Genomic DNA, 125,077 nt, shown 5'->3' with positions numbered 1-125,077 from the left:
ACCAGGGAAAGGTCTATTGTGATTTAGTGGTTGCATTTCATTTGGAAGTTTTCATCTTTGAGCTGATATTTCTGTTGAACAGATTAGGAGCTGTGTGTGTCAAGGGGTTGTATTTTGTTTCTCTCTTCACTTTGGGGAAATGGGTTTTGATTAAGGGTCAATAGCAACTTGGTTGGGTTTCTGCTATAACATTTTCTGGTGGCCCATCTCTACATTTAGCTTGTGATGTTGTGAGTATTCTGATAAAAATTGTGTTGCGTCATGATCTTGAAGATAGCCCATATATTGTAGTTGAAGTGTTGGTCCTCCATATTCTTCCTTTTTTCAATTTGAAATTGTCACCTTTGACTCTAAGTTCTAATTATAGAGATGATATTAGAGGTTTTGTATGGATGATTCCTCTTTTTGTTCCCCTGATATATGGATGTTATCCTATTGGACCTTTGACTCATTTTGGTGTCCCCTCTTTTATTTAATATCGCTAATATTTTTTATGAACTGTTATATTAAAAAAAAAAAAAGAAAGAAAAAAAAGGAAGGATTTTTTAAAATTGGTCACCTTAGTAGTGGTTGTTTAGGAATCATAAAAAATAAATTTAAGAGGCTTCCCAAAATCACTTCTAGACAACCTTGGGCTTTTAGGAAGTAATTTGTTTTTTAAAAATAGTTTTAGTATAAACAAATGCTTTTGAAAAAAAAAAAATTCAGTATTTGGAAAAATTTAGAAAATATTTTCTTATTTGAAAAATTATTTGTAATATTTTTCTATGTTTAGTTTAATTTCCCTTTTTCTTTTTTCTTTTCATCTAAAACTCCTAGGGAAATTAGGGAAAGGGGAGGTCATAATTAAATTTTAAAAAGTTTAAATTTAATGCCTTATTACTCTTATTTTAACTTTTAATATAAAAATTAAATAATTTAAAAATATAAAAAATTTAATTAATCTTAATTACATTTGTTTCTCATTACTATTTTAATCATAAAATTAAAATGAAAATTTTTCTTTTTTAATTTTTTCTTTCCTTGAACCAAACATGCTATTGTAAAATTATTACTTTATATAAATTTAGAATTTTTTTGTGCAAGAAAACAAATTTTGTCGACAAAGTTCTAAAAACAATTTAAAAAAATTAAAATAATTCAGAATTATTTTAAAAAATAAAATTCTGATTAGGAATTCAAATATTAAAACAAAAAAAGAAAGCTTTTTTTTTTCTTTTCTTTTATTTTATTTGGCTTGTTATTTAAGCTTAAAAAAATGATTTTTTATTTTCAAAAATTGTTACCATTACCTAGTATCAACTTTAGAATATCAATAAAATTATTTTAAGTTATGTTTAGTTCCATAAAAAAGGTGAAGGAAAATATAAGGGAAAAAATAGAAATAAAAAATCCAAGAAAAGGAAAAAAAAAAAAAGTTTAAATCAATATATTATTTTATATATTACTTCAAACACATTTAACTTCTGCAGCAGGTTACCTAGGAAAAGAAAACTGTGATAATAAATACTTCACATGAAGTTGACGAAGCAGAAGCAGTCAAATGTGGGCTTTATCGTACAGTCAGAGTGGCAATAGAATGATATTGCTCAGCAACCGAAGTCAAGTTTCGATGAATCAAACGCTACTCTCAAGCCATGTTCAGGCCCAACTTCTGCAGCAGCTTCAAGCTCTAGATCAAAATCATAATATTTTTCAGCATCAACCATCTATCCAAAATCGACAGCTCCACATAAACCTCCCTCAGAACCTGCAACAGCAGCAGCAACGACAACAAATTATGGGTCAAAACCAAGAGTGACATAGAATTGGAGGCCTGATCAGATTTGTGAACCTGTGTGATACATCAACGTATTTGGCAAATTGCAGCTTGGGCCACAGCTCCCTGGTTGGGTACTTTGGGGAATGGAAAGTTTGATGGATGTAGTTCATCTCGGTCTAAGTCCTCATGAAGACTTAAAAGTTAAAACAGATGTTGGGGCAGAGCAACTCTAGAAGTTTTGGTAATATTGCTACGAGCATAACTTAAAATTATTTTTTTTCTGAATCACATTGGAGACAAATGGTAAGATTATTACTCCTCTGCTCTATTTATAAGGAGAGGAGGACGAAATGAAAACCATGTCTACCTGCATGTTCAAATGACCAAATGACAAAGCTAATAAAAGAAAAATATAGTAGTACAAGTAAAAACAGAAAACAGGACCAAGAAGAGGAAAGACTACAGAAGTAATGAAAGAAAACCACTGTTACCCACCCCATCAGAAGTAATGAGGAAAACGACTTTTACCCACCCAGCAAAAGTAAATGAGACTCAACAACTTTTACCCACTGTGGGCTGGACTGGTAAGGAAATATCAGAAAAATCGGTAAAAATACCGATAAATACTGAAATATGATGATATTTCCGAAAAATTATCAAAATTTTTGCCGACCGGTGACGAATATCGTGTCGGAGCCGGCCGATAAGCGAAAACACTAGGTGGGTAAAAGTTGTTTTCCTCGTTACTTCTGCTTAGTAATATATGGGCTATGCTTAAAAATATTTCAATATCATGTTTAGTAATATTTCAATTCAAGAACTGGGGCTCATTCATGCAAACATAATATATCAAGTATCTGACGATTATAGGGAGGTGTCTTCTCATCTCAAATTATTTCAAAAAGAGAAAAAAAAACAACACTTTTGTTTCTTTTCATTCAAAAAGATTTGCAGTAATATTTTAGAAAAAATAATCAAAGGGGGGCTAAATGTTGAAGTTATCCACGGATTTGTTCCCCTTTTCTCTTCCCAAACGGCTCTAAAATTTCAATTTTTATCCAGACCTATCTATAGGTGACCAACAACTAGAGGCCAGATTGTTTACGAAGTACCCGAAGCAATGAACTAGAAACCAGGCCCTTTACCAGAGGAGACATGGTATAAGTAGTATAACCATACACTAGAGAGTGAAACCAACAAGGGCAGGTACTCGCTCAACAAACTAGCTACCAGGCATTCTTTATCTACATGCCTGGTGCCTGCAGGACATCCATGAATGGAATATTCGACAAATAAAGACACAGGAGAAATAACAAAACAGATTAAGAATAACTAATACCATGAAATTAGGAGCTGTGTGTGTCAAGGGGTTATATCTTGTTTCTCTCCTCACTTTGGGGAAAGGGGTTTTAGGTAAGGGTTAAAAGCAACTTGGTTGGGTTTCTGCTGTAACATTTTCTGGTGGCCCATTTCTACATTTAGCTTGTGATGTTGTGAGTTAAAAATTGTGACGTGTTATGATCTTGGAGATAGCCAATAAATTGTAGTTGGAAGTGATGATGGTTCACTCATTTTGGTGTCCCTTCTTTTATTGAACATCAATAATAATTTGTTATCACTAATAAGTTGTTATCGCTAATAATATTTTAGGTTTATTTGTGAGTGATTCTTGTTAAACCCTTACTTAGTATTCAGATATAAATATAAATAATATTTTTGATAATATGTTATATTCAAAGAAAAGGGATTTTTAAAATTGATCACCTTAGGAGTTATTGTTTAGGAATTATATAAAAAAAATTAATTTTTTTAAATTAAAAATAAATTTCAAAGTTTATAAATGCATAATTTCAGTAAATAAAAAAAAAATTGCTAGTCTTCCCAAAATCACTTCTAGTCTTCTCATTTCGCCCTTTTAAACCATTTTACCTATCGAACGAGTAGCCCACTCCTCCCCCTTCTCTCTTTTGAGAAAAGTAGCCCAATTTTAGGCATGGCTATGCAATAATCAGCCCAGCACCATAAGGCTTAATAGCTAGTTGCCTGCTTTGAGGCGAATGAGGCTTCCATTGGTGTTTCTGACGTAGGATCATAATGACTAATTAAAAGTAAAATGAGATTTAAAACAGCAACAAGTCATAGCCTCAAGGTAAGATGGTCACACCACTCTACTATACTTCTATTGGTGTTAAGATTGATAAAAAATGAATTATATATGTTATTTCAACAAACAATATATATATATACACTTCCCTTTTCAATATATTTTCATATTTAACATAAAATATGAAGAAATAAATATTATTATTATTTAATTATATATATTTTTAATTTGTAAAAATTATTTTAAATTTTAATAAAATATAAATTATATATTTATGATCTCATCGATCCGATAATTGAATTGATATCTTTTCCAGTTCAATAATCGATTCAGTTTTTTAAACATTGTAAATAACTATAATATTTTTAAATTTTAAATAAAATTTAATTTATTTAAAAATGGACATTATATAATAGCATTAACAATAAAAACACAAATCTCATATGGTAAAATTGTAAAATTATTAAAAGGTGGGTGATAATTATTAATAGGAATACAAAAAATAAATAATATAATTGGAGCTTCTATGCCTAATTTAATTTCCCTTTTTCCTTTTTTTTTTCTTTTTATCTAAAACTCCTACTGAAATTGTAAAATTATTACTTTATATAGACTTAGATTTTTTTTTCTTTTGTACAAATTCAAATTTTGTTTGAAAAAATTCTCAAAACAATTTTTTTATAAACATAAAAACCATTCTGAATTATTTTCAAAAGCGAAATTATGTTTAGAAATTCAAATATAAAAATGAAAGCTTTTTTTTATTTGGCGTGTAATTTATGCTTCAAAAATAATTTTTTATTTTAAAAAATACTTACCATACCAAGTACCAACTTTAGAATTTCGACAAAATTATTTTAGTAAATTACTAATTTTGATTTGATGTTTTTAAAGGGGAAAGAGTAACTGTGAATATGCTAAAAAAGGAAGTGGATCTTAAAACACATTTGTACTTTATTATTAAAATTATTATTATTTTTAAAACAAGAATGATAACATGTTAAAATATTAATAGGGAATCATCATGTTTTAAATTTTCAAATAAATTTCAATTTATTTTAGCTAAAAAAAGATTCCTCCCAAAATTTTTATAATAATAAACATGCAAATAATTTGAAGTAACATAATATATTTTTCCTTTTAAACTTATAAAATAATAAAATATATATATATATGAATTAAATAACTTTCAACAAATAACTTCACATTTAAATATTATATATATTTTATTTAATAAAATGTGTAAATATTAATGTATCTATATCTTAATATGATAATATTAAAAATACAAAAAAAAAAATTAATAATTTTTAATTTCTTTACATACTTAAAATTTTTTATAAATGTTTTAAATTATAATAATATATAAATTATATATTTCGATTATGAAAACATTAAAATAATAAATCAAATACCATAGTAAGAAAAAAAATTATTGTGATATAGACTATCACACAAAAACCACATTAGAGATACAATTATTATATTAAGATGGAAAAATATATAATTATCATATTCACTAATTGATTAATATTAAAAAAAGACTATAATACTTTAATTTATTATGTAGTTAATAAATCAAATATTATAGTAAATAAAAAAATTATTGTGTTATAGACTATCACACAAAGACCATATGAGAGATACAACAATCATATTCGGATAAAAAAATAATACAATTATCATATTCACTAATTGATTAATCAATAATGACTATAATACTTTAATTTATTATATATAACTATATAATAAATTATCTTTTATATTTAAATTCTAAAATAAGATTTTGGTGTTAAAAGCATTTAAGAATAATTTTTAAATTTTATTTTTTAACAATTATTTTCAAAAATATTATCAAACTAATTTTTATATAAGTATTTTTCAAAAAAATAAAAATATGATAGTTGTTACCATGGATTGAAATATCGGATTTTACGGATATATCGGTACTTTGATTTTATGGATAGATTGGAAATATCGGAGAAATATCGGTAGATATTTTTTCACAAATATCGGTGCAACAAAAATTATTTAAAATTCATAGGAATGCTTGGAAAACTAAAAAAAATGATAAAATAAGTAAGAATACACATTTTAAAGTTATCTTGTAAATGTAATTGACATATATATGATCAAAAAAAAAAATATCGGTAGATTCGATATTTGAATTTTAAAAATAATAAAAATAATTTATTAAATAAAAACAATTTATACATGAATATAATACATATGACATTACAATAAACCTTAGTATCAAAAGGAAGATCTGGTTCCATTATATTGTTACATGAAGGAACCCAACTTGTTAAAGATAATATTTATTTAAAATTTTTTAAAATACTTTTATCAAAACATGTTTTATTATATTTTAAATGAAAATTTAAATTAATTTATATAAAATATTTTTATTCAACAATAAAAAAATGTCACTTAAACGAATGCTGGTTGTATCAGCCGAGTTAGAGAACATCGCCTTTCTTGAACTTCGCCCTGAAGGAAATGTCATCTCGTACTGTTTCAATGTAAATTTTCAATAATATTTTCATAATATTTTTATTCAACATTGAAGCATGTGGGTGGGTTTCTGAGAGGAAAGCTTGTATCTACATGGATTGCCAAGCAGACCCCCTGAGACAACCAAAGCGCAGTTTCGGCACAAGGGTCAAGGTGTGTAAAGTGGTTGTTATCGAATTACTTTTGCTACTATGTTCTCATTACTTCTACCGATAGTGTTTTTTTTTTTCCTCTCATTACTTCTACTACTGTTTTTCCGCTGGTTACTTCTGCTACTGTTTTATTTTCTTGGTTTTGCAGTGCGAAGAATGTAAGCTCGAGGGGTATATCTACCTGGTTCCAGGACATGGGCATCATCTGGAACAAAATCACTGTACTGATGTGCCATTAATGCTATTTGAGTGCGATGGAATAGTCCCAGTGCAGTATTACTTCGAGAGTGGATGGTCTGCGATCACCGTATACCCCTATCTATACCTATATCTTATATCATTTGTATCGTTTTTTTATGTGAGTTGGAGTTTATGGTTTTTCGGTTTTTTCAGACATCTGGCAGGAGAATTAATAATATTGATCTTATATGCCAAGGCTACGAAGATGAAATTGATGGGGAGCGTATTGCAATCATTGTGGAAGCCAAGTTCTTGCCCTACAGTGGAAGATAGAAATAGTTCTGGAGTTTTCCTTATGGATATTTGGATGTTTGTGTGGATGCTATGGATATTTGGACGTTTTGATTGTTAAACTGCTATCTATCTTTGGTTATTAAACTAGAATGCAGGAGTTTTGGCTGTTTTGATTGTTAAACTGCTATCTATCTTTGGTTATTAAACTAGAATGCAGGAGTTTTGGCTGTTAAAGGTTCTTCATTCAAATTTAGTTGATAACTGCACGTTTTGATTGTTAAACTGCTATCTATCTTTTATGTATAAATGTTTTGGTTATTAAACTAGAATGCAGGAGTTTTGGCTGTTAAAGGTTCTTCACTCAAATTTAGTTGATAACTGCAGCAACAAGTCTTAGAATATTGCACTCTGCTCTTAGAAGACTACACTCTGTTCTTAGAAGATTGCACTCTGCTCTTAGAAGACTGTACTCTGTTCTTAGAAGATTGCACTCTGCTCTTAGAAGACTCTACTCTGTTCTTAAGAATGTTACTGCACCGAGGAGAAGATGGGTACATCATAACTATGTGGGCTTGGTAGCCCAGACAACTAGCTTAGCATCGGCAAGGGGCGCTCTTGAGGCTCAACGCCTATATCTGTTGTATTTTTTTATTTTTATTTTTTTAAATTTCATTTTTGTTATTGTTATTTGTTTCATTTTTTTTTGAGATAATAAATAAAAAAATCAGCAAAATTAGGAGAAATTTCGCCCAAAATGCTAGTTTTTTATTGTGGGCTTTTCTGTTGATTCTGATTTTATCAGACTTAATCTTGAATTGTGAAAGTGACGGAACTCAATCTAATTTAATAATCATTTTATTTTACATTTAAATAAATTAATTATTCAAAATATAAAAATTGGTGGTTTTCTTTATAAGTCCTTTTTTATCTTATTATAATATTTAAGTAAAAAAAACATAAATTTATAAATAAAATTATAAATATTTTTTTAGAAAAAAAAAATCATTAAGTGTCATCGTGTCTTTTATAGTTTTGCATCAAAAAAAAAAAAAGTTTATAATATTTTTATGACACATGACACTAACAATGTAATTTATATATATATATATATATATATATATCTTTTGCTATTAAATTAATAGTCTTAATAAAATAAGATTGAACAAAGATAATATAAAAAATAAAAATCAAAGATAGAAAATTCAATAACTTACCTAAGGGTCTTCCAAAATTCGACGACGTGTTGGTGTTCTTTCAAGCCATGTTCAGCTCATCTTCATTATGCAGCCAACTTTATCGCCTTTTCTTCACTGATTTTCAGCCATAAGTTTCCCACATGACCACCGAAATCCACCACTTCTCCATGGGAATTCAGCCATTAAAATTCTATTACCCGAACGCCTTTCTCTCACCAAAAAATATTCAATCACCAAAGCACTAGCTACTCCATTCATGGCCACATAACCAGCAGCCACATTCATGCTCATGCAGCCACCAAAACACCATTCTTTTACCATAAAATTCAACCACCGAATCATGCTTTTTCTATTGAAAATTTCAGCTACAATGCCTTCATTATTTCAAGCATTAAAATTCAGCCATAAACTCTTAAGCATTTCGGTGCTTCAATTCCATTAATCGACATGCACCTCTCCCACTAAAATTAAACAGTTGTTATTCTCCATCAACACGCACTATAAGAAGGAAGGCTTTTTGTTGTGGCCACCAACCTTGACGAAAAGGAAGATTAACTGCGACTAAAAGAGATAAGTGTGAACAAAAGAGACCGCAACAAGACATGGTCATAAGGGGAATAGAGAAATGTTATAGTTGTGATAACATGTAAAAGCCTGACTAAAATTATTGAAACTATAGTCACCAAAAAATCGGGTAGAAGAAAAATTGGTAAATATCGTCAAAAAATTGCTGATATATCAATGATATATCGGCTAGAGGCGATAAATCGTCGATTTTTTTAAATAATCTGTTGATGTAGCAGAAAATCGCCGATATATTGACGATAAATCGCTAATTTTTTGAGAAAAATCGATGTCCTTGTTGAATGTGATAAGACGACTCAGATCACACCGAAGTGCAACGATCATGTTGCTAGTCCATCGGACACTCCAAATTTAATCTGGGTTTGATTCAATGGCTAGAATGACATTTCAATGGTTATATGATAATCCAACGGTTAGATTTCACTCAGATTTTAATCCAACGGGCAAAAATGTTTTTCAACAATAAAATGATATTTCAACAGTTATTTTGACCAAAAATTTTCCTATAAATAGCTCACTTTGCATCCATTTGATTCACATTTCATTACATTCTTCATTTGATATCTTATTGCTCATAATTTTTTTAAGGTTGCTCATTTATTCAATTATTCTAAGGCATGCTTATTTAAAATTTTAATTAATTCTATTTTCAATTGTAAATAATTAATGTATTTTTAATTAATTAGTATATTTGTAATATGGATGATTTAATGTTACTTTCACGTTCAATTGTAATTAATTTGTATATTTTCAATGAATTAACTTGACTTAATTTGATCATTTAATTTTAGATGAATATGTTAATTTTAGATAATTATTTAATTTTATTTTCACATTTAATTATAGTTAGATTTAGATTTAGTAAATTAACTTAACTAAATTATTTAATTAATTTAATTAAAAATAATTAATACATTTAGAATATGTTCATTTTAGAAGAGTATATATGAATATTTACCAATTTATAAACCGAAGTGGCTAAATAGCTCTGTTGTTCCTTTCCTCACCACCTTTTATGCCTAGTTCTCTTTTATTAAAGAGAAAATATGTGCCACATCAGAAAATGACAGAGCAAATCTGATGGTGGGCCTTGGAGGGTAGTAGGGGTGCGTAACGTGGTCCAGTTAGGTTGTTGGTCAAACATGGGTTACCCTGTTCTGAAGGATTTAACTTTGAATTTTGACTGTAGAGATGATATTAAAGGTTCTTTACGGATGATTTCTATTTTTGTTGCCCCACGTGGTTAAAGCGTTTTTATTTTATATTATGATTGTCTTTCACATTGATTTTAAAAAATATTTTTAATTTTATAATATTTATAAAATTTTATTTTTAAAATATTAGAAAGAATAAAAACACTTATTAAAATTACTATCAAACATATTTAAAAAAAATTCTAAAAGAGATTATCATTTAGTATTTGAATATAAATATAAAATATATTTTAATAATATCTTATTATATTTCAAAAAAATGATTTTTATAAATGATTACCATTGTGTAGACCCCATTTGGGGCTCACTTTTTGGCAGCCTATGTTTGCCAAGTGTCACAATCTCATAAGGCCACGTGTCGTTTCCTGGCTGGTTGCTGAAGAATCAAGTAGTGGAATTGAAGAGTGAATGAGGGAGAGACACGTATGGGGAGCATATTCTGCAGGAGGAGCGGATTCGGTTACCTGTAGCAGGCCAGCTGCAAGAGTGAGGTTGCTTTTTGGGACGTGTTTGTTGAGAGATATTGCAGGGTTCAGGGGGTTTTCAGAGGGTAGGGAGGCAAGGGAAGCAGGAGGCTTTTGCTGAATGAGGAGGTTTTTCTGAGGGTTTGGAGTATCAGGCTGGTTACGGAGGGCGAAACCAGAGAGAAGGAACTGAGAGTTGCAGCCTAAAAACGCCCAGCTGAGGGAGTGATTTTCAGGTTTGGTTACCATGATTTTCACGTATATTTTCATTCTTCATGCTTTTTTGTTATCTCTTTTGTTGATGCTAAGATGATATTTGTTGCTTGGGAGTGAGTATGTTCATATTTTGTTAATGGGTTTTTGCTGAAGTTTAGTTTGCCCTGTTCTGATTTCCGCATGAGATGTTTTGGTACCTCTGTTTTACCTTTTATTTGATGCTCATTTGATCTCATCCACCCTACACCTTAGTTCATGGATCGATAGATGAAATCAGGCTTATATGGGCTCATTTGGTTCCCATTATTTTGTGCCCTGTTTGCTGTCTTCCTCTGTTCTTGGTGCTCTGCCGTGGCGAGTACCAGATTTCTCATCTCTACCTGAAAGGGTAAGGCGCTGCCGGAGGAAATCTGGTCTAGGGTTTGCTTCTGAGGAAACTCTACATCAGTTTTGCTGAGAAATACCTGGACAAAGAATACATATAAGGTTGTTTGGATAGTTTAAGTTGAAGAAGTTGTTGACACTACAGGTTCTGCCTTAGATGGATCAGTGGTAGTATTGGGTGCTTAACTCTCATTCTCTGGGCGTCTCGTGTCCATCACAGAATAGAGAGTTTCATCTCTAGAACTGGAACTGGGTCTCAGAGATGATAACAAGCAGTGAAACTCACGTTTGATCTAAAGAACGAAGCAAAATAGTTGAAATGTTCTAGTATAAATTTGATTCTGGGAAATTCTGAACTGGGATTGATGTTATTTCCTTGCCTGTGGAACAATGTTTTCAGAACCGGACCGGTGATCGAACCGGAAAAGTTACCGGTTCACAGTTCACTGGTCGGACCGACGGTCGAACCGCGGTCGAACCGGTGACGTCATAAATATAATATATATATATATTATTAAAATTAAAAATAATTATAAAAATTTTAAAATATATATGAATAAATTAAAATCAATAATATTTATCAAATTAAATTATATTAATATTTTTAATTTTATTAAATGATATATGTAAAATATTTAAATGTGAATATATTAAAAATAAAAATTTAAACTAATTTTATAATTTTTAAAAATATTATATTATTTTTATTTAATAATATAAAAAAATTTAAAATCCAATATATATTATTTTGTTTGGCATGTTACATAGCTGAAGGGTGTAGCCGAGTGGTGTCCTATGATAGCCATAGAATTTGGGGTCCAATCGTCCAAGTTCAAATCCTCCTGGAGGGATTTGTTATTTTTTTTTCATTCATTAGGTTGGTTAGCAATCCCACATCGGATTGTAAGAGGAATGAGGGTGCAAAGGATAGCAATCCTCTTGGAGGGCTAAGGTATTCCCTCATCTTGTGGTTGGGCTCAAGAAGCGGCCCACAATGTGGGTGGGTGAGGTGTGGGCTTTGTCATTATTAGACAAGGCCCAGCATAGTTTTGCCAACCCAAAGTATTTTAACTTATATACAAGGGAGCCTTGTTTAAATTTTTTACTATTCGGTTCGATTGGAACCGTCCGGTTTCACCGGGTCACCGGTCCGACCGCCGGTTTAGGCGGTTTGTTACCGGTTTTATCTTCAAACGGTTTGATAGGGCGAATCGAACCGGAGACGTGACCGGTCGACGGTTGAACCTGTTGGACCGGCCGATCCGGTCCGGTTTTTAAAACATTGCTGTGGAGCCTATTCGCTGCCCTCCGATCTAATCTCTGTTTCGCTGGCGTTATTTCAAGTGGTCAGTGCTTTATTGAGAGACCTAGTATGGATTACCAGTATAATATTGCATGGCCCACTTCAAATACATTGCACGTCCAAGGCTTGACAGTTGGCAGCAGGCTCATTTCTTCTCCGATCGAGTAGAAATACACACTAATTCCATTGGTAAAGACACTTGAAACAGTGAGCAGCTCAATATGGTGATGGCAGTCCTCAAGGCGTACTGTAGAAGAATATTCTACCAAGTGCAACATTTTCTTAAGGGATTTGAGGCTTTGATTTTGGAGGTCACGAAACCGATATTGCTGAGCGAGAGCTAACAGTTGGAGATTTTGAGATGCAGCAGATGAAAAATAATAAGAAGGTTATCTGTGTTAATGCAAATGAAGTTTCCATCACTATTGATAGAGAGGCAACATGCAAAGCACCTATGGCAGCAGCGGAAGCAGCCAACCTCGCAGCCCAAGTCTTCATCATGTGCCACCCTGTCAGATCAGAAATAGTTATTATTTCTCATTCTGGACCACCACTTCCTCACATTTAACACCTGTACACCCATTCCGTTTTACCACTGTCTTCTGATACCCACCAATCATATCCCCTATCTTCCATATCCATTAACATGTTCACTGTGTTCAGTTCATTCCACATTTCGATACCCACTAACTCACTCATTTCATACTCCCCATACTTACACCGTACTCATCTTCATTAACCTAACCCATTTCTCATACCCACCAGCGGCATTACACTTAGTGATGCTGTTGATTGATTCATTCAAAACTTGAAGCCATGGCTGCTAGGGGAAGTACGGTTTCAAACCTTCAACCTCACATGCAAAGAATATTCAAACCTAGACCTTGGCAAAATCCTGCACTTCATTCCCGCCACCCTTTGAGTCACCCTAGTTTCACATTTGGTGCGCCAAACCTCCATCACAGTTGTAGAGACCCTTCAAGCCATTGAAAATGACCAAGTGAATAAAGAAGGTTGGCATTACTGGGAAATATGACACTCATTATGGAGATAGTTGGCATAATCAGATTGAGAAGATGAAAGTCAGTCGACGTAGCAAATGTTTATGTGAATTTTGAGGAAAGTATGCAGTGAAGATAAAAACTGTAGGGATTTGGGACTGTAAGGTTTGTGGCAAAGTAAAAGCAAGCAAAGCTGTCTTCGAACGACGCCGCCAGCGGCGAAACGCCTCCGCCATCACCGGAATCTTGAGGAACTTGCTTCTCAGAACAAACTGGTGCAGCCACCAACAGTTTAAGAGACGCACTTAATTTGTCTCCTAGAGATATTGGCAATCATAACAGCAGGTATTTGCATGGGCTTTCAGAGGGCCCAATGACCAACAACCAGCTGGATCAATGAGGCTCTATCTAACCTCATCTCCAGTAGGCCTTCCAGAGTTCTGGCTTTGAGCATCCAAACTCTGATCATCCACACCAACTTCAGTCATCACAGCTGAGCCCTAGTCCCTCAGATAGCAGCTAACACATAGTTTTTGCACAGACAAGTACATTCTTGAAGGAGCTCATGCCACCTAACATCATTCTTGTGCATGGAGCCATTGAGGTTTGTGCCCTGCTAAGACCAACTGTTGACATCTCGGTGCCTGCAGATGCAGTTTTCGTTCGCCCATCATTGTGCTAGTCTAGCAACTAAATTCCGGAGATGGTTAGCTTGCTTGGGGATTTGGACTTGCTTGGAATTCTTATTGAAACAGAAAAGCATGGCAACCCTACCTCTTCTTACTGTTTCTGCTATCGCCCAGAAGCTGTGGTTTGCTAGATTCTCAAGGGGGTATACAAGAGATGCACAGGAAAACATCTTTGGTTCTCGAGGATGCAGTCAGGGATATTTACACTGTTGTAGCTTTCCATGCTGGCAACAAGGAAATGAGGCTTTATAGACGGCAACGGAGGAAAACATTCAAGCAGAGCTTCTTTCATGGAATGGCTTTCCTAATTCCTACTGTTGATGTGTCAGTGGTAGACCTCACTATCAGGCTGGAGAAAGCCGCCACCTATGAGCAAGTTAAAGTTGCTCTTAATCTGAGTTATGTTCCAGTAGGAGAGTCACGAAGCCAAAGGCACAATCACCCAAGGAATTATCTCACTCACAGAACAATGTGATCAACTTTGGCTTGGTTGTCAAAGAGAGATAATCATGAAGCAGAGTATTGGCTAAATTATGGGTGATGATTCATGGAAGTCCGGAATTAATATTCCTGGACAAGCTTTTGCTCCCCCGTGTGAAAATTCAGAGACCGTCAGGGAATTGGAGCCTCTGCAGGCGCTGAAATTACTCCATCTGATGGAATCCAGGCTGCTCATGAAGAATTATATCTTCATATATCAGCCGAGACATTTGAGAAGGTTGATGCTGTAGTCGAGCTGATTGAATTGCTAGTCACTCCAGTTTCAGGAAATCCAGTTGTTGTTTCCACCACACCAACTTCAGTTTCTGGGGCTAATGTGAATGTTCATAATCAAAGTCGTAAGTGGTTTGATGGGATTGATTGGAAGAGGATGGCAGATTCTGAGGAAGCACCCAGTTAAACCTCATTGGCAAAGGCTTTGCATGCCCACCATTAAGCCACGTTCCTTTCTTTTTGTTTATTTATTTATTTTTTTTATTTCTTCATCTTTTATTTTTTAAAATAGATTCCTAAACTCTAGTTTGCAATAATTTTTCAAATTCCTTTTTTCAAATAATTTCGTCTCTTTAATTTTTCATCCTTAGTTTTTTTTTCGTTTAGGTTCCAAAAATCCGTTTTTCAATAAAATTTGGCCGCCATTTTCTTTTCGGCGAGCCAATTTCGAATTTTTCATGATTTTAAAACGTTTTAAAATAAACATGAATTTAAATTCTGTAATTCCGAATAATGGAATTTATGGAATTAATTCATGCAAAAATAAACGGCTTTGGTGGGGGCCCTACATCAAAGAATTTTCTTTAAAATAAAAATCAATTTGAATGAATTGTGACATGTGATGACTTTTGTGCTCGATTTAGTGACATGTGAGCTATGTTTATACTCTTTATTGTACACTGACCCAATTTTTTGTGATAGCACATTGATCATTTGATGCTAAGGTACGCCCCGTTCTCACTTTGATCATTCTTCATTGAGTGTTCTGATTTTCATACGTGCATAATCATTCTAGGTATTCTCTGATTTACACATCAATTGCCACGTCAGCTTCATTTTATTAGTAGAGACCCGTTTTTAGGGACTTAGAGAGGTGCTACGGTCTTTACCGTACCTTCCTGATAAGTAACTTGACCCCCGAACCCGATCCGATTTTTCACAGATCGCCTTTTCTAAAATAAGGAGTCACACTTAGAGTTTTTCTTTCTTATTTTGTTTACCGTTTAAAAATAAAACAAAAATAAGTGGTGACTCCAAATCATTTTCTTAATCAATAAAAATCATTTTTCAAATTAAATAAAAATCGAGCTCGTCATCGAGTGGAAAACGCATGAGCCGAAATGCGGGGTCCACACATTGCCATGGAATTATATAAATATTTGTTAAATTTTTTAAAAGTTTACAAATACATAATTTATGTTAGAGAAAGTATTAGTCTTCCCAAGATCACTTCCAAACAAATCGAGCTTTGAAAAAATATTCTATTTTAAAAAATATATATTCTTAGTATAAAAAAACAACTCTTTTATGTTTAGAAAAATTTAGAAAATATTATTGAAAAGTCTATTCTCTTTAAAAATATTTTATATGATATTTTTTTAATAAAGGTTTTAATTAAAAACACTTCAATTAATTACATTCCAAGTGATGTCAAACATGGGTTACTTTTGAATTTAACATAGTATCCCCTCCCCAAAAGTCAACTATCAATAAAAGCCGATCATTGCAAGCATATTTATAACCACGTGTAGATTTTAAAATTTCAATTTATTTTACAATGGACATTAAAATAACATTTTAAGGAGATAATATAATAGTAAATATTGTCAATATTAGCATTAGCAATCAAGACAGAAAACTCAAACATCCATTTTTTCGGGTTAAAAATGAATAAAATTAAGGTACAATAGAAGACTAAGATATGGGCCATATGGCTCAAGGCTAACTTGCTATTGGCTAAGGTGGTGGAAGATAGGTACGACATACACATAGATATTGTTAAAAAAATTGTGGAGTCACATATATTAATAATTGTTTATGATTAAGCTATTTATATATATTCAATTTATATTTATTAAGTATGGGTCACCTTGTGTGTAGAACCCAAGTCACATGATCTTACATGATGGGCCTAAGACACATGTGACCCAACAGCCCAATAGGTATGGTCCCTAAGGCATAGAGGAAGTTAATAAAAAGGAAAAGGAAACTGAAGTTTGGTGTCTTTTAGTTTTCTAAAATACTAAAAACGTCTACTCTCTTGCCTCCCATCACAAGAGAGAAAATAGAAAGGTGGTTTCCTCTTCTATTGCCTTAGAAGAACCGTATTTCTTCAAGATCAACAATGGATTTAGGTTTGTCTACATTCTCTAATCTAATCGTCATGTTTTCTTTTTTGATTTAACATGAGATTTCTGGTTTTGGGTTGATAAAATATTTGGTAATCTTTAAAAATGTTCTTCAACGAGTGGTATCCACACATGTTGAATCATTCAGAAATGCATGTTGATTCAAAGTTATATGAATTTTCTCCCATATGGCATATTAGGGCAAGAAATTTCTTGATAGAATCTAGGAATTTTTCTGGGTTGGGTTCATTTTCTGAATTTAAAAAAAATAAAAATAAAAATAAAATTTAATCAACTAGTAGAGAAAGCCAAAGCACGACTAAAACGGTTGGAATTGGCCTATGGTTTGGAGGACTTGTTTTTTAAGGCATAAAGTTTAAATAATAATTGTTACCACTTCTTTTGTGTTTCAACTTTTGGAATTGGATTGGAACTTTTCCAAATCTGCCAACGTGCAACATTTGTAAGGCTATATTGCTTTGGTTTTATTGTCAATATTTATGAACTAATTTTGTAAAAGAGTATCAATTACAAGTTGATATTTTTGTTCAAAAATTAAATATTAATGTTTGTGCTATGTATCTTGTTATGGGTCCACATATATATATATATATGTTAAATTTTTTATTTATTCATACACGTATGATTGTTATGGAATTACTTTTGCTACTATTTTCTCATTACTTCTACCATAGTGTTTTTTTCCTCTCATTACTTCTACTACTGTTTTTCCGCTGGTTACTTCTGCCACTGTTTTATTTTCTTGGTTTTGCAGTGCGAAGAATGTAAGCTCGAGGGGTCTATTACCTAGTTCCAGGACATGGGCATCATCTGGAACAAAATCACTGATGTGCCATTAATGCTATTTGACTGCGGTGAAATAATCCCAGTGCAGTATTACTTCGAGAGGGGATGGTCTGCGATCATCGTATACCCTATCTATACCTATATCTTATATCATTTGTATCGTTTTTTATGTGAGTTGAAGTTTATGGTTTTTCGGTTTTTTCAGACATCTGGCAGGAGAATTAATAATATTGATCTTACATGCCAAGGCTACGAAGATGAAATTGATGGGGAGCGTATTTCAATCACGGTGGAAGCCAAGTTCTTGCCCTACAGTGGAAGATAGAAATGCGAGCAGCAGTATTAGTGTAGCAGTTTGGGTTCCGTTTGAATGGATTTTATAATTTCTGATCCATTATCTATCTTATTGTTATTTCTGTTTCATTTGAATTATATTTCCTTTCAATTATATCCTTTTGTCAAGTAATCTTCATAACTGTTATCATTATCTTCATTAACAAACCAAGTGAGACTGAGAGTGAGAGAGGAATTAAAGTGTCGCTTCAGCACAGTCATTCTCTCCTCCACGTTCTCTCATCGCCACCCACACCTTCATCGCCGGAGATAGCCCCGCCGTGATCTCCCTTTCCCTCCAGTGCACCTTCACCCATCGCCGCCCTTCCTTTCTCTCATGCCGACACTGCCACCCTTTCCACCATGCCTACATCGCACCTGTTCCCATGATACTCGGGCGCATTGGACTCATTCATTATTGATATTGGGCTTCCATTATTGATATTTGGGTTTGTTGATATTTCTTTTGGGCCTTTGCTTGAAGCTTTGTTTGTGGGTTGCAGCGATTTTATTTTCATTTGGGCCTTATGGCTTTGTTTTACATGTAAATTCATTATTACCGTGTGGTTTTTGTTTGTATACATTTATTTAATTTGACTAATTATTGTGTAAATTTGACTAATTATTCTTTAAATACATTATTATTATTATTATTATTATTATTATTATTATTATTTTGACTTATTTTATTATTTTTAAGCAAAATGGTGAAATTCTCTCTCTCTTTTTTTTTTTTTTAATAAGAATCAAATTTGAATAATTTTTTCAAAAAATAAAATTATAAAAATCATTCATTTTCTAAAAAAATGAATAAAAGACATTTTGTTACCAAAGTTAATAGAAATTTGAAAATATATATATAAAAGAAAAAAATAGGATAAAAACTAAAAAATAATAATTAAAAGATTTAAATTTAATAAAATATTTGTATATGTTACTCGAAACTCAATCTTTTATAAAAAGATTAAATAATTTTAAATTGCATGAATTTTTAATTAATTTTAATTATATTTGAATTTTTTTTACAAGTTTATAATAAATTTAAATAGAAAAAAATAGTTTTTTAAATATTTTTCCTTGGCATTTTTCTTAACACAAAACATACTATTAAAAATTACAAAATTGTAAAATTATCGTTTTATATAGATAAATAATTTTTTATTTTGTAAAAAATCAAAATTTGTTTGAATATATTCTAACTTTTTTTAAAAGTAATTTTCAATTATTTTTAAGAATAAAATTTTATTTAGGAACCGAAATATAAAAACAACATTCTTGGAGCATACATACCAATTGCTACTTTGGAATTGTGATAAAATTATTTTAGTAAATTACAAATTTTGATTCAATGTTTATAAAGAGGAAAGAGTAACTATTAATGTCGGAAAATGTTCAAGCACGTTTGTTGACTTATATTAAAATTATTATTATTATTATTTAAAAGAATGATAATATTTTAAACTATTAATAAGGAATAATTTTTTTTTACAGAAATTATGCATTTATGAACTTTGAAATTTATTTTAAATTTTTTTTTTTTTAAATATTTGTTCATGTAATGAGTTTCGGTGTATTCGGTGTATCTATATTTACAAAAGTTTTAATTTTCATATATATTATTTATATTTAAGGGAAAAAAAACACATGAACCATTGGTTTATTCCCACACAGAGACCATATGAGATATCAATAATTGACTATTAAAGCAAAAACAAGTGAACAATTAGTTTATTTCCACACAATCCACATGAGAGAATCAAGAATTAACGGTCAAGACAACAAGTGGTTTGGAAATTATTTATCCCATCCTCAATCTTCATCTAAGTAACATGTCATTACACGAGTTTGTTTTTACATTGAATTTTGACCAATGGATCTCAAGCAACTGCATATGTATTCACATATAAAAGCTATAGAAAAAAAATCGAATTCTCAAATTCAGCACTAGCCCATAATATTTTAATTTGAAAATTAAAAAGTTATTTTGCATTATTTTATGTAACTACATAATAACCTATCTTTTATATTCAAGTTCTTAAATAAGATTTTGTTGTTAAAAATATTTAAGAATAATTTTTAAAATTATTTTTTAAGGATTATTTTCAAAAATATTATCAAACTAATTTTTATCTAAGTATTTTAAAAAATAAACATTTTATAATAGTTTTTTTTGTACATTTTCATCAAAATATAAGAGTTTGTTTTCTCGTGTGATTTAAAAACAACTTTCTAATTTTAAAAACAGAAAACTAATTTTAATTTTTTTTTAACTTTGTTTGACCGTTATTCTCTAAAAACAATTTTTAAAAATAAAAAATAAAGTGAAATAGATAATAATTTTTAAAGAACAAGTAAGAGTCGTTTTCATCTGTTTTTGGAAATAAAATGAAAACATGAACCCATTTAATCATATTTTTAAAAACCGTTTTTTAAGTTAAAGAATAAAAAACTGTTTTCAAAAACAAATTTCAAAAAACATGGCCAAATGGACCATAGGTTTTAGATATTTTTTTAAAAGATTCATTTAAAAAGATTAACAAAATAGAAATTAAGGTTGATAGTATTTTGAAAAATTTTTAATGACACTAAAAATGTAACTTATTTATTTCTTTTGCTATGAAATTGATCATCTTAGTAATATATATATATATATATATATATATATGGAATAAATAGTTCAATAATATAATAACTTTTTGGTAAACATATTATTAAAAATAGTTTTATATCACTTTCACGTGATTTTTTTTATTTCTTATTTTTTTTGCTATTTTTTGGTATCCTTTTAAAAAAAAGGCAAAAAATATTCTCCTTGCACATTCCACTTCTGTGAAATGACACCGTTTCGAAAGGTGTAAGCTTGCCATCTGCAAAAAATTCTGAGAAAAAAAGAAAAAAAGAAAAGAAACAATCAATTAGTATAAGAATCTTCAAGAAATTACCAATTTCAAAAATTATAATGTAAATAAGCAACAAATAAAATTTCATAAACGCATAGCAAGTGGTTATAGCAACAGAAAAACCAAAGCTTACAGCAGCAAACTCAGTGGAAGCATGCACCCCCACTGCTTGCACTCGTAGAACATTACCAGCCTCTAATGTACACTTCTACTTATTATAATTAACCACGTCAACTATCTATAAGATACCTAATGCTTCCCTCTGGTAATCCATCAATCACTTCCATAGGCCAGCTAACTAACTTTAAGCATAGCTACATAGTCGATCGGATGTTCTTGATTTCCATGGAATATATCCATAAAGTGATTCATTATCTTCGCAAAAATCTACTGAGTTAATGTTACAAATAAAAGGAAGAAATTTCTCTATTTTAACTTGGAATTTGGCTTCTCTTAACACTATTGATGCAGTTTGCTATTCTTCCTTTTTCGTAAATTTTCCTGAAGGAACACCTATCCTAAGGATAATAGTATTGCTTTGACTTTGATAGCCTTGAGGAGACCAATGCATTCAATCCCCTCCTTAACCCGTCCTCTGCAAGTATTCCTTCCAAAATAAGCATAATATAAACAGATAAAATATATGTATACATACATATACGGTTCAATCTGCCTGTAAACTGACCATGCCAACCTTGTTTGGCCATCATTCTGACAGAAATTTGAACATATCCAGTTAAAATTTTCGAGTCGGCTTCAACTATCCAACCCATGCAAGTGGATGGACTCTTATCCACATCTTCATTACTCTCCAACATTACATTCTAGACATAACAAAAATACTCATACAGTAATTCGTAAACTCAGAATTCCAATTTCCAAAAGTTCTTCCACTTCTCAATTGCCAGGTGGCTCCCTATTATGCCTTCTCCTATCAGTTGAATCAATCAATCCCTCCATGAGAAACTAGAATTTAGCACATACCCTTCAGCCTTCAAATGATTAACCAGAATTTCATAGGCGCCATAGATCTCCTTAGATTTCATATGAGTTGCATCTTCAACTACAAATCTGTGAACAGCACCATCAACTTCAACCCAACTACAACCAAAAGGCCTTTTGATCATTTTCTCTTTTACCTGTCTCCTCATCCTTTCACCTTCCTGCAGAAGCATAAATGTTCAACAATAGAATGCATAAACCCAGATTGGGATCCTCCAATGTCATTGTTGTTCCACTGATTGTATTAGTTGGTTCAAGATTCCGATGGATGCAGCCAGCACTTAGTAAAGTACCCCAGATTATTGAATCATGTGGAATTATCGGGTTTTAGACCAATTCATATGCTTCTTCGACATGCCCAGCCTGGCCAAGGAGATCTACCATACAAGCACAATGCTCAAGTTTAGGAGACAATTTATCGGCCATACTAGAAAACTGAACCATTCACTCTTCTACCAATCCTGAGTGGTTACAAGCTGATAAAACTCCAATGAATGTGACATCATTGGGCTGCACACCAGTCCTCTCCATCTGTGAAAAAACCACTAAAGAAAGAGTCACTTCCATCACCATGGCAAGCCAGAACCAGTATCATGGCATTCCACAAGGCTACATCTTTCTCACTCGTCTTGAAAAAAACCAAACAAGCATCATCGATTTTACCACGTTTTGCTTACATATCAACCATAGTAGTGACAAGAATCACATTTAGCTCTAAGCCGTTTAGACTCAGGTACAGATGAACTTCTTTCCCAAGTTACAGTGCCCCTAAGCCAGCACAAGCAGACAACACATTCACCAGTGTGATCTCATTATGTTTCACAGACTGCTTTTGTGAGACAGTATAAATCAATTGCTTCCTCAAAAAGTCCACGCTGCACATATCCAGCAATGATGGCATTCCAAGGAGGCAGCTTCTTACAAAAAACACCATCAAAGATTCTCCAAGCTATCTCCACATCCCCGCACTTAGAATACATGTCAATGAGAGCAGTAACCAAGATTGCATTCAAAGGGATCTTGTCAACATCGATAAAAACCAAAAGGAACCTTCCAACTCCATAATTACAGAGAGTTGAACAGGTATACAGTAGACACACCATTGTTGCTGCATTGAGTTGGACCTCATCAGCCGAAACAAGCATCCGGAAAACAAACTCAACATCTCCACAAAATCCCTTTCTTTCCCATACACATTTATCATTGCAATCCGGCAAACCACATTCCTTCTCATTGGCATTTCTTCAAACAACTCCCGTGCTCCTCAATCTCTCCTTAGTGCACATACCCTAAAATGATCGAATTCCAAGAAACCTCATCTCTAACCTCCATATCAACCCACAAATTCTGAGAAGAATCAAGACAAAAACACTAACAACACATCTCTATTAAAGAATCACACAAACAAATCAGATCCAAAACCCAATCTTAGAACATGGGTATGAATGTGTTCACCTTCAAGCACCGAACTAAGAGTGGAACAAGATTTTAGGACAAAAGGGTATGTAACATTACTCGATTTAGTGCTGTTCTGAAGCATTCAGAGATAGAGAGCCAGGGAATTTTGTGGAGAGCCTTGGAGGATGTCGGCTCTGATAAAGGAGTTCCAAGAGAAATCAGTGGGAGAAGGGGTTTGATCAAGGATGAAACGAGCATAATCGATTGAATTGAGGTCGATAAGCTATGAAATGCGGCGAGTTTGAATTGAGAGGCCATGGGTGACGATGGGTGACGGAGGTGGTGGTTCGGATGAGGGAGGTAACGGAAGTTTAAAAAATAACCGCTTTTAACACATTCGAAACGGTGTCGTTTCACGGAAGTGGAACGTGATAGTAAGGAGGATTTTTTTGCCTTTTTTTATAACTAAAAAGTTCTAAAAAGACTTTAAATTTATGACTAAAAAGTCAAGTATTTATTGGAAAATAGAAAAATATGATTTTTTTTTCCTTTAATTTTAGAAATTTAATAAGGAGAAATTTTTTTATAATCCAATTATGCCATAATATATAGAAGAGAAAGAGTGTATAGAAACAAATTTAGTATTAAAAGGATACCAAAAAATAGTAAAAATAAAATAAAAAATAAAAAATAAACTATGTGAAAGTGATATAAAACTATTTTTAATAATACATTTACCAAAAAGTTATTATATATATATATATATATATATATATATATATATATATATATATATATTACTAAGATTATCAATTTCATAGCTAAAGAAATAAATAAATTACATTTTTAGTGTCATTAAAAAATTTTCAAAATACTATCAACCTTAATTTCTATTTTTTTTTAGCTTTACCTTAAAAATAAAATTAAAGGAAAAATCGTATTTGATTTCTATTTCTTTTAATCTTTTAAATGAATCTTTTTAAAAGAATATCTAAAACTTATGGTCCATTTGACCATGTTTTTTGAAATTTGTTTTTGAAAACAAATTTTTATTCTTTAACTTAAAAAATGGTTTTTAAAAATAAGTTTTAAAAAATATGATTAAACAAGTTCATATTTTTCTTTTATTTCTAAAAACAGATGAAAACAACTCTTACTTGTTCTCTAAAAATTATTATCTATTTCACTTTATTTTTAAAAATTGTTTTCAGAGAACAACGGTCAAACAAAGTTAAAAAATTTTAAAAATAGTTTTATGTTTTTAAAAATAGAAAATTGTTTTTAAATTACACGAGAAAAAAAACTCTTATATTTTGATGAAAATATACAAAAACAACTATTATAAAATGTTTATTTTTTAAAATACCTAGATAAAAATTAGTTTGATAATATTTTTGAAAATAATCCTTAAAAAATAATTTTAAAAATTATTCTTAAATATTTTTAACAACAAAATCTTATTTAAGAACTTGAATATAAAAGATAGTTTATTATGCAGTTACATATAATAATGCAAAATAACTTTTTAATTTTCAAATTAAAATATTATGGGCTAGTGCTGAATTTGAGAATTGGATTTATTTATTTTTCTATACCTTTTATATGTAAATACATAGGCAGTTGTTTGAGATCCATTGGTCAAAATTCAGTGTAAAAACAAGGTCATGTGTAATGACATGTTACTTAGATGAAGATTGAAGATGGGATAAATAATTTCCAAACCACTTGTTGCCTTGACAGTTAATTCTTGATTCTCTCATGTGGACTATGTGGAAATAAATTAATTGTTCACTTGTTTTTGCTTTAACAGTCAATTCTTGATCTCTCATTCTCTGTGTGGGAATAAACCTATGATTCATGTGTTTTTTTTCCATAAATATAAATAATATATATAAAAATTAAAACTTTTGTAAATATGATACACCCAATACACCAAAACTCATTACATGAATAAAGAATTTTTTTAAAAAAAAATTAAAATAAATTATTTTTAAAAATAAATTTCAAAGTTTGTAAATGCATAATTTCCATAACAAAAAACAAAACAAAAAAAGGTTGCTAGTCTTCCCAAAATCACTTCTAGACTTATAGATTTAAAATTTTTTTTCTTCTGTACAAATACAAAATTTGTTTGGCAATGTTTTCGAAAATACCGGTCCAGTTCACATTTTTAAACCGTTTACCTATTCAACGAGTTGTCCACTCCTCCTCCGTTGACCAATGGCCTCCTATGGCCTTCCCAGTCCAGTTCGTCCTATTAAACCGTTTACCTATCGAACGAGTTGCCCACTCCTCCTCCACTGACCGGTGGCCTCCTATGGCCTTTCCAGTCCGATTCGTTCTTTTAAACCATTTTACCTATCGAACGAGTAGCCCACTTCTCACCATTCTCTATGTTGAGAAAGGTAACCCAATTCTGGGCATGGCTATGCAATAGCAAGCCCAGCACCACAAGGCCCAATAGCCAGTTGCCTGCTTTGAGGCAAATGAGGCTTTTAAAGCCCTTGTAGCCCTTGTTATCCCTTGTGTTTCCGACATAGGATCATAATGATGGATTAAAAGTAAAATGAGATTTAAAACAACAACAGATAACATGGTGACACCACTCTACTATACTTCCATTAGTGTTAAGATTGATAAAAAATGAATTCTATATGTTATTTCAACAAATAATATATATATACACTTCCATTTTCAATATGTTTTCATATTTAATATAAAAGACGAAGAAATAAATATTACTATTATTTAACTATATATATTTTTATTTTGTAAAAATTATTTTAAATTTTAATAAAATATAAATTATATATTTATGATCTCATCAATCCAACCGTTGAATCAGTATATTTTCCAGTTTAATAATCGATCCAATTTTTTAAACATTGTAAATAACTATAATATTTTTAAATTTTAAATAAAATTTAATTTATTTAAAAATGGACATTATATAATAGCATTAACAATAAAAACACAAATCTCATATGGTAAAATTTTAAAATTATTAAAAGGTGGGTGATAATTATTAATAGTAATACAAAAAATAAATAATACAATTGGAGCTTCTATGCCTAATTTGATTTCCCTTTTCCCTTTTTTTTCTTTTTATCTAAAACTCCTAGTGAAATTAGGGAAAAGGGAGGTCAAGATTAAATTTTAAAAAGTTTAAATTTAATATCTTATTTCTCTTATTTTAACTTTTTATATAAAAATTTAAATAATTTCAAAATATAAAAAAATAATAATTAATTTTAATTACATTTGTTTCTCGTTACTATTTTGATCATAAAATTAAATATGAGAATAAAAAAAATTTATTATTTTTTTTCTTTCCTTGAACCAAACATATTATTAAAAATTATAAATTTGAAAAATTATTACTTTATATAGACTTAGAATTTTTTTCTTTTGTACAAATTCAAATTTTGTTTGAAAAAAATTCTCAAAAACAATTTTTTTAAAAAACATAAAAACAATTCTGAATTATTTTCAAAAACCAAATTTTGTTTAGAAATTCAAATATAAAAATGAAAGCTTTTTTTTTTTTTTTTTTTTTTTGGCGTGTAATTTATGTTTAAAAAATAATTTTTATTTTAAAAAATAGTTACCATACCAAGTATCAACTTTAGAATTTTGACAAAGTTATTTTAGTAAATTACTAATTTTGATTTGATGTTTTTAAAGAGGAAAGAGTAACTGTAAATATGCTAAATATGCTAAAAAAGGAAGTGGATCTTAAAACACATTTGTACTTGATTATTAAAATTATTATTAGTTTTTCAAAAAGAATGATAACATGTTAAAATATTAATAAGGAATCATCATGTTTTAAATTTTCAAATACATTTCAATTTATTTTAAAATTTTAAAGGTAGAAGATAATTGAGGTCTATAAGGAATACAACTGAGATTTGCTTCCTTTTTTTTTTTTTTTACACACCTAGTGGAATTAGGAATAGTGATTTCTATAAAAACAACACTAACCAAACATAACTCAGTTGAATTTTTTTTTAAGCAAAATGGTGAAATTTTGTGTTTTTTAAATAAGAATCAAATTTGAATATTTTTTAAAAATTCAACAGCCGTACAATAGTTATAGTTAAAGTAACTTTCCAGTTCAGGGATTAGATCAAACAGCCGTAATATTTTCGGATTATAAAATCGCACATTATTTGGAAGGTAGGAGATAATTAAGGTAGGGTAGGTATACAACTGAGATTGATTTCCTATTCTTTTTCTTTTTGTAATTTCTATTTTTCATCCCAACTGCACTTAGGAAAGGGAGTTAACATTGTACGACTGTTTTCTATCTAAGGAACCCTTATGCTCGCCTCACTCCGTTGTACTCTCATGGCAATGGACTATGGAAAATCACTAAAACTTGAGGTAGAGTTTTTTTCAAATCAGGGGGAATTGATGAGGATGAATCTTCAAGATATATATCAAGAAAGGGAATTTGTATTAGTTGTAATTAAAGTAGGATTAATATTACTTGAAATTAAATTATGATTAATATTTGTTGGAATATAATTAGGATTAACTAGTTGAGTTATAATATAATTAGAATTAAAATCATAATAAGTTATTAGAGTTCTAGTAGACTTTGGATTTCTTAGAGAAGCCTATAAATAGGCTAATCAATGTAAATCAAAGGAATGAATTTGATGAATAATATATAGATTTTTTATATATTATTACCTGCAGAGGAGACAATCTTCCATGGGTTTCAGCAATGGCGGAGGAGCAAATTGATCGAATATCGCAACTGCCTGATGACATATTGAGAAGTATCTTGAGTTTACTTCCCACCAGGGACCTTGCTCGAACCAATTTGGTGTCAAAGGCATGGCGAAAGCTATTTGCTTTTTCCTCTCTCCCAGTTTTGATGTTCCAGTCTCCGGATTTTCTCGCTGCACCTCGCAAAGACACTGATGTCTCCTCCTTTATCAATGCCATCGATTCCTACCTAAAACTCCGTCAGAAAGACGCAAGTCTTGAGAAACTCCGGCTCCATGTGCATCTCAATGACGTCAAATCGCTGTTAGACTCGTGGATCGACGCGGCACTTGAGAGGAAGGTGAAGGAGCTGGATCTATATATACTACCCAGGGGAAGGGAGAGAAGAAATCCTTATAGCTTGCCGGCTAAAATTTTTGCTGCCACAACAATTACTGTTCTCAGTTTACAGCGTGTCATAATGGAAATCTATGGTGATATAGATCTTCCGGCGCTACGAAAGTTGCATTTAGGAGAAATCCAGTGTGATGAACAACCAATTCAGAAACTGATATCAAGTTGCCCTTTGATCGATTGTTTGCGCATCGAATCTTGCCACGGGTTGCAAAAGCTTCATGTTTCGGGGCTTGCTAATCTACGTAGGCTGGGAGTACTTTGGTGTTATGAATTGAAAAGGATTGAAATCAATGCGCCAAGCCTTCAATATCTCATGTATCAACAAGGAAGACGCCCGTGTGACGTTGTCTTGAGGGCCTCTGAATTTCTCAGAGAGTTAACATTTTGGGACTCAACCATAACAGGGGATTTGTTCCAAAATCTTGTCTCTCGACTTCCGAGTCTTGAGGGATTGGGGATAAGGTGCACTAAATTGCAAAGGATTGAGATTTCGGATCATCAGCTCAAGCGATTAGACCTAAGTCTAACTGAAAAGCAGAGCAAGGCGAAACTCAAGATTGATACCCCAAATCTCCAGTCATTCAAGTATGATGGCCATAGAATGCCTTTAGCCTCTCTCATATCATCTATGAACACTTCTTCTCTACAGGAAGCTCAGATTCATTTTCTCGGCTCTGATAATTATAGCCATCTCTTCATCCCTCAATTGAAAGAATTTTTTGAAAAATTGAAGCATTGTCAAGTTATAAAACTACTCATAAAATCCAAACGGGTAAATTACCCTTCATCTCATCTCTCTCTCTTTTCTGTCAAAAATGTTTGTTATGAATCACTGCTTATTTCGGTTTGCTTGATTGAAGGAGCTCATTCTTCCCAGAAAGCTGAGGCCAATTTTATCTCCCCCTGTTTATGATATCAAGCATCTAAACATAACAGTAAGTCACTGCTGTAGAAACCACCGGTACATCATAGATCGCTTGCTTTGGATGTGTCACCCTCAAACTTTATCCATTTCATCAGGGACCAACCCCAAGTTTGTAAAGGTAATAACTTTTCTTCCTTAATGTTAATTTAAGTTTGGCTTTATTTGAATTAATTCATGTAGGAAGTTAAATAATCTTTTTAAGGGTTGTGAAAATTATATCATTAGAAACTTTTATTTAGCTTAAGACAGAGCTTTTGATTTCTTAGAAATCGATCCAAACAAGGGCCTTAGTCTAACTATGATGTTAAAATGTGATTACAATGTAGATCTTGTATAACAAGTTCAACAACAAAGAAGAGCACCCCAAGTGTTGCACATCTTGTCCCATCAAATGTTGGAGGCATTATTTGGAAGATGTTCAAATTGATGGTGATGAAAGCAGATTGGAAATTGACAGAATTATTGCGATGCCAAAGCCATCTATGTATACGCATAGTGATGTTAGGTTTAGATTAAAATGGAGATCTCAACTACTATAGAATATTAGACTTCTTTACGCTCTTTATACAAATTGATGGGATTTGCATATGACTTGATATGTGGACAGCTCCTTGTGTATGTCCCTGTCATAAGGTTTATAAGCCTTCAAAATGCATGTGGAGGTTAAATTTTTTTACTTTCCATACTTTGTGGGAGCATTAGTTGCAGTCTTTGGCATGTCCTCTTTGATAAAATTTCACCTATCCCCGTATATGGTTGTGCAGAATGCCTCAATACCTGACCATGCTTCAACACTAATTTCTTATTCTTCATTTGGTTTTCGGTTCCTTATAAATCATTTAGTGGTCAAGATTCATTCCAAAATTTTTATAATAATAAAAATGCAAATAATTTAAAGTAACATAATATAATTTTTTTTAACTTATAAAATAATAAGATATATAAATTCTAATATATATGAATTAAATAACTTTGAACAAATAACTTCACATTTAAATATTATACATATTTTATTTAATAAAATGTTTAAATATTAATGCATCTATATCTTAATATGATAATATTAAAAATACAAAAATAAATAAATATTATTAATTTTTAATTTCTTTACATATTTAAAAATTTTATAAATGTTTTAAATTATAATAATATATAAATTATATATTTATGACATCATCGATCTAACCAATAAACTATAAAATGATAACTTTTCCAGTTCATTGATTTGATTGGTCCGATTATGAAAACATTAAAATAATAAATCAAATACTAGAGTAAAAAAAAAAATTATTGTGATATAGACTATCACACAAAGACCACATTAGAGATATGATTATCATATTCAGATGAGAAAAGATATAATTATTATATTGACTAATTGATTAATCAAGAAAGAGGACTATAATACTTTAATTTATTATATAGTTAATAAATCAAATGACAGTAAAGAAAAAAATTATTGTGTTACATACTAACACACAAAGACCATATGAGAGATACGATTATCATATTCAGATAAAAAAAATACGATTATCATATTCATCAAAATATAAGAGTTTGTTTTTTCGTGTTATTTAAAAACAGTTTTTTATTTTTAAAAACATAAAACAATTTTTAAAAATTTTTAACTTTGTTTGACCGTTGTTCTCTGAAAATAATTTTTAAAAATAAAGTAAAATAGATAATAATTTTTAGAGAACAAGCAAGAGTTGTTTTCATATATTTTTATAAATAAAAGGAAAACATGAACCCGTTTAATCATATTTTTTAAAACTTATTTTTAAAAACAGTTTTTTAAGTTAAAGAATAAAAAACTGTTTTCAAAAACAAATTTCAAAAAACATGGTCAAATGGACCATAGGTTTTAGATATTCTTTTTAAAAGATTCATTTAAGAGATTAAAAAAAAAAAAAAACATCAAATATGATTTTTCCTTTAATTTTATTTTTAAGGTAAAGCTAAAAAAATAGAAATTAAGGTTGATAGTATTTTGAAAATTTTTTAATGACACTATAAATGTAACTTGTTTATTTCTTTTGCTATGAAATTGATAATCTTAGTAGAAAATAAATATATGAAATAAATAGTTTAATAATATAATAACTTTTTGGTAAACTTATTATTAAAAATAGTTTCATATCACTTTCAAGTGAATTTTTTTATTTCTTATTTTTTTGCTATTTTTTTGGTATCCTTTTAATATTAAATTTGTTTCTACACACTCTTTCTCTTCTATATATTATGGCATAATTGGATTATAAAAAAATTTCTCCTCATTAAATTTCTAAAATTAAAGAAAAAAATTTATATTTTTCTATTTTCCAAGAAATACTTAGCTTTTTAGTCATAAATTAAAAGTCTTTTTCTTAAAAAGGTTTTTTTTTTAAAAAAAAAAAAAAAGTAAAAAGATCCTCCCTACTGTCACATTCCACTTCTGTGAAACGACACCGTTTCGAATGTGCCAAAAGTTCTCGGCCAGTTGATGTTAAAAGCGGTTATTTTTTAAACTTCCGTTACCTCCCTCCTTTGAACCACTACCTCCGTCACCCATCGTCATCCATGGCCTCTCAATTCAAACCTGCCGCATTTCATAGCTTATCGACCTCAATTCAATCGATTATGCTCGTTTCATCCTTGATCAAACCCTTCTTCCACTGATTTCTCTTGGAACTCCTTTATCAGAGCCGGCACCCTCCAAGGCTCTCCACAAAATTCCTTGGCTCTCTATCTCTGAATGATTAACCGAGTAATGTTACATACCCTTTTGTCCTAAAATCTTGTTCCACCCTTAGTTCAGTGTTTGAAGGTGAACACATTCATAGCCATGTTCTAAGATTGGGTTTTGGATCTGATTTGTTTGTGTGATTCTTTAATATAGATGTGTTGTAAGTGTTTTTGTCTTGATTCTTCTCGTAATTTGTGGGTTGATATGGAGGTTAGAGATGAGGTTTCTTGGAATTCGATCATTTCAGGGTATGTGCACTGAGGGAAGGTTGAGGAGCGCGGGAGTTGTTTGAAGAAATGCCAATGAGAAGGAATGTAGTTTGCCGGACTGCAATGATAAATGTGTATGGGAAAGAAAGGGATTTTGTGGAGATGTAGAGTTTGTTTTCGGGATGCTTGTTTCGACTGATGAGGTCCAGCTCAATGCGGCAACAATGGTGTGTCTACTGTCTGCCTATTCAACTCTCTATAATTATGGAGTTGGAAGGTTCCTTTTGGTTTTTATCGATGTTAATAAGATCCCTTTGAATGCAATCTTGGTTACTGCTCTCATAGACATGTATTCTAAGTGCAGGGATGTGGAGAAAGCTTGGAGAATCTTTGATGGTGTTTCTTGTAAGAAGCTGCCTCCTTGGAATGCCATCATTACTTGAGAGTTTCCTTGTATGATATAGTCTAGGATGTAAAGCCTATTTTTCACTTGCAACTGTCATTTAGTGATCGGGTCTCATTTAAAGAATTACTGGATCCGTAAGGTATATATCTCAAGATATTAGTAGGGAAGACATTTGAGAGAGCTGATTTGGTTGCTTCCACAGCCAATGCCCATGTAGAAGTAACCAAGGAGTTTTGGCAACCCGCTCTCATGTATCATATTAAGAATGTTATTGCATTCAACGACACCAGGGAAAGGTTTATTGTGATTTAGTGGTTGCATTTCACTTGGAAGTTTTCAGCTTTGAGCTGATATCTCTGTTGAACAGATTAGGAGTTGTGTGTGTCAAGGGGTTATATCTTGTTTCTCTCTTCACTTTGGGGAAAGGGGTTTTGGGTAAAGGTTAAAAGCAACTTGGTTGGGTTTCTGCTGTAACATTTTCTGGTGGCCCATCTCTACATTTAGCTTGTGATGTTGTGAGTATTCTGATAAAAATTGTGACGTGTTATGATCTTGGAGAGAGCCCATAAATTGTAGTTGGAAGTGATGATGGTTCACTCATTTTGGTGTCCCTTCTTTTATTGAATATCAATAATAATTTGTTATCACTAATAAGTTGTTATTGCTAATAATTTTTCAGGTTTATTTGTGAGTGATTCTTGTTAAACCCTTACTTAGTATTCAGATATAAATATAAATATAAAAAATATTTTAATAATATTTTTTATAATATGTTATATTGAAAGAAAAGGGATTTTTAAAATTGATCACCTTAGGAGTTATTGTTTAGGAATTATATAAAAAAAATTAATTTTTTTTAAATTAAAAAAAAATATTTTTAAAAGTAAATTTCAAAGTTTACAAATGCATAATTTCCGTAAAAAAAAAAAAAAAAATAACCAAACAAACAAACAAACAAACTTGCTAGTCTTCCCAAAATCACTTCTAAAGCCCTTGTCATCCCTTGTGTTTCCGACGTAGGATTATAATGATCAATTAAAAGTAATATGAGATTTAAAACAGTAACAGGCCATAAACTCAAGGTAAGATGGTCACACCACTCTATTATACCACACCACTCTACTATACTTCCATTGGTGTTAAGATTGATAAAAAATGAATTATATATGTTATTTCAACAAACAATATATATATACACTTCCCTTTTCAATATATTTTTATATTTAATATAAAAGATGAAGAAATAAATATTATTATTATTTAATTATATATATTTTTTATTTGTAAAAATTATTTTAAATTTTAATAAAATAGAAATTATATATTTATGATCTCATCGATCCGATAGTTGAATTGATATTTTTTCCAATTCAATAATCGATCCAATTTTTTAAACATTATAAATAACTATAATATTTTAAATTTTTAAATAAAATTTAATTTATTTAAAAATGGACATTATATAATAGCATAAAAAAAAATAAAAACACAAATCTCATATGGTAAAATTGTAAAATTATTAAAAGGTGGGTGATAATTATTAATAGTAATACAATAAATAAATAATATAATTGGAGCTTCTATGCCTAATTTGATTTCCCTTTTTCCTTCTTTTTTTTTTTTTATCTAAAACTGCTAATGAAATCAGGGAAAGGGGAGGTCATGATTAAATTTAAAAAAAAAATTAATTTAGTATCTTAGTTCTCTTATTTTAACTTTTTATATAAAAATTAAATAATTTAAAAATATAAAAAAAATTAATTAATTTTTAATTACATTTGTTTATTGTTACTATTTTGATCATAAAATTAAAAATGAAAAAAAAATATTTCTTTTTTTTTTTCTTTCCTTAAACCAAACGTACTATTAAAAATTATAAAATTGTAAAATTATTACTTTATATAGACTTAGATTTTTTTTTCTTTTGTACAAATTCAAATTTTGTTTGAAAAAATTCTCAAAAAAAATTTTAAAAAACATAAAAACAATTCTGAATTATTTTCAAAAATGAAATTCTATTTAGAAATTCAAATATAAAAATGAAAGCCTATCCTAGGGGTCGCTTTGCTTTTGTGCCATTGGATTTAAATTTCACGAACCCTAAATTCACGATTTTTGAGCCAGGCTGAAAAACACAACCTTTGCCTGCAAATCATGATCAGATTGTGTATCCTGTGCGCGGGCTAAACAAAAGCTGCATGAGAAACCCTCTCATTTTGCCCTCCTCTCCTCCTATAAATAGAGGAGGGAGAGTAACCTCAATATTCCACCCAACTACAATTCAGAAATTAAAGAAGAAAAATGCCGAGGGTTGTGCTTCTTGCATCAGCTCGTTTGCATAACGTTGCCCTTCTCCAGCCCGAGGGTGGGAGCGATGATGAAGAAATGAACTATTTCTTTAGGGTAAACATTCAATCTTGTTCATCATTTGTTGTTTGCTTTAACATTGATGGTGTTTCTCCTACCTTGCAGCTGAAATGTGAACAATGTGGATGGATTTCTGAGAATGAAGTATGTGTTAACATGGCCGTTCAAGAACATGCCCCCGGGAGCAGCAGGAGAAACAGCCGTGTGAACTTATCTCTGAAGGTGGGTAGTATAAGCGTCATCCTCGATTATTTCTGCTCTCTCTCATTGCTCTGTTTTTGTTTATTTCTTGGTTTGGCAGTGTGAAGGGTGCGAAAGGCAGGGGACAATAACACTAGTCCCCGGATATGGACGCCCGTTGAGGGTAGATGATTGTACAAATGTGCCACTGATGGTTTTTGATTGCAACGGAATTTTCCCGGTGTACTACTCCTTCAACGGCGGATGGTCGGCCGTTACGGTAATGATATATCAATAATCATTTTATACTTCATTATTCATTTGAGCTCAGTTTTTCTGACTTCCTTTTTTTTTCTTCAGAATTCTGGCAGCAGTATTAACCTCAATCTTGTTGGGGGAGATTACAATGCTGTCGTTGATGGAGAGTGCATTGAAATCAAGGAGCTGGAAACCAAGTTTGAACCCTATAACGGGTGACAGTATGCTTAGTTTTTTGTTTAGGCGTTTCCGTTGGTTCAGGTTGTTTTTGTTTCTCCTTTTATGTTTTTCTTTCTGTTTACTTCCCATTTCGGCTCCATTTGTAATCCCTTCAGCATCATCAATATCAAAAGTTTGGTTTCTTACAACAGTTTTTACATAATCAGTATGAAACGTTTGGTTTGGGTGTAGCAGAAGCTCAAGACTCCAATGCAAGAGAGCTACAGTGGACTGTAAAATAAAAACCAAAACGGTAACCCACTAAAAAAATATAAATTTAATTTTAAATGTTTTAAAAAATAAAAATAATGATAACTAATATAATCACCAATCACCCTCATCTGTTGTGTGGGCAAACCAACAATATATAGATATTTTATTCCTGGTATTCCGATGTGGAATCAACCAAAGAGAGAATAAAATACAACATGGGTATTCAATCCCATAACCTTAAGTTAAACTGTCATGATACCACTATTATGTTATTTATTTCTTATGCAAACATTTCCATGTTAGCTAAAAAAAAACTCCTCCCAAAATTTTTATAATAATAAAAATGCAAATAATTTAAAGTAAAATAATATAATTTTTTTTAAACTCATAAAATAGTAAGATATATAACTTTGAAATATATATATATATATATATATATATATATATATATATATGAATTAAATAACTTTCAACAAATAACTTCACATTTGAATATTATATATATATTATTTAATAAAATGTTAAAATATTAATGTATCTATATCTTGATATGATAATATTAAAAATACAAAAAAAAAAATTATTAATTTTAAATTTCTTCACGTACTTAAAATATTTAATAAATATTTTAAATTATAATAATATAGAAATTACATATTTATGATGACATCATCGATTCAACCATTGATCTAATCAATAAACCATAAAATGATAATTTTTTCGGTTTAGTGACTTGTCCGATTATAAAAATATTAAAATAAGCCTTCAAAATGCATGTGAAGGTTAAATTTTTTTACTTTCCATACTTTGTGGGAGCATTAGTTGCAGTGTTTGGCATGTCTTCTTTGATAAAATTTCACCTATCCCCATATATGGTTGTGCAGAATGCCTCTGACCATGCTTCAACACTGATTTCTTATTCTTCATTTGGTTTTTGGTTCCTTATAAATCATTTAGTGGTCAAGATTCATCCCAAAATTTTTATAATAATAAAAATGCAAATAATTTAAAGTAACATAATATAATTTTTTTTAAGTTATAAATAATAAGATATATAAATTCTAATATATATATATATATATATATGAATTAAATAACTTTCAACAAATAACTTCACATTTAAATATTATATATATTTTATTTAATAAAATGTTAAAATATTAATGCATCTATATCTTAATATGATAATATTAAAAATACAAAAATAAATAAATGTTATTAATTTTTAATTTCTTTACATACTTAAAATTTTTTATAAATGTTTTAAATTATAATAATATATAAATTATATATTTATGACATCATCGATCTAACCAATAAACCATAAATGATAACTTTTCCAATTCATTGATTTGATTGGTCCGATTATGAAAACATTAAAATAATAAATCAAATACTATAGTAAAAAAAAAAAAATTATTGTGATATAGACTATCACACAAAGACCACATTGGAGATATGATTATCATATTTAGTTGAGAAAAGATACAATTATTATATTGACTAATTGATTAATCAAGAAAGGGGACTATAATACTTTAATTTATTATATAGTTAATAAATCAAATATTACAGTAATGAAAAAAATTATTGTGTTACGGACTAACACACAAAGATCATATGAGATATACGATTATCATATTCATCAAAATATAAGAGTTTATTTTTACTGTAATATTTGATTGTGATATAGACTATCACACAAAGACCACATTAGAAATACAATTATCATATTCAGATGGGAAAAGATATAATTATCATATTCACTAATTGATTAATATAAAAAAAAAAAGACTATAATACTTTAATTTATTATATAGTTAATAAATCAAATATTACACAATCATATTTGGATAAAAAAATAATACTATTATCATATTCACTAATTGATTAATCAATAAAGAGGATTATAATACTTTAATTTATTATATATAACTATATAATAATTTTATTTTTAAATTTTACTCTTTCCTCTTTAAAAACATCAAATCAAAATTTCTAATTTACTAAAATAATTTTATCGCAATTCCAAAGTAGTAAATGGTATGTTTGCTCCAAGAATTTTGTTTTTATATTTCATTCCTAAATAGAATTTTATTCTTAAAAATAATACAAAATTATTTTTTTAAAAACTTAGAATATATTCAAACAAATTGTGATTTTATACAAAATAAGAAATTATTTATCTATATAAAACGATAATTTTACAATTTCATAATTTTTAATAGTATGTTTTGTTTAAGAAATATACCAAGGAAATAATATTTAAAAAACTAATTGTTATCTATTTAATTTTATTATAAAATTGTAAAAAAAAAAATTGAATATAATTAAAATTAATTAAAAATTCATGCAATTTAAAATTATTTAATCTTTTTATAAAAGATTGAGTTTTAAGTAACATATACAAATCATTTATTAAATTTAAATCTTTTAATTATTATTTTTTAGTTTTTATCCTTTTTTTTTTCTTTTATAGATATTTTTTCAAATTTCTATTAACTTTGGTAACAAAATGTCTTTTATTCATTTTTTAGAAAAGGAAAGATTTTCATAATTTTATCTTTTTTTAAATTATTCAAATTTGATTCTTATTTAAAAAACAGAAAATTTCACCATTTTACTTTAAAAAAAAAAAAATCAACTGAGTTATGTTTGGTTAGTGTTGCTTTTATAGAAATCAATATTCCTAATTCCACTAGGTGTGTAAAAAAAAAAAAAAAAGGAAGCAAATCTCAATTGTATTCCTTATATACCTTAATTATCTTTTACCTTCAAAATTTTAAAATAAATTGAAATTTACTTGAAAATTTAAAACATGATGATTCCTTATTAATATTTTAACATGTTATCATTCTTTTTGAAAAACTAATAATAATTTTAATAATCAAGTACAAATATGTTTTAAGATCCACTTCATTTTTTAGCATATTCATGATTACTCTTTCCCCTTTAAAAACATCAAATCAAAATTAGTGATTTACTAAAATAATTTTTTCGAAATTCTAAAGTTGGTACTTGGTATGGTAACTATTTTTCAAAATAAAAAATTATTTTTTAAACATAAATTACAAGCCAAAAAAAAAAAAAAAAGCTTTCATTTTTATATTTGAATTTCTAAACAGAATTTCGTTTTTGAAAATAATTCTTAATTGTTTTTATGTTTTAAAAAAAAATTGTTTTTGAGAATTTTTTTCAAACAAAATTTGAATTTGTACAAAAGAAAAAAATTCTAAGTCTATATAAAGTAATAATTTTACAATTTTATAATTTTTAATAGTATGTTTGGTTAAAGAAAATAAAATTAAGAAATTTTTTTTTCTCATTTTTAATTTTATGATCAAAATAGTAACAAGAATCAAATGTAACTAAAATTAATTAATTAATTATTTTTATATTTTAAAATTATTTAAATTTTTATATAAAAAGTTAAAATAAGAGAAATAAGATATTAAATTTAAAAGTTTTAAAATTTAATCATGACCTCCCCTTTCCCTAATTTCACTAGGAGTTTTACATAAAAAGAAAAAAGGGAAAAGGGAAATCAAATTAGGCATAGAAGCTCCAAAGATTTGTGTTTTTATTGTTAATGCTATTATATAATGTCCATTTTCAAATAAATTAAATTTTATTAAAAATTCAAAATATTATAGTTATTTACAATGTTTAAAAAATTGGATCTATTATTGAACTAGAAAAGATATCGATTCAAAAGTCGGACCGATGAGATCATAAATATATAATTTCTATTTTATTAAAATTTAAAATAATTTTTATAAATTTAAAATAATTTTTATAAATTTTAAATCATTTTTACAAATTTAAAGTGATTTTTACAAATTAAAAAATAGATAATTAAATAATAATAATATTTATTTCTTCATCTTTTATATTAAATATAAAAATATGTTGAAAATGAAAGTATATATATATTATTTGTTGAAATAACATATATAATTCATTTTTTTATCAATCTTAACACCAATGGAAGTATAGTAGAGTGGTGTGACCATGTTACCTTGAGTTTATAGTCTATTGCTGTTTTAAATTTCATTTTACTTTTAATCAGTCATTATGATCCTACATCGGAAACACAAAGGCTTTAAAAGCCTCATTCGCCTCAAAACAGACAACTTAGCTATTAGGCCTTGTGGTGCTGGGCTTACTATTGCATAGTCATGCCTAGAATTGGGCTACCTTTCTCAAAAGAGAGAATGGTGAGAAGTGGGCTATGCGTTCAATAGGTAAAATGGTTTAAAAGGACGAACCAGACCAGAAAGGCCATAGGAGGCCACCGGTCAGCAGAGGAGGAGTGGGCAACTCGTTCGATAGGTAAACAGTTTAATAGGGCGAATTGGACCTTGGAGAACATTGCCAAACAAATTTTGTATTTGTACAAAGGAAAAAATTTCTAAATCTATAAGTCTAGAAATGATTTTGGGAAGACTAGCAACTCTTTTTTTTTTTTTTTTGTTACGAAAATTATGCATTTATGAACTTTGAAATTTACTTTTAAAAATAATTTATTTTTAATTTTAAAAAAATCTTTATTCATGTAATGAGTTTCGGTGTATTGGGTATATCCATATTTACAGAAGTTTTAATTTTCATATATATTATTATTTATATTTAAGGAAAAAAAACACATGAACCATTGGTTTATTCCCACACGAAGACCATATGAGAGATCAATAATTGTCTGTAAAAGCAAAAACAAGTGAACAATCAATTTATTTCCACACAGTCCACATGAGAGAATCAAGAATTAATTGTTAAAGCAAAAACAAGTGAACAATCAATTTATTTCCACACAGTCCACATGAGAGAATCAAGAATTAACCGTCAAGGCAACAAGTGGTTTGGAAATTATTTATCCCATCCTCAATCTTCATCTAAGTAACATGTCATTACACATGAGTTTGTTTTTACATTGAATTTTGACCAATGGATCTCAAACAACTGCGTATGTATTTACATATAAAAGCTATAGAAAAATAAATAAATCAACTTCTCAAATTCAGCATTGGCCCATAATATTTTAATTTGAAAATTAAAAAGTTATTTTGCATTATTATATGTAACTGCATAATAACCTATCTTTGATATTCAAGTTCTTAAATAAGATTTTGTTGTTAAAAATATTTAAGAATAATTTTTAAAATGATTTTTTAAGGATTATTTTAAAAAATATTATCAAACTAATTTTTATCTAAGTATTTTAAAAAATAAACATTTTATAATAGTTGTTTTTGTACATTTTCATCAAAATATAAGAGTTTGTTTTCTCGTGTGATTTAAAAACAATTTTCTATTTTTAAAAATAGAAAACTAATTTTAATTTTTTTAACTTTGTTTGACCATTGTTCTCTAAAAATAATTTTTAAAAATAAAGTGAAATAGATAATAATTTTTAGAGAACAAGTAAGAGTTGTTTTCCTCTGTTTTTTAGAAATAAAATGAAAACATGAACCCATTTAATCATATTTTTTAAAACTTATTTTTAAAAACCGTTTTTTAAGTTAAAGAATAAAAAACTGTTTTCAAAAACAAATTTCAAAAAACAAGGCCAAATGGACCATAGGTTTTAGATATTTTTATTAAAAGATTCATTTAAAAATATTAAAAAAATAGAAATTAAGGTTGATAGTATTTTGAAAAATTTTTAATGACACTAAAAATATAACGTATTTATTTCTTTTGCTATGAAATTGATAATCTTAGTAAATATATATATATATATATATATATGGAATAAATAGTTCAATAATATAATAACTTTTTGGTAAACATATTATTAAAAATAGTTTTATATCAAAATTTTTTTATTTCTTATTTTTTTGCTATTTTTTGGTATCCTTTTAATATTAAATTTGTTTCTATACACTCTTTCTCTTCTATATATTATGGCATAATTGGATTATAAAAAAATTTCTCCTTATTAAAGTTCTAAAATTAAAGAAAAAAAAATCATATTTTTCTATTTTCCAAGAAATACTTAGCTTTTTAGTCATAAATTTAAAGTCTTTCTCTTATAAAGGTTTTTTTTTTTTTTTTTTAAAAAAAGGCACAAAATATCCTCCTTACTATCACATTCCACTTATGTGAAACCACACCATTTCGAAAGGTGCAAGCTTGCCATCTGCAAAAAAATTTGAGAAAAAAAGAAAAAAAGAAAAGAAACAATCAATTAGTAGAAGAATCTTCAAGAAATTACCAATTTCAAAAATTATAATGTAAATAAGTAACAAATAAAATTTCATAAACGCATAGCAAGTGGTTATAGCAACAGAAAAATCAAAGCTTACAGCAACAAACTCAGTGGAAGCATGCACCCCCACTACTTGCACTCCCAGAACATTACCAACCTCTAATGTACACCGGTACTTATTATAATTAACCACGTCAGCTATCTATAAGATACCTAATGCTTCCCTCTGGTAATCCATCAATCACTTCCATAGGCCAGCAAACTAACTTTAAGCATAGCTACATAGGCGATCGGATGTTCTTGATTTCCATGGAATATATCCATAAAGTGATTCATTATCTTCGCAAAAATCTACTGAGTTAATGTTACAAATAGAAGGAAGAAATTTCTCTATTTTAACTTGGAATTTGGCTTCTCTTAACACTATTGATGCAGTTTGCTACTCTTCATTTTTCGTAAATTTTCCTGAAGGAACACCTATCCTAAGGGTAATACTATTGCTTTGACTTTGATAGCCTTGGGGAGACCAATGCATTCAATCCCCTCCTTAACCCATCCTCTGCAAGTATTCCTTCCAAAATAAAATATATGTATATATACATGTACGGTTCAATCTGCCTGTAAACTGACCATGCCAACCTTGTTTGGCCATCATTTTGACAGAAATTTGAATATATCCGGCTGAAATTTTCGAGTCGGCTTCAACCATCCAATCCATTCAAGTGGATGGACTCTTGTCCACATCTTCATTACTCTCCAACATTACATTCCAGACATAACAAAAATACTCATACATAATTCGTAAACTCAGGATTCATATTTCCAAAAGTTCTTCCACTTCTCAATTGTCAGGTGCCTCCCTATTGTGCCTTCTCCTATCAACTAAATCAATCAATCCCTCCATGAGAAACCAGAATTTAGCACATACCCTTCAGCCTTCAAATGATTAACCAGAATTTCATAGGCGTCATAGATCTCCTTAGATTTCATATGAGTTGCATCTTCAACTACAAATTTGTGAACAACACCATCAACTTCAACCCAACTACAACCAGAAGGCCTTTTGATCATTTTCTCTTTTACCTGTCTCCTCATCCTTCCACCTTCCTACAGAAGCATAAATGTTCAACAACAGAATGCATAAACCCAGATTGGGATCCTGCAATGTCATTGTTGTTCCACTGATTGTATCAGCTGGTTCAAGATTCCGATGGATACAGTCATCACTTAGTAAAGTACCCCAGATTATTGAATCAGGTGGAATTATCGTGTTCTGGACCAATTCATATGCTTCTTCAACATGCCCAGCCTGGCCAAGGAGATCTACCATACAAGCACAATGCTCAAGTTTAGGAGACAATTTATCGGCCATACTAGAAAACTGAACCATTCACTCTTCTACCAATCTGAGTGGTTACAAGCTGATAAAACTCCAATGAATGTGACATCATTGGGCTGCACACCAGTCATCTCCATCTGTGAAAAAACCACTAAAGAAAGAGTCACATCCATCACCATGTAAGTGTCATACCCCTAGTTATCTCACTTAATTTTTCACTAGTGTGTGGTGCTAAGGACCTTTCCTTAGCCAACCTTCCTTTCCCAGCATTTAGAAGAACATAATAGAATACAGAAATAACAAAGCAACAGGGACACACGAGGTTACGGGAATCCTTTCCCAACTTGTATTAATCACTCTTATAAGACAAAATTGCTTCTTGAACCAGAGTATAATGCACTCACCCAAGGCATACGAGAAGGAACCCTTTTCCTAACTCTCACTCTCTGTTTCAAGGTTGTAGGAGCCCTATTTAAATGACTCAATCTGCAATTACAAATTTGAATTCCCTTAATTCAAATCTTGGAGCCAACTAGGTGGTCATGCAACTGGCCAGAACCGCTCTCAACTGCCCTACATAACCACCCACCGCTGCCCTACATAACCACCCACCACCCCATATAGTGGCCTGCACATGCCACCCACTTGCACCAGCCATCATCCTTCAGCCAACTGCAGGTCAATGACGGCTTGACTTGGTCACTGGTTGTCTGAGCTAGCTGCCACTAGCTAGCTGCACTGCCATCTCGTTCAGGTCTTGCTCGTCAAGCTGCTGGTGAGTCCCTCTAACAAGTCGACCCCTCCCCCTTAAGGTCTCTCTTGTGACCGGGGTGCCCATCAGCATGTCTTTGATCAAGGCCCTCTGAGCTAGGCAGCGTGCACCACCCATCTGACCAAGCGTCTGGTGCATCAGTGTGCCTTCCTCACACTGATGTCTGAGCCCGTGTCATGTCTAGGTGCCCATGGCTTGGGCTTGTTGCTTGCTCCCCAGCTTCCCAGCAACGAATCATGGCATTGCGCCCATGGCTAATCCTTTTGTGTGCACAGGGCATTGCACCCATGTGTTGTGCGTAGGTATCTCAGTGCGAGTCAGCTATTGGAGCCATCAGACCATGGCATTGCACCTATGGTTTCATCAGATGGCTCACCGCACAAGGCTTAGGCGCCCTCGTGCCTACGCGGGGAGGGGGTAGGTTGCACCAGGCCCCGTGCCGTTGTAGCCACGGGGTGCACAACACACATGTCGTGGAGCCCATGTGTGTGTGCTCGAGTCGCGTCGTGTGTCTTAGGCATGCCAAGGCCGTGCCATGGTGCCCCTTGGTGTGGTCAAGGCTTCTCTTGGTGGCTCCCTCCTTTGAGTCACCTACCCCCCCCTTAAAGAGCAATACGGGCCGTTTTCATTGTTTCATGAGCAGACATCAATATGTCTGAGGATGTATAATGGAATATAATTTTAATTATAAATTAAAATTCCAAGTCCCTCAGCCTTCCGCTGCACCACCTAAGTCAGGTGCTCGCACGCGATGCCCATCTGGTGCGCACGCGGTGCATGTTTGGCTCGCTTGCGGTGCGTGTCTGGCTCACCCGTGGTGCGCGCACTGTGCGCGTCTGGCTCGTTCGTGGTGCGCGCGCGATGCGTGTCTGGCTCACCCGCAGCCTCCTCACATGGCTCCTGGAGTTTGAACCACCAAACCTCCAAGATTTCCCTGCTTTCATCATAGGCTTTCATGGGTGCAAGGCCTACCCATGAGGCCTATTCCTCCATGGTTAAGTCAAGGGTCTAAGGGACTGACAGTAAGCCAGTACCAATATCATGGCATTCCACAAGGCTACATCTTTCTCACTCGTCTTGAAAAAAACCAAACAAGCATCATCGATTTTACCACATTTTGCTTACATATCAACCACAACAGTGACAAGAATCACATTTAGCTCTAAGCCGTTTAGACCCAGGTACAGATGAACTTCTCTCCCAAGTTACAGTGCCCCTAAGCCAGCACAAGCAAACAACACATTCACCAGTGTGATCTCATTATGTTTCACAGACTGCTTTTGTACAACAGTATAAATCAATTGCTTCTTCAAAAAATCCACGCTGCACATATCCAGTAATGATGGCATTCCAAGGAGGCGGCTTCTTACAAGAAACACCATCAAAGATTCTCCAAGCTTTCTCCACATCCCTGCACTTAGAATACATGTCTATGAGAGCAGTAACTAAGATTGCATTCAAAGGGATCTTGTTAACATCCATAAAAACCAAAAGGAACCTTCCAACTCCATAATTACAGAGAATTGAACAGGCAGACAGTAGACATACCATTGTTACCGCATTGAGTTGGACCTCATCAGTCGAAACAAGCATCCGGAAAACAAACTCAACATGTCCACAAAATCCCTTTCTTTCCCATACATATTTATCATTGCAGTCCAGCAAACCACATTCCTTCTCATTGGCATTTCTTCAAACAACTCCCGCACTCCCTCAACCTCCCCTCCATACACATACCTTGAAATGATTGAATTCCAAGAACCTCATCTTTAACCTCCATATCAACCCACAAATTCCGAGAAGAATCAAGATAAAAACACTTACAACACATCTCTATTAAAGAATCACACAAACAAATCAGATCCAAAACCCAATCTTAGAACATGGGTATGAATGTGTTCACTTTCAAGCACCGAACTAAGGGTAGAACAAGATTTTAGGACAAAAGGGTATGTAACATTACTCGGTTTAGCGCTGTTCCGAAGCATTCAGAGATAGAGAGCTAGGGAATTTTGTGGAAAGCCTTGGAGGTGCCGACTTTGATAAAGGAGTTCCAAGAGAAATCAGTGGGAAAAGGGGTTTGATCAAGGATGAAACGAGCATAATCGATTGAATTGAGGTCGATAAGCTATGAAATGCGGCGGGTTTGAATTGAGAGGCCATGGGTCACGATGGGTGACGGAGGTGGTGGTTCGGAGGAGGGAGGTAACGAAAGTTTTAAAAATAACCGCTTTTAACATCAACGGCTAGGAACGTTTGGCACATTCGAAATGGTGTCGTTTCATAGAAGTTGAATCTGATAGTAAGGAGGATTTTTTTGCCTTTTTTGCCTTTTTTTTTTTATATAAAAAAGACTTTAAATTTATGACTAAAAAGTTAAGTATTTCTTGGAAAATAGAAAAATATGATTTTTTTCTTCTTTAATTTTAGAAATTTAATAAGGAGAAATTTTTTTTATAATCCAATTATGCCATAATATATAGAAGAGAAAGAGTGTATAGAAACAAATTTAGTATTAAAAGGATACCAAAAAATAGTAAAATAAAATAAAAAAAATAAAAAAATCAGATATAAAACTATTTTTAATAATACGTTTACCAAAAAGTTATTATATTATTAAACTATTTATTCCATATATACATATTTTACTAAGATTATCAATTTCATAGCAAAATAAATATATAAGTTACATATTCAGTGTCATTAAAAAATTTTCAAAATACTATCAACCTTAATTTCTATTTTTTTTTTAGCTTTACCTTAAAAATAAAATTAAAGGAAAAATCATATTTGATTTCTATTTTTTTTTAATCTTTTAAATGAATCTTTTTAAAAGAATATCTAAAACTTATGGTCCATTTGACCATGTTTTTTGAAATTTGTTTTTGAAAACAGTTTTTTATTCTTTAACTTAAAAACGGTTTTTAAAAATAAGTTTTAAAAAATATGATTAAAGAGGTTCATATTTTCCTTTTATTTCTAAAAACAAATGAAAACAACTCTTGTTCTCTAAAAATTATTATCTATTTCACTTTATTTTTAAAAATTGTTTTCAAAGAACAACGGTCAAACAAAGTTAAAAAATTTAAAATAGTTTTCTGTTTTTAAAAATAGAAAATTGTTTTAAAATTGCACGAGAGAAAAAAACTCTTATATTTTGATGAAAATATACAAAAACAATTATTATAAAATGTTTATTTTTTAAAATACTTAGATAAAAATTAGTTTGATAATATTTTTGAAAATAATCCTTAAAAAATAATTTTAAAAATTATTCTTAAATATTTTTAACAACAAAATCTTATTTAAGAACTTGAATATAAAAGATAGGTGTAGACCCCAGTGGTGGTGAGGGCCCGGGAGAAGAGTTGATATTTTGATTTTCATTGCATTTTTTCTGAAGTGTGGGGGACCCCCTCTCTAGGCATAGATCCCGGCTGCATGGGACATGTAGCAGCAGGGGGGATGGCTTGCCATGCTTGCTGATGAGTGAACAGCAGGGCAAGTAGTGGCTTGCCAAGGAAGGAAAAGGAAAAGGAGAAAAAAAGGAGGGGGCGGGACGTCAGAGGAGGTGGAGGAATCCAGAGAGAAAGGGGGAGCTCGGAGGAGGAGAAAGGAGAGGTACGGTTACCATGATCCTCTGGATTCACTTTATACATGTAATCTCCTCATTTTTTTTTATATAGTTCCAGTAAATCACTTGATCATATGTTTAGTTTCATGATTCACGTTTGAGTTATGGGTTGGTTATTGCTATCTTTTTCATATTTTTGGGTTGTTTTGAGAGCAATGAAGCTCCGCTTTAGCATCCCCATCTGTCATGAAGGAGCCTTGCTCTGCCTTCATCGTTGTGAGACGTCTTCAGATTCAACCTCCTCCTCATGGCCATTACCATGCTCATCATCCACACCCCATTTCACCACCTTTTCTCTCTTCATTCTCGCTCTCTCTTCCTTTTGTTTTCTGTCTACACATGCATTCAGGTTGTTTTCTCCGTCAATGAGTTGTGACTCCAGCCGCCATTTTGGGGGGAATGAGGTGCATGGTCTTGCGTTTAGCGGCGAAGTCCGTCTTCTTCCCGCCTTCGCCGGCGACGTACCAAGTGAAGAAGCGCGACGATGACATGCTTATGGCGGTGTCCTCTTCGATGCCGATCCCACTTGCCGACGCTAGTTCGCTTGATGTTCTGCTTATCGATACCCAGCGTGGCAACAAGATCGTCGTTTTCTATCTAAGGAACCCTATGCTCGCCTCACTCCGCTGTACTCTCATGGCAATGGACTATGGAAAATGGCGAGAGAACCATATGAACCCTTATGGATTAAAGGAAGTGGGCACTGCAACTTGGAGATATATCATGGGTACATCCGCCATCTTTGCAGGTTCATCCAAGAAATGGAGAATATAACAACAGCAACTCGCCTAAAAAAAAGATCCGCGAAAGTCTTGGTCTGCACAAGAGATCTAATACCAGTACTGCAGGCTTCACTAAATGGTGCTGTAGAGTTAAACTATAGCGACCCAAATGCCCAGGTTGCTGGAAGCCCAGCTGCCCAAAAAGTTGGTTGGACCCATGTCCAACCTTGGGCCCATATCCAAATGTCCCCCACCTTGCATGGCCACCCTTGGCCCACGTCCCCAACGACCCCTACCCTTTTATTCTTATGTTTATTTATTTATTTATTCAAATTATTTATCTTTTATATCAAGGTGTAATTTTCCATTTTTTTTAACCTCCAAATTTAACTTTCAAAATCCTCATTTCCAAAGTTTAATTTCTCAATTTCTTTTTTTTTTAAAAAAAAAAAATCTGATTTTCAAGGTTTCCAATAATTTTCAAAATCTCAATTTCCAAAGTTAGTTTTCAAAATTCAAAATTTTAATTTAATCTCCAAAGCTCTAATTTTTAGGCTTAATTTCCAAAACTTTATTTATTTATTTATTTATTTATTTTTTTTTAAAAGAATTAATTAATTTTCAAATAATCTCCAAAACTCTAATTTTTGAAATTCTAATTTCCTTCAAATTTAATTTTCAAAATTCTAATTCATTTCAAATACAAATTTCAATTCCAATTTTCACATTCATTTATTTAATTATTATTTTCGTTATCATTATTATTATTCCATTTATTTATTTTAAAATTTCCAATCTCTAAACAATTTTTCAAAATTCCGTCTTCCAAATTTAATTTTTACTCTCAAAATTTCCACTGTCTTTAATGTTTGTTAATTATTATTACTATCATGTATTTATTTATCTTCTTTTAAAAATCTCAGTTATTTAAAGTCTAATCCTTCAAAAATCCTATGTTTTAATTTAATTTTTCAATCCTAAAAATTCTACAATCCGTTTAAAGTTTAATCCTTCAAAAATCTCATATTTTAATTTAATTTCTCAATCCTAAAAATTCTACAATTCGTTTAAATCTTATTTTTATAAATTAAAATTATTATCCTATATTTATCTGTTTAAAGTCTAATTCTTCAAAAATCCTATGTTTTAATTTAATTTTTCAATCCTAAAAATTCTACAATCCTTCAATAATCCCATGTTTTAATTTAATTTTTCAGTCCTAAAAATTCTACCATTCGTTTAAATCTTATTTTTATCAATTAGAATTATTATCTCATATTTATTTAGAGTCTAATCCTTAAAAAATCTCATGTTTTAATTTAATTTTTCAATTCTAAAAATTTTACAATTCGTTTAAAATCTTATTTTCATCAATTATAATTCTTATCTCATATTTATCTATTTAAAGTCTAATCCTTCAAAAATCCCATGTTTTAATTTAATTTTTCAATCCTAAAAATTCTACAATTCGTTTAAAATCTTATTTTCATCAATTAGAATTCTTATCCCATATTTATCTATATGGGATATAGAATCGCACATTATTAAAGTAACTTTCCAATTCAGGGATTAGATCAAATAGCTGTAATATTTTCGGGTTATAAAATCGCACATTATTTGGAAGGTAGGAGATAATTAAGGTAGGGTAGGTATACAACTGAGATTGATTTCCTATTCTTTTTCTTTTTGTAATTTCTATTTTTCATCCCAACTGCACTTAGGAAAGGGAGTTAACATTGTACGGCTGTTTTCTATCTAAGGAATGCTCGCCTCACTCCGTTGTACTCTCATGGCAATGGACTATGGAAAATCACTAAAACTTGAGGTCGAGTTTTTTTCAAATCAAGGGGAATTGATGAGGATGAATCTTCAAGATATATATCAAGAAAGGGAATTTGTATTAGTTGTAATTAAAGTAGGATTAATATTACTTGAAATTAAATTATGATTAATATTTGTTGGAGTATAATTAGGATTAACTAGTTGAGTTATAATATAATTAGAATTAGAATCATAATAAGTTATTAGAATCCTAGTAGACTTTGGATTTCTTAAAGAAGCCTATAAATAGGCTAATCAATGTAAATCAAAGGAATGAATTTGATGAATAATATATAGATTTTTTATATATTATTACCTGCAGAGGAGACAATCTTCCATGAGTTTCAGCAATGGCGGAGGAGCAAATTGATCGAATATCGCAAATGCCCGATGACATATTGAGAAGTATCTTGAGTTTACTTCCCACCAGGGACCTTGCTCGAACCAATTTGGTGTCAAAGGCATGGCGAAAGCTATTTGCTTTTTCCTCTCTCCCAGTTTTGATGTTCCAGTCTCCGGATTTTCTCGCTGCACCTCGCAAAGACACTGATGTCTCCTCCTTTATCAATGCCATCGATTCCTACCTAAAACTCCGTCAGAAAGACGCAAGTCTTGAGAAACTCCGGCTCCATGTGCATCTCAATGACGTCAAATCGCTGTTAGACTCGTGGATCGACGCGGCACTTGAGAGGAAGGTGAAGGAGCTGGATCTATATATACTACCCAGGGGAAGGGAGAGAAGAAATCCTTATAGCTTGCCGGCTAAAATTTTTGCTGCCACAACAATTACTGTTCTCAGTTTACAGCGTGTCATAATGGAAATCTATGGTGATATAGATCTTCCGGCGCTACGAAAGTTGTATTTAGGAGAAATCCAGTGTGATGAACAACCAATTCAGAAACTGATATCAAGTTGCCCTTTGATCGATTGTTTGCGCATCGAATCTTGCCACGGGTTGCAAAAGCTTCATGTTTCGGGGCTTGCTAATCTACGTAGGCTGGAAGTACGTCGGTGTTATGAATTGAAGAGGATTGAAATCAATGCGCCAAGCCTTCAATATCTCAGGTATCAACAAGGAAGATGCCCGTGTGACGTTGTCTTGAGGGCCTCTGAATTTCTCAGAGAGTTAACATTTTGGGACTCAACCATAACAGAGGATTTGTTCCAAAATCTTGTCTCTGGACTTCCGAGTCTTGAGGGATTGGGGATAAGGTGCACTCAATTGCAAAGGATTGAGATTTCGCATCATCAGCTAAGCGACTAGACCTTAAGGTAACTGAAAAGCAGAGGAAGGCGAAACTTAAGATTGATACCCCAAATCTCCAGTCATTCAAGTATGATGGCCATAGAATGCCTTTAGCCTCTCTCATATCATCTATGAACACTTCATCTCTACAGGAAGCTCAGATTCATTTTCTCGGCTCTGATAATTATAGCCATCTCTTCATCCCTCAATTGAAAGAATTTTTTGAAAAATTGAAGCATTGTCAAGTTATAAAACTACTCATAAAATCCAAACGGGTAAATTTCCCTTCATCTCATCTCTCTCTCTTTTCTGTCAAAAATGTTTGTTATGAATCACTGCTTATTTCGGTTTGCTTGATTGAAGGAGCTCATTCTTCCCAGAAAGCTGAGGCCAATTTTATCTCCCCCTGTTTATGATATCAAGCATCTAAACATAATAGTAAAATACCGCTGTAGAAACCAGTACATCATAGATCGCTTGCTTTGGATGTGTCACCCTCAAACTTTATCCATTTCATCAGGGACCAACCCCAAGTTTGTAAAGGTAATAACTTTTCTTCCTTAATGTTAATTTAAGTTTGGCTTTATTTGAATTAATTCATGTAGGAAGTTAAATAATCTTTTTAAGGGTTGTGAAAATTATATCATTAGAAACTTTTATTTAGCTTAAGACAGAGCTTTTGATTTCTTAGAAATCGATCCAAACAAGGGCCTTAGTCTAACTATGATGTTAAAATGTGATTACAATGTAGATCTTGTATAACAAGTTCAACAACAAAGAAGAGCACCCCAAGTGTTGCACATCTTGTCCCATCAAATGTTGGAGGCATTATTTGGAAGATGTTCAAATTGATGGTGATGAAAGCAGATTGGAAATTGACAAATTATTGCGATGCCAAAGCATCTATGTATACGAATAGTGATGTTAGGTTTATATTAAAATGGAGATCTCAACTACTATAGAATATTAGACTACTTTACGCTCTTTATACAAATTGATGGGATTTGCATATGACTTGATATGTGGACAGCTCCTTGTGTATGTCCCTGTCATAAGGTTTATAAGCCTTCAAAATGCATGTGGAGGTTAAATTTTTTTACTTTCCATACTTTGTGGGAGCATTAGTTGCAGTCTTTGGCATGTCCTCTTTGATAAAATTTCACCTATCCCCGTATATGGTTGTGCAGAATGCCTCAATACCTGACCATGCTTCAACACTGATTTCTTATTCTTCATTTGGTTTTTGGTTCCTTATAAATCATTTAGTGGTCAAGATTCATCCAAAATTTTTATAATAATAAAAATGCAAATAATTTAAAGTAACATAATATAATTTTTTTTAACTTATAAAATAATAAGATATATAAATTCTAATATATATGAATTAAATAACTTTGAACAAATAACTTCACATTTAAATATTATAAATATTTTATTTAATAAAATGTTAAAATATTAATGCATCTATATCTTAATATGATAATATTCAAAATACAAAAATAAATAAATATTATTAATTTTTAATTTCTTTACATATTTAAAATTTTTTATAAATGTTTTAAATTATAATAATATATAAATTATATATTTATGACATCATCGATCTAACCAATAAACTATAAAATGATAACTTTTCCAGTTCATTGATTTGATTGGTCCGATTATGAAAACATTAAAATAATAAATCAAATACTAGAGTAAAAAAAAAAATTATTGTGATATAGACTATCACACAAAGACCACATTAAAGATATGATTATCATATTCAGATGAGAAAATATATAATTATTATATTGACTAATTGATTAATCAAGAAAGAGGACTATAATACTTTAATTTATTATATAGTTAATAAATCAAATATGACAGTAAAGAAAAAAATTATTGTGTTACAGACTAACACACAAAGACCATATGAGAGATACGATTATCATATTCAGATAAAAAAAATACGATTATCATATTCATCAAAATATAAGAGTTTGTTTTTTCGTGTTATTTAAAAACAGTTTTTTATTTTTAAAAATAGAAAATAATTTTTAAAAATTTTTAACTTTGTTTGATCGTTGTTCTCTGAAAATAATTTTTAAAAATAAAGTAAAATAGATAATAATTTTTAAAGAACAAGCAAGAGTTGTTTTCATATATTTTTATAAATAAAAGGAAAACATGAACCCGTTTAATCATATTTTTTAAAACTTATTTATAAAAACAGTTTTTTAAGTTAAAGAATAAAAAACTGTTTTCAAAAAACATGGTCAAATGGACCATAGGTTTTAGATATTCTTTTTAAAAGATTCATTTAAGAGATTAAAAAAAAAAAACAAACATCAAATATGATTTTTCCTTTAATTTTATTTTTAAGGTAAAGCTAAAAAAATAGAAATTAAGGTTGATAGTATTTTGAAAATTTTTTAATGACACTATAAATGTAACTTATTTATTTCTTTTGCTATGAAATTGATAATCTTAGTAGAAAATAAATATATGGAATAAATAGTTTAATAATATAATAACTTTTTGGTAAACGTATTATTAAAAATAGTTTTATATCACTTTCACGTGAATTTTTTTATTTTTTATTTTTTTGCTATTTTTTGGTATCCTTTTAATATTAAATTTGTTTCTACACACTCTTTCTCTTCTATATATTATGGCATAATTGGATTATAAAAAAATTTCTCCTTATTAAATTTCTAAAATTAAAGAAAAAAATTTATATTTTTCTATTTTCCAAGAAATACTTAGCTTTTTAGTCATAAATTAAAAGTCTTTTTCTTAAAAAGGTTTTTTTTTATAAAAAAAAAAAAAAAAAAAAAAAAAAAAAAAAAAAAGATCCTCCCTACTGTCACATTCCACTTCTGTGAAACGACACCGTTTCGAATGTGCCAAACGTTCCCTGCCAGTTGATGTTAAAAGCGGTTATTTTTTAAACTTCCGTTACCTCCCTCCTTTGAACCACTACCTCCGTCACCCATCGTCATCCATGGCCTCTCAATTCAAACCCGCCGCATTTCATAGCTTATCGACTTCAATTCAATCGATTATGCTTGTTTCATCCTTGATCAAACCCCTTCTTCCACTGATTTCTCTTGGAACTCCTTTATCAGAGCCGGCACCCTCCAAGGCTCTCCACAAAATTCCTTGGCTCTCTATCTCTGAATGATTAACCAAGTAATGTTACATACCCTTTTGTCCTATAAAATCTTGTTCCACCCTTAGTTCAGTGTTTGAAGGCGAACACATTCATAGCCATGTTCTAAGATTGGGTTTTGGATCTGATTTGTTTGTGTGATTCTTTAATATAGATGTGTTGTAAGTGTTTTTGTCTTGATTCTTCTCGTAATTTGTGGGTTGATATGGAGGTTAGAGATGAGGTTTCTTGGAATTCGATCATTTCAGGGTATGTGCCCTGAGGGAAGGTTGAGGAGCGCGGGAGTTGTTTGAAGAAATGCCAATGAGAAGGAATGTAGTTTGCCGGACTGCAATGATAAATGTGTATGGGAAAGAAAGGGATTTTGTGGAGATGTAGAGTTTGTTTTCGGGATGCTTGTTTCAGCTGATGAGGTCCAGCTCAATGCGGCAACAATGGTGTGTCTACTGTCTGCCTATTCAACTCTCTATAATTATGGAGTTGGAAGGTTCCTTTTGGTTTTTATCGATGTTAATAAGATCCCTTTGAATGCAATCTTGGTTACTGCTCTCATAGACATGTATTCTAAGTGCAGGGATGTGGAGAAAGCTTGGAGAATCTTTGATGGTGTTTCTTGTAAGAAGTTGCCTCCTTGGAATGCCATCATTACTTGAGAGTTTCTTTGTATGATATAGTCTAGGATGTAAAGCCTATTTTTCACTTTCAACTGTCATTTAGTGATCGGGTCTCGGTTAAAGAATTACTGGATCTGTAAGGGATATATCTCAAGATATTAGTAGGGAAGACATTTGAGAGAGCTGATTTGGTTGCTTCCACAGCCAATGCCCATGTAGAAGTAACCAAGGAGTTTTGGCAACCCGCTCTCATGTATCATATTAAGAATGTTATTGCATTCAACGACACCAGGGAAAGGTTTATTGTGATTTAGTGGTTGCATTTCACTGGGAAGTTTTCAGCTTTGAGCTGATATCTCTGTTGAACAGATTAGGAGCTGTGTGTGTCAAGAGGTTATATCTTGTTTCTCTCTTCACTTTGGGGAAAGGGGTTTTGGGTAAGGGTTAAAAGCAACTTGGTTGGGTTTCTGCTGTAACATTTTCTGGTGGCCCATCTCTACATTTAGCTTGTGATGTTGTGAGTATTCTGATAAAAATTGTGACGTGTTATGATCTTGGAGAGAGCCCATAAATTGTAGTTGGAAGTGATGATGGTTCACTCATTTTGGTGTCCCTTCTTTTATTGAATATCAATAATAATTTGTTATCACTAATAAGTTGTTATTGCTAATAATATTTCAGGTTTATTTGTGAGTGATTCTTGTTAAACCCTTACTTAGTATTCAGATATAAATATAAATATAAAGAATATTTTAATAATATTTTTGATAATATGTTATATTGAAAGAAAAGGGATTTTTAAAATTGATCACCTTAGGAGTTATTGTTTAGGAATTATATAAAAAAAATTTATTATTTTTTTTAAATTAAAAAAAATATTTTTAAAAGTAAATTTCAAAGTTTACAAATGCATAATTTCAGTATAAAAAAAAAAAACAAACAAACTTGCTAGTCTTCCCAAAATCACTTCTAAAGCCCTTGTCATCCCTTGTGTTTATGAAGTAGGATCATAATGACCAATTAAAAGTAAAATGAGATTTAAAACAGCAACAGGCCATAGACTCAAGGTAAGATGGTCACACCTCTCTACTATACTTCCATTGGTGTTAAGATTGATAAAAAATGAATTATATATGTTATTTCAACAAACAATATATATATACACTTCCGTTAATATATTTTCATATTTAATATAAAAGATGAAGAAATAAATATTATTATTATTTGTAAAAATTATTTTAAATTTTAATGAAATAGAAATTATATATTTATGATATCATCGATACGATAGTTGAATTGATATCTTTTCCAGTTCAATAATCGATCCAATTTTTTAAACATTATAAATAACTATAATATTTTAAATTTTTAAATAAAATTTAATTTATTTAAAAATGGACATTATATAATAGCATTAACAATAAAAACACAAATCTCATATAGTAAAATTGTAAAATTATTAAAAGGTGGGTGATAATTATTAATAGTAATACAAAAAATAAATAATATAATTGGAGTTTCTATGCCTAATTTGATTTCCCTTTTTCCTTTTTTTTTTTTCTTTTTATCTAAAACTGCTAATGAAATTAGGGAAAGAGGAGGTCATGATTAAATTTAAAAAAAAATTAATTTAATATCTTACTTCTCTTATTTTAACTTTTTATATAAAAATTAAATAATTTAAAAATATAAAAAATTAATTAATTTTAATTACATTTGTTTATTGTTACTATTTTGATCATAAAATTAAAAATGAAAAAAAAAATATTTCTTAATTTTTTTTTCTTTCCTTGAACCAAACTTACTATTAAAAATTATAAAATTGTAAAATTATTACTTTATATAGACTTAGAATTTTTTTTATTTTGTATAAATTCAAATTTTGTTTGAAAAAATTCTCAAAAACAATTTTTTAAAAACATAAAAACAATTCTAAATTATTTTCAAAAACGAAATTCTGTTTAGAAATTCAAATATAAAAATGAAAGCTTTTTTTATTTGGCGTGTAATCTATGTATAAAAAATAATTTTTTATTTTAAAAAATACTTACCATACCAAGTACCAACTTTAGAATTTTGACAAAATTATTTTAGTAAATTACTAATTTTGATTTGATGTTTTTAAAGGGGAAAGAGTAACCGTGAATATGCTAAAAAGGGAAGTGGATCTTAAAACACATTTGTACTTGATTATTAAAATTATTATTATTTTTAGAACAAGAATGATAACATGTTAAAATATTAATAAGGAATCATCATGTTTTAAATTTTCAAATAAATTTCAATTTATTTTAGCTAAAAAAAGATTCCTCCCAAAATTTTTGTAATAATAAACATGCAAATAATTTAAAGTAACATAATATATTTTTACTTTTAAACTTATAAAATAATATATATATATATATATATATAACTTTCAACAAATAACTTCACATTTAAATATTATATATATTTTATTTAATAAAATGTGTAAATATTAATGTATCTATATCTTAATATGATAATATTAAAAATACAAAAAAAAATATTATTAATTTTTAATTTCTTTACATACTTAAAACTTTTTATAAATGTTTTAAATTATAATAATATATAAATTATATATTTATAACATCATCATTCAACAATCAATATAACCAATAAACCATAAAATGATAATTTTTTCGGTTCATTGATTGGTTCAATTATGAAAACATTAAAATAATAAATCAAATAGTATAGTAAGAAAAAAAATTATTGTGATATAGACTATCACACAAAGACCACATTAAAGATACAGTTATCATATTCAGATGGGAAAAGATATAATTATCATATTCACTAATTGATTAATATAAAAAAATGACTATAATACTTTAATTTATCATATAGTTAATAAATCAAATATTACCATAAATAAAAAAATTATTGTGTTATAAACTATCACACAAAGACCATATGAGAGATACGACAATAAAAAATAATACAATTATCATATTCACTAATTGATTAATCAATAAAAAGGATATAATACTTTAATTTATTATATATAACTATATAATAAATTATCTTTTATATTTAAATTCTAAAATAAGATTTTTTTTATCTACTGAATCTAAAAATCAAAAGGGCCACACTCACTTCTCTCACTCGGGCATCAAGAAGCTATTTTCTGAAGATGCCCTCCAGACGACAGAATCCCTAAAAAAAGGCCCTACTTTCCTCTTCCATTCTCAATCCTCGCAGGTTCTAATTTTATTTTTTAGTTTTTGCAACCCCGTTTGATTCCCAAGAAAATCCATCCCCCATTCGATTTCCGGGAAAATTCATTCTCGTTTGATTTCCAAGAAAATCCATGCAAAACCCCCAAGGAAAATCAGAAAGATTGCTTCTTTTTTTTTTTTGCTTCCTGTGTTTTCTGGATCTGTTCTAGGGGTCGCTTTGCTTTTGTGCCATTGGATTTAAATTTCACGAACCCTAAATCCACGATTTTTGAGCCAGGCTGAAAAACACAACCTTTGCCTGCAAATCATGATCAGATTTTGTATCCTGTGCGCGGGCTAGACTGGTAGGAAATATGGAAATTTCCCGAAAACAAACCGAAAATTAGCCTATAAATTGCAGTGCCCGGCGACTTTTTGAAGATTTCGCCGATTTTTCGCCTGCAGCCATTTTTCGGCGATTTTTCCGCCGATTTTAATCGAAATTTGGCGAAATTTCTCCCATCGACATTTCGCCCCCCTCTTTCGTATCGCCGGACACCGAAACCCGAAATTTCGGCCAAAAAAATGGAAACTTTCATCCTTGCTTAACAAAGTACAAAAAGGGTCTTATAAACCCATTGTGAAAAGGTTATGTCAATTGTCAAGCTGTCATTACTAGGTGGGTAAAGGTAGCTTTCTTTCTTTATTTCTTTCTTTACTTTGTAGTGGGTAAAGGTTGCTATCCGCCATTACCTCGTTTAGTGGTTGCAACAGCAGATGTGGACATCCCCTGTTTCTTGGTTGCTGTGCTTTGAACAGCAGACGACTTCAAGCTGCATGAGAAACCCTCTCGTTTTGCCCTCCTCTCCTCCTATAAATAGAGGAGGGAGAGTAACTTCAATATTCCACCCAACTACAATTCAGAAATTAAAGAAGAAAAATGCCGAGGGTTGTGCTTCTTGCATCAGCTCATTTGCAGTGTGAAGGGTGCGAGAGGCAAGCGACTGTAACACTAGTCCCCGGACATGGACGCCCACTGAAGGCAGATGATTGTACAAATGTGTCACTGATGGTTTTTGATTGCAATGGAATCTTCCCGATGTTACGGTAATGATATATCAATAATCATTTTATGCTTCATTATTCATTTGAGCTCACTGTTATGGTTTTTCTGACTTCCGTTTTTTTCTTCAGAAATCTGGCAGAAGTATTGCCCTCAATCTTGTTGAGGGACAATACAATGCTGTCGTTGATGGGGAGTACATTGAAATCAACGAGCTGAAAACTAAGTTTGAACCCTATAACGGGTGACAGGATGCTTGGTTTTTTTGTTTAGGCGTTTCCGTTGGTTTAGGTTGTTTTTGTTTCTCCTTTTATATGTTTTTCTTTCTGTTTACTTCCCATTTCGGCTCCATTTGTAATCCCTTCAGCATCATCAATATCAAAAGTTTGGTTTCTTACAACAGTTTTTATATAATCAGTATGAAACGTTTGGTTTGGGTATAGCAGAAGCTCGAGACTCAGCAAGAGAGCCCTAGTGGAAACGCCTAAACAAAAAACCAAGCATATTGTTTCTCCTTTTATGTTTTTCTTTCTGTTTACTTCCCATTTCGGCTCCATTTGTAATCCATTAGTATCATCAATATCAAAAGTTTGGTTTCTTACAACAGTTTTTACATAATCAGTATGAAACGTTTGGTTTGGGTATAGCAGAAGCTCAAGACTCCGATGCAACAGAGCTACAGTGGACTGTAAAATAAAAACCAAAATGGTAACCCACTAAAAAAATATAAATTTAATTTTAAATGTTTTAAAAAATAAAAATAATGATAACTAATATAATCACCAATCACCCTCATCTGTTGTGTGGGCAAACCAACAATATATAGATATTTTATTCCTGGTATTCCGATGTGGGATCAACCAGAGAGAGAATAAAATACAACATGGGTATTCAATCCCATAACCTTAAGGTTAAACTGTCATGATACCACTATTATGTTATTTATTTCTTATGCAAACATTTCCATGTTAGCTAAAAAAAACTCCTCCCAAAATTTTTATAACAATAAAAATGCAAATAATTTAAAGTAAAATAATATAATTTTTTTTTAACTTATAAAATAATAAGATATATAACTTTTAAATATATATATATGAATTAAATAACTTTCAACAAATAACTTCACATTTGAATATTATATATATATATATATATATATATATATATATATATATATATTATTTAATAAAATGTTAAAATATTAATGTATCTATATCTTAATATGATAATATTAAAAATACAAAAAAAATATTATTAATTTTTAATTTCTTTACGTACTTAAAATATTTAATAAATGTTTTAAATTATAATAATATATAAATTATATATTTATGATGACATCATCGATTCAACCATTGATCTAACCAATAAACCATAAAATGATAATTTTTTCGATTTAGTGACTTGTTTGATTATAAAAATATTAAAATAATAAATCAAACACTATAGTAAGGAAAAAAATATATATTGTGATATAGACTATCACATAAAAACCACATGAGAGATACGATATTCGAATGGGAAAAGATACAATTATCATATTCATTAACCAATTAATCAAAAATAGGACTATAATACTTTAATTTATTATATAGTTAATAAATCAAATATTCCAATAAAGAAAAAAAATTATTGTGACTATTACACAAAAATCATATGAGAGATACGATTATCATATTTGAATGAAAAAAAAAATACAATTATCATATTCATTAACTAATTAATCAAGAAAGAGGACTATAATACTTTAATTTATTATATATAACTATATAATAAACTATCTTTTATATTTAACTTCTAAAATAGGATTTTGATGTTAAAAGCATTTAAGAATAATTTTAAATTTTATTTGTTTAAGAATTATTTTCAAAAATATTATCAAACTAATTTTTATATAAGTATTTTTTTAAAATAAAAATATGATAGTTATTACTTTTGCATATTTTGGTAAGAAAAAAAAAAGGCATATCCTTAACATCACATTCGACTTCTATGAAACGATATTGTTTCAAAGCTACAAAACGTTTCATCCAGTTCATACTAAAAGCTATTATTTTTCAAATGTCTGTTACCTCTCTCACCCAAATCCTCATCCATGGCCTCTCACTTCAAACCCGCCTTATGTCCTAGCTGATTGGCTTCAATTCAATTGATTATACTCGTTTCATCCTTAATCAAACCCTTTCTTCTTGATCAGAGCTTACACCCTCCACGACTCTCCACAACATTCCCTGTTTCTCTATCTCTAAATGCTTTAGAACAGTGCTAAACCAAGTAATTTCACATATCCACTTGTCCTAAAAGCTTGTTCCACCCTTGGTTGGGTGCTTGATGATGAACAAATTCAGTCCCTTCTACCCCTTCTATGGATAACAGTCTCAGCTTTATGGGGCTTTGAAACGTCCCTTCAAACCCGAACTTTTCAACCAAATAAAAAGGCAAATGATCAGTGCAAGGAGGAACCAAAAAAGAACAGTTCAACAAACCATTAATCCTTGCAATTGAGTTATAAGGAGAATCGAATTAATGGGACATGGGACTTTGAGAGAGAGAGAGAGATGTTTTCAACACGAAGCCGAGTTGCTAAAGTTTAAGCAAAAGCCCAATCGTCTTTATAATTTGTTGCTTCAAACTATATAAATTGTATAGAATACTAAGATATCACACAGATTTCATTCAACAGTTTCAGCTCCTTGCCATGAATTTCAGGTTTCATAGGCTGTTCTACCATTTTTACAACTTTGTATATATTGTACATGTTTTTTTCGTCATCGACAGCAGAAAACACTTGTCATGACCCTCCCATTTTGAAATGAATAATAGAACCTTACATCACTAACACAAAACCGTCTTCCATATACAATAAAAAATGGCCAAAAAAAATGTGGCTACCATCATAAATTACAGTCTAGTACTAAAAAACCGACCCAAAAGAAGAAATACAATACCGAGAAGCCCCACAAACAAATGAAAAAGCCTTTGCTGGAGCAACTTCCTGGACGCCAGGGCATGTTTCTATTTGTTGCTCAGTGTTTTGGCACTAGAACTGTAGTTTCTACTAATCAAATACCCCACACTGTAAAGAACAAAATGGCAACAGGAAAGGGGGGAAAAAGAATCAACCCAGACACAGAAAGCAAATACTAGCCTGGGAAAATGAAACTTATATAAATATGAATCAGGCAGATGGAAAATGGAACGTATGCACAGGTTTTGCAGCAGGTAGATCGTGAAGAAGGGTTGTGGGAAGAGAGGAGGATTGGAAGGAAAAGGCAACCACTGGAAATCATTCGGCCCTTGGTAATAAGAATGAGAAGCCTGAGTTTTCACGAATCAGTGGTGGAGGATCAATATCAGAAACTTCTATTTGTTGCATTGTCTTGGAAATATCATCCACAGTGAATGGAATACTGCAATAATAAAAAAAAATACGCGAAAGGTTGGTTTATTGCCGCAGAGCAATGAGATCACGAATGCCAGTAAAATCAAGCAGTGGATTGGAAATCATTACCTTGAGTCATCATCCAATAAGAACGAACTGCTGACAGCATTGTTCGAATCTTCAGTCATCATTACTCTCATGCTCGAAATAACCTGGCATTAGAGAAGAGGTTTTAGACAGAATTTTGACAAATGGATCTGAAACAACTGGAAATAAATATAACTCCATAAGAGAGGGGGAAGTTTGCTTAGCATGACAAGGATTAAAAACGGGTAGTTAAGGACTGTTTGAAAACCAAAAAATCAGGTTGGCAGTGTTTAGTTCAGAAGGAACCATTGAGATAGTGTAGGGTCCGGCAAGGGGCCCAAAGTGGGTCCAATACTTCATTCAAAAGCTGGCTTTCCCAAAAATAAAAAAGAATTGAAAAGAAAATCAGGAGTGTCCACATGAAGTGATGAAACACAATGTTGAAATATGGCTTTGAATCATCTTTACAGTTATCAAACACCCTGCAAATGGAATGGAAAGAAACAAAGATTTGTGTATGTCGAAACTAATGAAGACTCACATCTGATGATACGCTGTGTGTACCATATTTGTCATCCCAGTACATGGTACTGATCCTGTATAATTGTTGTATGCTAAGTACCTGAAAAACCCAAAATTTAACAATTTAGAGAGAGAGAGAGAGAGGTGTGGTTTTGGGTTGAGAGGAAGAGATTGAAGGGTAAGTTACTTACCGGGCAAAGATCATTTGTTATTTCTTTCAAAGTTTTTTTAGGCTTTTGATGTATAACCTGATTCAGCAAAATAGAGAAAAACAGAGAGAAGGAAACGGTCAAGCAAGCAAGGAAAATATGTGAAAACAATGATAGTATTAGGAGTGGGAGACCAGATTAATGAGTCAAACCAGGAATCCAACTGCTTGTCTGATATGCCTCAGTTCATCCCAAGCTGAGCCAGCATACTGAATATAAAGCAGATATTAGGCCACATTCTAAAGACAGCAACATGTAAAGGTTACAGAGGAGTAATTAATCTCACCTCTTCGGTTGCTTCATGGCACCAGTTTTCTAACTCGGCCAATCCTGTCTTAACAAACTCCCCATTGCTGAATGAGCAACATTCACGCCTCAAAAGGAGACTGCAAAAATGAATTTAAAAATGCGACTTATGCATATTACATAATCAAAGCAATTGGGATCATAAGAAAAAAACCATGTTTGAGTGCACTTACCTGTTGAATAACTGAACATTGATGAATGAAAATATCTGAGTGAACACCTTGCGGACTAGGAATGGTGGAACCTGTACAGTCACAATATCCAACAAAATGAGGTACTACTGTAAGAAGAAAAACAATCAGTTTTTGACATTATATTTCGGACTGTGACACTTACATGGTTTGCTTTCATTATCTTCAAGTAATAATTCAGGCTTTTCACAATGCTTTGCCAATGAGCAATCAATGCTTGTTGTGCAACAGCATTAGCTTGAGAACGTCCCTTCACTAAACTTGCCCGGGATGTTCTAGGTGCCTGTATAATGAAAAGATACTTGAATGGAGATCAAGAATATATTGGGCATCTTAAAAGTTTCATTGAAAAAGAGAATGAGCTGCTTTAGATAGAAGTAGTAAATGAGTTACGGAGATGGTGTATGCCAAGTGGTCAATTTGCCCAACAGAAACATTCTTTCTAGGTGCAAAGGAATTGATCGATCCCTAAATTCTAACAACAGGTACTTATTCAAGGAAGTTTATTTACATGTAAATAAATAAATAAATTCAAGGGGAGGCATACTAGGTTTTGGGTGAACAATAGAAAATGTGAATTAACTTACAAGTTGAGTTGCAGGCAGCAGCACGATGTAAAAAATATAGGAAATATTTACTTACCATCTATATGTCCTAACATAATCTGTCATACCTTTCCCTTTTCTCCCCTCATAAGTAAAAAATCAAACCATATTGTTGAAGAAAAAGTACAAAAAGAGTCTTATAAACCCATTGTGAAAAGATAGTCAAAGGATTTTGTTCGTATTTAAAAGTATTGAATTGCAACCAAACAAAAATAAATAAATAAAACAAAATAAACAAACATGTTCTTCAATCTTTCATGAAAGTAAAGCAACAAGTTGAGTGTCTGTTTTTAAATAATTAGCAACAAAAGTTTGTCATTTCTTGACCTTAATAAGTGAATTGCAGGCTGACTCATAAGAATATCAATAGATTCAATACTGATGTGTTCGGTAGTTAGGGAAGGACTTACATAAAAAAGGGTTCTTCAAAAAATGAGTTGCTTTTGATATTATATGGAACTAGTCATACCATTCATATTTTCTTTCAAATTAACTATTGCTCAGAAGAATACCTGAATACACAATCCAAGCAATGGGGAAATCTCTTTCTTTAAATTGTCTCTTATCATTCCATATATCTTCTCAAGGAAGGCTGTGAGTTGCTGTTTGAAAAGCAAAGCTGGATATTTGGCTTCAACTTGTCTCAAGTCATCCAGTCCACCAAGCACCCGACCATTAAGAAATGAGAACCCAGCACTTTGTGGAGATGCACGAAGCCCCTAAAAATGTAAGGCAGCAAATGAGATAATAGAAACAGAAACAAAAAAAAGGAAGCTATATCAAATGTCCTGGTTGTTGCCAAAGATAAAACAAATCCCATTTCTTACTTGAGACATCCTCCCAAATAAAGAAGCTGATGTTGACCTCCGCCTTTGTGGAGTTAAGCTAGCTGCTCCACTTGCTTTGAGTGTGCGTTGAAGAAGCAACAGCAGTGTAGACGAATTACATAACCAATAGGACAAGACATCATTGTTATCCTGGACCTTCAGATAGTGAATTTTATGAAATGTTAGCATCTGGCTTATAACATCAGAATTCAAGCATGAATTGATCTCCAGTTAATTTTCACTCATTCTTCCAGAGAAATATCTTGGTGCCATTAAGTAAATTGAATTCAGTTTACCAGGTCCAACAAGGGGATTGATAGTAGTCATTATTTTCAAACATCCAAGATATAGAAACCAAGTAAAACAGAGGTCGGTTATACCTCTATTGCTGCACCTATTGTCTGAATAATACGATCAAATACACTGGTTCTTTCAACCTCAAATGACCTCCATTGGAGAAGGGATTTGTAAATCAAGCAAGCAGCAATAGGCCTGCCCCCAGAGAATCCTAGATCTTGTGAAATACACTTGATTAGCAGGTCTTGGTTTTCCTGCACCAGAAAAAATGATTAGCATGAAGAAAATATCTGGGAATTACAAGTACCAATATGAATATTGAGTACATGTGGAGCATGCCTCAGGTAAAAATTCATTATTTTTAAATGACCACCAAACTACTGCCCTGGAATTAAAAAAAAAAGAAAAAAAAAAAAGGAAAGACCGAAAGAGGATATCCACCTGCTGCTTCTCATTGAGAGATTTCTGGGGCTTTTCCTCAGATTCAGGTTCCCGTGGAGAAGAAAGGGCAAGACTTGAATCCTGAGACATTTTAAAGATGGTGGGACACAAAATACATGGTTTATTTTTCATCTCTCAATCAGGAGTGTTGGGTATAACATAAGTGATAAAATTACTCTAGATTCTCTTACCAATTGTTTCTTTGCTTCTCCATTTAGAACATTTCCATTCTCAGGAGTTCTCTGCAATCCAGAAAAAATAACTCAACATTTGTTTCCATGAGGACATTTGAGGTGCAACAATGGATAAATTGCATGCTGTTGATACCTGAAGAATCGGTGTTTTTGGTCGTGCAGATAAAGCTTTAGCAGTTGGTGATATGGCCAGTGCCTGTTGACGAAGTACTTGATTCTCTGATTCTAAATTAGAAAGCTTCTCTTCAAGCCTATCATTAGTGACAGAAAAGTTAAAAAAATGAAATAAAAGAACATAATATAATCAAGAGGGGCGTGCTGGAATTCTGTCAGCATCACATATCCAGTTTCTTCCATGTGGAACTCTGCCAAAGTGCCAGGTGGTTGAAAATGTAAATCAAAAAACAGTTGAAACTAGGAACTTTTAAGTATTAAGAGATATTGAATCTCGATTCAGCACCTGATTAATCAAGAAGCATGCTGAAGGAGGACAATTCTGAACAATAAAACTTAAATTTGAAAATCAAGAAAATATTACAGATTATATCTGAGCAAAATTTTGGTGGTGGACTCATCAATCCACATACGAGTAAAAAGTTGATAGTAAAGGGCACAGGTGGAATCAACACAAATAGGTGGTGTAGTTGTCTCAGGTTCTCCAGACATTTAATGCAGTATTACCAATAAGACATAGAAAACTTCCAAATGGTTCCATTTCGTATGTTTTGTTACAAACCTCTGCACTGAATCTTGGAGTTGATCCACTTTCTTCTCTGCATCACCAAGCTTTGTGGTTAGTTCCTCATTTTGGGCCTGAGCAGCAGCACAAGCTTGCTTGGCCTCTTCTGCTGCTTGTGTTTGTGATAGTAAAGAAGCCTGTAAATTTGCAAATGGTTGTCACTCTAATCCACAGTTCTAATAGTTAACCCATATGCTAACATCAACATGAGGTATATTAAACTGCAACAGGAGTTCCCTGATTTCCAACTTTTCCACTTTCTGATAAACCAAGCGTTCATGGCTAGCTTCAAGTCTTAAGTTAAATCAACAAATAGTAGTATATGTAAACTACCCATCATATGATGATTCCAAATACAGATTAATGCACAATTACATAACTACACTAAGTGCAGCCAGTTCCTCATATATAACGTACATATAGCACATGCAATCATAGCCCCATACATTTGCAAGATCCGTTTTCAATTTTAATATGGGAATGTGAATTCAACATTAGAGTTAAATTACCTCTACCAAACCAAGGAGCCATAACCAAATAAACCTTCTGCTATTTATAGGGTGTGGCATGAGATTTTAATCACCCAGGTGCATCTTAATGCAAATGGTCTAGATTAGGACTAAGAGAAAGCGAACGTATGAGATACAGTAATCATCATAGACAAAAGTTAGTAGCTCTACCTTCAGCCTTTCAACTTCAGCTGTCAACGAGTCCACCTTCTCTGTATCTTGGACTATAACTGGGGTCTCCTTAATGACAGGAGGTGCTTCTTCAATTGCTTTCCGAGCTGCCTCTCGTTCTCTGATAACCATGACATTAGCTTCTTCTATTTGCAATTGCATTGCGTGCAACATTTCTTGCAGTTTAGCAGTTTCCTGGGCTTTTGCCTCCTCAAGATCAACCTGTTTTTCAAACATAAACAAAAAGTACAGTGCAGGCCAATCAGAGGACTATTTCTACCACATCCAAATCACTGCACTGAAACTGAACTAAGATACTTTGTTTATATATCTATATTCTCAAACTGTTGGGGGATGATCCCAAGTGGTGTTTTTCAATTATTATAAATGAATAAAGGGTATTCAGAAATCCGGGGCTCTGGGAGGGACAAATGCATGTAGATAAAGCAACCCAAATAATGAAAGATCATCTTAAAAGAGATGACAGATAAGGGGAGGTGGAGGCAATCAAAGGGATATCTTGGGACTCTGGGAGGGACAAATGTAATTGATAAGCTTCAAAACTGTGTATCGGACTTCCTCCCTTCAAGAGTTCCATTAGTTAACATAAGGGACTAGCTGATCTACAACAACTCTAAACACCCTAATTGATTGACTATATATGTATAATATATACATTTACGAAGAGCAAAAAAATATCTACACTACCCTTAATCGCTTCTCCAACTGCAATCTCCATGTAAGTTCCTCCACCCGCTTTTCTAGCTTGTCCTTTGCTTCTTTAAGGGCCCCTGTTTCTCTTGCAGCCTAAAAAACATTGAGGAAGAATCAACACTAACCTTCATTCCTTACTTACAAGGAGTTGCATAACAAATTTGCTCAAATAACAAATTAATATTAAGGAATGAGATCAGACCATTTTGAGCTTTCTAAGCTCTCTTCTGGCAACTCTGCATCTCCAACTACACTGAGTTACAATTATTGCCTTCTGAAGACTCTTATAATAAGAGTAAGCTTGGTGGCAACGCCAATGTGCCTGTAAACCATACACACCAAAACTCAATTTTTATGTTTCAGAAAGAATTTCACAAAATTGGAATGTTAGTGTTTGCTTCTGCATCAGAGAAATTAATTCTAGAATTAGGGCAAGTTGCACAAGAAAATAAGCAAGTGGTCATGTCCCTGAACAACAATGGTACCTGGATGATGATGGCAGCTTTAGTTTGCTTCCGGAATCTGAATTCATTGCGTGCAGTCATTGCCCTCAAGCCTGTTTGCAATGTGATTGCAGATGATCGTACTGTTAAGTATGATTTCCTGGCAATATATCGTCTAAAGTTCTTCTGGATCTTCAGAGCTGCAGCTTCTCGCCTCAATTGCTCATACAGTTTGCAGGCCATTCTACCTACAAAAAAAAAAAAAAAGAGAATGCAATGCTTTAGTGTTTCAGAAGCCTCAGTGAAATAAACAATAAATAATAAATTTTTTGTATCAAAATGACTATGTATTTACATAGAAAAACACACATTTGTGAAGTGCATGACCGAGGGATAAATCAGCCAAACAGAAATTTTGATACTCCAAAATTTAAACCATTTATTAGATATGCACTCTAAACTTTATATTACTTTCTAAGAAAGCCCCTCTCCTACCAACAAAAGAGGCCTTCACATATTTCATCAGAGTCCCACCCAAGATAATATAATCTCTGGAACTACCAAAAGAGATTTCTTGAGTTAGCCAAGGCACACACAATAATGTAGAACAACCCTAGGATGGTTGCCTACACTCAAAAGCAGGTGGGGCTAGGGTTTTGATTTTAGAGTATAAGGAAAGGAACAAGACATAAAGTTTATGGTAGAGAAAAAAAAATAAGATAAAAAATAAAGAGAAAGAAGAAACGAGGAAGAAAAGATGGAAACCTTAGAGTCTCACTAAGGTCTTCTAGGTGTCTCGCCTAGAAGAAAAATCGATGGTGAGGATTGCAACACTTGCAATGAAAAAAACATAATATTATTAATATCAATCAATTCATTCCTTTGATTTACATCTATTAGCCTATTCATGATTTACATCTATTAGCCTATTCATAGGCTTCTCTAAGAAATCCAAAGTCTTAACTCTAATTCTTATTATAATATCCGAAGTCTATTAGGACTCTAATAACCCATCATGACTCAAATTCTAATTATATTATAACCTAACTAGCTAATCATAATTTGACTCTAACAAATACTAATCCTACTTCAATTCCAACTAATATTAATTCTAATTTAATTCCAAGTAATATTAATCCTACTTTAATTGCAAGTAATACAAATTCCCTTTCTTGATGTATATCTTAAATATTCATCCTCATCACACACACGTTTTAACTTTCTGCATGACTGCTGTAAGTCATAAAGGGCAACCTTCCTGTGACACCAAGTCAAAGTCCTTATACACCATTTTTATCACAAGCAATAATAAACTAGTTAAATAATTATATATCCTTATTTTCACTAACAATGGCTTGAAATAAATTATATATAAATAAATGAAAACATAAAGTATTATCAACTGAGCAGGTAAGTTTTGAAGGAGTACAAGAGACCATACCTCGCCAATAGGATTGCATCTGAATAGCAGCTTTGCGTAATGAGATGAACTCCTTGCGTGCAATGTAAGTACGAATTTGTCGTTGAATTGTTCTAGCTGCATTCCCAAGAACCTCAGCTCTTCTGGCATCTAACTCGGCCATCTGACCTGCTCTCAGAAAAACCTTTGTCTTGCCCACCTGCCAAGTAAACATCACAACAACAATTGTAACACTAATAAAACATAAAAATGAAGATAACAAGGGGTACTACCAAACACAAAAAAAAAGATATTGGAAACATAACAAGATGTCAAAACATGCTGCAAAAAACCCATTGATTACAGTAGTGCTTTGAAATGGAATTGACAGCTCACTGTGTATTTTAGAGGGAAACGAAAAGGAGCCAATGACATTAAGTACCAAAAAAAATTCATATGAAATGTCAGCCATGGTTTTTCAAACAATTACATTTCTCATTTCAGTCTCTCAGCACAGGACATAATGCACCTGAGGGCAGAATAATTAAGTAATCTATTTCAAACAAAACCATAGAGATCTTACATCCAGGTATATGTCATCAATTCACTTTGTATATGATTGTTTTTAAACAAGTATGGCAAGAAATCTTTTGCATCACATAATAAACCATAAAAAACAGTTAAATTCTTGACAGAACCAAAAAAAAAAGGGGTGATTTTTCTCAAGTTGAATCTATTCAACTCAACAAGGACTTAATCCAAACTTCTTGTGGTTGGCTTTTTCCACATTAAATCTCGTTTATCTACAATCTCACTAAATTACCACAAAAATAGAAAACCTGTAGAAAAAGGGTTATAAACCTTGACAGTATCCATCAAAAAAAAAAAAAGTCAAAATCCTTAAGTAGTAGCATGATTAAGGGTGATGAGTTAGATGGAGATGTTGAATCACCTGGTATCCTTTCAAACCCTTTTTATCAAGAATCATTATGCATGCAGTCTTGTCATCATAGCTGTAAAAAGAGTGAGAAAAGGCCACATGAAATTCCATTTGATATTTCTAGCATTCAAGTGCAAGTGTAACAAAATTCTCCAAAAGAAAAGTTCTGTCTTTATTGCCAAATTTGTAGCAGTAACAAGATTGAATAGGACTTACTTTCCCTCAAGAACTTCTGGAGCAAGAACACCAAAACGGTGAAGAAACTCATAGAATGTCCGCCTGGTAGGATATCCAGCACAGCTGATCCTGATTGCCTCAAGAACACCCTGCAGTTATAAGAATTTTAAAAAGTTCATTAAAAAAAATCTAAATGTCAAAGAGAAATTAACAAGCAACAACTGAGAAATAAAGCATGCGCATTGACCAAAGTATACTCACACCACAGCGTAATTGTTGGATAATATTGGCATTCTCAAAAATGGCAGGCTTCAAGACATTATTTGGCTTCACGCATCTGATGTAGTGAGGTTCAGTAGCACTCAAAGTCTCCATCAAAGATTGCAGTTGTAGCTGTGGGTCATAAAAGTTAATTCATTACATCATTCTTGAAACAAATGTTCAGACTACTCATATGCAAAACTCGTAAATGTTGTGCATCTATGCAAGAGTGCAACGGTCATAAAAAAAATAACTGGAGCTTATTAAACCAACGAATTTTTCAGTTCCACAAAGGTTAAGAGCAAATGCTAGACAACTGATAAGCAAGAAAACTAGATTGTTGGATCGTCTGAAATAACTGTAACCACGAATAAAGAGCAAGGAAACCGGCAGGGGTTATAACATATGCATGTTTGTGTACACTCATGAACAAACCTTCAGCACTTCATAAGGTTAGAAAAAAAATTCAGGGAACTCCACAAAACTAAGTTGAAAATTAAACTTCTACACCATCATATACTCCATCAGAACAAGAAAAGTTGAAAAGGAAATTCATGCAGATTACCTTAAAACGTGATCCAATGGAAGAAAATTTGGATGACTTTGATGTTTCCTCTGATTGTGCAGGAAATAAACTGACCACAAAGGGGCAATTTGATGCAGTAAGCAAAGCTTGATGTTCTGCCACCACATAATCTTTGTTTTTGTCCAGAAACAGATTGGCTTGGTAATTTACCTTAACACACAGGTAAAATGTTTCAGCAATTAATCACCATGCCCCACTCACACCATTACTTGAAAAAGAAAAGGAAAGCAAACATCTCATTTGACAGAGATGTGATGTGTTTACCTCCCCTGCATAATGGCTAATAGTAAAATCAGTACGTGAAAGCTTTGGTTTGATAAAACGTTTATTATTTTTAAAAGTCTGGTACAACTTCTGTGCAAACGTCTCATGTGTAGACTTAGGAAACATGCTGCATGAAACAACAAGGCAAAAATGAGTCATAGTGTTAAGAAGGTTAACTCATCCACAACAGACGGCAAAGGAACATATACATGAAATGAATCTAGAAATCCTAGTAAAAATTCTATGATTACATGATCAAAGATTGAAGCAGAGAATAACAAACAGACATAAATAATAGCTGCATACCAGGCTTCATCTAGAAGTGAAATAATTCCTCCAGGTTTCTGCAAAAGATTAAATGTCTCAGTTACCAGGCAGAATGACATCGTTTAATAACACGAATGACAAAATATGTACTAAATATAAGAGCATAAAAAACATAAATAAGTCCAAATCCCAATACATAATATTCTATAGAGCAAAGAGAAACACAAGACGGTTATTGAAAAATTTGTAAGGGCATAGGTTAATGGTTAAACCTTCTCAATCAGATCCAAAACATCTTGATTATCAACAAACTCAATATAGCTCCAGTTTATCTCTTCTTTTGTATACTCTTCTTGCTCCATTTTGAAGACATGCTGCAAATGCACAAAAAAGCTGAGATCAGCATAAACCAGTCTCCAAAATAGCAAGCAAAAACCATTGCCGAAGTAAGCTAACCTGATTGAAATGCTGTTGTAGTTTCTCATTTGTATAGTTGATGCAGAACTGCTCAAAACTGTATTACATGAAAATGGTAAGCATAGGACCAACAATTTTATTTATATTTGTGCATAGTATAAGTGCTGGAAACAAAAAAGAAAAAAGGGGAATCCTATGCCTTGGTGAGCCTCCCCAGGAAGATCCTGAAAGGTGGCACTTCAATTTCACATTCTAATTGATCACCATAAGATACATTCTAGCCATTACCAACACCTTATTGATGAACAGCCTCAAATGCAATGGTCAGAATACATTTAAGGTTGATTTAATGTACAGGAATCATAAAGGAAATGATTTTGATGGTTCATTTGCAGGTTCCACATGTTCCATGGATTACCAAGGGCATTATATACCAAAAACATTGTCCAAGCCCATCTTAAGTTAAATCATTTCCCTCCCGATATAAAGACAAAGGAAAAAGGATCACCTTGACCCATGATGTTTATAAGCTCTCCAATTAATGGCTTACCTATTACACTTAAAACTTTCAAAACCATAGATATCAAGAACTCCAATTATTGACTTCGAGTTTGGGTCCTGCCCAATTGAGTTGTTAATTTTATCCACAAGCCTGAAACCAATATAGTAAAAAACATTATAATGTGAAATACAAATTACATAAACACTTTCAGGCCCTCATAACCAGAGATAATGGTAAAACATTTTGAGTTCTGAAGGTAATTACCAATCAAACAAGCGAGAATATATAGTTTTAGCTAATGCGTCCCTGCTACCAATGGCATTAACAGGATCAAGAGTTCTTGTAATAATTTCTTCTGGTGTCACCATTACACGTTTAATTAGTGCATCTTCCAAGCTCTGGGCATCACACCTAACAAACAATTTTGATTAGTGTCGAATAAGTAACCATCATAACAAGATGAGAACATGCACTCTGGACAGGGAAAAGGAGAAAACATACTTGAGAAGTTCAGCCGTCATGTTAAGATGGAATCTCGACTGTTCATCCTTGATGACTGAGGAATCTATCTCCTTTCCTTTTGCAAAGTTAATATTGCCAAGATGAAGAATTGCAGCGACAACCCTGAAAATTGCCTCCTGAAGAGAATGGTATATGATCACAAATTTAACTCAATCACCACAAAACTAAATGATGTCTTGAAACCACAGAAAAAGAAGAACCTGTTCTTGTTCACTAATTCCAACTATATCCATAGCCCTTCTGGTGGCCAGATATTCATGACCATCATTTACACCATCCAGTTCATAACAATTTGACTGATTTAGATAATGAAAGGTTCTTGGATTCCCCAACTTATATCTCTCAATTTCCTGGAAATTTACAGAGAATTTCTCAAAATGGCACATATAAATATACGTTTATGATCATTAGCATTATCAAACCTTCTTGATCAAAAGAGCAACCAAATAAAAGAAAAATAAGCAAAACAGTGCAAAATACCTCAGGTGGTGCTGCACAAAGAAGATAAAAGCAATGGTAGTTCCTCTCAGGAGTTGAAATCTGGCATACTCGAGACCTTTCAAGAAGATAAGTTCTGACAGCTGCCCCAGATATCCTTCCACTCTTGTCAAATTGGATTTCAACAAATTTACCAAAACGACTGCATTGTCACCAGGTTGAACGAAAAATATAATATAATAAGCACCTCAAGTGAGATAAATATAAATCATGGATTGAAAAATAACTATACCATAGCTGAAACCAAGAACATTAAAATATTGAAATAGCATAACTATAAGATGACATATCACATGACAACTACATGTTTCAATAAAGAAGGCATAAAAAACACACACCTCGAGTTGTTGTTTCTAACAGTTTTGGCATTGCAAATGCTTCCAGAACTGGATTGGACTGTAAAATTTCATTAACAAATAAGCATCAATATGGAATCAGGTCCAGTCCATTTTCAAGACAACATGATGAGCATGTGCTCAACTAGAATATTGTGGAAGTTATAGACAGTGATCCAAGTGAACACTTTATATTACCTCCAAGACCTGCTGTTCAACTGTTCTTCCCTCTACACCAGATCTCCCTCCCAAGTGGGCTAGATATCTCATGAGCATCTTTGTTGTTTCAGTTTTACCAGCACCACTTTCTCCACTGACCAAAATCGAGTTGCTCTTTCCTTCATTAATCATTGCCCTATTTTATTTTATTTTCATAGAAGACCGCATATAAGTAAGAACAACACCTAAAAAGAAAATTTATGACAACCAAGAGATGAACCTGAAATCACCTGTATGCAACATCTGCAACAGCAAACACATGAGGACTGAGCTCCCCAAAACCTGCTCCCTTATATTGTTCCATCATGTGGGTGTCATACAGATGAGGCAATCTTTGAAAAGGATTTATTGCAATTAAGATGTTTCCAGTATACGTCTGGAAAGGTAGGATCAAAGTATTAGCATCATTAGAACTTTATAATTGGATTTTTTTTCTAGCACTTGCTTGAGCATCAAACATTGCAGACAAGGGGAAAGATGAAAGACAACTTACATAAATCTCATTAAGTTCATATCTAGCGGCCAAGTTTTGCAGAACCCCAGGTTCATGCAAATATGAAAGCTTTGTCATGTCATCTACACCTCCAGGTGGAGCTTCAGTATCCTTTGGAAACACCTTAGAAATATTCGCAACAACCTGCCCAAGGGCATCCAACAAATCAGAAACTGGAACCATAGAGACAAATTATTTATGAAACTGTATAACCAACTGTGACTGACACCATATGTGAAAATTGAAGTCCCTAGTAAGGAGGACTTAATGAATTATAGAGGTGAATTTAATCATCTAGAAAACATTCATGCGTCTCAAGAAGCAGATCACATTAATTAACCATGTTAAGACATAATTCCTTCATAAGATAAAATAACAAGAGATGAAGGGTGATTGAAGGATCACAACAAGTTGTTGCATACAGCAAACATTACGCACAAATTGAACCTGCTACAGAAAGGCTGATGCTTTAGGTTGCGCATGTCTCTCCAGATTAGCAAGGAGTTGATTGGAAGTTTGTGAAGCATGAGAGGAGCATTGTACATTTAGAATGCATGGTTTGTATTCTAAGAAGATTATTTAATGAGGAATTCATCAAGTACCAACTGAGACACAACTATATCCAAATTTCCTAGGTTATATGTATATGGCAGGAAATCATATGGCAATCTATTTTATATTTCTAATTCATGTATTTATTGATTTATTTATTTATTGTGTATGAACTGAAGAAACTTGTTTTTTGCATTAGTATAGGATAGCATTAGTTCTAGAGAAGCTTTTGAAGTTTAAGTTAGGTTCTAAAAGTTGATCAATATTTCATTATGTTAGGGCCCTGGGAGTTTCTATTTTGTGAAGTTCTATTTTATTGTAAGAGATATTATCATTTGCCAATAAAATATCTAACTTTCATTCCTTTTTTTGTTAGGTAAATTTTTGTCCCTTTGGGACTTGAACCCTGAACCTCCCACAAACCCTCCTCAACCCTTTATCACTTGAGATAGGCCTCAAGGGCATCTGTAACTTTCATTCTATATTCCCACAAAAAAAAAAAAAACCGTAAAGTTACGAACTTCAACTATGTTGCTTGCACTTATTCACCTAAAAATAACATGAGTGAAGAAGTAGGATTGATTTGCAATCTCTATTTGATAGAAAGATGCTCTGCAATTGATATTTTATTTTGCCCCTATGAATAAATGGGGAGTTGTCTAGGTTGGAGAAGGGGGTTGCACAGAGTTTTCAGAGAATGTGGAAAAAGTTTATACTTTAGATAATACTCCCATATTTTAGTCAACAATAATCTAGAGTCAGGAAGCCCTAGCATAAAGTACATAGAAAATTCCCAACCAAAATTTTCTACGAAAAAGCCCAATGCATGTCTCAACCTCGTGCCCAAGCTGACACTTTGTAAACCAAATATCGTATTTCAATATTAAATATCAAAAATAAAATATAAGATAAAAAATGTGGCTGAAAAGCTACTAACATTGTAACTCAAAACATTAAAAATTCAACATGATAACTCCTTACTTGATTGATGCAACTCCAATTAACATCCTAGTGATTTTTTTCTTCATTGAACCACCATCTAAAATGAAACTCTAAGAACTTCGGTTCTCCATCATCCATAAGATCTTTTTTCCTTTTAATAAGCTCTATAAGAACTGTCTAAGATCATATCACTTTCTTCCCTGGTTTATCTTACACTTAATCCCTTGCTTTTCCCTTTTTTCCCACATATTTGACATTCTACTTCCACTGCTAAACTTAGGTATCACCTTATTACAGTTGTCCAGGGACTTCCGTAAGCAAGACAGAATATTAGGTATTACCCTATTACAGTTCCCTAGGGACTTTGGGAAACAAGACAAAAAAATTCAGTCCATCCCTTCATTTTTTCACACATAATGCATGCTCTTCCAGAATGGAATTTTCTTGCAACAAAGGCAATTGTTTCAACAAACAAGTAATGTATGTTGACATATACTGTAAAAATTAGCAGAAATAAAATTTTTTTTTTTTTTTTTTTTTTGATAGACAGAAAATAAAATTTCTTTTACTTACCGTTTTTCCTTTTGTGGTATGAACATGAACCTCAAGACCATTGATCCTAGAAACTTCACCATCAATCCATGCCTCCACTGGATCTTCAACCCATACATGAGAACCTACAACTATATTAACCGGTGCAGCCTGCAAAAGCAAGTAACCATCAGAACCATCAAGGTATGCACATTTAAGTTCCAAAATTTAGGAACCAAGTGCAAGTGTTTCGGGAACAGAAATCAATTGTAAACATGAAAACTCAAATCTCCAATAGATGAAATAAATGAAAAAAAAAATCATATCAACGTCCAAAAAGAAGATACATAAAAACAAATTAAAAAACTGCCAATGACTGAAAAAATGTAAATTTGAGGGAAGGATCATTAATGATGGACAAGTTTGATGAGTCAACATTCCACATAGAGCAATGTAGCAACTTTTTATCAGATATTCTCTTCAAGAGTGTGAAAGTGGTAAAGAGTGGCTAAAGTACTCAGAGAATCCTTCTGAAAGACTGCAAAAGGCGTGAGCTGGTGTTCCTAAGAACAACGCCTCTCACTTCAAAAGGGTTACTTGGCAACAAGTGTTTTCATGAAACACTATCTCCATATGTTTTAAACAGCTAACAAGGAACAGAACCTTGGCCCTCCAAGAAATAACAAACTCTTATGCTGCTTCTACATTTCACTGACCAATGCCTCCTGCTCCCCCAACAAAATATCCATCATACTTACAATTAACATATATTAGAACCAAGTGCCGACACTGCGTATAACTACTTCTCATCATATCCAAAATTGCCAATCACCCTTCCCATTAATTTCAAACAAAATGATCATCATCACACAAAACTGTATTTTCCATAACTTATCACCAGACATAGAGCCAGGCAACAACCACCATGCATTTCACTCACAGAAGCCCAATTCTACATACCAAAACCAGTCTAGTTATCTTCAAAGGTACCAAATCTTCCACACACCAAAATTTTAACTCAAGGACTAAAGGACCCACTTGGAAAAAATCCATGCTTCTGCTCTCTGTTTCTGAAGGATTCTTTTTCACGTTTCTAGCGTTTTCTTTGGGGCCTTACTTTCATTCATGTCTTTATGTAATACATGATATACCCATCATGAAAGGAATCACACTACGTAAAAACCCGAAAATTTCATCCAAAACTTCTTCATTCATGCAAAAACATAGAAATGAAAAGTTAAAAATAATAATAATAAAGATTAAAAGATTGAAAGAATCAATAAAACTCTCTCATAATGAAGGGTTTGGTAAAAAGAAACAACAAAAAAGCAAGAACTCCCAATTCCTCAAAAACTTAAATAGCACAGAACAATACAACCACATACCAAATAATACTCCTCCTGCAACCTAATGATGCAATAAAAACGTTTTTCCCAAAAAATATAAAATAAAAATTTAACCAGCAAACTGATGGAAACCAATCCAAGAGACTCAATCCCCCAAAATTGAAAAAACAGTGTAATTAAAACAAAACCAAATTAACACCCCTTATTCAACACCTATTGGATTCGAGAATAGCCTAACCATGCAATTGGATAGAACAGAACTTCAACAACCACAAACATGCACATAAATATATTAGAGACAAAAAGGTGAAAATGAATGAGATTAAAGATGCTCTGAATTACCATGGATTCCAACAAACCGATCCTGATCTTCAACTCATCCAAAGACAGCAACAGATGAGCAAATTACACCCCACCTGAAACTCACCAACCACAGATCAGACCGAGAATCTGAATCACGCCCACCAATTCACAAAACTCACAACCAACAACAAACAACAATTCGAAAATCTTCCCCTTTTCACAACCTGAACTCCCTCTATCAGTTTGAAAACACCAAGCCCAAAAACCAGAACTCGACTCGGTTTCTTTCCTTCTCTCCCTAGGATTCGGAGGCGCCCCTCTCTCTCTAGAATTGTGGGTTCGAGGACGAGTCTCTCTCTAGGCTTCTCTGGTCAGCTAGCGGTGGTGGGGGCAGTCGTGGTCTCCACACACAAACACAAACACAAACGCTGGTCTCTTCAGAGTCTTTCTCTCTCTAGCTTCTCTCTAAAACCCCCAGGAAATGGAGGCTATTAGTGTGTCATTATTGACTCATTAGGAAATCAAGGATTTATTTTTAAATTTGTTTGATTTATTTTTTACTTTAATTTCAAAAATACCCTTTATTTTTTAAAAAAATCACTTACAAAAATAATTATAACACTTTTATTTATAAATATAAATATTACTATAAATACCCTTAATTTATTAAATTTTATATTTATAAATAATATTTTAAAAAAATTCTACCTTTGATAAGGAATAATGCTTAGAATATGTTTTGTATTTAATCATTTAAATAGTATTTTTAATATTTAAAAATAAATTAAAATAAAACATTAATTACCTTTTATTACCAAAATTATCAACACTATGATTTTAAAATTAATGGATATGGAATATCATCCTATTTTGCATAAATATTAAAATTAATCAATATTTATGTCATAAATAAAAAAATCAACAAAATTGTTGTTGAAAAATGTTTTCAAACTTTAAAAAATATTTTAAAATTAAAATGTTTTTTAGAATAAATTTAAAGTGTTTTTAGTTATTTTTATAAAATATTTTAAATAATAATTTAAAATACAAAAAATATTTTTTGAGAATTGTTATATTATATATTGTGGTATGATGAAATGAAATTTTGATATGATGAAATGAAATTTTGAGAATAAAATATTTTAAATAATAATTTAAAATACGAAAAATATTTTTTGAGAATTGTTATATTATATATTGTGGTATGATGAAATGAAATTTTGTTCCTAAAAATAATTGAGAACGGTCCAAATCTATATTCTAACATTTTATAAAACCAATTGTTATTTATTTGCTTAGGTAGAATATATTTTGAAAAACAATATTTAAAATCAATTATTAATTGTTATTATTATTATTATTATTATTAGGGTAATCTTGTAATTAGTCGGTGAAATGGGGTCAAGGTCGAGGACAAGACAAAGAGTATGGAGGGGATATCCCCGCCATCTTTGTTGGCTTGTTAAATATTTTAAAACACAAAAATAAAATATATATATATATATATATATATATATATATATATTTAAAAATAAAAATATTAGTAATAAATAAATAAAAAGGAATATTGTGATTGGAAGAAATGATGATAGCCTCCGCACATGGGGGCAGCTGTCGGCCTCCGAATCCCGACCATCGGACATAAATAGCCTCGAATTTACCGCTTCCTCGGCTTTTAATCCTTCTATCTCAAGGTCATTTCTGTCTTTTTGTCTCTTCTTGCCATATATTTTTTTAATAATGTTTTTTTTTTTTAATTCCTAACACGTGGTTCATTTTTGAATTTTTAAGACCTAGTACACTTTTTGAATTTCAAATAAAAAAAAGGGCACGTAACGTATAGTTAAATATGTTGAAAAATTAATTTATAAAAATTACTATTTTGGGACTTTATTTTTGGGATTTTAAATTCATATTGGATTGATTTAATTATATTAGTAAGTTTAGTATAGTTAAAATAATTTATCATGTGACTTAGAAAAATGTCACTTTTCTCATACCCAACCATATCTATTGTCAACTTGTGGCTTAAAACGATTCTCATGATTTTAAAATATGCCTATAAGGTTAAAAAGAATTCATACTTATTTTATATCATAAACTTTTTCTCAGATCTGATATGGAATATCATAATATTTTTCTATTGATGGTGTTTGATTTCTTTTATAATAAGGGATTTATAATAAGGGATTCTAGTTCACGATCATGTTCAATATCAAAATTCTACTAATCTATCTTTGATTTTTTATTTAAATTACATTTCATAGTCATATTCAATAGGAATATTCTAGTGATCTTATATAAGTCGGACAAATATCCAATGTCTCACATTGGTCTAACATAAGGCGGATGGAAGTTAAATTATCGATGTTGGTTAGACCTTATAAGAAGAAATACATATATTTCTCATTAGCTTATACTTTTGGGAGCATATGTGGTCTTAGATCATAATCAAATAAACTTTCTTGAAATTTTATCATTTTTCATTGATTACAATGAGAAAATGAATGCAATTACTTAAAAGAAAAATGATTTTGAAAAAATCAACTTTATAAGACTTGGGATTCAAAATGACATTATTAAAGTTGTTACATATGAGAGACAATCAATGTTATCATTATTGAAGATGAAGGTGATACATTTTTTTTATTATGATTAATGAATCCCATAACATCTTCAAAAAAGAGTAAATGGTCCTTCTCTTGCATTATGTCCATAAAAAAGAGCACATAATTTTATTATATTTGAAAACAACCAAAATAAACAAATTTTAATTTTAAAAATTAATTTTGATTTCATTTTTTGTTTTTAAAATAAATAAAAAAAATGCTTTATAATTCTATTACAACAACTAGAAAAAATATATATATGATTTTGTTATCCTTTTTTTTTTGGCACCAAATTTAAAAAAAAAAAAAAAAAAAGTGAAATCATGATACATAAAACATAATTTTGAAAATATTTAGTTTTTTCTAAAATTGACCTAATAAAATTTTAAATTTAAAAAATCCAAATTAGTTTAGTTCCATTTTAATAATTTGATTTGATTTTGTTGGATTTTTTAGTTTGCATTGCAATTTTAAAGGTTTCTACTCCCATATCCACCCCCAAGAAAAATAATTTTTTTTTAAAAAAGAAATATTGTTGAAGTACTTGAAAATGTGATGACCATTGCAACAACTACCTACAATATTATCCATAACCTAATTTCATAGCTACTTCACATCCTCCAATTTAACTCCTTGTTGCTCCACCAACCACTAACCCTAACCACTTCTATCAATTTTCCCTTGAATAACTTGTAACCATATATTGTGATACTTCCATGAGATGTAATCCTGTTATAGGAATGACTTTTGGCTCATGGATCACAATTTTTAGCATATGATAAACCAATTTAATCCTAATAAAGTATTACTAGTTACACCAAAGGATGCAAAACACAATCTTGATCGCCAAGTTAGCCCACCAATTTAGAATATGGAAAACACAATTTCAAAATCTTAAGATATGAGCTAAATCAAAGGATAGAAATATTGATAATATTTCTATCATAATGTCGGTAATTTTAGGGTACGAAAATTGAAAGGAGGATATGGATATTTTATTGATATTTGGCTATTTTCTTTCATAAATAGTAACAAAACTAGCATAAGACGAGGAAGGCACATGTCTTTCTTGAAAAAATTTAAAACAATTATGATATGAGGTGTGTTTGAATCGATATTTCATTGATATTTGACTATCTTTCTCCACAAATAGTAGTAGGTCCAACATATATGTCCCTTCGGAATCTTAAAACAATTTTAATGAGAGTTGAGTTTAAGCTACTATTTCACTGGTATTTGATTATCTTCTTTCATAAGTAGTGATGGATCTAACATATGCGACTCTCTTGAAAAAGTTAAAAGAATTATGATGAGAGTTGAGTTTGAGTCGATATTTAACTATCTTCTTTCACAAGTATTGGTGAATCTAACCTCCCTAAAACAATATTAAAATAATTATTATGGGAACTAGTCTTGAGCCAATATTTGTCTATCTTCCTTCATAATCAGTGATGTGACTTGAAAATTTTAAAATAATTATTGATAGGAGTTGTTCTCCACAAAAGTCGAAAATTTTGAAACAATTATTTGTTGGAACTAAGTTTAAGCTCACTCCCTTTTGTTAGAAAGAAAAAAAAAATACAGCAACCACCAAGTTAGATATGTGTTGTTTTTTATTTATGCCCTTGGAATAAATTTAATGTATTTTGCACATTTTTATAAGTTGCATTATAGAAGATTCCTTAACTAAGTCGATATCTAGAGATATTTATTAAGCTCATGCTAAGAGTATACAACCATATGGATTATGATTTTATATTGTGTTGTCCCATAGACCATTATACTCAAATATTTATTTGTTAATGGGATATTATATCGAGTCATTCTTCAATCTTGTTTGATTTTTGTATAACTATCAAAGATGTGACAAAATAAACTCAAAGTACTTAAAAAGTTTTATTGGATTATTACTTTATGTATATCTTAGATAGGTCTAAGATTAGGCGATGACAATATTGATTGCAACCACACATGAAAAGTCACATAACTTATACTTATCGCGTATTTAAGCTAGATGTGAGAACTTAATATGATGCTTGAACTCAAAGCATGTAAAGAACTCGAGTTAGGCACTTGATAAAATTAAATTGAGATCCATACAATGTATGAGATATGATGTATCTTCATATCTTTTTCGAGCTCCACCATAGCATGTATTTCATGCTATATGTTCTTAGCAACCAAATAAGTAATTAGGGAACTATTACTCTACCCCACATGAGTTCTTATAAATCATTGCGATCACATTTGATGTCTTATGTGACCGACTATGTAATGAATTATAGATTTGATGTATACTTCTCTAGTATGTTGCCTCGGGATATGATTTGATGTGACCTAAAACGAGATTACTAGAAAAACAATTAGGCTAAAGTTGAATGATATAAAGCCGAGGGAAAAACTTGTGAGTGATACATTCTAGCCTTGTGATCATTCTCGGACGACCTATGTTACATGTTGGTGTTGCAGGAATAAACCGAAATATTTTCGGGAGGGATCAGAGATGCTTAATTCAATACAAGTAAATAGAACATATGAACCTAGAGCAATGCCAAATCAGGACTTGACAAATCGTTACAACTTTTAGACATTCCGTTTAGACATCTCCCAGTCATGTTCCCTCCAATGGTATCTATAGACTATATGGCCTATAAGTCAACCGTTAAGATAGACGAGAGTGGATTGAAGTTGAAGTCCAAGGCCAGGATCTACACACCAGTTGCCATCTTCACTGATACTAAGAGAGAGAAGCATGGAGAAGAAGCCCGATATTCAGCAATTCAAAGGTCAATACAGGCTTCCGAAATTCGCCATTCCGAAACGGTACGATCTCGTCCTCAAACCTGATCTTTCGGCCTGCACCTTTTCGGGTTCCGTCCAGGTCGACCTCTCCATCTCACAGGTCACCCACTTCCTCGTCCTCAACGCCCTCGACCTCCAAATCCACCAAGCTTCATTCACCAACTCCCAGAATAAGGTAGAATTTCCCAACCCATGATTTCGGTTTGTTTTTATTGTTAGCCACCCATTATTTCGAATGGTAGTTTAACATGGTGTCAGGGTTTATACTTGTTGGTTCAGTGGGAGCTTAACCTTTTTTTTTCTCTTTTTTGGTTGGGTTTATTAATCTGCAGAAGTATTGCCCTTGTGATGTTGTTCTGGAGGCAGATGATGAGGTGTTGGTGTTGGTTTTTGATGAGGCTCTCCCCACTGGAGATGGGGTTTTGTGGATTTCATTTTCTGGGGTTCTCAATGACCACCTTGTTGGATTCTATAGGGGGTACTTTTTCCTTTCTCTGTTTGTTTCAATAGAAAATATTTTGGGAGAAATTGAGAATTGGTTTTTATAGTTGGTTAATTAGTTAACAACTTAAGGTTTTAGCACAAACACCAGTTGAATATGGTATCACAAGCTTGCTGGGAGTAAAAATATGCCACAGCATGAATTCAAAATCCTAGATTTTCATTTTTCCTTTTCTCATTTTTTCTAGGCAACCAAACAAGACTTCAAGAAACAGGGATTTATTTTTTTTTTAAGGGTATTTCCTTGTTACGAACTAATGTTTTGGTTTTAACAGTACATATGTGGATGGAGGAGTGAAGAAGAATATGGCAGCTACTCAGTTCGAACCTGCAGATGCAAGGATGTGTTTTCCATGCTGGGATGAACCAGCTCTCAAGGCATGTATATATATTAGAAAATTTTCTTATTAATGTAATCGATGTTTTCCTTGAGATTTAGTCCCGAGATTTTACTAATTATGGAAAATACTACTCTTCCTGCAATTTTTATTATGATTGTAGGTATTTAGGCTTTATTCAACGCCAGTCTCATCCCACACAGAAGGCCTTGTTTTGCTGTTGTAACCAGCTATTATGCTTGATTTCTACTTACATATAATTTATTCTGTTCCTAGTTTCTAGTTATTGTAAAAAGATTGTTCTTTGCTGCGTTAGCATCACTTTTACCTTCTCAACAGGCCACCTTCAAGGTAACCGTAGAAGTGCCATCAGAGTTGACTGCATTGTCTAATATGCCAGCCATTCAAGAAACAGTTAATGGGCACCTTAAGACTGTTTATTTTGAGGAATCTTCAACCATGTCAACTTATTTGGTGGCTGTTGTTGTTGGTTTATTTGATCATATTGAAGACACAACAGCTGATGGTATGCATATAAGTTTGAGGATGTATTGTTTCATCCCATTGAATTGAGTTTTCATTCTTTAGATTCTTTAACCATTCGTGCAGGGATCAAGGTTCGGGCATACTGTCCTGTTGGCAAGGCTGATCAAGGGAAGTTTGCTTTAGATGTTGCTGTAAAGACACTTGATATGTTCACAGGGTAAGTGTGTTATATTTATTTACTTCAATCTTGTGATCTTATGAACCAAATGATACATTCTGTTGTGGGAAGCTGTTGTCTAGGCAGCCCCTTCCCCGGCTCTTATCTGGTGCGTGGTAGTAGGTAGCCTTTTTCTCAGTTTGTCTGGGATGGCTCAGTTTGTCTGTTGAGTCAATTTGTTAATCCTCATTTGATTCATGTAGGTACTTCTCAATGCCTTACCCGCTTCCTAAACTGGATATGGTTGCGGTCCCAGATTTCTCTGGCGGTGCAATGGAGAATTATGGCTTGATCATATTTCGTGAAATTGAACTGCTTTATGATGAAATGCATTCTGGAGCTTACCGCAAGCAGCGGGCAAGTTACATATCTAAATTTGTTTTCAGCTTTTCTCTCTTTTGCATTTCCTTGATGCCCTGTAAATGATAAACCACCATCCTTAGGATCATCTTTCAGTGCTTTTGAGAGTGTGCAGGGTTTCATTTGATTTTCAATTTTCTGCATTTCATAAATGTCAACATATTAAAGAAGTGCACAATCTTACAATTTGGCCTGAAAAACTTTGTAAGTTGCAACCTGTGAGGCAGTTTCAGTTTGATCTGTTAGTTTTAGGGTTTTTTGTGTTGAGATAGAGAACAAGTGAACAACCAAGTACTCTCATACTGCAAAACAATAAAACAAATGGTAAAAAGGCATTATTGCCAACAGTTTCACCAAATGTTTGTGTTCTACCCAGCTTACAATCGTTGTGACACACGAAGTTGCCCATCAGTGGTTTGGGAACCTCGTAACAATGGAATGGTGGACTCATTTGTGGCTTAATGAGGGGTTTGCAACCTGGGTAATTCTCAATCTTTTAGCTTTTTTGCTATCTGGTTGATGAACACTCTGTCATATATGATGTTCTAATTTGTGTCTTCGTCTGTTTTTGTATTTTCAGATAAGTAATTTGGCCACTGACTGGTTATTTCCAGAATGGAAGATTTGGACTCAGTTTGTTCAAGAAACAACTGGTGGCTTACGTCTTGATGCACTAGAACAATCACACCCAATTGAGGTAAAGAGTAGTTTTTAGGTAAATTTTTAGGTATATGGATGCATACACATATAACTTAGTAATGTTCAAAGTGGCAAAGCAAACCCTTAGAAATAGCTTCTTCTTTTTTTCCAATATTGGTCTAATGCTTGCCTATCATAGACTTTTGAGTCACTTCACCAAGCCTCTTATATCAATGAATACAGTTTATATCCATGAAGATTTATTCCCTCTGTTTAGGTTCAAGACTTCCCGTTTAGGGGAGGGGAAGTGAAGGTGCAAGAGTATCTTTTACGTTTTATAGTTTCATCCCAGACATTGATGCAACATCATAATATCTGAATTCCTGAACAACTAAACCACTTCAACCATAAAGGATTTATAGGCAATTTTTTATTTATTGTATAACCACATTATCCAATCTAGTCATGTCCTTAAAATGTTTATGGTCTTGTTTCCCAGGTGGAGGTGCACCATGCTCGTTCAGTTCTTGAAATTTTTGACGCTATAAGCTATGAAAAGGGATCTTCTGTCATCCGAATGTTGCAATCTTATCTTGGTGATGACGTATTTCAGGTGAGAAAGTTTGCATTCTTGTTGAAGTAGATGATGTTTTTTGTAGGAACCTACTGAAAATTGTATGTGAATTTCATTTTCATACTATGCAGTTGCGTGTGTAGTAACTGAAAAAGGGATACTGTTGGGAACAAACTTATGGATTGTTTGGCAGTAGTGGTATTGTGGGGAATGTGTTTGCAAAGGGCAGGAGCCGCATAGTTGTGTTTCCAATATAAGCCCTCTAGATATGATTGTGTGCCCCTTTGGGATGTTTCTAGGACCCTTTTTAAGGCTTCTGTTCTATGTACCCCTTTTGCATTGCAGATTCACTGAGTTGCATTAGAAGTCAAAAGTAGGTTGTTCCTGTATGTGATTAGGCTAGAGAGTTCATAGGGTTTTGGTCGAAAATCTTATTAGATATGGTTTTTTCCTTTTTCATTTTTGACTTTTGGCTGCTTTCTGAAGCAGAGATCCATGAGCACTTACATGAAGAGATATGCTGGCAAAAATGCAAAGACAGACGATTTGTGGAGTGTTCTTTCAGAAGAATCTGGCATTCAAGTGAACTCAATGATGGACACCTGGACAAAGCAAAAAGGATATCCTCTTATTTCTGTAAAATCCAAAGATAATACTTTGGAACTTGAGCAGGTGTCTACATTTGATCAAGAGACAAACATGCTTGTGTTACAGGTTTTCCATTCTATGTACTTATGAAGTGATAAATTTGATGTATTGCTTGGGTTGTGCAGTCCCAGTTTCTGTCATCCGGCTCATTTGGTGATGGACAATGGATTGTTCCAATAAGTTTATGTCTTGGTTCATACAACACAAAGAAAAATTTCCTTTTGGAAGGACAAGTTAGAACAGTGGATATATCTGAACTGCTTTATTCTTCTGATAGCAATTCGAGTTCATCCAAGGGAAACGATCAGGGCAAATGCAAGGAACACTCATGGGTGAAAGTTAACGTTGAGCAGACTGGTTTCTATAGGGTAAAATATGATGACAAGCTTGCAGCTCAACTGAGGAACGCCATAGAGGAAAATTGCTTGTCAGAAACAGATAAATTTGGTAATTCCCATGTTCCAATACCCAATTAAGAGCTGATATGATTTTATGCTATTTGTGTCATGTTTCGGTGACTGGTCACCTTACGTGTATTTGTGGCCTGCACATCACATGATCAAAACTGAAATAAGATTAATACTGTTGAAATTCTTGTTTTGAATGTGTTTGTTTCTTGCTTTATTTTTCCTGTTTTCGGGCTCAATCAACTCTAAATTTGTAATTGAATGTAATACAACTTCATGTGATCTCATTGACAGGTGTTCTAGATGATACATTTGCTCTTTGTGAGGCTTGCCAACTATCATTATCATCATTGCTTTCCTTGATGGATGCGTACAGAAAGGAGTTCGATTATATTCTAATATCAAGACTCATTGATGTAAAAACTTTCATTCTTTTCTTGGTAATTCTTTAGACAAATTATGTATTGTGACATGACTTGTTACTTAAGACAGGTCTGTTATAATGTTGCACACATCTCAAGTGATGCCATCCCAAATTCAGTGAATGAGTTGAAACAATTTTTCATCAATCTCCTCCTGTTTTCTGCAGAGTAAGAACATTTACTAAATGTGACCAACAGAATATTAGGCTTCTTTATTCCAACTCTTAATTACTTGTTATGGTATTCAGAAAACTAGGTTGGGAACCGGTGTCTGGAGAGAGACATTTAAATACAATGTTGAGAAAAGAAGTTTTGATGGCCTTGGCTACTTTTGGCCACAGTGAGACACACAAAGAAGCAATGAGGCGGTTTCAGGCATTCTTGGATGATAGAAACTCTCCACTCCTTTCAGCTGATACAAAACGGGTAAAATTCGATTTTCATGCCCAGATATTCCCCTCATTCTTGTGGGACTTTTGAAAGTTGATATATAAAGCTTGCAAATGCACTGCAGGCTGCTTACATTGCTGTAATGAGAAACACCAGCTCCACAAATAGAACCGGGTATGAGTCACTATTAAAGGTTTACAGGGAATCTGATGGAGTGCAGGAGAAGGAACCCATTTTGCGTAAGAAATTAAGAATCATCTACCTTTGAAGTAAAATATCTTTGGATCCCCCATTTGTTTTTGTTAATGGGATAAGGTTTTATGATTTGATCTTCCTCAGGTTCCCTTGCATCCTGTTCAGACCCAAGTATAGTTTTCGAGGTTCTGAATCTTTTATTGTCTGATGAGGTATTACACTTGGCCATTATCATTGTATAAGCTACTTCCATGTTTTACAGTCACCGAGTTTATCTCGATATCCATTCAGATTCGTGATCAAGATAGTCTTTATGTACTTTCTGGGATAAGCTTAGAAGCCCATGAAACAGCATGGAGTTGGTTGAAGGTATGTGGATCCTTTCCCCTTTTTAGGCTTTTTTCAAGATGGGGGCTGGGGTTTCTGATGAATAGAAAATAGCATCTACCTTTCTGCAGTTACTGGCTGTGCAACAGTTATCTGGATCATGTAATTTTGGTATTGAATGCAGGAGAACTGGGATCTGATTTCCAACAAGTCTGGCTCTGGGATGCAACTCACATGGTACATAAAGAACATTGTCTCGCGGGTAAGCAAATGGGGTTTCCCCATACTTTCCATATTCTCAGTTCAATACTGATAACTCAAGTAGTAGGGCTATGGGGTTTCTACATTGTCCATGATCAACTTTTTTCTCACCCCTGCATTTTGTCTTCTGCCAGCTTTCGACCCAAGAAGAGGCTGATGAGGTAGAGGCATTTTTCGCAAGCCGCATGAAGCCAACATTTGCCATGACTCTGAAGCAGAACATTGAGAAAATCCGGATCAAAGCAAGGTGGGTGGAAAGTATAAAGCAAGAACAATCCCTTCCAGAGCTGATCAAAGGTCTAGCTTGCAGGGTATGACAGCTGAAAATACGCCTTCAATGCTATATCTGAATACTTCAACGCTTTCGTACACTCATCTAAATCGGGAATTGTATCACTATTACTTGTAACACAAACCCTATATTATCGCTTTCTTCAGAAATATAAAAACATTGTATGTAATGGCAATGTGACATCTGTTTTTTTGAACTCATACTTAACTGTAAAGCAACTTCACAAGCCTAAAAATATCGATCTGTCACATATATAGCCAAGAGATCTACCAGCTCTTTCACCTGATCTCTCTCAAATTGTTCAAAGACAGCTAACATCCAGTCAAAACATGTATCAACCCTGTCATTTTCTATAGAAAAATCTGTACCACAGCTTGTAATTACATACAGAATCTGGAAAACCTGATCCACATAAACCCCACTTCCTTTACAAAGAATAAGAACACGCTGGAGTCTTGATGCAAAGCCAAAAAAAAGAATCAATCAGAGCCCAAATCCTATACAAGTACCTATCTGTAGTTTAATCTCAATCTGTATACTGGTCAGAACAAACAACTCAAATCCACATATCCTCAAATTCCTCAAAAAAGTAATAAATCACGAAAAAAAATTAAGGAAAAAGGACGGTAGCTTCAAATCTGAACGGCCCCTGAGCCTTGTGCCTGGCCTGGTTCTGGGCCAAGGTTTGACATTCCCACTTCTTGCTTCTCCTTGATGGAATTGATCTTCTCAAGCTTCAAACCAGCTCTGAATCTGGCAATGAAGGTATCAGCCTTGGTGTTGACATCTGGGCTAGGGCAGAACAATGGCTGGGCCGAGTCTCCGCCTTCGGTCTCGGACTTTAGACTGGTTGATCGGCTAGGTCCCTTGCTTGATGGGGATCCAATGTAGTCTAAATCTGGCGAGCCACTGCGCGAGCTATTCGTACTTTTGATCCTAACATAATCTCCATGGACAACAAACTTCCAATCCGGCATTTTGAACGGCGGCGGCGGCGGCGGTGGAGGCGGTACTGGTATCAATAGTGATTCACTGCCAGCATATGGATTGTCATCTACACTGTTGAAACTGCTTGATTTTTCCGGTATTGGGGGTTTACTGGCATTGAGAGGATGGTCGTATGGATGTGATTGTGATAGGGCAATTTTGGTCTTGGTTTTACCAGCATATGCTCTTGAAGCTGGTGGCGGCGGTGGGGGTGGGGTGGGGTGGCGGTGGAACTGTGAGAAACCTCTTGGATTTGCCTTTCTTGGAGGAGAACAGATTGTGAAAGACAGAATTTGGTGGTGGGGGCAGAGGGGGTGGTGGCGGAGGGGATGGCTGAGGTCGGAGAGGCTGATCAGAGTGAGGTGAATTGTGAAGAATGGTGTCCAAGTTTTCCATGCTCTTTTGTCTTTGCTTCTTTTTCTTGTTCCTTTGATAGTAAAGTGAGGTCAAAAACTCCTTGGTTGCACCTCCTCTCTTCCGATCACTTTTCTCACTCCTCCGCTCCACTGCCAATGGCGGCGGAGGTGGTGGTGGTGGCGGCGGCGGCGGCGCCGCAGCCTGAACTCTCTTGGACTCAAAACTGCTATTTTCCCTTGTTTCTCTCCTTTCTTCCCTTGCAACTGCCTGAAAAGATCGCTTCACTTTCCGCTTAACCACCGGCGGTGGAGGTGGTGGTGGTGGCGGCGATGGAGGCGGTGGCGGAGATGGAGGACGGGGCGGAATATGACTAAGAACTTTCTCCTTGGGACTAATCATAGAAGTGTTGTCAACATCTATATTTTTTACCTCGCAATAATCTTGATCTTCATATCTCCGGCGATTATAAAGCTGGCGATGAGACCCCAAAACTCGATGATTATCCAACTGGGTGTCATCAAAAGACCGCCACCGCCCATCCCCGCCGGCCCATGCAGACTCTTGCCGGAGATCCGGGTAGGAGCTGCTGCTCCTCATCCTCCTCATTCCACCATATCCACTGATCCTCTCCTCATACCAATGTCCATGGTTTGATCTCTGAGTACTCTCTTCCGGCACCTCCGAAACACTGCTTTCCATATCAGAGCTTCCACCTCCACCTCCACCTCCACCTCCTCGGCTGAGAAAACCGCAGATGATGGCGAAGAGGACGAGCACAAGGTTGAGAGAGTCCCAGCTCTTCTTCACCATGTTTGGCTTGAAAATGTAGGAAGTGAAGGAGAGAATAGGAGGCAAAACAAAGACTATGAAGAGGAGTGCGGTGAGAGGCAAGAATATGATGAGAAAGCCCGAGCTGAGGAAGATGGAGGAGGGTGATCTGCTGCTGCGGCGGCGCCGGTGGCCGGAGGAGGCTGGCAGCCAAAATGGGGTTGTGGCCCCTTCTTCTTCCATGGTTTCCAAAGTATTTTTTTGCTTCTTGTGTTTTGGTTTTGGTTTTGGTTTTGTGATGATTGCTTATATAAAGCAAAGCATTAACCATGTTTTATTTTTATTAAATTGTATATAATAATATTTTTTTATTAGACGTGGGGTCATTCAATTTCTTATTTCCAAATGGTGGAAAAACATGATTTTATATTTGAGAAAATCATTACCCCACAATGGGACTATCACATGCATGGCAAATTTTGGATAAATCCACCGATGCCATCAATTATATTAAAAATTATAATTGAATTTTTCAAAAAAAAAAAAAAATTCAATCCTGATTGTTCCAATAGAAATAGTTTGAATGTGTGCAACAATTTATAGTAAAAATTAGAAAAAACGAAAAAGAAAGAACACGTAAATTTAGCATGGTTAGACAAATTGTCTACGTTTATAACAAATTCAATCCTGATTGTTCCATAAAATTGTCATCGCTTCGCTTCACTTCAACATTTGCCTATTTTTCTTCATATGTCTTTCGCTAAAATATCAGTCACATACTACAACAGAAATTAATTTAAATCATTAAACGAGAATATGAAAATTTTTCTCCATAAATATTAAACTTTTGTAGTCGAGTTCTTTGAACATTAGGGTGTTAAGTGCACTCGCCATAATTAGTATCGAGTAATTACCTACAATATCGCTATTTAATTCCAAAAATCTACCCTACAAATTATTTTTAAAGTTTTATGGTGAAATTAATGAACAGGCTAAGATTTGAAAATTAAAGAAAAAGAATTCGGTCATGGTCGTACAAACCGCGTCGATCCAAAAATACTTGGAGTGTGGCGCTCCCTTGAATAAAGGCATGTGCAAAAGAAAGTGACAAAAAAACCCACAAAAAAGTGGGTATAACTTATAAACATGAGATGGAAAAGTGCGTGTTGATTTGTTACAAGTCTTTTTCAAGCCATATTTTTTTAATATATATATCAACCCATATTCTTTTTCTTGCAAACCAAACACCTTTATCATATCATTAATAATTGTATGAACTGTTCCTAGCTTTTCCCCCAAGCTTTTCAAACTTTGCTTACCTAATCTAGACTTAGCTAGCCATGGCTGTAATGGATTTTTAACAGTTTTTTTCAAGAAACTTACTGTAGTTTTGAGTGGAAGACTGGAAGTTGGGTGGTTTGAAAGCTGTTAGTGTTGATTTTTAGGGTTTTTTTTTTAGGGCTTTTCAAAGTCATACTTGTGAAAGCAAATGGTCAAGTGGGTTGAGGCCCCATTTGTTAAAGTAAACTTTCAATGGGTTGGCTTGGATAGTGATACTTTTTTTTTTAGTGTCATAATTTGAAAATCATTTTAAAGGATTTATTTTTATCTTTTTATTTTTTATTTTTTAGTTGCATTTTTGACTGCAAGAAACTATTTTACTATTGATAAGGATGATTAAGGGTGACAATTCATGTTGATGCATCGTGTTCATGTCGTGTCAAAGTTTAGGTATTCTATTATATAGATCAGTCCAAACTCGACACAAATAATAATTGAGTTGAGTTAGATTTTGTATAAATTTATATGATTAATGTTTCGATTAAATATGCTAATAACTTAATTGATTAATTATTTAAAAATAATTTAAAATAAGTCAAATATAAGTTAAATAGTTTAAAATTATAATTAGATTAATCAATGAAATGCAAAATTATTAAATTGATTCATTCAGATCAAATTTGTTTATTTGTTAAATAGTATATGTAGATTAACATGAATTTGAATCAAACTTATTCATATTTAATCCAAACTCCTAAAAAATGTGTTATATTCAAGTTTTCGTGAAGAATTATATCAAATTTTACCATTCATGAGGATGACTCTCAGCTACAACTTACGTGGTATTTGTTTTTTGACTGAATAGAAAAAATCAAAATATTTGATTTTTTTTATTTAGTTAAAAGTAACCCATTGATATCATCCAATATAATTAAAGTGAACTTATTATCAATAATTTTAATTTAGTTACGTTGAATGATGTTAATAAATTACTTTTAGTTAATTTAATTTTTTCTATTCAACGAGAAACAAACACCAGTTCACCTTCCTGTAAAGAGAGTGGTAGGTAAACAAAGAGAACACTGTGACGTGAGGGTTTGGGAAATCAAAAAGGGCAGAGCATGGGGGTTGTAGTGGTACTCAGGAGAGAAGCCACATGAAGCTTCTCTGTCAGAGAGCAACTTTTTTCTATGCCAGACTGAGATTCCATACTCATGTGAGGCTGCAGTTTCCCATGAAAAAATAAATATCTGAAGATTATTAATTTCTATTATTTATAACGGAAAATAGTATAGATTTCGAGAATCAATGACGGTTTCGCAAATTATTTTAAAAACAATTTTTTATGTTTAGGAAAATACTTGTATCAATCATAAAATAATTTTTTTTTAAATATCTTTTAATTATTTTTTATTATTTTCGAAAAATTATTTTAAAAAAATATTTATATAAATATAAAGTATAAAAACAGTAAACAAACTTTTGTTCTTAAACACATTAGAAACACGGTCTATATATTTTTAATTGTTTTTTACACGATAATTTGAAAAAAAAAAAAAAAAAAAGACCTATACTTTTATATAGAACATATCATGAAAAATGTTTCCCGTATTTAAATTTTCAAATAAAATTTTATTCTAGAAAATAATTGAATATCGTTTTTAAAAAACATTATCATATAAATCATATTTTCTATAACTTGCTTTTAAAAACTGTTTTTTATTCTTCAAATTAAAAACAAGTTAAAAAATATAACCCAACATACTCATGTTTTCTTTTTGTTTTTAAAAATTGGTATAAAAAATTTCTACTTGTTTTTAAAAAATTATTCTCTATTTTACTATTTTACTTTGGTTTTAAAAATTGTTTAGACAACATCGATCAAATAGTGTTAAAAAAACTTTAAAATATTTTTCTGTTTTCAAGGCTCTAGGTTTCCAAAATTACAACCGAGTTTGGGGACGATGGCTGGTGGGTAAGAAGACTGGAAACACAAAGTAGAATGAAGTGGGTGCTGGTGGCTGGATGAAGTAGGTGGCAAGATGGCCAATGGTGGCTGTGGAGGAAGGTGGCGGTGGTGGTGGCGGTGGGTTTTTCTGGTGTTATTGATAAGGTTCCATAAAAAAAAAAATATAGTAGAAAAAACTTAATAAAGAATTGCTAATCTTAGTCAAGTTTCCATGAGAGTTCATTCAAATTCACCCCATACCCATCAATCATTTCAGTTCAAAAAGACCACAAAATCATCACCCATTAGGAATGGCTTTTCTACCAAGATAATCTCAGACAATGAGAGACAGTTCCAGCCATTTCAGTACTAAACAAAGCAAGTTCTTATTCTTTACAATTTCATTTACTAGTCTCTAGCTCATAAACATCCCAATAAATGGTATCAAACAGTTGGGTAGAGTAATATACACAGTTCGTATTATGCACAAAGCTAAAGAGATACCTAAATATCGTATAAGTTTCAGACGGCTAAACCTTGGGCGACACCATTTTTCTGCATTGGTGCTTTGCTAAGATTACCGTATGGAGGGCTTTATCATACACATCACTCGTTCGGACTTTATCTGAAGCAGCTCCGTACAAAGGCAGGAACCAAGATGGAATTGTAGTGATCAACTAGAATATCATAACAGCTACTGTAATCACCATGGCAATTGTACATATCAAAGCCTGCAATAACATTTGGGATTAATAAGAGATCAAGGGCAGACCAAAGGAGCACAAATAGTTTGCAACTTCTTCAATTCAAATGGAGTAATTACAAATAACAGAGTATTGTGTTACAATAAGTAGTTTTAGGACTTCTTAGTCTTTCTAGTTACTTTGTTCAAAATATAATGTCCTAGTTTGGAAGAGAACACAACCAAGGGATTTCTTCTCTTTACTGATAAATTTTGCTCTTCCATGAAAAGAGATTCATGGGAAAAGAAATGAAAAAAGTTGGGTCGGAATGGAAACCTCTTGTGAGTGTGCGTGTGTGAGAAAGAGAGATGAAAACAAGGGTGTGTGTATGTTTGTGTGTGTGAGTGTGAGGGGGAGAGAGAGAGAGAGAGAGAGAGAGGGAGAGATGAAAACATGGGCCCAATAGCAGCCACTCTAATGAGGTTTAAAAAAATAATAATGGCTTGTATAATGGTAGGAAAATAGTTTCCATCATTAACAGCAATTACAGAGGTTACCATTGTAAAAGCCATAGTTCGGTTGCTTATAATTCAAGGATTCATGTAAACAAAGTTCAGATGAGGTTATCGTTCTTGAACAGAACTAGAACTTCAATAGGGATATTTGCCTGAAATGTGAAGTGCCATCCATAAAAAACTTTTTAGTACAGATATATAATCAGGCCTAGGAGAGGGAAAAAATGCTTAACCCATTGGTTAACATAAGGGAAAGTAGCTCAGTTTATTGAGAAGCAAGCACGGTGCTCTCTCCCCATATTTCTTTCCTGCACACTTAAACACAGTTAATGAGGTTGTTCAGATGCTCCTTCCTGCCCCACTCACGACCCTGCTTCAACATATCACTTGTCCTATCATCATCTCAACCCCACCCTTTTCCAGTTGTAAAGGGACGGTAAGGCTTTGGTGTCTTGGCTCAGCCAAGATTAAATTTTATTATTTCAATTTTTCTGAAAAAGTATTCGTTTTTATGGTATTAAGAGTGCGTTTGGTGGTAATTTTAGGAAGTGTTTCTAGTTTTTCTAATATTTGAAATTTTTTATCTTTTAAGTATTAAAGATGCTAAAAACACTTCCTAGAATCACTATCAAACACACTCTAAATTTGTCATTCAAAAACAGTATTAAATCAATATAATAAAAAAAAACATTATGCAGAGCCAAAAGATTAAAAGTAGAGGAACAAAATGAGGATCAAATATAGCCATCATCATAAGAACAAAAATGCAAACAAAGAGAACATAGATTTAAACCTTGAGTAGAACACTTACAGCAATTGCAGAGGCAGCGAGTCCTGCTCGTTCCCTAGGATCCTTTTGATAGTAGTTACAGAAATAGAGAATTGTAGCATAGTACCACATCAATGGGAAAGCAAATCCAAGCAGAAGACTGCAAAAGGAAGTTAAGCCTATGAAAGGGCAGAAGAGGAATGGAGGGGTTGGTGGGAGGAAGAAGAACAAAAGGAGCAGGAAACTCACGAAAACCATCCTATTCCACAGCCAAAGCAAGGAAGGGTTTGTCGTAGACTCCCAAATTGGGGTTTTCATCATCTTTAAGAAGGATATAATCACCATTTTGATATTCCTTTCCATCTGTGGAGAGCCCTTCATTTTCTAATCATAGGAGAACAGGTTTCATAAATGACTTAGATTACATGAAAACGACAATTTAAAATGATCTTTCAGATTTCCATCTAAAAAGCTAACAACAGAATTATAGCATTTCCAAGATCATCCCCAAAAAGGCATTTCCAACACCAAAACATGGACCTGACATGGAACAATATTCAACAAAATTTGACAGGCCAGCCCCAAAACCTTTTTAAGATTTCAGGAGAGACTCAAAGCTTTTCAAATCAGACAAACTCTACTACATGCACTAGGCATATCACAAATAAATTCAAATTACAAAGGTAGAAGTTGGAAATTAAGCACACAACACCTCTAGTTAAAATACAAGCACAATGAAACAGTCCACTGCTCTACAGGAGTGCCCCACTAAAGACAATTAGCCACCGACCAAAGGGCATTGTCAAAACTCACAAGATTGAAAAGCGCCAAAAACACCGTTCATTAGGAGAACTACCCGAAGTAATTGGAGATTTAAGGCTTTCTTGAGTTGAGTAGACATTAAATGGTGTAGCATTTCTCACATCTTATATGTTCTAGACTTTTTGAATTAAGTTTCCTTGCAAATGTTCAACTGGTGTTAACTTACTAAGTTTTGAAAGATTCAGAAGCATAACCATTTGCCAGTTCAATATGTTAATCCAGATCCAGTTGTGGCATTGAAAGGATGCCCCATAATCAATACATAGAAAAATTCTAACACTCATCCATTCATGTTGAGCAAATAGCTTTCACATTAGATGCTCCATTCACCATATATTCAAAATCAAAGCGAAAAAACTCCAGTTTCAATAGTGTCCTAGAAATTAATCATCTAAACAAAACCAACAAATAATCTATTAAGCTTTCTGGGATAAAGTACATTTCAAATAAATCTTTACTAAGTGGCCTTATACATGATGGTGAAACCAGGATCTCTCACTTTGAATTGTTCACCAAGCAGCCAATAATCAAGAGGTTCTGCTATTTGGACACGCTTCATATTATTGACTCACAACACATCAAAGTGTTTATCTTATAGAAAATAGATGTCTAAAATGTTGATGTGCCCAACGAGTTAAACCAGTAGTTGATCAGCTTACAACCTCTAGCAACAATATCAACAATAAACTTGATAACCATGTACAAACTAGTACAGCACCAAAACCATTACCAAATAACATCAGATATAGGAATTTCAAGAGGCATCACATGATAGCAGATTCTCCCCCCAGACAAACAGTATTGGGTGAAGGGTACAAGCAATCACAAACGGATATTAATATAAATCCAAGAAGAAGTTTCATACTCTGATCCATGTATCCTACTGATACTTTAGCAAGTTGATACCCTCAGCTCCTTAGTCTGCCTTTCAATGCGCCTGCTAAATGAAATACAAGCAAATTGAGAAGCATAAGTTAAGAAATTTAGTTAGAAATTTATAATTCAAAAAATAGAGGAAATCCAATCTACCGAAAAATTAACTCCTTTTATGTGACTATGCATAGATGTCAAACAAAGTACAGTGCTCATCTAATCTATTTCTTTGACTCATATTGAAACTTGAGAGATCAAAAAGAGAAGTTTTCACATTCATGAAAAATAAATAAGTAAATAGTCCACCAGTTGGAGGAGAAAAGTACAAAATTAAACATGGTTGATGTCACCTTACAGGAACCCAGCTGTCCAGTAACCACTTCAGCTAGATCACTAATGGGATCCAACTTGGATCGCAGAGGAACAATGAAACTTAGCACTAGTTCACTAGTTGTTTATCAATTCATTAGCTAAGCCAAAACTAATTTAGCAGGGTCAGTGGTTAACTTTCCTCACAATTGATTCCTAGTGTGCTAGATCTCTCAAGCAGATCTCATATTAAAGCAAACCTGTCCTTGCTTGCTGGGACAATAGCACCATAAAAACAGGAGAAATAAACAGAGAAGGAGATAGAATGGGGAAGATAATAGGTCTCTCATTGATGGCTATGCCCAAATGAGACGCCAGACAAATACTGCCTCTGCCAAATAAACACAGATACTGAAATCCTGGTCACAGAAAAGCTATAATACTTGCAAACATTGTAACATTAAATTATATATCTAATTAAACAGTGAAATCCGTTACCAAACTTATGAGAACTCAATTGCTCTCTTAATAACCAAAAAAAGGGTTTTATTTTGAGTCTTAGATAGTCAGGAGCCAAATGATTTTTACATAATAAAAATGCAATACTTGGAATTAAAGAGATGCTTATTCTCATTGGCAAGCAACATTTACTTTCAGGACCCAAATCCTGATCAATAAGAAGAAAGGGTTACCAAACTGAGACATGGGGATAAATATTTCCTGTATAATATGGGAAATTATTCTCTTAATCCAAGCATCACTTGTGTCTTAAAACAACTAGACACCAAACCCCACAACCCAAAATCTCTGCTCCTCCTCTTCCTGTGGTCCCATCTCTGGCTCAAAAGTGGTAGTTGTTCAATATCACTCCTCCCGATTAAAATAAAGGCCAACCTATTTTGTCTCTCTAGCATCTTGACAAGGGTAAAGCACTTCATGGTTTGTTGCTATCATAAAAGTTGAATTGTGGGTTCAAACAACTATTGAAGCAAGACATCATTTCCAGTAATAAATGATGGAGCTCTCAGAGTATCTCACCCCATCCTTCTTCAAGATGGCTCTGCACTAAAGAGTGTTGCCCAAAATATCAATCCTGGATAACTACTAAAAAGGCTCTTACATGTGATACAGCCTTTTAGCACATTTCCCATAGGGACTCTGAAAACTATATGTCTACATTGGTTAACCCTACTCACTTATCAAACCCCACCCCTTTTCTGATTGGCACTTATCCAACCCCACTACTGTGCCTCCTTGGTTTAATTTAAACAGTACAGGCCCAAATAAAGGATGATATGAAAATCACCATTGCTTTTTTAACTTGTGTCATGTCTAAGACTCGTTACTAAAAATTTCACTGGATCACTTGGAGCCACCAACATTACAACAATAAATCATTCAACTAAGATTCTCATTCAACGGGAAAAGGTTCGAGGCATGATAACGGACAAGGGGCTATAATATAATCAAATGCAACAAACAACACATAACACATAACACGATCAAATAGATTTAACAGCTATCCATATCTTATGAGGTTGGGAATTACCCTCAACATAGAGGCAACAAACTGCAGAACAGATTTAATAGCCACCCATATCACTAACAATTGCTAACAATTTCTTCTATTCCAAATTGCAATCTGAATATCACCAAACACTATCAATACTCATAATCTGATTCAACCTCCATAAAAAGTAGAAGATGGGAATACCTTATTCAACTTTAAGGAACTTAAACAAAACCCAATAACAGAAAACCACGATTGTCTCAATGGAAAACGTATCAATAACAACCATAAAGACATAAAATACTTAAGAAACAATCCAAGTAATAAAAAATGATATTTTTATGACATCCCTTCAAGAAAGCAAAGAACCCAAAGGAAGAAATCAATAAAGAATATTGGCAAATTTTGCACTCAATACAAATAACATAACCCCCCAAAAAATACCCTTCTTTTTCCCCTCAAAATCACAAGAATAATTTCTATCTCTAAGAAAGATACAACTGAAATACATATATGACAAAGCATCTGATCAAAACCCAGCAATCCAAAAGGCAAAAACAAATGTGTTCGTCAAAACCCAGATAAAAGAAAACGAATTAAAACCAAAGGTCCAAAACCCATTAAAGATGAAGAACAAAATTGATCAAACGCATAAAAATCAACTGCAGATTATGCAAACTGAGTACTGAAATTCAAACATGTAACAGAAACAGAGAAAAAGGAGACAACTCGTTGGTTGAGTAACAGTGATGGAAGAAGCGGCTTCTGCTGAAAGTGAAGCTGCCTCTGTTGAGAACTGCCTTTTCCCTCTTGGGCCCTTCAGAAAAAGTGTAGGATTTGCCTCGACTCATCGATCGATGAGGACTTCAATACACTGTTTTCTCTCTGGTTTTATGAACGGGAGATTGATACTGCCAAGGAGAGGTTGGTCGGTACAAGGAAACTCAAAAAACGACGTCGTTTTATCTCGAATGCTCTCTTAATCATGACTTGTGTTCTAAGGAATATACCCTTGGCTTCCTTAGGAGAATAAGAGATGGAATTTCAATGCGACCTTTCTTTTTCTTTTTCTTTTTCTTTTTTTTTCTAATTATAATTTTTTTGGGTATGACCTTTAAATAAAAATTTGGATATATTAATCGATTTATTACAAAAATATCCAAATTATCCTCATTTAAAATGTGGTTTTTGAATACAAATTTAAAAATAATTGCACAATAATTCAAAAAATAAAAGTCATAAACGAAATATGTCCTAAATGGAAAATTTTAAAACTTGTTTTTGATATGTCCAAAATTAATACAAGAAAAAAATTTTGAATGCCCATATTCAAATTATTTGATTAATGATGATTATTATATTAGAAATTATTACTAATTGGCATAATTTAGGAAAATATGTAAATTGATTAATTATATTACCTATTTTGGTCACATCACTAATAATAAATGTGAATAAACGATTTTATAAAAAAAATGTCTAGAAATGATTTTTAATTGAAGAAATGCAATGTTAATATTTATATTTATTTGAAAATATTATCTACAAATGATTAATGTCAAGTGCAACAATGTCGCTTTTAAGTATAAAGAAAGTCATGCAAATAATGACTCTTATAATAAGTTAGTGGGGTATGATGTTGAAGGTCATAAAAAGATTTGAGCTATCCTCGTCAAACACTAATTAGTTTTTAGATGAGGTTGTTAATTACCGATCTAAAAATTGGTATCAAAGTTGAGGGTAGTAGGTAATTCATAATGCCTTTTAGAATAGGTAAGCAACGTGTAATATATTATATATTATTACTCGTTGATTATCTCAATCCTTCTATTAATCATAATGTATATGAATGATTTTTATTTCCCAAAAATGTCTAAAAATGATTTTAATTACATATAAAAATTCATATAAAGAAAGAAAATGTATGCTTAAAAATCATATCTTAAGCTAATAATTTGTTTTATGAAATTATTTTAAAAATAATAAAAACAAAATTATAGATGTGTGTCAATTATGTTTAATTGTCAATCAATTTTAAAAATATTAAAAATAAAAACATGTTTTGGTTATCTTTGAGTACAAAATAATGTGAAGTATATTATGATTTACGAAAATTGAAATGAAATAATGCTTAAATTAGACTTTTTTCATTCATTTTACATCATTTTTATGATTGGAACATAATAGGTTTCAAAATATATAAAATATGATTAAAATAATTTCTCAAAAAAATGTTACAAAATATCATATCATACCATATATTAACAAATAAGAATTATTACAATTTACCCCTAACCTATACCTTGTTTTTTATATTGCTCCCTTATATTTAAAATTGATCAATATACCATTGATACTTCATAAATACATGCAATGTATATTTGTTGTGCAACGATGTTAGTTGTAACTTATAACAAAGGAAAGACACCTATGTTGAAACACGTGAAATGTTTATGTGAGGACAAAATTGTCATTTCATTTTAAAACTCTAACGTAGCCCTCTTATTACCTTTAATTATTTAGTCCTAAAACCTTAAATTGTACATTCATCTTCTTTTCGTAATGTCGTGCACAACAAATATACATTATATGTATTTATGAAATATGAAGGGTATATTACTCAATTTTAAATATGAGAGGATAATGTGAAAAATATGGTATAAGTCGGGGTGAAGTGTAATAAACCCTAAAAAATAATTTTCATATTTTGTTATTTTATAATGTATTTTATAGGTTATTTTAATAAATTATTTTTTAATTAAGTCATTTTTCTTTTTAATTTTTATGATATTGCAATATATATATATATTAATTTTATAGGTTGTTTTAATAAATTATTATTATTTTTAATTTAATCACATTTTCAAGTGATTGAAATAAAACCCTAGGGTTTATACCCCTCTCCGGCAGAGCAAGCTCCCAGTCTAAGCTTCTCGCACAATGGAAGAAGAAGAGCCAGAGATCTCATCACAAACCCTAACTCTAACCCCAACTAAGAAGAGGAAGAAAAAGAAGCATGTCAACGTCAAAATGGAGGTCGTCCATGAACACCCAGAAAAGATCCCACCTCTAGTGGGCTATTTCCCATCTGGGTTCGATGCCCACAAACCCCAAGACCATGAATCCGACCCACCACCCGCTGTTAAGGTTTTCAGAAACAAGGCTAGAGCCAACCGATTACAGCTTGTTGTGAGCCCAAATGATTCCAAGGTCAACTTCGTTGGCACCAGCTACTCCGGCGAAGCCGCGTCGGCTCAGGTCTGCACCTATGCTCTTGGGGTTCTTGATAAGGAGACCCAGACGTTGAAGATCGTTCCTATTGCGTCTAATAAGGTATTTTTAATATTGTCGTCTGTTTGGTTGCCTGGAAAGTGCAGGGAATAAAAGAAAAAAAGTTACAGTTTTATGGCTTATGATATTGGGGTTAGATAAGGTTGTTCCTTTTGCGTCCAGTATTGTGTTTTTGATGTTTTTGTCTGTTTGGTTGCTGGGAAAGTGCAGGAAAGGATACTGAATGAAAAGAAAGAAAGACTCCTTCCTCTTCCCCCTTATTTTCAAATGTTTTATTTTTATAGATTATGCTGTGAGGGTTTTTTATTAGGAGACTCAGACCTCGAGGGTTGTTCCTGTTTAGTCCAATAAGGTGATTTTTCATTTTTCTGTTGATGCTATTTACTTGCCGAGGATGTGCGGGAAGAGAAAAAGGAAGAAAGTGTTTTGAGTGAACGGTGTCGCTCTGTTTGGTTACTGAGGAAACGTAGGAAAGAAAATAAAAAATTTAAAATTATCTGTTTTATGTAGTTTTGATTGCTGCCAAAGTAAATTTACTTATTTTGCGGTTTCCGGGATGAGAAAATGTAGAGAATAGAAAGAAGAGAAGTAATAGATATTTTATGTTTGCTATTGATATTCTGTTTGTTAAGGGATGTTTCAATTGTCTTGAATAAGGTAGTTGTGGTAACTTCATGCACTCAAGGATGGTTGTGCAGAAAATTGAGGAAAAAAGGGGGAGCAAAATTTTTAACATGTTTTGTGTTGATTTAGGTTTTGCAAAAGATTGGTTCATTGCCTCTAGTGCAAGGTTTCTCTTAGTAGGTTTACTTAATCTTCTGTTTGCTTGCTAGGGAGTAGTTTGAAAAGAAGAAAATTTTTCTACCCACAGTAGGTGCAACTTTTTCCGCAACTGGAGTCAAGTTCCAATTTGTCAAGGAGTTCCCTGTTTGGTTGCAGACAAGCACAAGCATGCACATACTTATACATACATTACACATTTGACTATATTTTTGTCATCATAGCTTGCATTTATGTTGAACATGGTGAACTGTCATTTCATTTTCTTTTGTGTAAGATTTCATTTTTCATTTGCAATATATAATTTTTGCGATGATTTTTAGACTTTAAACTGGCTTGGAATGTGATTCTAGATATTTAGGTTGGAACCAAGAGTTGGAGGGTCAGATGCCTCTGTTGATGAACCTTCAAGTTTATTAAAGGGAGAACAAACTGCAGAAGAGAAGGCAGGCAGAATGAGAGATCTAACTAACTTATATGGAACAAAGAAGTCAATTACCCAGGTTTGTCCCTTCTATTCTTTAAGTTGTTCCTTAACTTGTAGTTTGTTGGCAAAATTGTTCTAGTTGCCAATTTCAATTTCCATGAGTTGTAGACATGCATTGTGTACTGTATAATGGGTTAATTCCTATGAACTCTAAGAGGAATGTCTACAACCGAGTTCGTGCATATGTTTTGTGCATATTAGAGAAGTAATTGATTTTTTTTTTTTGAAGTACGAATAGAGTAGCTTAGGTTTTCATGGATTGGATGACAACGATGGCAACTCACCTGTTGCAAGTTACCATGCTATGGTTACAATAGGATTTTCAAAACCCAAACAAGCTGCTTAAACTGATATGTGAGATCACAATGATGGCATACTCCTATTTTGGGAGAATACCTACTTGGCTAGAAGTTAATGAAACAGTCTATTACAGTCATCTTCAGATCTTAATTAATATTCTTTTTTTTCTTTCTTTTTGATTATAAGATCTTAATTAATATTCTAACTGGATGCTATCAAGTGATTATTCCACTTCCTACTACATCATGGGTATGCTTCTGGGTCAGTCTACTACGTCATGGGTATGTATGCAAAATATTAGGGGCAATCTGGAATGGTTAAAATTTTCCCTATGTATTGACCATATTGTAAAATTCCCATTCAATCCTCCTGTTGTCTTGCATGATTAGAAAGTGCACTACTGTCATTATGTGAGAAATTTTGTAGATTGAATAGCTACAGCCTTCGGAGGCAGAGTATGACCTGGAAATTCCATTCATCAGATGATGGCTCGGGACTAGCAAGGATACTTCTTCCATTGCAATGGCCCGTGTTGAATCATGCATCGTATCTTTTGTGATCATCTTAACCAAGCTTCTTTTGTGTGTGTGTATAGACAAATAGAATATATTAGAAAAGGGCCAACAAAATACGGGCCCAGGCCAAGTACAATGATGCATCCAGAGATTGCCAAAGGGCATCACTTGTTCTTTTTTTGCCTTTCATTTATCATTGTAACACATTCCACTAAAATCAACTCACTTTGTCCTTGATTGGTGCCACCTCTAGCTTGCTATTATATATATTGATATTGCGGTAAGGACGGGGGGTGTACTGTCATCAATCATGTAAGCCTCATTCTGGTATTTACATATGACATATTTTATTTTACATTGCAGGCTAAGAAATTGCAGGCTCTGAACCAAAAGGATGATCCTAGGTCTCAAAAGGATTTGGACAGGAAACTCAAGGAAGTTGTTATAAACAAGGAGGCGCTTGAAAGTACTTCTGCTCATAGTGCTCGTAATATCCCACCATATGATGATACGGCCACTACACCCCAGGAGGCCTATCCTCTGGACAAGATTATTTTCAAAGGGGAATGGGATTACCTTTTAGATATTCTCAACCTTCTGCATGCAGGAGCAGAGGTAGAATCCAGTGCTTACTCAAGTTTTGTTTGCAACAGAATCCAAAAATTGAAGGAGCTTGAGGTAAGGATTTAGTGAGTCCTCTGGGTTGGTGGGTGTGAGTTTTGTTTGCGACAGAATCCTGAGGTTTAAGAAGGTTTGATTGTCTGTTTAGAGACATCTTAAAAGCAGAATGATCTATAATGCTCATTTAAAATAATTTTTGGTACCTGTTTCAAGTGACAGATTAGGAACGCTTAGGTAATTCAAAAGGAATCATTGTCTTCCTACCTCTAATATGCTCGATTTGAGTTTACATAAAACTGCATCCTTACAAACCTGTTTGAATATATATAAACATCATCAGGGATTTTGTAAAAGGTTTCAGATACTTATCATGAGAGTGAAACTGGAATGATTCTCTCCTTAATTTTTATTCCAATCACATTACTATGTTCTGATATTGTATGACATATGTTATTGCTGATGAGTGTGATTCTAATTCTCATATCCTTGTCGGATTTGGGATGTTGCCGATATTAATCATGGCCCTTGTTCTCCTCATTTTAATATCTTCATTAGATTGACATTGCTTTCATAATTTCTGTTTTCATAGGATGAAGGGGAGAAAACAACGCTTGCCTGCATATTCTCATATATTAATCATCTATTGAAGTACAAAGATCGGAATTCTATGGATGCTTCATCTGCCAAGCACCATAAAATCCCAGGCATCCTGAACCAGAAGTTTTCTTCCATGTTTGCTCTTGATTCAGATTCGAGAAGACTCACTGAAGAGAAGAAAGATCTTCTCATCAGTTATGTCTTGGTGCTCACTCTATATGCTGATGAATTCAGAACTGACCCATCAGATATAGCTAGGGATCTGAGGATGAGTGCAGTAAAGTTGAGAGCACATTTCGAGCATCTGGGTTGCAAGCTCGTGTCTCAGAATAAAGTGACGATGGCTACGCTTCCTGTTCCCCTCAGCTTCCCCAGGCTGAGGCAGAAGAGGCGAAGGTAGATGGATTTTTTGTCGAATTTTCGGTCCCCTCTCCATTTATAAAGGCTCAAGGACCTGTTTGGGCGGGCTTCTGCTGGGTTTTGAAGAATGTCTGGTACATTTAAAGTATTCTTGTGTAATGCCTGTCTGAGTTGAAGAGAGAAGGTGAAAAGATTTGTTATTATGGTTGTTTTGGAACAATTTTGACAGAGCATCAGCTCCTATCAAACTAGATTGATTCACATATAAATCAAACTGCAGATATTCTTTTGACTGCACATTCTATATGATGAGGCATTATACCCCAGATATTCTGTTCAGTGGCAATCACAAGTTTCTTTTTTTATTCTCTCTTCAATCTTCTTTGGATAAAGAGGAATCCATGATATCAGCCTCTGCGTTTGCTTTTATAGGTGACCGGAAAGGATGATAGCATGAAATTCATGCAATTTTGGTAGGTGTTTTAAAAAAGAATTTCTATTTTCTAAAAAAAAAAATCAAGAAATAAAATTTTATTTGGTAATTGTTTTCAAAAACAATTTTTAAAATAATTGGCAACTGTTTTTTTATAAATTATTTTATGAGATTTTGTAAAACAGAAGACTGTTTGGGAAAACAGCTTTTTAAATGTTTAATGCGTTTTCCAAGAAACTGTTTTAAAGAATGGTTGTCAAATAGACCCTAAGGAAACCGAAAAACTATTCCTGATCCCTGCAACAGATCAAATTTACACACCCAGAACACAGCATTATGCATACATACCATGATACCAAAAGCAGAGAGGATATGGAATTTTCGGATGCGCTTGCTATATAGTACATACTAATTGCTATTCTTGTACAAACTACGTAAAGCCCATGTGAAAAATGAATGGACCAAGCTCTATGTATTAAGGATATGTAATTTTTCTATCATATATAGGGATATGGATTAGAACCAGATTAGGGGTGAGGTTTTATGAGGGTTTACTCTTGAACTTCCTTTGAGCTTTCAAGTCCACCACAATCACAGATATGTTGTCCTTGCTTCCCTTTTGGATAGCAAGCATTGAGAGGTACTCTGCTGCTGCCTGAGCTGCAGGGTCGATTCCTTTGCCCCTTTCTACAAGGGATGGGGCTCCATTCTTCTTGTGCCACAGCAGAATCCGCCTTCGAGCTACTTCGCATACTTCCTCGTTTGTCATGACATCCCATAACCCGTCACTGGCTAAGATGAGACAGTCATCTTCTCTAGCCCGAGGCACCATCATGACTTCTGGCTCTGGGATGATCCATGGTTTCAGATACCTATCACCTGTTGAATACAAAGAAAAGGAAGTCGATAATATTCCCATTTCACAATTCACCATTAGTGGCCAAGATCACAATGAAGACCACACCTACCAATAGATCTCGACATTGCAAGAACGCCGAAAACACGATGGCCATTCCATTGTATGACCTTGCCTCCAGATGCCTCAATCCTTGCATATTCATCTTCTCTATTTGGCTGAAAAGGGCGACAAAAAAAAAAAAAAAACGGGGATTGGCTTTCCAGGACAGTTGATTCTTGACAATCTAATGATATGAGATTATAAAAAAGAAGGCCTACTCTATGATCAACTGATAGTGCAATGGGCTCCTTGCCACGACATAGAACTGCTCTTGAATCACCACAGTTGGCGACGACGATATGGGATGAACAGATTAAGGCAACCACTGCTGTAGACCCAACAGTTTCTGGAGCAATAGGCTCAAAACTAGCATCAGAAACATCTGCATTTCCTTCAATGATGCCTCTGCTAACTTCCCCCCCAATCTCATCATCAACCTTTTGAAAGCAACTAGTGAAGGCATTCTCCCACAGCCCATGCCTGTTATCCTCCACATCGTCCTTGATACTTCCTATTTCTTCAGCCAAAGCCAAATGGATTCGATCACGACAATAGTTAGCAACCTGCACTCTCAACCATGCTGACAAATTAAGAATCCAAGAATATTCACCATAAGGAATACTTTGAATTCATAACGTTCTGAATATGTGAAAAGAAATTCATGACTGGGTTTTAGTATTGGAAAAGCAATGCAAATCGAAACTAGGAAGTATAAGTTCCATTCTCATTAAAAATATGATTATGAATAATTGGAAAATGACCAAGTTACATACTTTTTTGTTTTTTGATAGGCAAAATAATGATTGTATTATCAACGATAGAAAACACGGGTAAGTAAACATGATCTATACAAAGGAAGCCAAAAGGCAAAGATAAAAAAAAAAAAAAGTTGCAAAAACACATAAAAAAGCAACTGCACCCTACCTAGAGCCTAACCAATTCACAAAGTCCAACATGGACCGAGTTATATATATTATAAAATGGGCTACATATGCTCGATAGATAACACTGCCTACAATTCAAGATATTCAAAATTCCATTGCAGTGTACTCACTAGTCTAAACACAACATAATCATTCAAAGTGCAAACAAACAAATGAGAATAAAAATGTACCTGAGAGCCTCCATGGCCATCATAAACCCCAAAAAAATGAGTGGTTAGGTGGGTGAATCTTTGGCTCATTCCATCGATTGCCCGATTGCCAATAAGCATTTTGATGGGAGTTTCCATAAACCGAGGAACAGCGGCAACCGCATCCTCCATTTCTGGTCTTTGCCCTTGGATTGACACAGAACCCCAAAGGGGTATACAATCCAGCTCGAAAACACTTCGCACACTTCCTTTGCTGAGATTCTTGTCTGTAGACAACTGAAAAACCACTGCAGATGCCTTCAAATCAGACCCACCAGACAACACTGCATCCGGGTTCACTGCCACGGCAAGGAGTTCACCAGCAGGCGCCTTCTCAGAGGATTCCCGCAATATAATCGCCTTAGCAACAATTTGACCATGTTCAACATTTTCAATTTCCACAGAAGTTGGCAAGCTTATTTCAGACCCAGCAACCAAAGCCAACAAGTCCTCACGACTAATTCTACTGGTGTTGTCCACTACAGCTAAGATCTCATCTTCCTCGCTATGCTGAATCATGTCACCGCTATCAATCCAACCATTCCCCTTTTCAGGTACCATCTCCAACAAAGTCACTCTTCGCCCACCACCGTCTTCTTCTGCTTCGGATTCACTTACCCCATTGGGCTCACTCTTAACATCATTTCGAATTCCATCACCACTACAAACAGACTCTGAAGAGAGTACAGTTGCAGGGCTTGATAACAAGCTCACAGTATCTGTTACCAGTTTGAGCTGTGTGATTTCCACATGGGTTGCAATTCCCGAATTATCACATATAGTACTACCTAAACTAAGTGTCACAGAAACTGCAGGAGACATCTCTTCCATCAATTCCCCACTGTACTATTGACAATTATCTTCTCTAGCAACAGAGTTTATCTAACTGCCAATTCTCATTCCCAACATCTCCTTCTACCAATGGACTTTGGTATAAAACTTGGAAGTTTCAAGTTTCAAATACTCCTATTCCATAAGAGAGAATCTCAATGGCTCATCAATTTCTTTTTATAATAATGAATACAGGGAAAACACAATATTACAGCCCCGATAACAAATCAAAAGCAGAGACGAGCCAAATATCAGAAGAACGCAAATGGCTCATCAGATCTGGTGATGAACAATGGATTTAGCCTTCCACATAGAGATATTTCCAGCTTTTTACAGGCAGTTTGAGCCCTCAAGACCCTACAGTTCATCAAATTATTTCCCGAACCAACCACTAAAGGCCTATACCCTATTCCCACCAACAAGCCCTCACATACAGTGAAAAAGCAAAACCCAAATTAGACCCTTATCTATAAACCCAAGAAGGAAAGCAAAAGGGTTCATGGGAAAGAAAAGGGAAACCGACCCAAGAATCACAAGGAAACCCTAAAAAGGTCAGAACTTTTTCCCACAAAACTTGGGTTCCCTGGATCTGAGGCAACCCATCTCACCCTCTCTTCAAAAATGGGTCTCCTTCACTTCCCGTTTTCCGCCAACAAACACCTCCAAACACAATCAACAACAAAATTCCCACATTACACAGAAAAAACCCACATGAGAATAGGCACAATCCTGCTGAAGAAATACACAAACAACCCAGAAAACAGATCAAAGAGCACTTACCCACTTGAAACTTCAAGGGTTTGAGCCTGAAAACAAGGTCGGCCAACCTCCTTTTGGTAGATATTTATATGAGGTTTGGCTCTGGATTGGAGACCAGCCACATAGAGAGAGAGAGAAGGAGAGAGAAAAAGAGACAGATATATGTGGAACGACCTTTACCATGCACTCCTTTTGGTGACAGGTGTATAGTATACCTAAATTATCTGACTTCATTTAATGTTTACTGACACAAACTGCTTAGGTTTTTGCTTACATTTACATGATTGCATGAAGACAAAACTCCCCCATGGATTCCTCATGATGCAAATGCTTTGATAACAGACGCGTGTCCATCCTCTGAAATGCCACACACCCTCCTCTGCTACTTTTCTCCCTTTTGCTTCACATAATATCTTTCCTTTTCCATCTTTGTCTTCTTCTCTTACGAAATTAATTCATCAACTTCAGCAGAAAAGGCAAAGTATACTTTTTCTAACAAATGGAAGTTTCATTTCATTTTAGGACAACAGTGTAGCTATAATTAGTATGGAATGGAGATGAATCACCTTATCATGAAAAATTAAATGAAATTTTAATAAAACCAAAATTTAGGGTCATGAAATAAAACATTTTCTGAAAATAGTTTCTAAAAGTTGTTTTTAAAAAAACAATTGCTTTGTTTGAAAAGTGTTTTCAAAATTAGTTTTTTAAAAATGTTTTCAAATATTTCATAGGATAAAAGTCTCTTTAGAAGTTAAAATATTTTTAATGTTGTAAATAAAGTGGTGACTGATCTTGATGGTTATTTATGAAGTTCATATTGTGAAACCTAAAAGGCTTCTTACACCTCAGGTAAGAAGCATCCCGAGCAAAAGAAAGATATTTTCTTTCTCTCATTCTCTCTCTTTCTTTCATTTTCTCAACATTTTTCTTCTTTAATTTCTTTCTCCCCTCTATATATATATTATTAAAGTAATATATAGTCATCTCTACATTTATTTGACTTACATTTATTCTCGTTTTACAACACAAATTGCTCTGAAGGTAATTCTTGTATCTTAAACTTGAAGTTATTTATATAGAATAAAATTTTATATATTTATATTATTATTGATTTGTTTTGTTAAAAGTTATAAACAAATTACTTGATTTTGTTTATAATCAAAGTTATACCAATGCTATCAATTTATTATAATTGATTCTAATAATATTGTTTTGTCATATATATGAAGTTATTTGATAATGTTGAATCTCACAAAACTCGAATTTGTGGCATTTGACATTTCGGGAAAGAACTATCTATCTTGGATCCTTAATGCTGAAATACATCTTGATGCAATGAACCTTGGAGCTACGATCAAAGAAGGAAATCAAGTATCCTTGCAGGATCGTGCAAAAACATTGATTTTCCTTCGCCATCACCTCCATGAAGGTTTAAAAAATGAGTATCTTACGGTAAATGACTCTTTTACTTTATGGAGTAATTTGGAGGAAAGGTATGACCACCAAAAAATTGTGATTCTCCTAAAAGCTCGATATGATTGGATGCACCTAAGGTTGCAACATTTTAAAACTGTTAGTGAATATAACTCCGCACTTTTCAAAATCAGCTCTCAATTAAAGCTGCGTGGAGAAAAAATCACAGAAGAAGACATGTTAGAGAAAACTTTTACTACGTTTCATGCCTCAAATGTGCTCCTACAGCAGCAATATCGAGAGCGTAGATTTACAAAATATTCTGAATTAATATCATGTTTTCTTGTTGCAGTTTGATGAGAAATCACCAGTCTCGTCTAATTGGATCTGAACCATTCCTTGAAGTGAATGCAATATCGTCCCAAACTTGTGGATGTGGATGAGGACGGGGACGTGGTCATAGAAGAAATCTCCGATACCACATGGTTCTTATGGTAATAATTCTCAGAAAATGAAAGCCTCATTGCACCACCAGAAGTGGAACAATACTGAGGCAAAACAAGAAAATGGGAAACGTTTACAAGATAAACCTCCTAAGAACCATGAAAATAATTGTTATAAAAGTGGTATGAAGAGACATTGATCGCGTACCTGTCGTACTGTAGACCCCCATTTAGGGCTCGTTTTTGTACAACCCAATTTTTCCAAGTGTCATGATCTCAAGGAGCCACGTGTCCATGCATGGTTGGTTGTTGAGGAATCAGATTGGTGCTTTTGGAGTGCCAATGGAAGGGTGACACGTAGAGGAGCATTCTAGAAGGTTCCTACAGGCCGTTAGCAAGAGCGGATGAGAGAGAGGAAAAAGGATTCTGCAGAGTAGTGGGAGTCTTTGTTGGCTGTTTCTGCAAGGATTTGTTAGAGGGGCAAATCCGGGAGAGAAAAAAAAGATATGGGCAGAGAGGTTGTTTTAGAAAGGTGGCAAAAATCTTTTGAGGGGGGAGGAGGGGGGGGGGGGGGGGGGGGGGGGGGGGGCTTCTTGTTGGGTTGCTTTAGGAAGTTAGAAGCAGACGAGAGAGGGAGGAAAAACTAAGAAAAACAAGGGTGATTTTGCAGTGAAGAGAGGCAGTAGGGGTGAGGTTTTTTTAGAGGCTGCCGTGAGAGATATTTGGAGGGAGAGAAGAGCTTTTGTTTGTGGGGGATTTTGAGAAAAAGAAGCAGGAGAAACGAAGAGTTTTTGGAGCTAGTGGCAGACTGTGAAGCTCGAGGGAAGACACCTTAGGTAGGCTTTTTGCTTGAAGAACTCAGGTGTGAACTCTGCAATCTTTTCATTTCTCCTCATTCACTGTTTTTCCTCATATTGCTATTGTTTTTCTTAGCATTATATTGTTTGGGGTGGATAATGAAGGCCACTTGTTTGTTTGTTTGAGATACAATCTTGCATTCATATTTGGCATTGTTAATCCTAGTGACCATTGCATTTGTTGTGAAATACCTGTGAATCACGCCAATATTCGTATGAGATGTGGTTTTTCTTCCCACTTAACCAAAGGGTTCATTGACGACCCATTCAGTGAAGTTTCATTTGAGGATTTTTTATATTATTATTTGGTTTCCCTTCCTGCTCTTTCCTATGGTTTCTTCTCTTCTGTGGTTGCCTTTTATTCCTGGGTTTCGTTTGGCGCATGGGCCATGAGAGAGAGAAGAACTAGGGCTGGTAGTGACTTCTCACTAGGAACGCTTATTCTCGAGGTTCAGAGGTCATCTAATAACATGATTGATCATAAGAACATCCAAATGGTTCAACAACTTTAGCCTGGTCAGTGATATTTTGAGGTTCAGCCAGAGGTCCAGAGTCACAGCCAAGAAGCGACATTCAAATGGGTGAAACAGCATCATCCTTGACTAAGAGGATTCCACGTGCTGATGGGGGGAATGGGTCTGAATATGATGGACTGATAGAAAAGGGCATAAAAGAATGTATGGAATGCATGATGCTTAATGATATGTATCTCACAAGATGGTCCCACTAACCCATGGGAGGGACAAATAGTGAGTTGATTTGCAGTGCGGGTGCCACAGTTTGAACCATGACCCAGATGGTTACTAATTTATTCCACGTGTGCCCACAAATTCTTTATCCACCTCATGCACCATACACATCACTTCACCCGTACCCTGCTCACCATCAATAACCCAACCACTTTGCTCGTCCCACCATGTCCCATATCTACAATGTCCATACCCATTTCTCATCCATCATGCTTTATCTCACTATACCATATATCCTCCATGCGCACCATGTTTTCGCTGATCCTCGCCTCGCCACATCACCAATTCCATGCATGCCTTCATATACATCAAACCCTTCGCTTCATACCCATCAAACCAGAGCTGCTTGCATCCATGGCCTTTCTTCAATGTCCATGCATCCTTCTTCCTCGCGTGGACTGGCACATTCTGTTATTCCTTGTGGCTCTTGTGCACGGTGCATTGTTTCTCCATGAGCACCCCACGAGTTAATGGTTTTCTCTGATCAGTCCGTCGACTATTTTCTGCAACTCCAAGGCCCGATGTGGAATGTGATGGCGGATCTACTGTGTTTATTGGAAGCGCTCTTCTCAGTTTCACTACTAGGCCTGCGGCACTAGAAGAGGTTATTGATGACCATGCATGACCATGTCGACGCGTGCATGGTCTCCTTGGACATTCCATTTTCTGAGTCTACAAGTGCATGGGTTTTTCAATACTCCCATACTGGTTAAGGGTGTTTTGTATGAAAATCTGGTAAATTTTGTATGGAGCTTTGACTTTTGGTAGCAATTGTCACTGCCTCCACCCCTTCTGCATTTGGTTTATCAAGCAATGAGGAGGATTCAAGGAACGCGAGACTCATAGAATTGGATGAAGACATTTAAGATGTATGGGATACAACTAAAAACGCAAAAACAGAAAGAGCAAGCCTTGAATGTAGCATCTGCTCAAAAGGCTATTGATGTCTTGAAGTCCGATCCTGACCTAATGCATGCATGCCAAGTTGTTGCTGAAGGATCTAGGAGTTTTGGCGCTTCCGTCAACAAATCCTTTAATGCAGTTGTGAATGGTGACGCCGTTCGAAGAGGAATTGACGAAAGGGCAACCCGTACTGCAGCTGCAGTCAGGAAGAAAGCTGCAGCATGGGATTTCTTAACGCGCCCACATGGTGTTCCAGTCCAAGTTTTCCCTCCCCTCACCCAACTCCTCAATACTATCAACTCTGGCACGACCCCAGATGCTATGAATAACGATGAAGCAGATGCAGCTAAGAAAGAAGCCAATGGGCACTGCGATGTTGAAGCAAGTGATTAGGCGGCACAATGATACGACGTTTGGCCGCTGCGCGTGGGGACTTGGAAGCAGTGGAGCAGATTTTGGGCAAGGTAGATGCTCAGATGACGAAGACTGAACTGGGCCACTCTTGGTGCTGGTTCTTATATTCTCTGGATGCTGGTGATGATTCCGACGGGTTCGGCAATAGCAACAACGGGAACAATTGCTCCAGTTCCACCACAACAACCCAGCCAAGGCTTCAGGTTTTAAGGAGATCCATCAATCAGAAATGGCGCAGCAAGCCCCGACTGGATCAACCCAAGCGTTCCAAGTTGTTGGGAACGCTTTTGTGCACCATAATTTGTTCAGTGGCCTTACTCAGATGGCTTCTCACTTTGTGGAGCAGGGTGCTGCCATGAAAATTATAGTCTCAAACTTCCCAATTCCTCCTGAACGCATGTCTGGCTTTGACATTCTGAATGTGGCAACTTCCATCTTTCTCTACAGGAGAGTTCTTGATCCATTGGTGAGAAGAAGGGACGCCGCAACAGAGTGATGCTCTTTCACCAGCTACCCTTTCATGACATTACACTAGAGGCTGCATGGCCTGAGCTATTCATTGACCATAAAGGGAGATATTGGGAGGTGCCTGAATCTATATCCTTGGGTTTGTCTTCCCTTGTTTCTGAATCTGGACTTCGATATCGTTTTGGAATACACAAAAATGGTGGGCATCCCCAGTCTGTTAGTGCCATAAATGATGAGGCACCTTCCTCTCTAATGCCTGGATTATGTGCAAAAGCTGCCTTTTCTTATGAGAAGAGCAGAGACTTGTGGAGGCAAAGAGAGAAGCAAGAGGATGGCATTGTAAAGACATAACGAGGTTTGGTGTGGTAGCCTTCATATGATATACGTCTTAGAGAGCCTCATGCAGCAATATCTGGAATTATTGGTGGTACTTGTGAAGCCTGGTTTGGGGGTTTGAAGGAGCATGGTGATGGAAGTTTTGCAGATGCTAAGAAGAGAAGTCCTTTTGGTGCTGATTTATTTGCTTCAGGCTGCTGTACTTTCCAACTTGGACAATTTAGGAAGCGATATGATGACCTTACCCGCGTGGATGCTCGTTCGAATATCTGTCCAGCTTCAACTTTAGCCAAGAGGGTTTCCAATCTTTTTAGTTCCTCGGTCAATGGTGCAAAAGATCCATTATCTACCCACAAGGCTGGACTGTATGTCACCTTGAGAATCTGTTAGTTTCTGGGACAGCCATAGAGAAAAGGAGCTATACCCTAGTTTCCCTCTTTGACCTATATGCATGCAACTTTGGCCACTCGTAGCTGCCATTTTTAACTTTGAATCATGGCCACCTCTCATTTCTTTTCTTTTCTTTTCTTTTCTTTTAACACCTTTTGCATGGCCATCTTTGATGTACATCATTTGAGCCACGCGTCACCCTCCAAGCTCATTCCTTTCAATTCCAGAAATAATTTCTCTAACCCAGTTTTCAAATCTTAGCTTTTCAAATAATTTTCATCCTCCAAAATTTTCAACTTAGAATCTTTAGATAGGGAAATCTCATTTTCAATAACATTCTACTGCCATTTTTCTCTGGCATGCAATTTTCATATTTTCTCTGGTTCTCAAAATGTTTTAAAATAAGCAAAGAATCAAATTTCATAATTCCAAGAGATGGAATTTATGGAATTAATTCATGCAAAAATAAATTGGGCTTTGGTGGGGGCCCTACATCAAATAAATTTTTTTTCAAAATAAGAATGAATTTGAATGAAATATCATGCGTGCTATTGGTGTTTCTTTATCCGTTTTGGGTGATATGAGTGATATACTGTGTTCATTACTATGCACTAATCTCATTTTGTGATAGCGCGTTGCCGTTTGCTGATCAGGTATGCATCCACTTCCACTTCAGTTATCCTCTATTGCATATTCGGATACTCATATGTGCATGATTTGATTTGGGTATTTATTGATTTTCTCATTGATTACCATGTCAGCTCCGTTTTATTAGTAGAGACCCGACTTTAGGGACTTAGAGGGGTGCTACGGTCTTTACCGTACCTTCCCGATAAGTAACCTCGCCCTCGAACCCGATCCGATTTTTCGTAGATCACCTTTTCCAAAAATAAGGAGTCACACTTAGGGTTTTTCTTTCTTATTTTGTTTACCCTTTAAAAAATAAAACAAAAATAAGTGGCGACTCCAAGTCATTTTCAAACAATAAATAAAAATCGATTTTTCAAATAAAATGAAAAGCGAGTTTCGCCAGCGAGTGGGAAACACATGAGCCCAAAATGCGGGGTCCACACGTACACCCAAACATTTGGTCAACCTTTACCAAACATCAATAAAAGCAAAAGGAAAAGAGATAGAGATGAACTTTACCGATGATGATGGATTGGACCTAACCTACTATGACATTGATTTCTTTGGAGGTCCCAATGAAAAAACAGACCATTTGATAAATGATGATAAAATTAACATTGATTGATGTTACTTTATATATGAAATAATATATTATTATGTCTTATATTTACATTTGATTTTCTTTTGTTATTTACATTATGCCTTTTTTTTTTAGTTATATCTGAAATCCATGTTTTATTTGGTTTCAAGATGAATGAGTATGATGTACATCTCGCAGACTGTGAGACCACACACACAATTCTTTGAGATAAAAGATATTTCCTTGAATTGACATTAATAAAAGTTGATGTAAGTATCATATCTAGTACTAGAAACTTAGTTGAAGGCTCTGGAAGAGCAAACATAACGTTGCCAAATGGAACTAGATTCCATATAAATGATGCTTTATATTCTAACAAATCCAGAAGAAATTTGCTCAATTTTAAAGATATCCACAGAAATGGATATCATATTGAAACTATGAATGAAGATAATATAGAATATCTTTACATTACTTCCATTATATCTTATCAAAAGCTTATAATGGAAAAACTCTTGGCTTTCTCTTCTAGGTTGTATCATGCAACTATAAAGCCTATTAAATCATATGTTGTCGTTGAACTAGAAGTTCAACGACCCAAAAGTTTTTATCCTTTGGCATGATAGGCTAAGTCACCCAAGGTCTTCAATGATGCGTCGAATAATCGAACAATCACATGGGCATCCATTAAAGAGCCAAAAGATTCTTTCTCCCAATGAATACTCATGTGCTGCTTGCTCACAAGGTAAATTGATAGACAGACCATCTTTTACTAAAGTCATATATGAGTCCTCAGTCTTTTTAGAAAGAATACATGAGGACATATGTGGGCCTATCCATTCACCATGTGGACCATTCCGTTATTTTATGATCTTAATAGATGCTTCTACTAAGTGGTAACATGTTTGTCTCCTTTCTACACGTAACGTTGCCTTTGCTAGACTCCTTGCACAAATAATCATATTACGAGCACAATTTCCAGATTATCTAATTAAGACAATACGTCTTGATAATGTTGGCGAATTTACTTCTCAAACATTCATTGACTATTGCATGTCGGTAGGGATAAATATTGAGCATCCTGTTGCTCATACTCATACCCAAAATGGTTTAGTAGAATCCTTCATCAAACGTCTCCAATTAATAGCTCGACCATTATTAATGAAAACCAAATTGCCTACTTCCGCTTGGGGACATGCTATTATGCATGCTGCAACTTTAGTCTGTATTCAACCTACAACTTACCATGAATACTCTCCTTCACAACTTGTGCTTGGAAAACAATCAAATATCTCTTACTTACGAATCTTTGGTTGTGCAGTATATGTACCAATTGCACCTACACAACGCACTAAAATGGGTCCACAACGAAGACTTAAGATTTATGTAGGTTTTGATTCTCCATCTATCATAAGATATTTTGAACCTTTGACAGACGATGTTTTTACAACCCGCTTCGTGGATTGTCAATTTAATGAGAGTATTTTCTCGTCATTAAGGGGAGAAAAGTTGATTCCTGAAGAACGACGAGAAATTAGTTGGAAGACATCTATTATGTCCCATCTTGATCCTCGTATAAATCAATGTGAACTAGAAATTCAAAAGATCATTCATTTGCAAAATCTTGCAAATCAACCATCAGATGCATTCATTGATACAAAGAAAGTGACAAAGTCACATATCCCGACTACAAATACTCTAGCACAGATTAATGTTCCTGTAGGACAACTAACAAATGAATCTAAGATACGCCTAAAACGTGGTAAACCTGTCGGCTCAAAGGATGTAATTCCCTGGAAGAGGAGAACCCAAGAAAAACTTGACACTCTAGAAGAGGTTATCAAAATGACTGATCAGTTTAAAATTGATAAATCTATAACTCTAGAAGAGACACAAATAATGCAAAAAGCTCTTGAAGAGACACATATTGAACAAGAAGCCCCTGAAGAGGCACATATTGAACGAGAAGCCCCTGAAGAGGCAAAGGTACCTGAAAATTGTGAGATTTCAATAAGTTATGTACATATGGGAGAAAAATGGGGTCGAAATAATATTGTTATTAACAATATTTTCGCTTTCCAAGTGGCCTCCGATATCATAAGAAATGATGAAGATCTCGAACCACGAAATATGAAAGAATGTCGACATAGAAATGATTGGCCAAAATGGAAAGAAGTATACAAGCAGAGTTAAAATCATTAACAAAACGAGAAGTTTTTGGACCTGTAGTCCAAACACCTGAAAATGTAAAGCCTGATGGGTACAAATGGGTATTTGTACGAAAACACAATGAGAATAATGAGATCATACGATATAAAACGCGATTAGTAGCACAAGGTTTCTCGCAAAGACCTGGTATTGACTATGAGGAAACATATTCTCCTGTCATGGACGCAATCACATTTTGTTTCTTAATTAGTTTGACAGTCTCAGAAGGACTGGATATGCGTCTTATGAATGTTATTTCAACATATTTATACGGATCCATGGATAATGATATATACATGAAAAGTTCTGAAGGATTTAAATTGCTTGAAGCAAATAATACAAAGCCTCATAGCATGTACTCAATCAAGTTACAACGATTCTTGTATGGATTAAAGCAATCTGAACGCATATGGTCCAATTGCCTTAGCGAATACTTGCTAAAAGAAGGGTATATGAATAAACCTATATGCCCATACATCTTCATTAAGAAATCAGAAATCAGATTTGCAATCATTGCAGTGTATGTTGATGACTTAAATCTTGTTGGAACTTCTGAAGAGCTCATAAGAACAACAAATTACTTGAAAAATGAATTTGAAATGAAAGATCTTGGAAAAACAAAATTTTGTATCGGCCTACAGATCGAGCATTTTCCAAATGGAGTTTTAGTACATCAATCAACATACATTAAGAAAGTTTTGAAGCGTTTTTATATGGATAAAGTGCATCCTTTAAGTTCTCCAATGGTCGTATGACCATTTGATGTGAAAAAAGATTCATTTCGTCCTTGCGAAAAAAATGAAGAATTACTTGGTCCTGAAGTACCATATCTTAGTGTTATTGGTGCACTTATATATCTTGCCACTTGTACACGTCCAAACATTATTTTTTTTGTCAATTTATTAGCAAGATACAATTCCGTTCCAACTCAAAGACATTGGAATGGTATCAAACATAAATTGCGTTATCTTTGCGGAACTACTGATACGAGTTTATTTTACTAAAAGGAATCAAAGCAAAAATTGCTTAGATATGCGGATGTAGGATATCTTTTAGATCCACATAAAGGTAGGTCATAAACAGGGTATGTGTTTAATTGCAATGGTACTGGTATTTCATGGAGATCTGTCAAACAAACAATAGTGGCTACATCATCAAATCATTTAGAATTACTAGCAATTCATGAACCAAGTCATGAATATATATGACTAAGATTTATGATCCAGTATATTCGAGAATCATGTGGACTCTCCTCTATCAAAGGTGACGTGACAATATTATTTGAAGATAATGATGCATGCATTGTACAAATAATAGGGGGTTATATTAAAGAAGATAAAACTAAACACATTTCACCAAAATTCTTTTATACACATGAACTCTAGAAGAATGGTAAAATTGATGTGCAACAAATACGCTCAAGTGATAATCTAACAGATTTATTTACAAAATCGATGCTAACCTCAATATTCAAGAAGTTAATACACAAGATTGGAATGCGTCAACTCAATGATATCGACATGAGGGGAAGTATGCTTGTAAAAGGGTGTTACTGTACTATACTTTTTTTTTTTTTTTTCCTTCGTACAGGTTTTGTCATGGCAAGGTTTTTAACGAGGCAGTACTAACATACCAAGAAAAGAATATTGTACTATTTTTCCTTCACTAAGTTTTTCTTATAAGGTTTTTTTTTACTAGTAAGGTTTTAATGAGACATATTCTTTTAATATGGTGGTCATCCAAGGGGGAGTATTGTAAATAAAGTGGTGAATGACCACATTGATGGTTATTTATGAACGTCATTTACTCATCTTTAAGATGAGTAATGGAAGTTCATATTGTGAAGCCTATAAAAGGTTTCTTACACCCCATGTAAGAAGCATCCCAAGCAAAAGAAAGATATTCTCTTCCTCTCATTCTCTTTTTCTTTCTTTCATTCTCTCAACACTTCTTTTCTTAATTTATTTCTCCCCTTTATATATATATATATATATATTATTATTATTATTATTAAAGTAATACATAGTCATCTCTACTTTTATTTGAGTTATATTTATTTTCATTTTACAACATTTAACTTTATTTTTTATTATTTTAAATATATTTTTACACGTAATACTTTATTTTTAATTATTATTTATATTTATATGATTATTTTTCAAAATAATTATTATAAAACAATTGAAAACAAATGTAAATATGTTATTTGAAAACATCATATTAACTATTTAAAAAAAATTGTTTTCTATTTTTTTTTATCAATAAATGTGTTTTTTTTAATAATAAAAATTATTTTAAAAAATAATTAACAAACAAAACCTTAGTTACTTGCTATATTCCCTGATTTTTTATTTGTTAAAATATTTTTTAAAAATAATTTTTATTTATAATTTTTTATTTTAAATC

The 125,077-nt window shown here is 33.1% G+C and overlaps 10 protein-coding genes, 1 long non-coding RNA gene and 1 pseudogene across 11 annotated transcripts; 7 read left to right on the top strand and 5 right to left on the bottom strand.

Moving 5' to 3' along the window:
• Window positions 1-6,436: 6,436 nt before the first annotated feature.
• Window positions 6,437-18,069, top strand: LOC117922727. Its single transcript, XM_034840934.1, has 4 exons — window positions 6,437-6,533; window positions 6,681-6,839; window positions 6,926-7,041; window positions 18,030-18,069. The coding sequence occupies exons 1-4, from the start codon at window positions 6,474-6,476 to the stop codon at window positions 18,031-18,033; spliced, it is 339 nt and encodes a 112-aa protein (XP_034696825.1). The 5' UTR covers window positions 6,437-6,473; the 3' UTR covers window positions 18,034-18,069.
• Window positions 18,070-21,888: 3,819 nt separating this feature from the next.
• Window positions 21,889-23,046, bottom strand: LOC117922401 (pentatricopeptide repeat-containing protein At2g42920, chloroplastic-like). The gene is made up of 3 exons (XM_034840540.1): window positions 22,771-23,046; window positions 22,400-22,474; window positions 21,889-22,104 (listed from the first exon to the last, which is right to left on the bottom strand). Exons 1-3 carry the CDS (start codon window positions 23,044-23,046, stop codon window positions 21,889-21,891), a joined length of 567 nt encoding a protein of 188 aa, XP_034696431.1.
• Window positions 23,047-28,073: 5,027 nt separating this feature from the next.
• LOC117922400 (F-box/LRR-repeat protein At2g42720-like) lies at window positions 28,074-29,938 on the top strand. Its single transcript, XM_034840539.1, has 3 exons — window positions 28,074-29,246; window positions 29,335-29,517; window positions 29,726-29,938. Exons 1-3 carry the CDS (start codon window positions 28,074-28,076, stop codon window positions 29,936-29,938), a joined length of 1,569 nt encoding a protein of 522 aa, XP_034696430.1.
• A 4,890-nt stretch (window positions 29,939-34,828) lies between these two features.
• On the top strand, window positions 34,829-35,909 carry LOC117921731 (UPF0587 protein CG4646-like). Its single transcript, XM_034839696.1, has 4 exons — window positions 34,829-35,142; window positions 35,212-35,328; window positions 35,408-35,566; window positions 35,647-35,909. Exons 1-4 carry the CDS (start codon window positions 35,041-35,043, stop codon window positions 35,761-35,763), a joined length of 495 nt encoding a protein of 164 aa, XP_034695587.1. The 5' UTR covers window positions 34,829-35,040; the 3' UTR covers window positions 35,764-35,909.
• A 14,913-nt stretch (window positions 35,910-50,822) lies between these two features.
• On the top strand, window positions 50,823-51,737 carry LOC117922397 (putative F-box/LRR-repeat protein At5g41840). Its single transcript, XM_034840537.1, has one exon. It carries the CDS (start codon window positions 50,823-50,825, stop codon window positions 51,735-51,737), a length of 915 nt encoding a protein of 304 aa, XP_034696428.1.
• A 7,269-nt stretch (window positions 51,738-59,006) lies between these two features.
• Window positions 59,007-60,333, top strand: LOC117921732. Its single transcript, XR_004652417.1, has 2 exons — window positions 59,007-59,776; window positions 59,864-60,333. It is a non-coding gene; the product is annotated as an uncharacterized LOC117921732 (long non-coding RNA).
• A 2,040-nt stretch (window positions 60,334-62,373) lies between these two features.
• LOC117921627 (myosin-17-like) lies at window positions 62,374-80,385 on the bottom strand. Its single transcript, XM_034839576.1, is given in 41 exon segments — window positions 62,374-63,142; window positions 63,244-63,326; window positions 63,743-63,823; window positions 63,915-63,971; window positions 64,085-64,141; window positions 64,219-64,318; window positions 64,412-64,482; window positions 64,575-64,712; window positions 65,547-65,753; window positions 65,862-66,017; window positions 66,242-66,412; window positions 66,600-66,680; window positions 66,791-66,841; window positions 66,927-67,044; window positions 67,530-67,669; window positions 68,213-68,434; window positions 68,921-69,019; window positions 69,129-69,248; window positions 69,412-69,617; window positions 70,811-70,988; window positions 71,721-71,781; window positions 71,925-72,034; window positions 72,147-72,278; window positions 72,712-72,882; window positions 72,997-73,123; window positions 73,303-73,340; window positions 73,536-73,637; window positions 73,720-73,777; window positions 74,231-74,332; window positions 74,447-74,593; window positions 74,684-74,820; window positions 74,905-75,054; window positions 75,185-75,344; window positions 75,541-75,574; window positions 75,577-75,598; window positions 75,736-75,892; window positions 75,987-76,132; window positions 76,250-76,393; window positions 78,317-78,445; window positions 79,963-80,036; window positions 80,148-80,385. Coding segments are annotated over 40 exon segments (4,590 nt in total). The 5' UTR covers window positions 79,966-80,036; window positions 80,148-80,385; the 3' UTR covers window positions 62,374-63,018.
• Window positions 80,386-85,186: 4,801 nt separating this feature from the next.
• Window positions 85,187-91,591, top strand: LOC117922174 (aminopeptidase M1-like). Its single transcript, XM_034840213.1, has 19 exons — window positions 85,187-85,509; window positions 85,667-85,812; window positions 86,111-86,213; window positions 86,513-86,699; window positions 86,783-86,876; window positions 87,080-87,233; window positions 87,613-87,717; window positions 87,817-87,933; window positions 88,375-88,488; window positions 88,939-89,121; window positions 89,223-89,544; window positions 89,799-89,920; window positions 89,997-90,094; window positions 90,175-90,352; window positions 90,441-90,555; window positions 90,656-90,723; window positions 90,803-90,880; window positions 91,023-91,100; window positions 91,234-91,591. Exons 1-19 carry the CDS (start codon window positions 85,285-85,287, stop codon window positions 91,414-91,416), a joined length of 2,670 nt encoding a protein of 889 aa, XP_034696104.1. The 5' UTR covers window positions 85,187-85,284; the 3' UTR covers window positions 91,417-91,591.
• Window positions 91,592-91,721: 130 nt separating this feature from the next.
• On the bottom strand, window positions 91,722-93,766 carry LOC117922176 (ras-associated and pleckstrin homology domains-containing protein 1-like). Its single transcript, XM_034840214.1, is given in 2 exon segments — window positions 91,722-92,602; window positions 92,604-93,766. Coding segments are annotated over 2 exon segments (1,722 nt in total). The 5' UTR covers window positions 93,747-93,766; the 3' UTR covers window positions 91,722-92,023.
• Window positions 93,767-96,971: 3,205 nt separating this feature from the next.
• Window positions 96,972-103,174, bottom strand: LOC117922632 (annotated as a pseudogene).
• Window positions 103,175-105,111: 1,937 nt separating this feature from the next.
• Window positions 105,112-109,490, top strand: LOC117922629 (DNA-directed RNA polymerase I subunit rpa49). The gene is made up of 4 exons (XM_034840799.1): window positions 105,112-105,546; window positions 106,638-106,787; window positions 107,950-108,264; window positions 108,797-109,490. The coding sequence occupies exons 1-4, from the start codon at window positions 105,154-105,156 to the stop codon at window positions 109,202-109,204; spliced, it is 1,266 nt and encodes a 421-aa protein (XP_034696690.1). The 5' UTR covers window positions 105,112-105,153; the 3' UTR covers window positions 109,205-109,490.
• Window positions 109,491-109,947: 457 nt separating this feature from the next.
• Window positions 109,948-113,415, bottom strand: LOC117922108 (protein phosphatase 2C 16). Its single transcript, XM_034840131.1, has 4 exons — window positions 111,670-113,415; window positions 110,774-111,118; window positions 110,566-110,671; window positions 109,948-110,476 (listed from the first exon to the last, which is right to left on the bottom strand). Exons 1-4 carry the CDS (start codon window positions 112,516-112,518, stop codon window positions 110,139-110,141), a joined length of 1,638 nt encoding a protein of 545 aa, XP_034696022.1. The 5' UTR covers window positions 112,519-113,415; the 3' UTR covers window positions 109,948-110,138.
• Between the last annotated feature and the right edge of the window lie 11,662 nt (window positions 113,416-125,077).

The sequence above is a fragment of the Vitis riparia genome, chromosome 9 (assembly GCF_004353265.1).
Source record: "Vitis riparia cultivar Riparia Gloire de Montpellier isolate 1030 chromosome 9, EGFV_Vit.rip_1.0, whole genome shotgun sequence".
NCBI lineage: Eukaryota > Viridiplantae > Streptophyta > Magnoliopsida > Vitales > Vitaceae > Vitis > Vitis riparia.
The sequence above is the reverse complement of the archived record's forward strand: the minus strand, read 5'-3'. Positions and strand labels throughout refer to the sequence as shown.

Excerpts from the sequence above, each read along its gene's own strand:
- LOC117922727 (XM_034840934.1), top strand. The coding sequence starts at position 6,474 with ATGGATTGCCAAGCAGACCCCCTGAGACAACCAAAGCGCAGTTTCGGC. Across the intron at positions 6,534-6,680 it reads GTTTCGGCACAAGGGTCAAG|TGCGAAGAATGTAAGCTCGA; the intron begins GTGTGTAAAGTG and ends TTGGTTTTGCAG. Across the intron at positions 6,840-6,925 it reads GTGGATGGTCTGCGATCACC|ACATCTGGCAGGAGAATTAA; the intron begins GTATACCCCTAT and ends CGGTTTTTTCAG.
- LOC117922401 (XM_034840540.1), bottom strand. The coding sequence starts at position 23,046 with ATGGTGTGTCTACTGTATACCTGTTCAACTCTCTGTAATTATGGAGTT. Across the intron at positions 22,475-22,770 it reads TATACTGTCTCACAAAAGCA|ATGGAGAGGACTGGTGTGCA; the intron begins GTCTGTGAAACA and ends GTTTTTTCACAG. Across the intron at positions 22,105-22,399 it reads CTTGTAACCACTCAGGATTG|GAAGGTGAAAGGATGAGGAG; the intron begins GTAGAAGAGTGA and ends ATGCTTCTGCAG.
- LOC117922400 (XM_034840539.1), top strand. The coding sequence starts at position 28,074 with ATGGCGGAGGAGCAAATTGATCGAATATCGCAACTGCCTGATGACATA. Across the intron at positions 29,247-29,334 it reads TACTCATAAAATCCAAACGG|GAGCTCATTCTTCCCAGAAA; the intron begins GTAAATTACCCT and ends GCTTGATTGAAG. Across the intron at positions 29,518-29,725 it reads CCAACCCCAAGTTTGTAAAG|ATCTTGTATAACAAGTTCAA; the intron begins GTAATAACTTTT and ends ATTACAATGTAG.
- LOC117921731 (XM_034839696.1), top strand. The coding sequence starts at position 35,041 with ATGCCGAGGGTTGTGCTTCTTGCATCAGCTCGTTTGCATAACGTTGCC. Across the intron at positions 35,143-35,211 it reads AAATGAACTATTTCTTTAGG|CTGAAATGTGAACAATGTGG; the intron begins GTAAACATTCAA and ends CCTACCTTGCAG. Across the intron at positions 35,567-35,646 it reads GCGGATGGTCGGCCGTTACG|AATTCTGGCAGCAGTATTAA; the intron begins GTAATGATATAT and ends TTTTTTCTTCAG.
- LOC117922397 (XM_034840537.1), top strand. The coding sequence starts at position 50,823 with ATGGCGGAGGAGCAAATTGATCGAATATCGCAAATGCCCGATGACATA.
- LOC117922174 (XM_034840213.1), top strand. The coding sequence starts at position 85,285 with ATGGAGAAGAAGCCCGATATTCAGCAATTCAAAGGTCAATACAGGCTT. Across the intron at positions 87,934-88,374 it reads AACAATCACACCCAATTGAG|GTGGAGGTGCACCATGCTCG; the intron begins GTAAAGAGTAGT and ends CTTGTTTCCCAG. Across the intron at positions 90,353-90,440 it reads TTTCAGCTGATACAAAACGG|GCTGCTTACATTGCTGTAAT; the intron begins GTAAAATTCGAT and ends AATGCACTGCAG.
- LOC117922629 (XM_034840799.1), top strand. The coding sequence starts at position 105,154 with ATGGAAGAAGAAGAGCCAGAGATCTCATCACAAACCCTAACTCTAACC. Across the intron at positions 105,547-106,637 it reads TTCCTATTGCGTCTAATAAG|ATATTTAGGTTGGAACCAAG; the intron begins GTATTTTTAATA and ends ATGTGATTCTAG. Across the intron at positions 108,265-108,796 it reads AAAAATTGAAGGAGCTTGAG|GATGAAGGGGAGAAAACAAC; the intron begins GTAAGGATTTAG and ends CTGTTTTCATAG.
- LOC117922108 (XM_034840131.1), bottom strand. The coding sequence starts at position 112,518 with ATGGAAGAGATGTCTCCTGCAGTTTCTGTGACACTTAGTTTAGGTAGT. Across the intron at positions 111,119-111,669 it reads ATGGCCATGGAGGCTCTCAG|GTTGCTAACTATTGTCGTGA; the intron begins GTACATTTTTAT and ends TTGAGAGTGCAG. Across the intron at positions 110,672-110,773 it reads CACTATCAGTTGATCATAGA|CCAAATAGAGAAGATGAATA; the intron begins GTAGGCCTTCTT and ends CGCCCTTTTCAG.